General features: G+C 43.6%; 4 protein-coding genes across 11 annotated transcripts; 1 reads left to right on the forward strand and 3 right to left on the reverse strand.

The window, feature by feature from the left end:
* Positions 1-20,047: 20,047 nt before the first annotated feature.
* Positions 20,048-51,050, reverse strand: tfeb (transcription factor EB). Of its 7 annotated transcripts, none has more exons than XM_041952839.1 (12): positions 50,831-51,050; positions 37,447-37,538; positions 32,517-32,621; positions 31,913-32,104; positions 29,676-29,774; positions 29,354-29,542; positions 28,552-28,641; positions 24,565-24,682; positions 24,331-24,381; positions 23,753-23,828; positions 23,489-23,636; positions 20,048-23,399 (listed from the first exon to the last, which is right to left on the reverse strand). In XM_041952839.1, the coding sequence occupies exons 3-12, from the start codon at positions 32,544-32,546 to the stop codon at positions 22,827-22,829; spliced, it is 1,566 nt and encodes a 521-aa protein (XP_041808773.1). In that variant the 5' UTR covers positions 32,547-32,621; positions 37,447-37,538; positions 50,831-51,050; the 3' UTR covers positions 20,048-22,826. The 7 variants fall into 7 exon arrangements, with proteins under 7 accessions (XP_041808773.1, XP_041808760.1, XP_041808765.1 ...); XM_041952826.1 differs by having other exon boundaries at positions 23,489-23,645; XM_041952831.1 differs by having other exon boundaries at positions 24,331-24,387.
* An 818-nt stretch (positions 51,051-51,868) lies between these two features.
* tmem183a (transmembrane protein 183A) lies at positions 51,869-57,510 on the reverse strand. Of its 2 annotated transcripts, none has more exons than XM_041953568.1 (8): positions 57,321-57,510; positions 56,937-57,026; positions 56,643-56,813; positions 56,372-56,531; positions 55,690-55,870; positions 55,268-55,348; positions 54,978-55,130; positions 51,869-54,298 (listed from the first exon to the last, which is right to left on the reverse strand). In XM_041953568.1, the coding sequence occupies exons 1-8, from the start codon at positions 57,382-57,384 to the stop codon at positions 54,113-54,115; spliced, it is 1,086 nt and encodes a 361-aa protein (XP_041809502.1). In that variant the 5' UTR covers positions 57,385-57,510; the 3' UTR covers positions 51,869-54,112. The 2 variants fall into 2 exon arrangements, with proteins under 2 accessions (XP_041809502.1, XP_041809495.1); XM_041953561.1 differs by having other exon boundaries at positions 54,978-55,133.
* A 4,283-nt stretch (positions 57,511-61,793) lies between these two features.
* Positions 61,794-114,840, forward strand: ppfia4 (PTPRF interacting protein alpha 4). The gene is given in 28 exon segments (XM_041945997.1): positions 61,794-62,051; positions 99,646-99,747; positions 99,948-100,112; positions 100,788-100,862; positions 102,964-103,192; positions 103,592-103,731; positions 104,308-104,442; positions 104,630-104,713; positions 105,649-105,780; positions 105,926-105,988; positions 106,472-106,563; positions 106,673-106,802; positions 107,290-107,465; positions 108,244-108,472; positions 108,566-108,601; positions 108,692-108,847; positions 109,010-109,118; positions 109,220-109,301; positions 109,440-109,521; positions 109,751-109,951; positions 110,495-110,557; positions 110,933-110,959; positions 111,190-111,365; positions 111,534-111,631; positions 112,280-112,455; positions 113,141-113,209; positions 113,299-113,485; positions 114,667-114,840. Coding segments are annotated over 28 exon segments (3,516 nt in total). The 3' UTR covers positions 114,711-114,840.
* Positions 114,841-116,413: 1,573 nt separating this feature from the next.
* Positions 116,414-118,749, reverse strand: myog (myogenin). The gene is made up of 3 exons (XM_041948342.1): positions 118,089-118,749; positions 117,283-117,382; positions 116,414-117,199 (listed from the first exon to the last, which is right to left on the reverse strand). The coding sequence occupies exons 1-3, from the start codon at positions 118,620-118,622 to the stop codon at positions 117,081-117,083; spliced, it is 753 nt and encodes a 250-aa protein (XP_041804276.1). The 5' UTR covers positions 118,623-118,749; the 3' UTR covers positions 116,414-117,080.
* Positions 118,750-125,041: the final 6,292 nt, after the last annotated feature.

Genomic DNA, 125,041 nt, shown 5'->3' on the forward strand with positions numbered 1-125,041 from the left:
GCCTATTTTAGTCATTGATGCAATTCTCACAAATCATTGCAATGCTAATTCAGCCCCCCCCCCCCCCCCCCCCCGTGGCTTGAAAAAAGAAAGGAAAACGTCATGTGATTTTGTACACATGTGACATTTTCTTGTCACACATACCGTATGTGCACATTTTGGTTACAGAATGATTTATATGCATATGTGTGCCATCAAAAGAGAGGGGGAAAAAACATAATAAAATTGTCCATTGTGCCGATCACCTTTTCTTGGCTTGGTTAATGAGTGGCAGAGCTGAATGGCAGTGAGGTGATTTTTCCATCAGACTGATGAGAGGAGAATTAAAGCCCACAGCTTGGGGTCTGCAGCACCATTACAGAAGGAAGAAGGTCTGAATTCATTTGGCCTGGCCACGATTCTAATTAACAACTCAATCCCACACAGCCACAGAGAGAGAGAGACAGACAGGCAGACAGACAGAGGGAGGGAGGGAGAGGGAGCTCCTGTATTGTGTGGAAGCATCTCTGTTCTGGAGAAATGTCAAAAAGATTGCTTCATCTTTAATCACACACCGTAGCTACGGTACAATTTGGTAACCTCCAGCCCTCTCAGAAGCCCCTTTTTCTCCTGTTTGTCTCTGATTTTTTTTTAAATTTCCAAACATCCTCCTCCACTGCCTCTTCCCAAACTTATCCTGCACTGTGCTGTCCGCTGCCCAGTGCGCCGTGCGTCCCGTGGTTCTCTAAAGCTGCAGGCTTATGGGGGACATTTCCCTGGATTAAAAGGATGATTTCATTAGCCTCCACGGGTGTCAGGTTTCAATCTAGGGATTAAATCCTGCAGATTAGAGGCCAAGGCTATTCTCCAGCATCTCATTAATATCTAACAGCATGGGAAATGTAATTTGGAAAGCTTGTCTTTCTGATTACTAAGCATATGTATGCTTTGCTCTTTAAGACCATAAATTGGGCTTTGAACAGTGTCTCTGTCCAGGGTTCAGCCCTCATCCCCAGGCAGGGTCACACAGGCAGCCTCCCTCACAGCCAGCCGTACGAAGCATAACTCAGGAAGGTCAAACTAAACTATGTGCTGCAACTTTTACCTTGCTGCAAGCAGTGTTGATCAATTTTCACTAAATTGCCAACTGAATGCTCAGAAACTCTGTAATCACAAAGCCGTGCGAGGTCACAGCACATCTCAGTCTCTCCCGGTCTCGAGGGAGAGCTCGTTCTGAGCTGACTGCAGCGGTGAGGGTGCCCTCTTCCTCTTCTTCTTCCTCTACCCTCGCAGAACATTAGAGAGCTGTCCCGTCAGCGCGTGCTGGCCCGGGCCGGTCCCCACAGAGGCCTCCTCTGAGTGCTGTGTGCCTCCTGTCAGTCAGAATGCCCCTCAGCAGCCTCCCTCTCTGATGAAGTATGGACAATGGAGAACAAGGTGGGCGCAAGGGGAGCCAGCCGACTTAATGAGCCAATTTCTCAGATAATAAGATTGGTGGATATGCTAATATTTCTACCTTAAGGAGATAATTATGATGTAGAAGATAGAATATTTTATCTTAAAGCGACAGTGCACTAGTCCCAAACCTATCTGTGTGTTTTTTTTCTTCTTGTGGAGGGTGTGGGGAGGAGAGGAGGGGTGGTGGTGTTGATGGGGGGGGCTGATGTTCAGTTTTCTGTGTTTGAGCTGTGGGACAGTAGAAAAACAATGCCAACAGAGCCTTGATGCTTTTAGTGTGTCGTGTGTTTTTGGGCTGAGCCTTTGATCATGCTGAGCATTTGACACAAGGAGGCGAGGCAGGGGACTTTCAGCCTTCATAAATATTTATCTCATTACTGCGGGCGAAAAATCACAGAAGAAAGGATAAGGAGATATCAATTGATCTTTATTGTTAATTGACCCAAAAGTATACTCTTAAAAACTGAACAACAAAAACAGTGTTCATCGCCTTGTTCTCTCGCTGTCCCCTCCTCCCCTCCCTCTTGTGTCTTAGCTTCTCATACAAACTTAGTCAACTTTTTCCCCACATCCTCGGGCTCTTCTAATAACTTGCTGCTAGTTTTGTTTTTGCGTTTAACTTTCTTATCGACGCAATCAACCCCATACACACACACACACACACACACACACACACACACACACACACACACACACACACACACCAATTCCCCTAATGGAACATGCTCTGGCACCTTGATGTGTGTAACTAGAGGTTAAATGATAGAATGTGTTACTGAAATGTTGGCCTGCTGATTATGGCTGTAGTTCGTGGCCCATTCCAAATAGCCGGGGGCAAACAGAGGGAGAGGTAGAGGCCTTGTGGGTTAACCGTTTAATAAAGGGGGAAAGGGAGAGAGGGAGAGACTGAGTGCTGCAAGTCTAACTCTCTCTCCCCTTCTCATTCGCTCTCTCTGCCCTGTGTTTTACCATTTTAATTAGGCCATAACAAGCTCAATCATGTAATTAAGAGCTCAGCTGGACCAGAAAACAACTCAGCCATTAGCCCCGACCAGCCCAGATTACCCACAGCAGCTGCTAAACTCAAGTAGATATAGCACGCAGATGCCCGCATATGGAAGTGTCATAGATTGGAGGAATCACTCCTCGTTCTACTTCTTTTGAGAACTTCATCTGTTTGACAGAATTTAAGACTCCACTGGTACTGTAGCAGCCTGCACAAATATTTTGACTAAAAAGTTTTGATATCAGCCAAGGTTTCAGCCAGCCCTAGATTAAACCCACACATACACACACACACTTGACAGCATGCATGTACACACACACGCACACACACATATCTGTTTTTGTACCGAGAAGACTCTCTGCAGTGACAGGTATCCCCCAGGTGTTTTGTTTCACAGAAACACTTTAATTTCTTTGTTCCTAAAAAAGTGCAAAGTGAGAGTGACAGCATGATGGCCTTTTTTACCAAACACACACACATACACGCACACACACACACACACACACACACTCTCACAGACTCACGCATACAAATCTCTTTATCAGACTGATGGATGTGAGCAGCTCCCTCACCTCCTCTCAGTGAGCGCTGCTGCCTTTTGTGCCTCTCTCCTGTGCCAGCGATGCCTAATAGAATTCATGTATATGTAAAGATTCTTGCATCCTATTATGTGCAATAAACTACTCGCTTTATCCGTGGCAGCACCTGGTGAGTGGCACAATCTGCCAAACACACCCTTTCCAAATCAAATTTATTTAGTTAGACCTCCATTCAGACCCACTCATGTAAGCTATCATGTTACACTCTGATCTGAATAACTACAGGCGGGAATCTAATTCATTTCATATTCACAGCACTGCTGCACCCAGCCCTCTTACAGGCCTGTATCAGTAAATTGTCAATTGTAGATGCTCCGCCACGCAACATTACAATGCAAACAAGGTTAGTTTTCAAACACCTGATTTGAATAAGCTCAACAAGGAAACATATCAGGCGGTGCTGCTTCAATGGTCTTTATATTGCTTCCAGGAGAGGTGAGGGAGGGGAGGAACGGAGGGAGCAGACGGAGGAGGCGCAGGGACACTTTTTGCAGGCTGGGTGATGCCGGGCCGATAGCACTGGAGGAATGGCAGTTAATTTGAATATGGCACCTCAAGCCACAATGATCATTATCATCACCAATTCAAGGAAATAAATGAGAAGAGGGGCTCCAAAAATAGCGTTCAGAGTCTTTTGTGCATAGCAGGTAGGCCCAGTGGGGGGGAAGGGAGAGTGTTCGCTAGCTCATTATCCAGGGCTGGGCTGAGGGAACGGAGGGATCGAGAGAAATTGCATTAATGTGACCACGGACACTCTTTTCATAAGCACCCCCCCCCCCCTCTCTTCTTCTGTCCCTTTCTTCCTCACTGTCTCTCACTCTCACTATATGCCCTGTTTAATTTGAGTGCCAGCGGGAGGTAATTTAGCCATGCTGCTGTCACCTGCAATGAGGCCAGAGAGAGGAGTGGGAACGGCGAGAACAGATTGAAACTAGTGATGCTTGAGACCTTTCCCGTCACTCTGCTCACCCCCCCCATTCCATCCCTATCATCTTGTCACCTCTATCTCTCTGTATTTCTTCATAAACGCTAATAGCTCTGTTTCAGTCTCCCTTTCTTCTCTGGACAGCACATATCCTGCATCCCTCTCCTCCCATCGCTCGCGCTGTATCCCTTACATGCTCTCCTTCTGCGAGCCCCGTCGCCCGTGCCTCTCCCTGCACCCTCAGCCACCTCTCCTGTCAGCCCACCACCCGCTCTCTTCTCCAGCCCTCTCTCCGTCCACCCCTCGTCGCTGTCTGAGCAGCACGGGAGATGGTGTTGGTGAGTCATCCTGGCAGTGGTTTGATTCATGCCGCTCCAGGCTCTCATCTCCCCGGAGAAATTACCAGTCATTTTAATCGGACCCACGTCTCTAATTCATTACACAACCCCATCCTGACACACACATGCGCGCGCGTGCACACACACCTCTCAGTCAGATAGCTACCTTCACATAGTCACCTCCGTCTTTGGTGTCAAACGGCACTTAACATCCCTGTCAGTCACACATATTCAGAGGAGAGCTGAAGGAGAGAACGAGAGAGAGGAAATGGGGCGGGGGGGGAGGTATTTAGCCTGCAACTCATTTCTCATCACTTTCCCACACCGTCTATTAGTTCTCCACTTAGTCCTCTCTTCTATACCATCTGTTCTTATCTGTCTGCCTTCCTAAATGGGTTCCCTACTTCTCTTCTCAAATCCCATCATCCCATTCCCTCTCTTCTTTACTTCCAGGGTTCATTATTAAACAGTTGCACTGCTGTTGGCACCGGAAAGATGAGAGGTTCCAAAAATGGCCCAAAAATCAATAGTGTGATGATCTGGGGAGAGATCTTCTCACTAGTGCTACCACATGTAGACCAGCAGTGCACTAGCATAATATACTTTTCATATGATGGACATTGTGACTTTCAAACACAGGTGTAATTAATAACTTTAATAATGGCTGCATTGCATTTAGCACTCCCAGTGTCAGGGCCTTGCTATTGTGCCTGCTGACCCTTACCTTGCTCGTTTGATAGCACACTTAGGTGGACCAGGATTGTCATTAATGCTATCTCTGATCTTCCTGCGCTGGCAAGTCAAAATGTCTGAAGTGGAAAAGCTTCCTTTCTATCTCTTTTCATCCAATGAGTTATACAAGAAGTTGCAGACTTTTAAAGCCTGAAGAACTTTTCTGTTGTAGGAAAAATAAAACTGACTGGCAGAAAGTTCTCAATGAAGTTATCTCTCTCAAAAATGTATCGACATAAATCATTTTTGAAGTTACATTATTGCTAAAGTAGCCGATTTAGTACATTTTAGGGTTGCAACATCTGTTTGTTTTCATTATCGATTAACTGGTTAATCAACAAGCAAAATGGCAAAAAATAGTGAAATAGGCAGAAAATATCCCATAACAATTTCCAAAAGCCCAAAGTCTTTGCATTGTATTTTGACCTGCAAATATGTTGCATTTGTGCCTGATAAAGGACTCCTACACTTAAACACTTGTCAGAAAGTTGGTGATCAATTTGATCGTTGATCGACTTTCGTCACGAAAAAAAATCTTAAAAATTAGAATTGAAATTAAAATCAAGAAAAGAACACAAAAAACTCACAATGTAACCGATAGCAATATTTGTATAACGAAAAGGAAACGTCACAAACACACTTAAAGGAACAAATGTGATGCTCATACATAACAATTGATGGTTTCCCCCTCAGCGGTCATGCATATACTATTGTCTGAGCCAGCAGAGCTGTTTTGGTTATTTTACCCAAAATGTAGAGACCTGTTCGCTGTATGATGCACAACAACTGCCCTCACAAGTCAGTGTAATTGTTGCTTTCTATAAGCTTGCTGTGAAAAAATACATGTCGTTTGATTGACATCTGCATTTGTACTGATTTGCAGTTGCATAAAAAGCCTTTTTTTTTCTTTTTAGTTTTTCATGGCCAATTCAGAATGTCCCGTTGAAGTGATTTAAATTCCCAAATATGTGTAGCTGTTGCTTCTGTAACTGTGTTTCCATTAGCAAACCTCATGACGAGTCTCTGGATTTTGCCCCTTTTTTGGAAGATACCCACTTGGGTTTAGTTGCATTCATGTAGGCCTCCTTGTGTGGTAACATGTCCTTAATATTTGACATTTGTTGTTGTTTTTATTAAAGAATACAAAAGGAATTCCCTTAAAATGTCCTTAAAGTATGATCTGCCGGGGGAGCAGCAAGAAGAACAGAGTCCTAAAAATAATTCCCCTTTTTACCCCCAGTAATTTAAACAAGGAAATGCACTTCAAACAAACAGCAGATAGTGTTGCAGTAGCAGTGTTATTCACAAGGTCACAATACATAAATCACACACTGTAAATCAGAGAAATGGATCCCCTGGAGAAAGATGACATCCTCAGTAAGTCAGAGAGGCCTACAAAGGGCAGAAAGATCTGCATGAAGAGACAATAACAAGATCACACTGCAGCTTCAGTGACAACATAAACCAATTAAAACACACACACGCTCACACACACACACACACAGACATGTAACCTCCGTGGAGCTGAACAGCAGGGTTAAATCCAGGGTGAAAATACTCAGCTCTGCGCTTGATGCTGTTTCTCTAATTACAAGGTCCTGTTGAATAAAAAGTAAACTTTAGTGGCAACTTGCAGGTCATCATCATCACACATGCATCAGTTTGTGTATGTTATGTAATGCTTGTTTACTGGGAGGCCAGAGCTAAGCAGCCGTGACAGCGTAAAGGCCAGGCGGGCATTTGGCTGACAGGAGGTGAGTGAAGGGGAGGGTCAGAGGACAGGGGCCCGCCGTGTCGGAGCCGACTTGGACAACAGGAGAGGCTTCTCCTGCCTTTAATTGGCTCTTTACATGGAGGAGAGGTTCATGATGTGTCAGTCGTCCCTCCCTATCCACTCCTCTTCCCTTTCCTTTCCTCTTCCTCTCTTCTCAGGAGGGAGCTGTGATGGGTCACTGATCAGGATTAATGGCTGTTTTTTTTTTATTCTTTCGGTCATCCATTTATAACATTTCCCTTCCCCGTCATTCTTACTGTGGAAGAAAATTAAAGATGGCGTGTGGTTAATAACAGAAATAATAATTTTAATCATTTCACTTGAACACATTATCCATGTGTTCACATGAAATGATTAAAATGATCAACTTATGAAAGAATAGAAACAAACACTTCTTTTTAAGTTCCATCCAAAAATCCCTCCTCAGTTCCTCCTCCTGCACCGTTAACTCCTCTGCCCCCCCTTCAACCTCCCTTTTTAAAGATTCCTGAAAGCAAGCCAAGGTGTGCAGCTGACAGCAGGCTCTAGTGATTAAGTCTTTTCATTGGCTAATTAGCCCCTACAGCAGTTGCACACAGGCGAGGCAAACAAGGACTGACTCACCAAACGATCAAAGACACAGCCTGTCAGGAGGCTCAAACAGTCTCTGTACCTGTGGGACAGTCACACAGAGACGCACACACACACACACACACGGTCGCACCTGTGGGATGCTCTCTCCCTCTCTGTCTCACACACTCACAGGCACACACACACAAAGGCAGATGCTCATCACGTATCGTACCTGTGGGGGATTCCCCCGTGTCACTTATTCCTGAGTTGAAGTGATGCACACACACACACACATTCACAAACGCACACACACAGGGACACATTTTAACAAGAGCACACACACTCTTCACTGGGATACTGACACAAACACACTTTCTTAAACACTTAATCAGCACTGAAAAGAGGGCAAGAGAAATAAGGAGGAAGGCCTATTTGTTATCCCACAGTGTTTCCCCAAGAGAATATAGTTTTTTTTTTCTAAATATAGAGAACTGCTGTATGTGACATGCGTTAATCCAGATGTGGTTATTAAAGGCGGACATATGATCAGATCTTGATATGAAAAAAGAGAGCTCCTGCATTTATTGAGTTGTCCTGGCAGAAATAACTGAGAGGATTGACCTATAGACCTATGGTTGTTTATACCTTATCTAAGAATGTTTCTAGTTGACATTTGACAATTCTTATTGTCCTTTTCTACAATGAATCACACAACTTTTCATAGTGTGACAAAAACAAAAAGGGATTTTCATGCATGGATGATGCACAAAGTCACGTACAAAACATGCGAGATATAGTGTTAGACACTGCCAAGATAGCTGTTTCCCGTCTTTGTGATAAGCTGAGCTAACTGGCTGTTGGCTTTAATTTCATATTCACTGTACAAGTCAAATAGCGGTGTCGATCATCTCATGTAACTCTTGGCAAGAAAGCAAACGGGCGTATTTCCCCAAATTGTCGATCTGTTTAACGCTGTATGGAGAGAGCCTGGGAGAGTAGAAAACTGAGCCTTTCATCAGGGTCAAATTCAGGCTTGAAACATTTATTTCCTGCCTTTTGCTGTTCGATGTCCAACTTGTTTAGAAGCACATAAATACTTTGCACATAAATTGAAACTTCAGTAATGTTTCAGTCATTTTGGCTCTCCTCAAAAAGGTTCATATACATCCCAGAGTTTTTTATCCTGTTTGTGAACGCTGAACAGTGAAGAAACTGGCTAGCAGCTGATACACAAGCTGTTCCTTTATAAGGTAATCATTATGGTGGGAACACTTGATAAGCAGTTGACATTTCTCAGTAGGCCACCATGGCATTAGTTCCTTAAGTGCATTCTGCTTTTGAAATAATTTTAGGCAGTTAACCCACTTTGTATAAGGCTGCATAAGATGCTGGTCAATTGCCTTCATGTCATTTGTGACAATCTAATGGTTTAAAATCTTGATTTGAAATGCTGTTGATGGACACCACAAAGGAAGGAGCACAGTGAGCCTAGCGGCCTCTGTGCTAACCGGCCCACAGCACTAAAGAACAGCAATGGTTCTAATTCCAATAAAGAGAAAATCCAAGGTCACACTGTGAACTTCCTCCCCATCAGAAGACCACAGAGACTGGCTGGGAGAGTGCATAATATCCTCACAGCTATTTTTACCCTCAAATTAAAATCTATGACATGTTGAAATGACTGCAGTGTGCAAGAGGGGTATTCAAAGCAGACACTAATGACGCTTATTAATGGCGTGAATGAAGTCTTGACAGGTCGTGTGTCATTCTGCAGGCAATGCTCCACTGGCATAATGGCTAATGTAAGTGGGGATAATTATATATATTATACCCTGTCTTATGGTATTTTGGCAGGAGTATGAGGAGCCAGGCAGTTAGAGAGGAGAGTGAAAGCGCTTGCTCTTTTTGAGACAGAGATGTGCATGCGTGTGTTTGTGTGTGTGCGTGTGTGCATTCACCCCTTTCTTCAGCAGCGGTCCAGAGGATGAATAATAGTAAGACAATAGCACCAAACAGTGGTGGAACAAGATGCCTGCATAAAGAGACAGACATCAGATAGGCATCATTCACAACATCTGTGCTCTGTGTTGAAACATTTTGTTCCAGGCAACAATGTGCTGATCAGAGTCACTGAGCTCTCTGTGTCAGAGCTGAAAGACTTCAGCAAACAGAAAACAGACATCAGTCAGACATGGCGTCCTTTGACAGAACAAATGTAGCGCTCATTGGGAAAGTGATTAATTATGCACATGTGGATGATGCATGGTGGTTTGCTTGCTTTGTCGTAGGCAAATGGCCATGAAAACCATGTTGGAGGACCTGAGCTGTGAGGAAGAGCCTCGTTGATCAGCAGAGAGGATTAGGAAAGAAGAGAACAGTAGAAATACAGAAAATAAAAATAAGAATTATTATTGATTTGTTTTTATTCTAATTATGATTATGATCCCTCTTTTTAGAAAAAGAGGAGGAAGAACGTCTCTTCATTTAAATTTTTTTTAAGAACCCTTTAAAGACAATGAATAGTAATTGTGCCTTGATTGTTACAACTATCAAAGTTCCAGATATATACTGATGAGGAGAAGAAATTATTAAAATAAATAAAATCATTTGCAGGTTGGCTTTATTCTAATGAAAAAAACAACAATAATCTCGACTTGTCACTGCAGTTTCTCATGCTTTTCTTGCTCTTGTTTGTATGATGTTTATAAGGCTGATGATGGCGATGATGATGATAAATATTGTTAGACGAGATATCACGCACGTTGTATTCTTCTTGCTTCAGTTCAGTTGGCTTCAATACAACTTTCTCATCCCTAAGGGGACAAATTTACACAGCAGCTTACCATCCAGGTCAACACACACACACACACACACACACACACACACACACACACACACACACACACACACACGAGGGAGAGGAAAGAAAACCGCTGTTGACCACAAAGCTGAAAAACAAAACAATCAATGGAGCTCCAAAAAAACTGTTTGTGAAATTGCTAATAAATACATTAATGAATATGTTGTTTGGGTGCGGCTGCTGTCAGTGCTGGTTGTGGTTGTGGGTTCAGTGCAGTTGATATGTGTGTGGAGAGTCAGGGACAGCTGTGAGGGGCCGGTGGGAGGTGTGGATGTGGTGGTGGGAGGAGGAGGTGGGGAGGATCTTAGTGGATCTCTCCTCCCTGTGATGTTGCGGGAGAGAGCTGGCTAATTGGAGGCCCGGCGGTAAAAGCTGTTCATTAATGCCTCTGCCTCTTGGTCCCCCTGCTCAAACACCTTGCCTCATTTATCTCTGTATTTACCCAATCCCAACACAGGACCTCAGAACACACCGAAGGTTCAACATGGAGCGAGGGGAAAAGGAAGGGAGAAGGCGAGAAAGAGAGGCGGGGAGGGGGAGAGAAAGAGGGAGAGAAAGGGTAACTTATGCTCAGTGGGAATTAACAAAGCACTTAGTAATTAAATCTAAATTGACATTCTGGTAATTAGCCTCTTGATTAGGAGCAATAACACAATTAGCCAACCAGTCTTTGCTAATTGTTAATTAGTATAAGCAAAGTTATTGTGTGTGTGGCAGAGGGAGGCATGTAAAAGAACAAATGTTAATCTGTCTCTCTTTCAACAGCCGCGTCCCCTTTCTTTTTTCTTGCTGCCTCTCTATTGAGCTAGCAGGCAGGTTCATTGCCTTTCTCTTCACTGAAGCTGCATTCACAGGCAGCAGTCAGTAATTAGCTAAAAGTCTTATCGAGGATATCATCAGAGAGCAGGCTGAGCCGCGCTGGCACATCTCCATGTCTCTCTACCTTCGCTGAAACATTCCTCTTCCCCGCCTGTGCTCTGCGAGGTGTCATGCGGGGGTATTTGTTCTGAATAAAGATGTGATGTGGATTAAATACAATCATAAAAGGGGGGAGAAGAAGCCACGGCGCTGGAGATGAATCTTAAGGAGATGTAATTCATCTAAAAGGTTTTAGTTTATGAGGCAGAGGAACAGAACACCTCATTAAAGCCGGGGAGAGGAGAGAGGACACAGGAAAATAGATGAACGGACAATAAAGATGTTCCAGGAAGTGGGATTTACATTGGCCACAGGTGAAACATGGGTTATTTTCAATTAAGATGGACTTAGCAGAACAATAAATTTCATTTACACAGTTCTCTTACACAAACCCGAAGTGAGTGCAGCCAAGTCTTGAAGGATGGACGGGAACTGGAAATCTCTCGCTTTCAGTGAGTTCATCCCTCCATCTCTTCACTCATGTGTTCATCCGTAAACACAGCAGTTGCACTCCAGCAGTAAACATGGCTGTGCCGTTAATCTTCTGTGACTTGGCCAAATGGTCGATACGCCGGTCAAGAGTGTAGAGGGTACACACTGGTATCAGCAGCTCCACAATCATTCACGTACACAAATACACACACGGAAACCAACTCGTGCAATGATAACCCTGCTTGTGCGAGTGTGTGTGTGTGTGTGCGTGCGCGTGTGTGGATAGGAGCATGTACCCAGATCGAGATTAGCTGGTTTCCCAACACAAATATTTGGCAGCGGGATGAGCTGTCTTAGGACGCACCGGAACATGAAATTAACCGGGAAAGGTGGAGGTGCCAGCAGAGCTAGAGCAGCCCTGCTGAGAGGAGAGGTGTGCTTGGCAGAGAGAGGTGGAGGGGAAGCTGCTCGCTGCCACCCAAAACCCTGCTGCAGGCCAAGAGAGAACAAAAGCAGCGCAAAGTGAGAGAGACGCTTGTAAAGTTAGCTCGGCTTGCAGTAAGTGTGTACATTTATACTTAATTTCTTGTAATGAATTTTGGAGTATTGAAAAAAATGCAAAAAGTAAGTGTGTTGGTGGCTTTATAAGTGTGTGTGTGTGTGTGTGTGTGCATGTGTGTGTGTGTGTAGGTGTTACAGGGTCTGTCTTGCCGTGGCTCCTGCTGCGTCCCACCCACTGTGGCTCTAATTGGATCCTTATTACCAGGCCAGCCTCCGTCCCAGGAATGATGGATTCATACCACGCAGAATTCCATTAATCATTCCTTATTCACAGTCCACTCTGAGGAGAGGGCAAATTCATTTCTTGGCGCGCCGAGCGGCCACCATAATGAATATTCATGAAAGGAAATTTGGGGTCAGGCCTAATAAGGGAGGTAATTTGTAATTTGCGCTGTTCCCGCTCGGGTCTTGTTCGGCAGGTTAACCTATAGAACAGGCGGGCGCATGCGAAACAGACACACAGGAGCCCACACTTAAACATACTGTATTTTTACTCCGAACCTGCCAGCAGGAGTCATGTACACATTCGCTCTCAGTTTTTGAACATTAGCCTAATATTAGCAATATTGTGAGGAATTTATGCTGGATGTCACCCCAGAAAGAGCGTGATGAAGAGCGTGCCTCCTGTGGCTTTAAACCATAGCCATGTTTGTTCTTCCAAAACTTCAGATACGCCAGCTGAAGATGCTGATGTCTCGTATTTTAATTCCAAAAAATATGCACCGTGTGACCCCTTAAGGATGGAGGCCACACTAACCAAATAGAGGATTTTCTATCCAGCAAAAAATGTGATTCAGGGAAGACTACTACTGCTACTACTGGAGGCCCACAGCTGGAATAAAACAAAGAATGAAAAATGGCCTTAATTTTTGCAAAATGGCGGAACTTCCCTGTCTGACCAAATAAGCCCCGTAGACTGTTGAACACTTTGTGAGAAATCCCTTTTAAATAAAACAGCTGCTTTAAGAGAAAAATAACAAGCTTCTTCCCTCTGCTTTCACATCACAGCACTTTACCCCCAAAAGCATTTTACTACTCCTGAAATTATGCCCACCTGGCATCACTTAAAGTCACTTAATTAATAATTTATCAATACATTTGAAGTGATTAAAATTCATGACTAGAAAGTGTTTTTAAAATAGTGCCCTTGCACCCTCAGGGTGTCCAATCAGTGCACTGCGTTCGTTAGATCAGGAGGAATAATTAATTGTACCTGAATGTTTAGTGGGGTCAGGCATTGGGGGCAGGATGCCTACAGTTCAGTGTGTGTGTGTGTGTGTGTGTGTGTGTGTGTGTGTGTGTGTGTGTGTGTGTGTGTGTGCTGTGGAGGCAGAGTGTTGGTTGCACAACATCACCTTTGTATGGAGGTGGATGCAGTATGCAGACAGCTGGAGTCACTCTATTCCACATGTATTGGTTCTGTTTATACCGCACGCACGCACGCACGCACGCACGCACACGCGCACACACACACACACACCCCTTTAACAGCATCCCATCATTTTCTCTGCCACCCTGTCATCACCTTCTTGTCGTCACTGGCCTTCCTCTGTGTCTCCATCATCAACCTCTGCTCGAAAGGGTAACAGCCATTAAGTAAGCGTGATGTCAAAGACCTGTCACTCACATTTACACACACACACACACACACACACATACACACACATTTGACATGACTGACAGCTGGGCGGCTCCTTGCTTGGTCAGCTCAGAGGTTAGCACATGCTCAGGAAGACACCTACTGCACACACACACACACGCACGTTGGCTATATAAAAGTAGATTTATGCTGTAGTACATAAATACAATCGTGCTGGTGCCTTATTTGAGTAGCTAATGTGTAATGTAACGTTAGAACTCCACCACATTTCTCTGTAATTCACTATATTTATTTTCAGACTGTTGTTAAATAATTATTTTATCTAACTAAAACAATTAAAGAACATTTGATGGATTTAATCAAATCAATGAATCAGACTTTATCTGCTACATTACTTTAGTTATATTTATCTTGAAGCTGCCGTTACATAAGGAAAAAGATACGTCTCATACAGGTCAGATCAGTTAAAGTGCTTTACAGGTGACTGACTAATAAATCTAATGAGAATAATGTGGCACTAATGCACACTAAAAATAAAAAATATAGAGATGTAAGTTTTAAATATATATATGTATATACCCAGTTTTCTGTATTTAAGCTCAGCATCGCCTGTAAAATACTGCTTACAGGTTAATGCATCGATAATTTAACCCTTCTCCTTCTCTGTAATGGAGTATTTTTAAAGTGTGGTGTTCCTGTACCTCCTCGAGTTAGGGATCAACGCCTTCTGTCCAAATTTACACACAACCGCAGTGATGCAGTGAGACCAGGCGCGGGGGAGCGCCGAATAGTTTTTTGAAGACATTTAAACTTAAGCCCCACTGAGCTGAACACTGAGGGGACGAGAGGAGGGCAGGGGGGCGACGGAGAAGCGCCTCTGCAAAGAAAGACAAGTGCTCCTGAAGGTCTAAATAAGGAACATGGTGTGTCTTGCCGTCGAGGTGAGCAGACGGGTCTGTGTTTCTCCGTCCTCTCATGTATAATACATCTCTCTCTGTTTCACCCCAAGGTTCAGAAGCCCAGGGCCCCAGAGACCAACACAGTCTTTTAAAGATATGTGCTCACTTAATCACTGAAGAAAAGGGCCCCTAGAGCTAGCCTAATATTATAATTAATTAATTCAACCAAAAAGGGGTATTAAATTTCCTCCCTCTTAGGATATCAGCTGAATACATTGACCTTTGTGGAAATCGCCCTCTAATTCGAATCAGGTTTTCGAGCCGCTTACAGTCTAAACTTGTTTCTTTTTCTCCTCTCCCGTCTTTTGCTTCTCTTTGTCCGTGCGAGTTTGTGCAGAAGAAGTCAGAAAGCTTGATAGGGAGGGTGAAGCTTGTGTGTGTGTGTGTGTGTGTGTGTGAGAGAGAGAGAGTGCAAGTTTGTCTCTGTGTTGTGCCTCCATTTTGTGTCTGAATTCATGCGTCGCTGAGTGCATTTCCAAGATCTTGTGTGTGTTACTGAGCTTGTGTGTGTGCATGTGTGTGTGTGTGTGTGTGTGTGTGTGAGTGATCCCTAGTTTTATCTCCCTGCTGTAACACAGAAAAGAACAGAAACTTTTCTTATTACCGGAGAGAGTGGTAGAATAGCAGGCAGCTAAGTCTCTGTCTATCTCTGTCTCTCTCTCAGCGGTGTAGCTGACTCCCCAGTGTACTGCGGGTCTTCAGTAACTCTGACTGAAGTTCAGAAGGGTTAGGTAGTATACTCAGGAGGAAGGGGGGAGACAAGAGGAAGAGGAGGAGGGGGGGTTAAGTAGGATTGGAACAGTGGCAGTTTTAAAACAGAACTTTAAATCTCCACCTACGAGAGAGAGAGAGAGATGGAGGACAATGGCGTCATGTGGCGTGCCGTTATCTTCAGGTCTCCGAATGGTGGGAGACGAGAGGATGAGAATAAAAAGAAGCTTGAAGAAGGGCATAAATGTGATAACAGCTGTAGGCTGTATAATCTATGCTGCTTTTCAGGGAGGTATGGAAAAAAAAAAGTCAAATTTTCGCGACCTTCAGATTTTAAGTTCAGGGAAACGGCTTCTCGCTCACACAACACCAAAACGAAATGGAAGAGGATTTGCAAGATGGATGGATGAACGGATGAGTGGATGGCTGGATTGGCGGATAGAGAAACAAACACAGGGAAAGAACAAACAGATCTCAGGAGCTTAGGTTTCCAATGAATCCTGTGCGTCAGACCGTTAGTTAGTCGGTAATCTTCACGGTTTTTCTGCTGGTCAAGGACGATAATGTTGTCCACCATTTGAGGTCCTGAGGATGGTCAGGATAAATGTGCTGGTCTGGAAAAAAAAAACCCTCCAATGAAGATATGATGCAGGATTCATCACTCTCATAGCCTCTCCATCAGCTGCCAGAGAAAAGGATGGAGTGGTTAACCTTCAAAATGTGACAAATTCTATGTCAGACGCGTTATTTATCTTAATAATGATAAGCTTAATTTAGCACCGCTCCAACCAACCCACGAAACTGAGAGACGTTACAGTGTTTGTGTTCCATCTCCGATCATTCAACAGTTTGCCTATTATGTTCCCGGGCAGCCTGCCGGTGGAATTTAGAGATGACACCATGTCTTAATTTTACAGAGGTTGCACCAGACGCTCCTTCTGTCAGCGGATGACATTCAGCGCAGTTCCAAACAACATATTCATTTTCAGTGCTCAGAAATGTCAGTCAGGCCTTGTTTGTCTTCTGCCGTCGCTGTGGTGCACCGTGTTGTGGACCACTAACTCCCCCTACTGGCCGTCGAGGGGGAAAGACACACTTTTATAGCATCTGGGGAGAAATTACTGTAAGAGCCCAGGATACATGGACTTCATTTTGGTACAAAATTGAATGTCATCAATAAAGAAGCCATGCTGAAATGATGTCCTATTTATTTTTCATGATGTTGAGGGGAAATCGTAATTATAGCTTTCACAAAATGTACTTTTCTTATGCCTGTTTCGAAAGAACCAAAAGTCACAGACGCAACTCTTTTATCATATATTTGTTTTTTTTATACTTTAAACTGGACTTGCTGCAGTACTCTCGTGTGCAGCCACACACACACAAACCACCTCCACACACTTTCCACAACAACGATCTTTCTCAGCGCAGGCAACGTATAGAAAATTTCCATACAAGTCTCTCCCCCTCTCCCTTCTGCTTCTTCCTCTGCTGCAGTCTGAGCAGAAGTTAGAAGGAACAATAAAGACCCAGACCACAGCCCAACCCACCACCACCACCGCCGCCACCTCTCCTGCAACTCCTCTCATCACCCCCACACACATGAAAAGACTGATCCTTCCATGCCACTGTTAATGGCGGGGACATTATTCATCTCTCCAGCCAATTTGAGCTCCTTTTCTTTCAGGAATAGAGGCACGAGGGGTTGAGGGGAGTCAGCGAAGAGTATTAAATATGTAGAGGAAGATGGACAATGGTGCGGCAGAATAAAGAGGGGCAGGAGAGGTGGGAATGAAGAAGGACAGGAGGTGCGTGGCGACGGCGTCGAGGCCGAGTTAGTTAGTGAGAGAATATGAGGGGAAGAGGAAGGAAGGAGTCGCCTTGCCTGTGTGATGGGTGTTTGTGAGCCCTCAGATTTGACCCTTGACATCACTTTTACAATACGTGACAGCCTGTAATCAACCCTTTTTAACACTCAACTGAGATCAGATATAAATCAAATTAGGATGCTTCTAAACTGAAAACCCATGTATGTCAACACATGCTGTGCACAGCCAAGATACAGTAAGAAGAAAGGAAACTCTTAAAAACTAAAGTTTCCAGAGTGCCGCAAAAACTTTTGGACAAACTTAAATCTGCAGTGTCTGTGAATTATGGAGCAAAAATCAATGTTGTGTCATCGTGCCATCTTCATTAGAGGCTTTTTGATCGTGGGCCATCAGGTCCTACAGGAGTCTGTGTGCCTGCACAAGCTATTAAAAGAGTCTCCAATCTCCATCCATGTGGTAAAAGCCAGTATTTTTGGTGTGACTTCCAGTCTGCCTGTCAGGGAGAATGTACGGCGAGGGGCCCGGGCAGAGGAGATCATAAAGCAGGCTGTGATTGACGGTATCTTAATGGAGGAGGACGGATCAATAAGTAATATCAGCAGGTTTTAATTCAAGGCAACACACATAAACCTTTACCAACTTCACAATGTCACTCAGTGTTCATAAAAGTTTTCTCCACATCCCCTCGGACAAAAAGAGATAAATCCATCAAAAAGTCGTCTCAGTTTTATAGTCTCCCCTCCCTCCTCTCTTCTTTCCCTCCTTTCATCCCCCCCTCATCTCCATTTTGATGTCTGTCTATTAGCAGAGGGTGAGGCCTTTCCTGCTCTCACATCCAGGGGCTAAATTAGCTCAATCAGCCCCCTTTCACCTCTCTTCCGTGGGCTTCAAGCTGAGTGACACACTGCTCCCCTGGGAGGGAGGGAGGAGTCACACACACACACACACACACACACCGAGCCCAGCGGCCAGAAGAAGACTATAGAGGGAGGGACGAGGAGGGTGGGCAGGTAGAGGGAGAAGTTGGGGTGAGGAGGAGGAAGGATGAAATGAAGGAGTGCTTGAGGAGAGAATGAAGCTTCATTTCTCGCCGCTTCGACAGAGAACCAGCTCTGAATGGAGCTCCTCGTTCGCAGCTTGTTGAACACTTAAGAAAAACCTGTGTGATTATTTTACTTCTCCCTCTCCCTCACTCCTCTGCAGGGCATGGCAGTGCTCAAGGTGCTGTGCCAAACCCACGTCAAGAGGCCCAACCATCAGATAAAGGGGTGATGAGTGTTGCTCAGTGTGCCTCCCCTCACTACACCCCCGGCACTCCATGCCAGGGCCGAACTCTGCCTTCCCGTGCCAACATCTTTTAAATTGCACCTTCATGTTTGATTTGTCTCAACCCTTTCCCTCTCTCCCTCTTACTAAACAGCCACCCAAGTATCTGTGGAAGTGCAAGGCAGGCACTTCTGCTGCGGTAATAGCAGTGCGTGTATGTGAGTTGGGGGGGGAGATGGGCAAAAAGGTGGTGATCAGAGTGAGCCATAAGATCTACTCCTTGCAGCTCTACAGGGATTTATTAGACCGGGGAGTACATTAGCATCATAAAGACCCGGGAGAATGGGCCTGTGGATGGGCTGCAGACACCACCACTACACTTTAACATGCTCTGCGGCGTCAGGCAGTGTGTGTGTGTGTATGTGTGCAGATGAGGAATAAGATTACCCCGATTTAACTTAAGAAAGGCTGTTAAATGGTTTATGGATCATCCTGAAGCAGCCCTGGACTAATACATCAGGAGATGATGGAGAGAGCTGCGAAAGTGAAAAAAAAAGAGGCCAAAAAGAGGAGGAGGCAGGTGAAACTTAAAGCTGTCAGCTCTGAAAAAAATGTAACACCAGTAAACTTTATTAATATGTTCCTGTCCTGCTATGATGGGGACTTTGAAAAGGTTTTAATTCATCAGGGCAAAGAAAGAAAATATCCTCAACAGTGGCTGTTTTCTGTTCAAAAAACATACTGAGCATCACTGAACTCTGCTTGTGAACAAGCACAAAATGAGGTTGGCTTCCTAAGAAGTGTTTAAAAGAAGTTAATTGCACAGCAGCTCAGTCCTTTCCATGACTGCTGAAAGTCATATGACAGACGAGAGTTGAAGGAGACACTGGGACCTTCCTCTGCAAAATAGGTCTGTGGTGCCCCCTGGTGGACACATGGTATAACAACATTCAGCAAATTTATCTTATCTGTCTTCTGCCTATATACGCCAACTATAACTTTTCTTCAGCGACACTCTAACTATCTATCTCCCAGAATATCCACATTTCACAATTTTTTAAAAGTATTTATTTATTTTTGTTTTTATTTTTAAATGCAGAAGGGGCTTGTACAAGTTTGTTTAGATGCATGTACATTTCTTCTCCGAATTTTGTCTTTCAAGTCTTTTTTCTCCCCTTTTTTTTCTCTTGTCTGACTTGCATTCATACCCAGGAGACTTACACTATCCATAACAAGTTAGAAACCTAAAACTGATTGGTTTAAGATCAGACAGACATGTTTTCAGGCGAATAAGTCTATGAATATGCAAATATTGTTCATTTTAAAGGTTTGACTGTAGGACACAAGACGTCTAGTTCACACTGAGAAGTTCACCCTCAGCCAAGCCAAAACAATATTTATGTTCAAACCCAGTTAATATATTAATTATTAATAAGCGCACACACACACACACACACACACGCACACACACACACGCACACACACACACACACACACACACAGATTTCCCATCTCATATCAATAAAGAAAACACTAAAAGCCAGTGGATGGATTCTGGTAAAACATTTTATATTCTCAGTAAAATCAGAACCACTTTTCCCTGTTTAGTTTGCTCTTCAGAGCGCCCTCTAGTGGAAGAGTAGAGGAGGCCTGAGCAGCTCTTTGGAGTGTTGGCTGGGTGACAGTACAACATCAGTCAGACTGTGGCTGATCAGGAAAAGGCACAACACTGGCAGATAGACAGAGACAAACGCACAGTCAGTGCTACGACTCCATGGCAACGACAACTCCTCGGCTCAGAGTTTATGCGAAGTCAGCCGTCTTCCAGTCTCCATGGAAACCAAAGTCAGGGAAGGTGGAGGCATGGCAAAGACCGCCGGCCTGCTTCAGTCTGACCAGAACCACTGGTAAAGCTTACATTCATAAAATGAGCAATCTGAATTCAATCGAATCAAAGAATCACCTTTCATCTACTATGTCTGGCTCCAAATTTCAAGGTTAAAACAAAGAGAAAAATAAAATCCCAATCATATAAAAATGGCATCAAAAATGTACATAATTACTTCATCTTTCTGAAGTCAGTTGAAATCTGAAAGTTCATAAACTACTCCCCACTCCTTCCCCAATAAAACATTGGTGGCTTAAATGCCTTTATAGTGTGCTTACCGAAAATGGTTTTGTGAAGAAAGGGTAGTTTTGAAATAAAATTGAAACAGAGCTAAAACACAAATACAAATAAAATACATTTAAGTGGCTTAGTGGCATATAACATCTGAAATAAATCTTATTCCATAATTCTTCCATGTACAAATTCAGAACAATAATATAGGTTCCAGTGCTTTGGGAGATAAAATAAACAACAAAACTATATATAGTAAAGAAAACAACCACTTCTTTTAATCAAAAAAAAAAAAATCACCATCAAAGTTTTTTTTCTAACTTTATCGGTACTGATCATAAGCTATATCAAATCAAAGCCAAGCCCCAGGTTGACCACAGCAGAGGTAAAGCTCAGGTCCACCTTAGCCTGCCTCAACCATCACGGTGCCAACTGGAGCCAGTGGGTGAACAGATTCCCTTTGCTGTAGGTGGCAGCTGGAGCAGCAGACATGAGTTCTACCTCTGTGGTCGGCAGCTTCACTCGACTCCACTCGGAGGGACTGAAGCGCAGGAGACTTGTTAACGTGCTGATTTGAAAAGAGCCTCAAGGCTGCACTGCGTGCATCGTATGTATGCAAGACACTGCGTGCACATTATGCTTGTGTGTTGTAGGCGAGCGACTGCACATTTCATGTATGCCTATTTGTGAGCTGACAGAGAGCGTGAATGCATGCAAGTCTGTGCTAATGCTGTGCTTTTACAGTGAAGGTTACACTACTTCTGCTGTCGGCCGAGCCAGCAAAGCAATCTCTTTCTCTCGCCAGCAATAAACCCTGTCGCTACATCTTTCCTCCACCCGGGCCTCTCGTGCGAGCCGTGCCCCACAGAGTCAATCGGTGAGAGAAACACGAAACGTTTATCTCCTGCAGCACCGAACGTACAGCTGGTACAGAAGCAAACTCGAAAGAATTTACAGGCATAATAGAAGTTTGAACTAAGTCTAAACCCTGCTCGTGACCTCTGACCTACAAAAACATGCCTTTGGAGGGCAGCAGCTGCAAAAATCAAAAGGCACATTGATAGCGGTTATGAGCCTGGTGCAGCTCAGGTTAACATCTGCTTCGACTTATAAATGATCCTGCTTGTGTATTCTGCTGCAGTACCTGAGTATTCTGACACCTCACAGATTTGGTTGACACACAGTTTTTTTGAAGACTATCAAAAAGTTTTCTCTGCTCTCAGCAGAGTCGACATGCTCTACAGTGTCTTCTTCGGGTAAAGGTCATGACAGTGTCAAGTGTAAAACACGTAGAAACCGGGGGTCGGCAGTGTGTGTGTGTTTGTGAGAAGGTTACAGGTTACAGCCAGAAGTGGGACATATGCAATGAATTAAAAGGGCTGTCTCCTACGATTAATTGTCCATCCAGTGAGCTATAAAATGTTTCCTATAATGTGGACACTTTAAGAATATACTTCGGCTCAGCAGACTAACACCGATCTTTGTCAAACACCAAACAGCTACTGCTAGACGCCAAAGCAAACTGTGGGATAACAGACTGAGGAACAGAACAATGTGACTGGACTGCATGCAGGACCATAAAGCTATTTCCATTTTCTTCACTATCGTCCTTTCAATCATTTATGGTTGCTAAAAGAGGTTGATGTAAGGAGAAAATAACTTGTCCTCGATCAAGTGAGACAATGTCCTTGTATCCGATAACTTCAATCTAATTAACAGCTGGTTTTGTGCCTCGTTCAATTATGATTCAGAGCCACCTTTACGGAAACATGGCCGAGTGTGCTATATAACTCCTGACCTGGCAGTGCTGGTTTGCCCCTTGTAAATGCTCAGTCTGCTGGGCAAAGTTTCAAGCTGCTCAGTTTATCTTACGTGTGTGTGTGTGTGTGTATACAAATGTCTAATCACTATACAGAATATTTTCAGCTGTGAGAGTGCTGTGTACCGTCTTTTGCTCGAGCCATTTAGGGGAGACAGATAACTGTACCACAAATGAGTGTCATGGGCAGATGTTCAAACTCTGTGGAACATGTGTGTTCTGGGTGAATGATGTCACGTCCGGTGGCTGTTGTATGTGCTGTAAATGTGTTGCGTTTTACCGTCACATTTTGTGCCGTTTTACATTTTTTACTGCGACCTGTCTGAAACCTCTGCATGTGCTTGTGCACGTGTTTGTGTGAGTGAATGTGTGTGTACGTAGGCACGTGTCTACAGTATGTCTCCATCCTCTATGCTGAAGCTGGATCTGCGGCTGGAGTCAACCGAGGCTTCAGGGGACATTGCAGTGAGCAGCGGGTCTCCGCCTATAGGGGACAAGGGCTCGTCCATCATCAGGAAGCCCAGCTCACCTCTCCTCCCCTGGACATCCAATCCGCCCAGGTCGCCTAGCCCCGACATGCCGTCTGAGAAGCCGGGTATCCCATCACACAAGTCCAGCGACTGGGCAAAGTCAAAGGGCTGGGAGCTGCCTACGGATGGGAATTGGATGGGTGGCTGGGGCTGCAGGTGGTGGGGGAGCTGTGGCAGCTGCCTGGGCTGAGGCTGAGCTTGGCCCTGATGATGGAGGTGGGTTTGCGGGAGAAAGTGGTGCTGCTGGGCCTGGGGGTGAGCCTGGCTCTGGGGTAAGTGCTGGGCCTGGTGGTGGGCTTGTGCCTGGCTGTGAGAGAGGTTCTCCTCTGGGCTGGCCTCTTGTTTTATATAAGGAGCCATCAGGTCAGTCGGGTTCAGGCCAGAGGGAGAGTTGCTGGGCAGGCCGTGCAGACGAGCCTGCATCTCCAACTCCTGCAGACAGTGGGTGGAGGGCAACATCAGTCTCAATGCATTTGCTGTGATTGTGTTTCTCTGCGTGTGTGTGTGTGTGGGCGTGTTACCTGGATGCGTAGCAACAGGTGTTTGTTGGCCATCTCCATCCTTTTGAAGTTGTTCTCCACCTCCCTGGTCCTCTGAACATCCTTCTGCATGCGTTTGATGTACTCTACAGAGGCCCGCAATATAGTGCCTTTGTTCCAGCGCACATCACTGTGCGCACAGTAAAAGACAAACAGGCAATTTTTGTAGGTAAGTAACTGGCAGTAACTGATTTCATTCAAATACTTAACCCACACTGAAAATACAGTGTAGCAAAAGCAACTCACAGGTCATTGGTTTTGGGGATCATGGTGCCCAGCTCTTTGATACGATCATTGATGTTGAATCTCCTCCTCCTTTCAACTATCGAAGAGGAACGGAGAGACAAAGGAAAAGACATGATGAGGAGAACAGTGCAGAGATCTCAAAGGCATGAAAGAAGGAACAACAAAGAACTTCTTAGAGGCAGATTGTGGCCTTTGGAACTACAAAAGTCAAGTCTTAACTACAGAGTAAAGGTGACACAGAAAGGGTTTAATTCTGCAGCTGATGAGTTGGCATGATAGCGCATATGAGAAAAGTGTAGATCAGTGGATCTCTTTTTCCACACACGCACACACAAACACACACACACACACAGTCACAGGCAATTACACTTAGGTGCCAGAGCAGCAGAAATGTCCAGGTTAACCATCCACCCACTAGTTGCACTATGTCAGCTAAATCAGTGCAAGGCTGTATAAAACTGTTTATGCATGCGTGTTGGTGAATGTGTGTGTGTGCGCGTGCCTGCGTGTGCCTATGTTTCCAAGGCGTGTGCAGTACTGGAATGAAAAAGTAGCTGCATGCTGAAGGAGAGACTTACTCAGATTGTGGTTGTCTTTCTTCTGTCTCTCCTTGGCCAGCGCACGGGCTTCTGCATCTTTGCAATAACAAAAAGTGATTAACTAACGGCTTAGACTGCACAGTGTCTCAACAGGAACAGTGTTTCAGTGGTGTCGACAAATGCAACAACGTCAATTACAGGACAGGTCTTTTATAGGACTTAGTAACATCTCAGTAGTTGTGACTACAAAGTGCAAAACTTTGACTTTCGCACCTGACAGTTCACGTTTGATGGTCAGGTTGGCAGGACAGGAGTTACTGGTCATAGCAATGGCTGGCCCCTTCATTCCAGGACCCGCATACACGTCCAGGTGACTGCTAGACAAGGGGAGCTGGGGACGGCACGCACACACACAGCCACACATACACACAACAAATACACACATTTAGGAAACCAACAATCTACACAATGTCAGATCTAAACAGGTGCAGCTCACAGATCTCTGTGATACAAATGTAGGAGGAGAAAGGATCCTGTCTGTCTCATGTGAGACCACATTAGAGAGTGAAGACAGTCATATGAAAGCTTTGTTGTTCATGAACAGATTGGTATGAATGAATGAAACAGATGTTCAGTGAGTTTTGCTCTAGTTCTGAAACACCTTGCAAAGAATATGTGCAACACAATGGCATCAATGCCTATTCTGAACTCTGCAATTTAACATGTCACTAAAAATAAAGTAAAATAAAATAAGTGTTATTTGTGACAAGACTAGATCTTGAATTGAATTTAAAAGGTAATTAAAACAGAAAGTAATGTTAAACTCTCTCGTGTTAAATCTAAATTATTTCCCTCTTTTTTCTAGACTGCTGCACTCATTCGCAGCTTCTTTACACCTTTATAAGTACCTTTATGAAGTTAGTGTCCATGTTTAGTGTGCTGTATAGAGAATAGATAGCAGGAGATAATGCAATAATATCACACCTAACAGCAGCCTGCCAAACACACAGCAATGATTGACTATCATCTTATCTATCTTATCTTTCTTTATGGCTTCTCTCCTCTGCCTTCTCCAGCTCCTGAACTCACTCCTGTAGAGTGGTCTACTAACTCTTGCACTTTAGACATTGCACAACAGCTGTGATTTAGTTTTTTTTTTAGTGATATCCTTTTAATTGTACTGTATAGTTTGAGTGCGCCGGACTTCTTACACGTCGTCAGCACTGTTGTCGTGCTCCCTGAAGCGAGTGCAAATGTGAGACTGCTAATGAGGCCTGCCAGATAAAGAACTTAGAGGAAGAGATACCTTATCTACTGGCTACTGTGTCAGCTGTGAGATCAAACACATCCACAGGCATAAATACACACACACACAGACCTAAAGGCTCACATCTGTATGTAAATGATATGCTCTCTTAACAAACGCTAATAATGAGGAGGAAATTGTATTGTTGTGGTTTACAGCTTTGCCATTTGGAAAAAAAATCAAATATTAAAATGCAAAACAAAACAGAAGCCGTTCTTCAAATACTGCTGCGTGTGAGCTGTAAGTTGAGCTGTTTAGATATGGAAAATCACATCTGAAATTGTCTAGTTCACCGCATTCAACAATATAATGCGACTGGTAATTGTGATTTTGAGATGACATTATACCTCAAACGTCATTTAGGAAAAAAACACACATATTAAATGGTGTCTTCTGTAAGTATTGCAATGAAATCCCAAATATATCTCCTCCATGCCCCTGCACTGGCCTCTCATGTCCTGGCCAGGCCCCACTCCAGTGGGAACCCGTCTAACTCCACTGAACAACGGGACTCACTCAAGTGGCCCAGTGTAACCATCCATACACACTCTCTCATACACACACACACTTAAAGAGTTAAACTGCTCGCTTGTGCCTGGTATTCACTGGTGCTTTTACTCAACTTTGAGATTCCAAGAATTCCATGGAGTTTGCTGCTGTAATCCCCATCAGGATTAGCAGGTGAGTTTTACTCACTGGTGTCAGTTGGGAATAAGGCTCCAAGTTTTCTCTTCAGTTCATTTCAACGCAAAACACTTCACACAGTATCGGCTAACGGCTGCTAACATATTGATCTGTGCTTTGAGTTTCTATCTCAGTGCAATTATTGTGCTGGCTTTACACATGCCGATCATCCCCAGGGTTGATCAATTGCCTAATTTAATCATCAGTGTGATGTTACAAATACCCACGCTGACACACGTACATACACATTCATGCAGACACACTCACACTGATTAAACCAATCAGCCACAGCGGATATACTGTGAGATAAAGCTACAGGAGGCTGTTTGGGTTTCTCTCTCTCTCTCACACACACACACACACTCTGAAGCAGTGAGCCGGACAGTCGACCATGCAATCAGCTGAGCCTGCACTTATCCAGATCTGCTCATTTTCACACTTCTATTGCACAGTAAACCCCAACATGATGCTCAACATCAATTCAAACATGCAAGAATTTGTGATTCCAGTGCTGCAGAACCACCCATCAGCCTCACCCACCCCGCCGCCCCTGCTGCAGCTCATGTTATAATCAGTGACCCGTGGCTGGGAGTTAGAGTCTTCACTGCATCCGGCAAAACTGTGCTTCACTCATAGAACCAGCTAAACTACAACAACACTAATTAAAGTCATTTTAAAACAGTCTGACAAACAACAAATGCTTCACTCTCTTACCAGCTGCATTTGATCTCCTTCAATAACTTCCACAATTGCATATGTCTTATTCATCTCCTTCATCCTCCACTTCTCCTCTCACTTGGCCAGCAGTCTTTCTTCTCTATCAGGGACCAGCAGCACATGCAGCTCTCTGTGGCACCCCCACCCCTGTCCTGTGAGACTGACCTGGGCAGCACCGATCCCGTCTTTCTTCTACCTCCGGTCCCCACCAAACAAGAGTGAACTTTCCCCTAACTGGACTTTCAGCCTGTTTTCCCCTTGCACAAATTGCCCTCATCCCCCTCTCCCTCCTCCCTTCTTTTCCTCCCCCTCTCCTTCTCCACCTCCCTCTCTCTCTCTCTCTCTCTCCAAATGTCTTGTAAACAAGTTGAACTCTAACTGCTGGCAGTTTAATTGTTAATTTTCTGAGTTTCTTCCCTTAAACACAAAGCACGGTACAGTCCTTCTCTGACATGCTGGTTTCCAACTACTTCCAGCATGGTTTAAGTATGGAATGTTTAGTGTTTAAGTCAATTATACACTTTTGCATGTGTGTATGTGAGTGTGTGTGTGTTTGAGTATATGGCTGCATAAAGACATAACCTAGAGCCTCCCAAGAGAGGTTTAGTGCAATATGACAGTGGCGGCCTTGCAACATTAATTACACCCATTGTGTTTTAACAGGACTAACAACACGATCACCATCTATAATAACAGCAACATAAAGAACAGCATTAACAATGAAAGAGAGGGCTGACAAAGACAGAGAAGGACTGGACAGATGTAGGAACAGTGATTACAGGAACTACTGAAAAGCCAACGTCTGAGTACTGATGACTCGGCACATCCAACCCTATGACTCATTTAGGCCAGACTGGGCCCAAAATATAACCTGAAGTGGATTAGGGTTTCAGCCAAAACAAGTTTAGTGAATACAGCTTTAGAGAATTCTAGTGTGGTATTTTAAAGGTGATGCGTTCAAGGTGCATAACTGATGTGGACCAACACAGAACATGTGTTGCATTGCAGTTTGTTAACAGCTAATATATTCTTGAGTAATTCTACTAACATAGAGCGAAAACAAAAAAAGTCTATTTTAATGAGTCATTTTGTCTATTATTGATAATAATAAAGTAATTCTAAGGCACAATTATCTGCTTATTTGTCAGTTTATTCAATAATTTGGTAATGATTTAAAATGAGGCAATAGCTGAATCATCTCATGCTACTGGACACTTTTTGGCAAAGATTTTACTTCACTTTATTTCGAAGAATATTGCATGTTGCTTTTGTTCTTCGGAAAAGATAAATCAAGGCAAGAGAGTTTTTTATTCATCCCAAAATCACAAATTTGCCTCAAAGGGTTTTACAATCTGTGCTGAATATAATATCGTCAGTTCAAATAAGGAAAAACTCCCCCCAAAAACCTCTTTAATTTTCCTGAAATAAGTACTAACCTCTCTGGTAGTAACCAAACCTAAAATATTTAGCTAAAAAGGTGTAAGTTGGAAACAAAGTGCAGTAGTCGTATAAAAGAAACATTAACACCTTGTGAGTGGGTGGGCTCCACTTACTGTGTTTGGCATCTGGACAGGGTCAATGTATCCCTGAATGTCATCGTAATTGGACTGCATGCTGATGATGTCATCAATGACCTCATCCATCTGAAAAGAAGCAGGGGAAGAGTGTTATTTGTGTGATTATGACAAGTTTAAACACCTGCACATTTTCACATTTTGCAAATACCACACAGACGACTGTCACTACTCGTATGTTAATTAAAGCTACTGAAACCTGATGTAGGCCTCCAGGTGAACTCGCCTGCAGGTGCATGTCTCACTCAAGACTTTAAAGATGACATGTATGTCATGGAGAATAACTGGAAAGACTATTTTCTGTCAGAGAGACTAAAGGAAGTGAGGTCGATAGTTGGAGAAAGGGGAGGAGCAGAGCTGGTCAAAGTCTGCATAGTTCAAAGGGCCTCACATTCTGCTGTTTCTCTGTCCCTTGTTAAGATGTAATTACTCCCGCAAGGCCATAATGGAGCATTTAAATTCCAATGATAGCCACTCTCAGTTATCGCAAGTTAGTTAACACGTTCATTCACTCACCTACTGTGTGCACGACACATTAGCACCACTGCTCTTACAAATGCTGCTCCAGCCTACCAAGGCCCAATTAAATCATTACGGTGCTTTCATAAAATGTGAAGATAATGTCACTTTGCGGGTAATATTCAATCCTCATAATTTTATATAGGAGTGTAATTAAGTCATATTTTATGGTTATTTGTTCAGACTGGCTATTGTAAATTGTACTTTAGGACGTAACCAGGAATTAATGTTTATGGGTTTATGTTTGCACCACTGTCTCAACCTCTTTCTCGTGGCTGGAGCCGATGTTGAGCATAGCCATGGGGCTGTTGGGGGCGCTGTTTCCAGACATGAGCTGCTCGGTGCGCATGTGTGGGGAGTGTATGGGTGGGGGGGCAGACGCCGAACCCCCTGTAGGTCCCATGTTTGTGGGAGGAGATGGTGGCACCAGCCCTGCTACCGCGTGGACCGTCTATGGGCAGAGAGAGAGGGTGTCAATGACAGCGTGCTGACATATGTAAATGTACTGCTGTGTTTGTGGAGTTGATCTAATGAGAAACAGACAGACATAAACAGACACAGAGCAGAGGCATCCAGAAAAGTACCTGTTTGGTGGCATAGGTGGTGGACAGGTATTCTTTAACCTGTTGCTTCAGAGACTGACGGATGTGGTAGTCTGTAGGATTCTCAAGGTGGGTCTGCACCTGTGTCAGGATCGGACAGTAGAAGGATGTGATTGATTATCATTACATTATCAATTTTGCACATTGCTCCAATTCTTTGCTGAAGCTGTTAATGATTCCCTCTTGACCAATTTTTGGCGTAAATTTTTGGCGTAAATTATATTCAGGATTTATCATCAAATCGTCAAAGTTGACCATAAATGATTTGATCTCCGAGTCAGTTCATCATCTACAGCTTCAATCAATTTTTAACTCCAGTACTCTTAATCAAGAGGAAAGGCTGCCATCTTTGGCTCTCAAATCAAACCTTAATGCTACATTTTGAAAGATGCACTTGCATTAGCTCAAAGGGATGCAGCTGTAAGAGTAAGCCAGCAAAGACAGCACATTTTTAGGTGACCATATCCATATTTTCACTGCAAACATTTCATTTTGCCATGGTAGTCCACTTATAACATACACTCACAGATTTGAGCATTTTTTTTTCCTATTTTGCAACGGCTCAAGGCCCACATGAAACACAAACAAAAACAGCTGAACACTGATGACACTTCCAATTTAAATGATACATAAATATTTAGTGTGTTCTTCTTCTTATTAGCTCAGCATGGTTTAACAGTAATATTTAAAACACACAATACATTATGAGCATCAGAAGAATACCAGATTATCTCTGTCCCATAACACTGTGGCACTGGGCCATAGAGGCGTTAATACGGTAACAATGACTGCAGGAGCAAAGCCACTCTAAATCCTATGGTGTGGCCACACAGAGCAATGGACTGGTCTCATTCCTTCACATCAAAGAGTAAGAGGCCTGCTCCCCATTACTCCTGAGAAAGACTGAACTCCTCAGCCCTCCAAAACCCCCTCTGTTTTATAACCAACAGCAGGATTATATCAAATGAACCAGAAACTTTTCAATAAATACATGTTTTTGCACCTTCACGCCACTTTGTGTTCATGTGTTTTTTCAGCAAATCTTGACACTCTGGATAAATACACATGACAGGCTGTCAGCTCTAAATATGTCTGGGCGTCATGAGCCGGGGAGCAACAATTCAGTCATAACAATTCGATCTGTTAGGCCGAGCTCTGTCAGCACAGATGAAGTCCAAAAAACACAGCGCAGGAGGCGTGACAGGCTCGGTGAGACTGATGGACAGACAGCTCACCTTGTCCACAAGATGACAGGAAAGACAGTGACAACTCCAAACACACATGCATGCGCACAGAGTAAACTGTTGATACAGCCTACTGCCTCACACAGTCACCAGAGCACACAAACTGTGCAGATTTACAGTTAAAAATACCACAAGGCAACACAAACATGCACACAATGGACTATTGCACAAACCCACAAACACACAGCATCAAAGATAAGGACACACACAAGCATCTTAGGAATCAGGCAAAATGTCACTTCAGCATTATCTTCCCTGTCTGACTCAGACTATCTGCATCGCTTCTGTCTGTCCTATCGCACAACATGTCAAACCTCTCTTATCTACCAGTCTTCCTCCGCCCTTCTGTCCCCCTGCCTGCTTGCTGCTCCACCACATTTTTCTCTCTCTGCCTTTTTTTCAAATCTGATCCCTGATTCTCCCCCGTGTGGCAGTGCTGCTGTGCGACATTCTCACCCCTGCCAAGCCCCTCAGTGCGATCTGTTTAGCACTTCGCCTTTGTGGTGTGTCTGCATTTTGACCAGAAGTGAGGCACAGAGATTTTACTGCACTCATTACTGTAGTCTGCAGCAGGATGGAGGGGATTCTGTGTTCAATGAACGATGGATCAAATCAAAAATTCAGTTATTTTTCTTTTCCTGCCAAAATATTTCTAAGTAAGTAATTTCCAACCTTCAGCCTTCTAACCTGAAACAATACAGTCCAATGAAGCGATTAACATATCAACATAACAATCTGTTGTTCTATCATTTTCAAACATTCACTCCAACTTCTCAAACTTGAGGATTTGCTGCCTTTGTCTTTCATGTCATATTGAAATCAAAATCTTTGTCATCACCCTGGACTCTTTGAAATTTTGAAGGGCAATTTCAGACATTTTACTGGCTAATTGAGCAACTGATTTTGTAAGAAACCTTCCCCAAAAAAGGACATTTGTTGATAATTAAAATGATGATTTGCTGCAGCCCGACTGACCTTGAGAACCTCCACGGGGACCTGCATGCTTTGGTAATGCTGTGGGGTGCTAATGGCTGGGGTGGGTGCAGGTGGCCCAGCCATGCGCTGCTGCATGTACTGCAGGGCTGCATTCTGCTGCTGCTGCTGCTGCTGCTGTAGCTGCTGCTGCCTCTCACGCTGCTCCTCTTGCTGCAGCTGGTCTCGCATCAGCTGGACACACAGACACACACACACACACACACACACAGGAATGTTTATTAAAGCAGTATGACCTATAAACTGACTGTAGTGGGTGATGCTCCTTTTGGCTTTCTGCTTTTTCAAATGTGGACACCACAAGCTGGCATCTTATTAACAGAGCCTGACTGGTGACTCACACATTTTAAAATCACCCTGTAACAAGAGCATGTACAGTAAATGCCAAATAGCAATGCCAGATTTATCGGTGGAAATAATGGTTGCTGCAGATAGATGCCCTTCAAATGCTCTGACATTGCCCAGAGTGTCTTCCTGTCCGATGTCGACTCAATCAAACGACACCACACACAGACTGTGATGTCCACAGCTAATCACCGGGTTGTATGTCCTGCGTATTTGATGGTGGACGGTAGTTGTGTTGTACCTGCATCCGCAAGCCGATGCGTGAGGCCATTGCTGGGGGGCGAGGGGGCAGGGGAGGGCGAGCCGACGTCAATGCACCGCAGTCCAGCCCGAGAGGTAGAAGAAGCTGTGGACGAGAAGGGAGTGGAGAAAAACGTGAGAGTTGGGCCAGGGGAAGGAAAGGGGGGACAACGAGGTGAAAAAAGAGGATAGTGGAAATGAACAGAACTGTAGGTAAAGTTAGATCTGCTGTGAAATGTAACCCTCTCTATCAGTGCCTGCAGGGATTCCTAAACAGTGAGAGTGGCTACCAAGAGTGAATGTAGTGTAAACACTTAACCTCTCCTCTTTACCTCTCTGTAGAGAGGCCAGATTCAGTGAGTAATTGTTAATGGGTGCAGTTGTGATAGGAAGAGAGACGTGGGAGGAGAAGGGGAAGTGTGCAATGTTGTGATGCGCTTTTTTTCTATGTTAACTGAGCCATGTCTTTGTGGTCAGGTGCTCTTTGTATTATACGCTGACTTACATTAACTTGAGTGTTAGTTTTGCCTGTGTTTCTTTAACAGTGAAATTGATTCTAAACTGTAGTTTGGGCAGCCCCCCTCCTCATTTTAGGATGGCAATCACAAAATATAACCTCAGTTCATGCTAATTATGACACTGCTCTGTCCATCCAAGCTAAGGCTAAATACATCCCGGACCTATCATTGTCTACACAGAGATGAAACAGATACTCATGTTATTCTGTTTAAGACACCACACGAGCATATTTTCAGCATTAGCAGCTGCCTGTCAGCTCTGGGACAGTGGATTTTTCCGCTGATGCCGCTCCACATACAGTTGCGTCTGAAACCTTGATGCACCGCTGGGCAAGTTGTGCCTGCAACTCACATGCACTCTATGTTCCCTTTGAATCACCCAGTCAACTTTTTATAAGCTGTTCAAAGACGAGCTGTAAGACTTCTAATCCTGTTTACCAAGTGTGTATGCCTTAGAGCACCCACTGCGCATGTCTCTGTCTGTCTGTATGAGGCCTCGGAGATCTGCCTCTGGAATAAATCAGGCTCTTTAAAGGATGTGCAGTGATGCTCATGTGATGTCTGACTTGTACATAAACATATGAAAAAGAGTCCAGAGTGCTTGTCATGTCTAGGCGTCACTACTTATAATTTATGATGGGTTTTTTTGCATCTCAAATGTTTTGTTTTGTTTTTAAAAACCTAATGTGAGAATAAGCAAACTAAGGCTCTGTCCCACCACTGTGTCTATCAATTAGGCTACAAAGCTATTTTTTAATTGTCTGTTTGTCAATGTTAGCTGGACTTTAACACATCACATAACTCTCTTTTGATATCTGAATGGTGCTTTGTAAATTTACCTTTGCTTTACAAACTTCCAAAGCCATGTAAGGAGAGGACAAAAAGGGAAATAATAGTCAAGTGTTTATGAATAAATCAGGATGTAATTTAGTTCTAAGTGAGCACACCTCTTAGTTATTATTGACTGCTTGTGTTATTGCACTGGGCTCTGTCGTGCAGTTAGAGCAAACTGAGGCACATAAGCATATGTCATATCTATTCTCATGGCTGAAAGGGGGCACTGGGATGAAGGAAGTTACCAGTATCGCTTTCATGCCCCCAACCATGTCCTTCCAAAAAAACTGCGAATTGTGAGACACTTCCTCGATAATGGTGGAGAGCTCTTGTGGGAGTCATGTGGTCTTGTTGTTCTTGGGTGATCATGTGAGCAGAAATGAACACCCATAAACCCTTCACAACACATCCTCCTCTTTTCTCTCACGCACACACGCTCACAAACAAGCATACATGCACACACTCAGTGGGGAGTCCCAGGACTGATAGTTCCCCTTCTGCCATGACTTGTCATCATCCCCTGAATAACAAAGCTTGTCTGGACCCACAGAGGTGTGATGAAACCCACCAAGGCCCAGATTTCAACTCTATTCTAATGTGTAATGCTAATGTTCTGTGAGACAACTAGATACAAAGAAGCAGCGACAGGGACATCAGGGTCTACGCAGCCAATCAGAATCCGATTCCTTCAGTCTCTCATCAGAAACACTGTCTGTATATGGTCATAAAGAGAGAAAGACTCAGAGAGAGAGAGAGAAAAGCTCATTGTGCGTGAGGTACAATAAGAAGGGCAGCTCCTATTGAGGACTGAAGCCGCCTGTTGTCCAAAGTGTACATTTCAGCACCCCGAGGGGGCACACACTGCCCGCTTTGTGCCCACTGGATGGCCCACATGAAAAACACACACCCATGCAGAGAAACACATTGAAACGCACACATTCCAACACAAACATGGAGCAGAACTTGGACTCAAGGACGCACTCCACACCAGCAGCTCCAGACTTCCAAAACGGACTAAAATACTCTCATATCCATAAACAGAGAGCATGAATCACAGCAGGGATTTTTCTGTAACACTCACAGCTTTTGCACCTACTGCTAACTTTAGAGACTGTCCCTCTTGTATTAGAGTTGTCTCTTTCAAGGTGCTCAGTCACACTGTCAAAGAAACAAGTGTGCTGATACACATACACACAGTGGTGGAATGCTGCACAGTGTATTTATAGAGCCTGACAAATGGGGTGATTACGTCTCCAAACTCAATTGGGAAGGTAGGAATGCCGGCCAGAGGAGCATGTGTGCTCAGAGAGTCTATGGATAGACCCGTATGCTGTTCAGACTGTGAATCCATTTGAGGCAAATTTGTAATCTGAAAAACACACTAATTTTATAAATAAGACTAAAACGGTCTTGACTTCCTGTGCAGATCCATTATATTATATAAGCAACCAAATTTCAGCACTTATCCATAGCAGCTACTCCATAACAAAACATCAGCACTGACATCATGCACCCATATGTGGCACAGTTTGGCTCTCTGACACAGGTTTGAATCCCCTGTGAATGAGCAAAGAAGTTCCAACTTCATCAGGTTTGGTTGAGAGTTTCCACAAGTAAAGATTACAGTGGCCTGGCTCTGCAAGAGGAAGCTGCTTATGACACCAGATGTAGCAGCTGCAGTGTTTACATAACACTACCAAACTTTCCAACATGTGTGAAGTATGTCTCATATAGCCTCCAACAGTGACTAAAGCATGCTACATAATATATATATCCTGAACACATGTACACACACGCTGGCAGGATATCACTTCCTGATATCATATGGTGACACACTGCTACCAGGCAGCATGATCTCCCACATGGGCCTTCCCATTGCCTGGCATCCACTGGGGTAAGCAGGCATCTGTGACGCAGTATGAGCACACTGCGGCCATTGTGTGTCCAACGCTGTGATGTCACAGCCCCTTCACTTCAAACACTGACAGCCAGTGGGAGGATACAGAGCGGAGGAAGCCTGTGTCACAGGTCAACTCTGAATTGTGCCACAGATTGGTCACAAACATACATGCCAACTATAATCGCACAATACAGAGAGGTGTGCAAAACATTGCATGCATTAAACACGCTGTGCATTTTGTGATGACAGCTGTAGACGCATGTGCAAAGTGCAACACATACACATTCATAGATGCAAACACACAAGTACACACACACACACTTGGGGGCAGTGTGGGGCCATGGCACCTGTGCTCAGACACATGGTGTTAATTTGTGGATTGTTTATTTTTAGAATACACTGTGCAACGCCAAGAAAGTGTGCATACACACATACACCTAGGTGCTCTCTCACAACAAAGAGCATGTGCAGCCACACGTATGCAGCTGCAGCTGCTTCACGGAATTCAGAGACAATTTACAGACTAAAAGTAAAAGGAAATCGCTCAAGGTCACAGAAATGCTTGTACATCTTTTGACAAAGTGAGTTTAACCTGGCCAGGCCCTGCTCTGAGACACAAACACTTTAAGAGCACTGTTCAAGAAATGTACATCCTCACTCACAGGGTAAAAACATTCATGTTTAAGTCATGCTTGGTAAAGAAATTTCATTTTGCATCCTGTGTATACGCATTGTTAATTATCTGTGACATTTTGATACAAAGTTTCACGCTATTAAACACTTAGTTCGACTTCCTGTTAATATCATGAAGGTTCCAAATGTGACACTGCACTGTGCACTTCACCAGCCTTCCCATCATTGCACAAACACATGCACACTCACACCAACACACACACCCGCTTTCCGCATTAAGCTATCTGTCTGCCTGCTCTAATGACTAAAATAACCCCCCTGCTCTCTGTTCTCCTTTTCAGGAACACCCTGTTCCCCTGCGCTATGGTGAGTGTTTTTTTTTTGTTGTTGTTTATGTATGTGCATGTGTGGTTTTGTGTGTCTGTAGGCAGGTGGGGGTAAGAGGGGGACGTGCACATAAACGGGGCGCTTATAGTGTGCACATGTATTATTGCTCTACAGCATCTGTCAGCTTTTGAATAGGCTCTTTCACAACGTGTAAACAGACCAACAGTTTTAATATTCCAATATTCCTAAAACGCTGCCACCACACACTCAACGAGTACGGTTGGTAGGATTATGTGACAGGGCTGGCATGGCAAGTATGGGGTCCTTACCCCTTCCTCTTTGGTCTCACACACACACACACGCACAAACAGCTGTACCCCTTAGAGACAGAACGCACCGAACTATTCTGCACAGACATGCAGACAGACAGACGGGCAGTCAGATCACTTTCAAACAGTCAGGACTGGTATTCTGTTGGGTCAACTGCTGCTTTAGATATAAAAACCCTCCTGTTACCAGCTCACATCTGTACTTCTGACAACAGATGCTGTTACATCATACAAGGGTTATGTATGCAGAGTGGATGAGGTCTTATTTCTATTTAAGTGTTAATGCAGGGTAGCTCCACAATCGATGAATGAGTGGATTTCTACATTATAATATATATAGAAGCACATTAATGCGTAGAGACAGATGCATTTAGACACATGTTCAGTTACCTTTTTGAGAGGAAAGGGAGTTCACAAGTAGAAGTATGCTCTGCTGATGCTGCTGACTACATGTCTGGATGCTGGAGAAAGTGGATGACAATCTGCAGAGTGGAGGTCATGGGGCACAGAGATGAAGAAAGGCGATGGAGGTGTGAAAGGAAATAGAAAGACAGACAAAAACAAAGAAAAAAAGATGATTGTTATCAAATGTAAAACAGCAAAGATGGACAGATGGAATGAACAGCAGTAGCATAAAATATGTGACTGTGACTGATGTGTGGAGACGCAACAGAGGAGGCAGTGGAGTGTTCAAGAGGGGGAAGCAGCAGGTGTGCAACACGCTGAAGAACGTAGAGAAGAGAATTTCCACGGCGGAAGCAAGGGAGGCAACAGACCATGGTTAAACCTTTGACACATTGTTTAGTTTAGTGTTTAGTTTTCATGCACTAAATTGTTGCAGCTCTTTTGCAGTTGGTTATTTGCCATCACAGTGCTATGTTTGCTCATTTCTAGCCGTTCTAACACATTTTTCGAGTAGAGATTTAAGCATGTTCTTGCAGAGGGTTTCTATACTACAAAGATTAACTGAGTGATGCACTCAAGTACAATATTTAAAACATTGCATGCTCACAGATTTTAACATGGTTGAGGTTAAGGAGGATGCATAACAGCCACTGTAAAATGAGCAGTGTCCTTGGGTTTTAGTAAAGCCAAGGTGAAGAGAAAATTCTGTGTAATTGACAGGTATACTGTGTCTCTATTTGACATAAATTACCATCAAACACGTTTCTGCTCAGTATAAAACTTTCTGAAGGTCATCTGAATGAATCATCAGAACTCATCAGCACTGTGTGTGAATCACAATGCCCGTCACCTTCTAAACACAGTCTATATATAGCTGACCAAGAGAGACCCTTGTCCAGAGTGACTCTGTCAACTCAGGTCACTCTGCCTCACAGATCACAAGGAGCAGAGTGATGTGAAACGAGCGCAGAAAGGACAACAACAGCCTGTCAGCACAAACACACCTGCAGCCACATCTAATCGAAGAAAAACACAATGAGATACAGGAAAGACAATAGTCCAGCATCATCAATTATGACCAGAATGTGTCACTTCCTCTTTCCTTCCATCGGTTTTCACAACTCCAAGTTTTGTCAGCGGTGAAGCAACTTCCTCTGCAGGAAATCCAGGGAAAGAACAAAAGCCGCTAGCACAGTTTCTAGGACTGGGGAGCGTAAATCTTTGCTTGTACCTGAGACATACAGTCAACCTGCTGCGGTACAGGTGTAGTGCTAGCAGCTTATGAACTAAGACAGCAGCAGTTAAGTCACAAAAAATCTCTAAACACAACTCAATTTACCATTTTCATTTCTTAAATTGATGCATTTTGGCAAACAAGCAAACATCAGAGAACTACTTCATGTAGTAACCATTGTCTCCCCACACAATCAGTACCATCACTCCAACATTCTGCCTCCACTTAGCAGCACGTAACAAACAATCATTGCATTGCTTAACAGTGTAGTAATGAGTCCAGATACTTTCTAGTTTTTAAGGTCAAGACGCAGTATGTAACAATCAGTCTACTGTCGACAGCAGCTTAACCAATGCTGCTTCTGTTGCTGCATCTATTAGAGGAACTACTAAAAACACTTCAAACAAAAAACTGTTGATATATCTTTAGTTTCATTTCTGATTTAACAGCATATCAGCATGAACTGAGCTCCAATTGACAGTGTCGTATCTGACAGCCAGGCAGTGAGAAACACTGATATGATGCATGTAGCGCAGTGTGTATGGACGGAAGGTTCTTACCAGCAACTCTCCAACTATCCCAAAGACAACATAGTGTATCCAAGAGAAATCTGCTCCTCCACGTGTTACCAGCACACACTCACTGACAGAGACAGCTTGCTGGCTGGGCCCGACCAACTACTGCATTCATATGCCGGTTCACTGGTTGAAATGCCACTCCTCCCTCCACTGGCTGAGCTACAGTAAGCTGTGTGACAATCACTATTAGTCACCTTCCTCCCTCTCTCTAACCACCAGCTCAGCTTCCTATTCCTCCTCGTCCTGCTCCTCCTCCCACTCTCCTCCTCTTCCCCTAAATTAGCCTGAATGCCGTAGTCTGGGGCAACAACAACGAGAGCCCTGTGTCCAGTAAACTCACTCCCCCCTTTTATTTCTCTTTCGCTCAAATGTGGAACTCCTCCTTCAGTCCAGCCTCCTTCCTAAAGCAGTGTGCAGTATTTACATACAGCAACACCTACACGTGTGCCTGCTTAAACACCCATAAACCCTGGAAGCAATTCTATATTTTTTCTGCCCAGTCATTGTGTATGGGTTTTTCCGAGCTATAGGGCAGTGAATCAGCGTATTCACTTCTTTAAATGCACTCCCACACACTGCCACCTGGCCACACATGCTTAGATGGCAATAACAAGCCTATACACAATCCTGAAGACAGGAAATAACACCATATTTATTGTCACTGACAACATGTATGAATTCAGTATTAGTTATCACACATTAATCTGAATTAAAAAACAAACCGGATACATTTTGAAAAATGTGCATCGGTGAAGTGAATCATGGCAGATAGCTAATGACTGATGCAACAGATCTTAATACGCTGCCGAGCCGTCTCTGAAACACCACTCCAACACTGTGCAAGAAACACTATTTTTTCAAGATGCCTTTAGTACATCAGAGATGCTACAGGACAGTGCCCCAAACATTTTTGTAACTTGGACTATTAAAAACAATACTGAACATCATCACATTTCTGGAAGCACATCACTAGATGAAATGCTATGAATCAAAGACGAATCAGTGGCCAAACAAATCTCAATAATCTAAGCTTGTCTGTGTACACTACAGAACAAGAGCATATCCCGGTGAGCCTTTTAGCGATTGCTGATGAAAAGTACTTCCAAAAACTGTGCTTTGCATCTAAAGTGGAGCTGCAGGACTGTATGTTTACTTCTCAGTGATTGGCTGTTCTGTACAAGCCCTGTGAAAGGCTAGTGGGTTCAGATTAAAATAAAACTCCCAAGAGAAACAAGAAACAGTAGTCCTGAATCACTCCTCCCTCTCCTCTCCTCCATGTCTGTGCACTCATTTCTATGTATGCACACGCAGAAAACACATACAAACCCAGATAAGTGTCTCAACATTCTCGACATTTATTCTAGACAAAGACACACAAGCACAACAGACACCCAGATAACAAACTGAAGAAACAACAGAAGGCAGGATGATGACTACTTTCCTGACAGGCCCGTTAAAGGAGACTCCTAGTGGTGGAATCATGCATGTGGAAATGTGCATAGACAAGTCCCACAATATACGGAGGATGTTTTTATTTTTACATTAAAAGTTACAGACAATCAAACTTCAAAACAAAAATAAAAGTTTTTTCATGGAGCAATCTGAAAAGCTTGCTCAGCTCAGCACATTAAAGTATAATACAAAGTGACCAGCTTTAAAATCAATCAGCTAATCAATCCACATCTGCCTCAGGTTATCACACATGCAGTATGTCCACACAAACATACTGTAAAGGCCACATGCATTATGTCCTTTATGTGATGTGTGTTTTGGCATGTTGGTGTATTACCATGACGGTGTATTGCCATGTTAATAAAACACCGTCTCAGGCCTTTCTTCCATCCCTGTTTGTAACCCGACTATTAGGACCCTTCCATCTGTACTCTCCTATACGCCCCCATCCTGTATTCCTGAATGCAGCACCACAAACACTGGTATCAAAGTGCCACTCAGCTAGTTGTGCCTATCACAACAGAGGAGAACACAGGCCAGCATGGTTCAGCAGTACTCGGCTGACAAGCATCCCTTGTTTGTACACAAAGCAGTTAACAGTGGGCCAGCTCCACTTCTCATAGTGCCCGCAGTGTATTTACTGCGCTATTTTGGTCCGGGGGCAGGACCCCTTCAGGCCCTCAGCTTATTGGCTGGGAAAGCTGCGTTCCTGTCAAGTCTGGCCAATCACAGGGCGTACGCGTAGGAAGGGAAATCATTGACCAAGACAGCCTTGTACTCTTTTGACAATGGCCTATGGAGGAGGCAGGACCCAAATGCACACATGCACACACGCACACAACAAACACACCATCTAAGCCACCTCTTCTACTCGTCAACCGGGCAAGTTTACTCTCTCGGTCACCATGGTTGCAAAGAGGTTGCAGACAAATACAACATACAAGACCATCAGCTCTACTCAAAGTGTTGGGCGACTGTGTTGATATGCCAGAGTGACGTCTGACCCAGCTATGCTAACCTGGGGCTATCTTTCTGTTAAGTAGGACAAACAGTGCTGTCAATAGACCAGACAAATTGTATGCAGGGTCACAGATGAAGAGTTTACAATTCAAACATGTAAACATGAATTTACACATAATATTTGCAACCTATAAACAACTTGTCTGTATGATATACACTACCATTCAAACGTTTGGACACACCTTCTCACTCAATGGTTTTTCTTTATTTTTATTACTTTCTACATTATAGATTCAGACTGAAGACTTCTCAACTACGAAAACAACACATATGGAATTATGTAGTTAAAAAAAGGGTGAAACAAACCAGAATGTTTTATATTTTAGATTCTTCGAAGCAGCCACCTTTTGCTTTGCACACTCATGCATTCTCTCAACCAGAGTCATGAGGCAGTTGCCTGAAATGGTTTTATTTAACAGGTGTGCCATGTTAAGAGTTAATTTGTGGGATTTTTTGCCTTCTTAATGTGGTTGAGACCATCAGTTGTGCTGTGCAGAAGCAGGGCTGGTACACAGTTAACAGCCCTATTTGACTACTGTTATAATCCATATTATGGCAAGAACCCCTCAGCTATGTAAAGAGAAACAACAGTCAATCATTACTCTAAGACATGAAGGTCAGTCGATTCGGAAGATTTCAGGAACTTTGAATGTATCCTCAAGTGCTGGCTCTCATGAGGACCGCCCCAGGAAAGGAAGACCAAGAGTTACCTCTGCTGCAGTGGACAAGTTAATCAGAGTTACCAGCCTCAGAAACCGTAAATTAACAGCACCTCATATCAGAGCCCACATAAATGTTCAAGTAGCAGGCACATCTCAACATCAACTGTTCAGAGGAGACTGCGTGAATCAGGCCTTCATGGTCGAATAGTTGCAAAGAAACCACTACTAAGGAAGAACAACAAGAAAAAGAGACTTGTTTGGGCCAAGAAACACAAGGAATGGACATTAGACCAGTGGAAATCTGTACTTTGAGATTTTTGGTTCCACCTGCCATGTCTTTGTGAGATGCAGAAAAGGTGAGCGGGTTGTTTGAGCATGTCTGGTTCCCACTATGAAGCATGGAGGAGGAGGTGTGCTGGTGACACTGTTGGTGATTTATTCAAAATTCAAGGCACACTTAACCAGCATAGCTACCACAGCATCCTGCAGCGACATGCCATCACATCCGGTTTGTGCGTAGTTGGACTGTCATTTCTGACGCAGAGTGATGGAGGGCTGCGTCAGATGACTTGGCCTCCACAATCGCCTCACCTTAACCCAACTGAGAAGGTTCGGGATGAGTTGGACCGCAGAGTGAAGGCAAAACAGCCAACAAGTGCTCAGCACCTCTGGGAGCTCCTTCAAGACTGTTGGAAATCATTTCAGGTGACTAACTCATGAAGCTGACTGAGAGAACACCAAGAGTCTGCAAAGCTGTCTTCAAAGCAAAAGGTGGCTGCTTCAAAGAATCTAAAATATAAAATATATTCTGGTTTATTTTTTATTACATAATTCCATATGTGTTGCTTCATAGTTTAGATGTCTTCAGAATGAATTTACAATGTAGAAAGTAATAAAAATAAAGAAAAAACATTTAGTGAGAAGGTGTGTCCAAACTTTTGACTGGTAGTGTATACTGTATCTGTATCACATATACTGTATCTGAAGCTCAATGCATGTTAAAAATGCTTGGCCCCACAATGGTGAGTTTGTAAACATGTATCCACCAGCAGAGGTGAAAACATGGAGTCATTTTCATATCCACTTGCCAAGACCTGTTTTCTACTGAGATAATTTATGATTCTGAAAAAAAAAAAAAACCCGAACACTTCCTCATATTATTTGTGTTACATCATATGTCCTGAGGTGACCTCACGTTGTGTTCAGAGTATTAAACCTGCTTTTAAGATACGTATTACCTGCCACCTCCCTGATTACATTAACCACATAAAAGGAATTTTCCTACCTCATTTTGCAAGCAGAAAAAAGCACTAGCATCTAGACTTATTATATAAAGACATATTATATGAGCTGCAATGGCTGGATATTCCAATCACAATGCACTAAGCCACGAGATGTTTATTTTTAGATCACCATTTCTCTACAACCCAGATTCCCAAAAAGTTTGGACGCCACGTGAAACATGAACGAAACAGGATATGAAAATTTGCTATTCCTTTATGACAACTGAAAACAGTACAAAGACAATATATTTAATGTTTGTTATAAACAAGTTGGGACAGGAGCAACAAAAGACTGGGAAAGTTGTTGAATGCTCCAAAAATCATGATTGGGTATGAAAGGAGCATCCTGGAAAGGCTCAGTTGTTCACAAGCGAGGATGGAGCGAGGTTCACCACTTTGTGAACACATGATTGTATAAAGGATGTTACTACATGAGCTCAGGAACTCTTTGTGAAACTGTTTGCTTGCAAATGATTGCATTCTGGGGTTTTTTTGAGATTTTACGCAGCGTCCCAAATTATTTGGAGTCTGGTTTGTATTTGGAGCATATAAATAAACAGTCATTAATACTGAGTAAGTGTTCATGTGTGAGAGAGAGAGCAGTGCAATAACCAGCCAACCAGCATTTCTTTTTGCATGGGCGAGAGTCACCAAGTGCAGTGAGATGGAATGGACGGCATTTGGGAGATGAGTTGTGAGATAAAGTACACACACACACACACACACACACACACACACACACACACACACACAATTTTACTACAGCCGCCACAAAGCCAAAACCTGATCTTTACAAAACTTTCCACTCCCACTCACTCATTCTTTGCCCCGCCTTCCTACTTTCATTCTCAATGGGTGGAGAAGTTGACAACTAATTACCATTACTATGAAGAATGTGTCTGCCTTTGAGCATTTCAGACTTTTGAGAGGAAGAGAAACAATGACAAAAAGAGAGCGAGCGAAGAAGATGTAAGAAAGGGAGGACAGAAAGAGTTCAAGGAGGGGTCAAGAGGATGACAGTAAGTTTACAAGAAAACTTCCTGCGTGTGTGCGTGTCTGTGTCAGATCAGCATCCATTTCTTGTCCTCTGTCCGAATATGGAGTGCAGACAGAAGAATTCTGTCTTAACACACAGACACACACCTTATACAGTATATCACTGAATTTCCACTAGAGATAATTCTGCCATGACTACGGTTAACACTAACAGAGGAGAAAGAGATTATCCAATAAAAAATGTCAATAAACAGGGGCAGAGTACAGAGTGCTACTACTAAAATTGCTGTGGTTTTCAGCGTTACCAATCCCGGCAGATAAGAGCCCTTCCACTGTGAGAAGGGCGCCTGCTACTGATTGAAGAGGGAGCATCCATTCTGTTCTTCAGATGAGATATCACACAAATAATCTGCACTAAAACAAAAATAACCCTCCCGATATAATGATTGATCAAGTCCTATTTATTACTGTCACATCTGTAAAAAATAAATAAATAAAATAAAATAAAACAAAGAATAAAAAAATACTCATTTGAGAAAGCTACCAAAGTAGCTGAGCCCCTGATTTTAAAAAGCATGCGTAACAACAGCATGCTGATGCTGATTTTGAAAGTGCAAAAGGTTACATTTCTCTCTCTTCTTCCCCTTTTAACTCAATAACAGTTGGCAAACATGTGTTTGACAAACAGGTGTTTTCCAGCTACAAGTAAATATATCTTTCTGTTGAAATGATACATTAAAAACTGGGATTTTATGACAGATCCTACGAGAAAGACTAGGCCAGTTCCTGGGCTACGGCAGTGAGACCCTGACAGGTATCCTGTGTTAGACTGGTTCAGCAGAAACGGTGCAATAGAAACAGCTGTTTAGTGCAAAACAAAACAGGCAAACACAGAGCAAGAGACAGAGAGCTGGATTCTTAAAAATGTGAATAATGCTTCGGCCACATTGTTAAAGGTCAACACGGCTTCAACCTAAAAAATGACGGAAAGGGGGCAGCTTAGCATAGTGAAAGCACCGAAAGATGCACTTTCTGCATTAGTCTGTACAAATAAAAGATAGAGGCAGGTGTAGAGGCTGGATTCATTCAGAGTGTCAACAGTTGAGACTTGATGTTAAAGGGGGGAGTCTGTTCCACAATCTATGGGCCACAGCAAAGATCCTCATTTACCTTCAGCAAACTAAGCCACTTTGGTGATGAAGGACTGCAGAGACATCAAACAGTAAAACGTTCTACTTGACTCTGAGATGAAAGTATTCAGAGTATTCAGCCCTGCGTTAGCCTGCAGGAGCCACGAGCAAAGACAACAGAAAACCCATCCATCTTAACTGAAAGAGGTTGACATGACGAGAGGTGAAAACCAGTCAGGAGGCTCCGGCGTTAACACCAACCACACGCTGAAGGCATCAGTAAGGTCTGCCCGATCACAAGAAGAAGTTAGATCAAAGATGAGTGTATTAACACAGCCATGCCATGAGTCATCAGTGGGTCATTTAAGCATCCTCATGAAGGCTGATTCCGCTGAAGCTTGAAACCAGGCCCAAACTGATCAAAACTGTTGTTGAGAGCAACATTATGGGAGCAGGTGGCAGGATTCATATGAAGAGTTTCCAGATTTTGTATAGAGGCTAAATACAAGCAGAAAAAACTAAAGCTTCAAGACTATATTGAGCCTTGAAATCCAAATTTTCTTGAACCAAATCACTGATTATTTCAAGATAATTTAATGTATACACATACAGACACTATTTCTTGACAGAAGTGAAACTGCAGGCCAAACAAGTGAGATTGCTTCATGTTGTTCATACATTTTGCCTGTTTCGAGAAAAGTAAGCGTGTGACACAGTTACACTCAAATTGACAACTTGTTAAATGAACACGTTTTGCAATATTGTCATTATTGTAGTGCGGAAACAGTAATTAAAAGCTGAGGATTCAGATCCAGATCAACAACTTTACAGTATATGGAGATAAAAATATAACTCTGCAATCTGTTGTGGGCCTCTGAGAGAGAAGTGGCAGAGAGCCACAACTGTGGACCCCTGCAGTTCATACTAACAAGCACACTGTCCAAACATACACAACAGGGCAGCTGCGACGTGTGTGCTCACAGATTCAGCTGAGACGCCATTCTTACAGAGAAAAGAGACACTGCGCAAGACCGTCACTACTGTCTGTCAGTCAAAAGAGGATATGAAACAGTGGAATGGAGATAAGATGAGGAAGTGGAGTCATACATCAAGCACATGCCCTAAAATGTCCCACCCACACTCACCTCTGATAGATCATGGGTCATGCTGTCACACAGCACATGCCAAGCTGTCATTCCTGTGGTTGAAAAAGTCCGACCCTCAGAGACAAACTCGTACGGTAATTAGTCTTGTTTTATTTTTAAGGGACATCCAGTCCACCATGAGGACAATTCCTCTTCCACCCTTTCCTGGTCTAGCCACGAAGAAAACAGTCCAGATCATGGGAGATCTGTCCATATGGCAAGCGGGCGAAGCTGTGTTTACACACACCTGATGCTCTTTCACACTAGAGTACATCCATTGAGCCAGGCCAGTGTGCCTGTGTGTGTGTGTGTGTGTGTGTGTGTGTTTGTCCACCACTGTCTCTGTTTACCTGAAGAAAATTAAGCCCATCCCCAACACTTAGAAGCGGACATGAGTCCAATGAGGCTGAAAATATGACCCACACACACACACACACACACACACACACACTTTTCCATACACACAGCGCACAGGATCCAGTGCTTCTGCTCATTTGTGCTCTTCTGGACAAGCTGATCAGACATACTCCTATAAACACAAGTCAGGGCAGACAAGTGCTCCAACACCAGCCAGTAGTTTGGTAATCAGGATTTTATTCAGAACACTTAGTCAAAGCGGTCACCTCTCCTGTGAGGTTTTAGTGCCTGAAACTCGATGCTGGTCGCCTTTGCGGGCCATCTGAGCAGGTTGCCTGTGTGCTATTGGGGGGAGTGTGATCAGTCTGTCAGGCGTCACTGCTGCTCTGAATACTGGCTGCTCACCTCTGACCTTGCTGACAGTGACCTCACAGCTCAGTATGTTAACTAACCTCTGACCCTTCATGCTGCATGCACTCCATAACCCCAATGTCTCCTCTGCATTTATCTGTTTGTCTGTCATGTTTGGGCAGTGAGAGAGAGCGTGAGTGCAGGTACTGGTCTCAGCAGCCACAGGCATCTCTTAGAGAACTGGTTATTACATCCAACTTCGGTCTTTTTGGTAAACATGCTCTGATACTGTGCAACATGCAGTCCTGATTCCAGAAATGTTGGGATGCTGTGTATGACATAAATAAAACAGAATGTGACAATTTGCAAATCCTTTATGACACATACTCAATTGAAAACAGCGCAAAGAAAACATATTTTATGTTTTACCTCATCAGCTTCATTGATTTTTCTAAATATCTGCTTTTTCTGAATTTGATGCAGCAACATGTTTCAAACAAGTTGGGACAGGAGCAACAAACGACTGGGAAAGATGTGGAACGCTCCAAAAACACCTGTCTGGAACATTCAGGTTACATAAACAGGTTACACAGCATCCCAACTTTTTTTAGAGTTGGACTTGCACACATATACAGCAGTCTTCTATTTCAATTTCAGTTCAGAGGCATTCTCAGGAGCATTATATGAACACGCCATGAGGCACATGATACAATTACATGACAATAATTCAGTTAAATTGGTTTATTGACATGTGGTAGCACTGCATTAGTGTGACAGCTGAGGCTGGACTGTGTGCCAGCGTTGCTGCACAGTAGATCTATCGCTTTGATCTGGTCACACAACGGAAATGTTTTAATTCATTCATGGAGTAAGAAATGAGAAGTTTTTGGATAAAGAGACAGAAGGATAGAGAGAGAGAGAAGCCAAACAGAGGCAGTGGGAGGGAGGTCTTGTGTCTTTCCGGGAGAATGGTAATTCAAGTTTAACTGTGTGATGACATAACTGTTGTTTAACTAGCTCACATGCTACAATTCAGCATCAGTGTTACATGGAAAAATAGTCGCGTAGTACGACCTGAACCCACATCAGCACCTCCTTTGCTGAGTGTTTGTGATCACATACGTAACTAACGTAAAGGTCTTATTTCCACGTGGAGCTGAGCCTGCACCCATGCATGTGAATGCCCATCTGTGTGTCTCAGTGATAGTGAACAAAACAAAGTTCTCACGTCGTTTAGCATCACATTCATGTCTGTCTTTAATATCAACACTCACAAAAAAAAATTCACGTGTCACCATGAAACCCGCATGGTCATTGTGGTCCACTGACCTGAGTGATTTTGCGCAACTTCCTTGCAAAACTCATTTTACTGGAAGCAACTGAAGCAGAACTAAAAGGGACACCATCCTTATAAACATATCTCTACCCACCCACAGCCATTATAAAGATTATTGATTGCAGACTGTTTAAATATACCTCTATATATATAGTTTCGCTGTGATTTCCTACAGCTGCAGTTCCTTTGACAACCTCTGTCATAAATATGGTAATTATAGACATAGTTTATTGGGATAGCTGAGCTCTAGATCTTCTATTTCTGGTACCTCACTTTGTAAGCTGTCATCATAGTGTTTTGTGACACAACATGGTCCCCACCACTGTATTAGTGCTGACGGCAATGTCTGAAGGGAAATTTCTTTCTCTTCTTTCGCTTCTGAGAACGAAAGTAGACAATTCATGAATGTAAGCAGAAGCTTGAAAACAGGCCTCTGTGGATACGAGCTATCAGACCTATTGAGACTTTCTGCTCTGACCTTTGAATGTTATTGTGTTCTCTGGCGTATGGTATGGATGATTACAGGGGCCTGGTGGAGGGGTCAGGGACCAGGCTCTAATGTCAAATACTTGGTGTGATGTACGGTGGCGCACATACTCTAAGGAGACATGCATGTTGGCCTTCAGACAGACTAGCTGCGGAAGGGAAATAGTCAGACCTTAACTGTGGTAGGAGAAGACAGTGTGGTCAGTCCACAAAGCACTGCTGTCCCTCTCAGAAAGCAGTAAGCCTTCAGTTCTACATTGAAACAGTGACCATATTCTACAGTAAAGCAAGACAAAAATATTCCCACTGAAAGAATCACAGCTTAATCCCACGTCTATGCCAAATGTCATTATTGGAAACACTGCGTTACTGCATAGCATCAGGCGTAACGTATTGTACCCTCCACTCAACACGCACTCACACTAATAATAAACACAATCGCAATCAAAGCCCACACTGCAGATGGGACAAAGGGGGCATAAATAGTTACTGCGGCCTTCATCATTCTTGTGTTTCACCGTACAGGACTTTCAAGCAACGCACTGGAATACGCAGCAGAGCATTACAGTCTGCACAGTTCACAGTCACAGCTTATACATAGCAGCATACCCCGGGGCTGAGGTGTTGTTACTGATACTGGCCCTGGTTACTGTTTATAAATGGCAAGAGGGGCAGCTCTCGGCAGAGACTCGCCGATGACAGTAAAGAGGGGAAAGTGGTGCATTATGGTCTAGCCCAGTGGGTCCGAAAGCGGTGCCAGGGTCCCTGCCATTTCAGTGCAAATATATTATTTATTTATTTCACTATTGTGTAATCTTATTCGTTTATTGTTCCCTATTTTTGCTTAAATCCATGTAGTCTGAAATATTTTAGAAAGTAAACCTGAAAATGACATCTAAGGTCGTTTTGGTTGGCTGTTTTGTTCGTTATAGTTTAGCAGTGCTCATGAATGTCTCCATCTTTTCAGTGACACTATTTAAATTCACAGTAACTGATCATGAGCGGTGCACCGTGATTTGTGATGCGTGCAGCCTGTATGTAAAACTTACGGGTGAAGTATGGGTGTACACATGCAGCTACAGGTGTCGTCTACGGTGCAGTTACAATAGTTACTCAACTATTTTAACACTAGTGTAGCAACACTTCACTGGCAAGTACAGTCCGCCTTTAATTTCCAAAGGGCAAATAATGAGCTGTCTGCTTTCATCTTAAACTCAACGCATCAAAAGACTTCGGGCGAGAAGTACGCACTTTGAAATGTTGGCTCGCGGGGTTTTCCAGAGGTGGTGGTGTTGGGGCAGAAGCTACACTTCAGCGTTGCTGGTGAAAGATCACTTACCCGATCTGAAGGTCAGACAGAACGAGGTAGTCAGGTTCAGGAAAAAGTGCGTGCCCACTTCTCTCTCGCGCGCTCTGATACTACCAAACCTGCCCGGGCACAGCCAGAAGAAAAACTCGCCTTTAAAGGGGAAAAAAACACCTCTCACGAGTTTTACGTTTCTGTGTATTTCCACAGACCGCGACAGCGTGCGCAACCTGGTACCTCGGAAGCTAACTTGTTTTCGTTTTGACCGTCGAGATGTTGTCACAACTCGGAGCGTCTGCGGTCACCTGTGCCACCACCAATGGCACCGCGCCGAGGGGCTTGTGGGAAATGTAGTTTTCTCGCATCCTCGACAGCCTGCGGTATTTCGAGGCGATGACATGATGCCTCTTGACTGCAAAGGAGGTTTTAAGAGGTCCTAAGTTTAGCCAGAGCGCTTCCAAGACCAACACGACTATCAGCTTTTACCGTCTGCTATTGAGACGCTTCAGGGTCTTCTCTTGTGTTGCGGCTTCAAGTTTACACATTTATGACCGTTTTACGACCATTCAGTTCGGTCTCAGGTGTGCTTCATTGCAGTGTATCATTGTCAGGATGCAGCGGTCGGTCACATTACTCATGAAACCCTCTGCAACATAATGTGAGACAACACACTTCCCTGCAGCAAGTTTATTTTTTCAATTATAGTTCATCTAAAATATTAGTAGACTGTTAAGAAGAGGTGGCCTGGTATTTTTTAAGTTTTAATTGTTATGTTGGCTAATGGTTAGATTGCATAGGCGTTCATATTGTGTGACACGTCTGTAACCATTAACCATTTACTGGTATGCAAGTAGACTAACAGCATGAAAAGCATTCATACATATAGAGATGTGAAGGAGGGCCCTGCATTATCCGGCGACTGCGGCAAGACATGTAGAAAACGTCAATTATGTGGTGCATGGACAAACAATCAACATGGGTAATACCCAGTATGACCACAAGAGGGAATCAAAGTAAAAAATAATATATTGTATATACACATGTCAGGACAGACGACTGGAGGCATTTTGAATGGGCAGTTTCAGTTTTTATTTCAGTGCAGTAAGTCTATCTGATTAAACTAGACCACCAACTAAAACAATCAAATGCTGCTTACCAGAACATCCAGCTGGCTTCTACATGGTACTGTCAGCAACTATTTCTAGAAGTGTAAACTGTATTTGGTTAATCCAACATTTTTTTTATTATTTACAATATTTGTTTAAGTGCAAATCAATTCAGGTTGAATGATTTTGACTGTGTCTAATGGATGGATAAATCAGTGTCAATGGTAGCTACCATCAAATAATCAAGCATGTGATTGGTATGATTCTACTCACATTCGAGGCTCGTAAGACAGACAGACCACTTTAACACCTTGAGTCATTCAAGTGGAGACTGAGATTCCACAGGAGGCAGTAGGGGATACAGCTCACACAGTGCTCAGCAAGGAGACAATCAAGATGTTTTTAGCCAAGACACACCGGAAAGAAAAGAAACACTGTCCAAATCAGCAGATGAGTGGATGATGTCTGAGGTAAATCATCTCTTTGGCCCCTTCAATATAGAGCAGTGTCAATAATATTCACAAAATACGATGTGAGGCTGCCATGGTTAAAACATGGTTTTAAAAGAAAAATGAATTCTGTTGATGCAACATTGTCGAAATTCAAACCTACACAAAATCAAGATCAAAATCATTTTAGAGTAAATCTTCAAGTGAACATAAAAACAAAGGGAAGACAGTACAAATGTTCCACCCTGTTAATCCATGAATTTTAAAAACTCATGTCACTCAAAATGTAAATATAAAATGTGTCACACGAAAAGGTTCAACATGAAACAGTGACAATGTTTACATGCATGCTAATTTTCCATTATTATTCCAAATATGACAATATTCTGATTTTAATATAGGTCTTGTAAGTATATTTTGTTTGGATATTCCAAAATAGGTCTTATTCAGAATGGAGCATTTTCAGATTAAGACATGTGGAATATCCGATATTATTTGTGTTTTAGGAGCATTCTTTGGACATGCATATAGCACAATGAGAATATGTAGCCCAGTTGGGGTTTTCACGCAGTTTGCAACACGTGGCCTCTTGCCTGTTTACGGTCAGCTCTGTGCTTTGCCTAGCCAACAGTTTGCAAATCTGGTGTAGAGATGCTTGCACTAAACAAAAGCCCACCTTCCTGGTCAGAAGGAGAAACACACCTACTCTTAAACATGATGAAAGACTCAGATAGATTTTTTTGATATGGGCAAACATCACAACACCAACCTTTTCAAGTAGGTGGTTGAATGAACGAATGGAGGTGTTCGTTAATCAGGGTATGCATCGCTGCATGTAAATAGGAATATTAGTGGAATATTCATTTTCATTAGCTATTTAAACAGCTTGGTAGGAATATTCTTTTTTGAAATAAGGGCAAAAAACTAAATATTGTGCACGTAAACATAGTCACTGTTGTCTACTTAAAATAACATTTTTTATGTCACTGGTAGCTCCAAATGTACACACTCTGCCATGTATGTAGGCCTGAGCTGATACATCTGCATTTATCATCTATCAAGTATAACTGTGATCATATCACAGCATTTTCTATATTGTGAAACATGATGCACTATTGTCTGAGATCACTATGCAAAACCATCTGAAATTGAGATTACTCTCAGAGCAATTTCTCCAATTCTTGAGTATGTCATCTGAAACTCAGCTTCAGTTATACTTTCGATTACTATGCTGTCTGCAGTGAGAAACTACTAAATCAATCTGTAGTTTTTCATATATAAACAGTTACTGATTTCAGATGATCATCTAGTTATGCTGACTGAAGACTAAGGAACTGCTGAACATGAGGAGTGTGTAAAGAGCAGAGGGCCTGCCAATGACACGATGTGGCCATGGCAGGTTTGTGTACATCGATAACAAGCCCAGGCTCATAAGAATTATATTCATACTGGACAATTCTGCAGTACATGATTTACATCCAGTGCCAATGCAGAAAGAACTATGATGTTCAGGGTATGGCCGGTGGGGTGGTGGATGGGCATGCCACATGTTTGAGTTTGACACAGGAAAGTGGGGTTTCCAGTCAATGTTTTCTTCAATGTCTAACAATCACATTAAAATGTGCAAAAACTTTGTCACTGAACATAATCCAGGGTTCTACAGAATCATGCAATATCACATTTCTGTTTGGTGAGTGGGATGAGGTAACAGCAGGGTTCCTGATGTGACATTCTGCTGTAATAACAAGGGGGCCGGACTTCTATGTGTAAGGTGAGGAGGGGTACTGTGGATGCCACCAGTCCATGAGCTTCACACTCTGTACAGGATCCAATACCACCTGGGTCCCGCCCTGATCCGCCCTCTTCTTCCCTCGCTGGAGTGGTGAGTCCTGGAACAGCAGACGAACACGGTGGTGGCGCATGTCCGTGCTAACGTTGATTGTGAACTATGAGAAAGACAGAAACAGACCAGACCAACAGACCAGATTAGAGAGTAGACTTAGCACCAGTTAATTTTTGGCATTAGTTGAAGGTCAAAATGGTTTTAATCTTAGATACAGAATGTTAATGTTAATGTTAATGTTAAATAGATTAAATAAATATTAGTAAAAATAGATTAGTTAGCATAACAAACATGTTGCCAGTATGTGGGAAGATTCTCAGTGTTTTTTGACGTGATTCACATTAGCCTGCCCTTCTCTGTCTTCGTATATAAGCTATTTTGTGAGAATCACTGCTCTTTGTATATAAATGATTTGTACCTTATCATACTAACTTTTTTCTACTAATGTGGGAAGCTCTACCTAATGTTTGTATCACTAAACTTGTTGTTCCCAGGGACTGACAGCAGAGTTTGAGATTGTATCATTAAATAAAACTACATTGGTTTGTAGTGTACGCCATAGCTATTTCTCATTTAGTCACTACACAGTTACTTTTACTCAGTATTTTAACATTTAAAAATGGTCATGGACGACATCATTCCCTTCAAATATTAAAAACCTATTACTACCAGGACAGGTCAGCTATAGAGTCACCGTTAAATATGGGAATAGTTAAAACAACAGTCTGTGCTCTCTTCCATATGACATGGCCATGATCAACCAAAACCCAGGAGTTACTAACCAGGGTCAGTGTCATGCCCATGACCACAGGCGTGAAGATGAAGTTGAGGGTGGTGACCTGAAGCATGTAGCAGTCAGAATCTGGGTTCATGTGGACATCTTCGTATTGTCTGGGCATGCGCAAGGACTTGGCACAACCATTCTTACTGTGTCCCTGCTGGGATGTAGATAATCACAGAAATAGACAAAGATAAACATGATAGCAACAACAACCACAGGCTACCATGGACTATGTGTAAAAGGTTGTCATACTAGGAAAGAAGTGTAGTTGATTTTAAACAACCTCTTTACCTGCTTTAGAAACTTGAAGTTGAACTCCCACAATGCCTCTGGTCGAGTCCCTGACACCTTCCTGACCCAGAACAGCAAACACTGCAACAGAAAATATTAAGCACACGAAATTGAAATTTCCACACAATGAAAAGGGCCTCTTTGAAGAAGAGAGTTCAATTTAGTCTGACTCTCTTTGTGCTACTTGGCTCCAGTAAGCTTAACACTGGAGGTTGTTGATAGCCTGGATGTCACAAAGCTAGTTAACAACAGGCTCAGTTAGCCCTGAGCTTTCCTATCTAGCCAACAGTGCATTTGAATGAAAAAGGCTTTTAGTTACATGCCAAGCACAAGCAATACTAACATACATAATACACACAATACACAATAAAAACAAAACTTTAGCTCAATATCCGTAGGTGATGGCACATCAGATAATTTACCTTAGAGTTGAGCAAGGTTGTGGGTGTGGATTCTGGCAGGGCAGGAATTTTCGAGACACGCAAGTCGAACGGCTCATACAAATGGAAGAGGGAGCGAATCACACGGGCCCGTAAACAGCACGTCCTGTCAATAGAGTCAGGCTGGAGACGAAACGGCAGGTCAACATCATTCCTGTAGTGTCTGTGAAAGAGAGACGGAGGAAGTGAAAGAATACGTGTTAATTATACAAAATAGCAGTTTACTCCTTTATTTTGCCAATATATTGGGTCATACTCAAGACATTTTAAACCATGCACTTTTCATTTTTACACAATCTAATTTAGTATTTTCTGCATCACTTAAAAGACTGAGTAAGGTGAAGGGATGGATGGCACAGAGAACCTGGGATTTTATTCCAAGCTGCAGTGCCTTTGGCCTTGGCACTTTCACTACCTCTGGTTCTTGAATAAATCAGCAAATCAGTCTCAGACAGAAAACATCGATCAAATCCCATCAAGTCTTCAATTTAAAGTTTTTAAATTGGGCCTTGACGAGCAGAGACCCCTTTCAGATTTTTTTCTGGTCAACTTCACAATAACTGCATTCTTGTACAAAAGTATTGGTTGGAAAAAACAGAACTCTTTACTTTTCTGTAACATTATTATCACCACCAAATGCAGGTGATCAATAAAACCACCTCACCTTCTGTAGAGCCTGGTCCAAAAAGCTGCAGTGCAAGTGACTGTCCAGGCATTCCTACAGATGAGAGCAAATCTGCACACATCCTCTGGACGGATGTAGGAGGCGAGCACTAACCAGATATCCACTGGATAATCCTTCCCATCACTGCTCTCACTGCTTTCTGTGAAGACAGTATTTAAAGACCACAGTGAACACCCTGATACAGTGGTTGGTGGTTGTACCCTCCATGTTCAACTCATTATTATGTGTGCGTACTTTAAACTAACTTTACCCTTTCTCCTCTTGTTTTTCTTCTTGCGGACCGCTTTAGTTTCATTTTCGCCATCTTCTTCAGGGTCTAGGTCATCACTGCTGTCTAAAGCGTCTGCTTTGACACTGGCCGCTGACGAGAGGACCTCTTCTACGGCTCCATTAGATGCTTCCAGGCCGCAGAGTAATTTTACTAAAACACAGCGTTAAACTGAGCACTTGGATCACTTTTCAAGACAACGCCAAGTGACAATGCAATCTAACCGATTTAACATCACAAAAATGTCTGACTGTAAGTTTCATCACCACAAGTTACCTTCTTTTTCAACTGCATTTGCAACAGCCTTTTTCACCCTCCCAGACTTCACAACGGCTGGGTCGGCATCAGCATAATCAGCAACGGTCACTACGAAAAAAAATGTAAGATACACATCCGTAATGTCAACGTACATGACTTCACCGTTACCTTCATCTGCCTTTTGATACTTGCTAATACCAAAACAACACACACTAAAGGTGCCCGTAACAAGTCCTCACTTTAACATACTGTTGTATGATATTTGAGTCAAATAATTCATATATTCGAAGTTGTGAACTGAAATGTGAAACTCAAGTAATTTCTATTTCGGCCGAGTAAGGAGTGCTAGCAGTGGGCGAGCTAGCTCGCTGTTTCATGTAAATGTAACCTATATTAGCCTACCTGATTCCGAACAAACGTCCCCGGCCCTAAATTTCAGCCGTTTTCGGTTCCCTTTCTTGGGCATGTCGACACCAATGATCTGTGGACGCTTAACGGGCCTGTGAGTCCTGCCATGTCTCTATGGCAAGTTGAGGTAGAGAGAAAGAAAGAAAAATAAGAGAGAAATTGAAAAATGTTCCGCCAGGATCTTCAGCCATCATGGAATGACGTGACCCTGGAAGTAACGCGAGACTATCGTTGGCAGTTTTTTTTATACTTTACTGCCATCTGCCGGTGATTGCGAACATTTCAATGCTTTCTCGTGCTGTGAGAGATTCTGCCTCACTATTTATCAGCCAAGTATGACATATTAAATATTAACTGAGTATTGTGTATTTTTTTTTATTTTCCTTTACAGTAACACACACTGACAACTTTCCAGAAGAAAAAATATGTTTTTTGTGAGACTTCAGTTGCTGATAAGACTTAATTGCACATTAAGCAACTAGTTGATTAGCACTTTATAAATTGTTGTTTTGTACAACTAATTAATTTATGGCTATGACTTCACCAGCATTATCATTACTCAAATAAAAAAAACTGACTGCAAGGGGAGGTATGAAAGAGCTCAGATATAGTGATACAGAGAGATGGGACACAGAGGGTCACCTCTGTTGTGCATCATATCATATGACATCATGTCAGGAGCTGTCTGTACATGAGGAGTCAAACATCTTTTATAGTCAATGATTCATTTTATTGATATTCATGTTTGCCAAATGTCTGTTGCATTAACTGACAGTGAGGGTTCAATGATGCTGACCCACGTAGTAAATAACTGCTGCCCAACTGGCTTCACTGAAGAGCCATGATCCAAGAGCCATGTTTCATCTGCCCAGCCACCTGTCACTCAACAGCATCATCAGATGCTGCTGGACCCCTCACTTACAGCAGAGTAGACTGAGATAATAACCATCAGTCAGAGAAAGAAGATGTTGTCAGATTTGACTTTGACATTGACAATATTATCAAACCCAAGAGTCATAAAGCTAAAAAGATCCAGAGTGCTGTGTTCAGTGACCTATGTAAGTATTTTCTAAAAGTGCTGCAGGCCTCCACAGCATCCCAGAGTGGCTGTTGACAACATTGTTGTCAAGACCTTGAAAATTCCACTGCAAAGGGACATGTCCCCTGGGGCAAATCCCTGTGAAACTGAAGCAAAATTAGTTTTCAGAGAAATCTCTGCTGCAGTTCAAAGAAGACCAAAAAAGCAGAGGTGGTGCTTCCACCTCTGGCCATGAGAAATGACTCCCGGGCAGTTAGGTAACATGCACAGTGATTGTCTCATCTTCTCCAACTTTACACAGATGCTTCAGAGGAGACATCAGGTTCTTCTTATTTGTGGCTGGAGCTTTCATCAGACCTTTTATTGTGTTATTCAATTTCTTGTAAAACAGAATATTGGCTCTTATCTACCAGTCAAATGTATATATATGAAAAAAAAAATAAAATGATCTAAACAGTTTATGTTACCATTAGACCATAAAGCTCAAAATACTTGCCATGTTGTACTCTCAGTTCTAAACATTTGTCAACTAAAGCTGATTTTCACGTAACTGTCCAACAGTTCTTTACTTACAACATCTGAAATCTATGGCAGTCAGCTTGAAGTGCACCAAATTAACTGTCCCTAAATAACATGATAGGAATCAGAAATAAGCTTTAATTGATGCCTTCATACGAAAAACATTTAGGAGGGAAAAAAGAGCATTTTTCTTCAGAAAAGTTCAGACCACATGATCGTCTGCTGGCCTAATAGCAACAGTGAAGCTGAAGGTTTGATTCCCAGCCCGTTCTCTGAGAACTATATTTTCCTCCTACAACATGCCGGCTGACAGAAGACTCAGAAGGTCTCAAAAAGTCAAATGTCGCTGCGTATCAGAATTTGAATTAAAGTGCTTCGAGCTGGTTTTGATGTTGCTGTAAGATTGTTGTAAATACAGAGTGACGCACTACACGTTTTATTTTCCTTAATTCAAAGCAAAAGTACTTATTATAGTCAATGATGGAAAGTAAATAAGTACATTTACTAAAGTACTGTATAAGGACAGTTTTGAGGTACGTGCATGTTACATGAGTATTTCCATTTCCTACTGCTTTCTGTGTCTACTTCACTACAATTGCAGACTCCTTGCAGATTTAGATTGGTGATAAAAAAGTTATTAACCATTAAATGGTGATTATTATTATCAAGATAGCACTTTATTGATCCCTTGGTGAAATTCACAAGCCCTACAGTGCAATTATTAGTTATTAATTAATATAATTGATATAATGTAATCATCAATGCATATTTTGTATATTTTTGATGCTAATACTGTTTTTAATTAAGTAGCATTTGACTTGTAACAGAGTATTTATGCGGTGGAGTGTTGCTTCTTTTTATTACCAAAAAATATTTGAATACTTCTTCCAGCTCTGACTGAAGTACTACAGGAAACAAACGACGGTCAGACTCAGCCACTAGGTGGCGATAAATGCCCTGTATGTGACCATAGAGGTGAACTATTAGTGAGTGAAGGCTTTTAAACTCGAAGTTGTGATCTTTCTGCACTGAGTGTGTCACTGTATACCTTAATATATATCTGGATTTACTTGTAATATAATGACAAATGTAGATTGACTGAAAAAGAGTTTGAAATGAAATCATCTATACTGCTACACACTGAGAAAATGAATAAATTATGTGATGTTTCATATTTATAAGGGTTTAAACCCATTTCATAATTAGACAATGATAACTGACTTGTGGGAATACACTGCAGAATATAAACACTTTATCCATCTATCTCTGGTTTTATTTAATTTGCCTAGAATAATTTCATTATTCTTTCCATGACAATTTATATCAGTTTTATTATACATTTTAATTGAATTAAATTCCTCTTTTATCACATCCTCACAACCTTTATCTTAATGACATCCACTCTTACTGCAGCCAAACCCCTGCAGACCTTCATCAGTACAGTATCATTTAAATACAAATATGATCATAGAGTGCTCACTGATGATTTTTCTAACACAGTTCATTGTTAATTTTCAAAACACTAACGCTGACCTCAAAGGATATTTGGACATATGTTGGCACTACAAAATCAGACCTATCTTTTAATGTGTTTGAAATTAATTGAAGGAAGCACGAGGCTGTCCTTTACAACACAAGAATTGTTCTTTTTGCTGTAAGAATGAACTTCAATTTACTGAACTACCCCAACAACCATCAAATTAATAATGTAGAGATGGAAAATAATGGTCAGTACTGTAGCGCATTATTTGATGTTTAGAGCAAACGCATGCAATAACACCAAACATTTTAGGGAGTCACTAAGTCAGAATAAATCTTAGACCTGTAGTGCGTGAGGAGGTGCATGTTTTCCCAGCCTTTCCTCTCCCTCTCTAATGTTCCTGGTATTTCTAATCTGAAGGTTCCCGTCAGATCCTGCAGGGTGCGCTGCGCATCACACATCCTGCCTGGGTGCTTCGGTTAAGCTGATGCTGCCATCACGTCTCAGGAGCTGTCAGATCATGGACGTGCTTAGTGGTGCTGATGTGAAAAGTTAATTACATTTTACCAATCGAGGGTCAAGCGTGCGCTAACTGTGGAAACACGATGCCAGCGTTGGGTTGAGAGATTATGCAATGACACTCGCGACCGTCCGGCTAATTCCAGTCCTCATGTGCACATGTGCATGTGGTGCAAAACGCTTATAGGCTGAACGCGGGGAGTTGGTCCCTTATTTCCAGAGCTGTAGGCTGGTAGTGACAACTGCAGATTCCCGTGTGTGTGTGTGTGTGTGTGTGTGACTGAGCGGCTGTGTGTGTGGGAGGAGGAGTGAGCGTCGGTTCGGTGGCGGTGTGGAGAGATGGAAGCGGGGAAGGCGGATGCAGATAAGACTCGCTCTCACTGTCCCCAAGACTGAGGACGCAGATAAAACGTTTCCTCTCGGATATTTTCCTCCCTTTTTTTTTTTTTTTTTGATAATTTTCCTGCTGATGTACTATGATCTCCGTCGTGCTCGCGGGCACCACCCCTCCAAACGCACCCGTCTGTCTCTGAGCTGTCAATCATATCACGCCGGGATTTCTACATGTGAGTGCATGGCGCGCCGGGCAGGGCGGATCTGCTCACGGGGTGAAAAGACGCCGGTTGATATGGATGAAAGGTCAACCATCATCTCAGCATTTCAGTCACTCTGATTAGGTAAGGCGATGTGAACCTTAAGGATGCACGTTTGAATGCATCAGAAACTGAATGCAATGGGAATAAAGCGCGTATCTGCGGTTGCATAGGCTGCCCGTTGCTGCGGGGCGTTAATAGGCCCTCTTATCAGTTATTGTAAGTCTGTTTATCGGGCTTGTAACCCACACATTCCCCTTCTGGATCCCGACAGCGACACTGTCCTATAGCGCTGCCCAGACCACAGAGCAGGAACGATGATGTGCGAGGTGATGCCGACCATCAGCGAGGGAGACTCGGCCGGTCCCCCCAGAGGCACCGGCGGCGTCCCGAACGGCTCGGACCAGGAGGCCAACTTCGAGCAGCTGATGGTCAACATGCTGGACGAGAGGGACAAGCTGCTGGAGTCCCTCAGGGAGACTCAGGAGACCCTCATTCAGTCTCAGACCAAGCTGCAGGGGGCGCTGCACGAGAGGGACGCGCTCCAGCGGCAGATCAACGCCGCGCTGCCTCAGGTGAGGAGCAGGCGGCCCCTGTAGGGAGGGAGGAGAGGGGAGGGGGTCGGACTGTGGTGGGGGGTGAGATGGATAAGGTTTTGTCCAAAGGAGCAGCGACCGTTATGTGCAGAATTTGTTGTTTGGTACGATATGGTGTATTGGACAACTGTCCACAATGTAGACCTTAGTGAGGAGATAACATCTCCTGAAAACCTTTGAAGCGCAGGCTGGGTTACCAACCGGGCTGAGTGGGCACCTGCCAGGCCCCAGGACTTTCTAGGCCTGGACCTGAAAGCTCCAGGCTAGCTTTGTGTCATCTGGTTTGTGGGAATGTAATGAACAGTTTGACTGGGAGTGTGCACCAAGCATCGGCCAATGAGGGCACCAAGGTGGACCAGCTTGTCTTTAAAGGATCATTGTGTGATAATCTGATTTATTTCAGTTATGTGCTTATATGCCATGACAAAATTCCCCGTTTCTTCCTGGATAATGACACCAGCGGTTCAACCAACAAATCCAAAGAGCTAGACCAGAAAAATTGACTATGAGTGTTGAGCTTCCAAGGAGGAGGCCAGAGCAGCATTTTATCTTATCTTCAGTAAGCTTGGATTTCCTAGGTGCACACCTCTGCCGGGGAACCCCTCTAAACACTCCTGTGTGTCCCAGGATATCACCATCAGAATAACTGTGAAGATGATGGGGGTGTACGTGCACATAGTGCTTCAAAAGCTCATGAGTGGCAACGTGCCAGAAAGGAGGATCTGAATGTCTAGTAGTAGGTAGAAAGGTTGAAATGTGGATCGGAGATGGATGGAGGGTTTTTACTCGCTGGAAGAATGTTGACTGCCGAGGTTCAGGCCAGATGTTGAGAGCCCTGCCGGTCAGAGAGGAGGGCAGGGCCCACCTATCATTATGTGGATTGAAGCAGCCTCACCTCTGTGTGCAGGGACCTTCCTCTCAGTGGTGATGTGAGCAGGAGGAGCTGCTGGCATACTGGAATATCTTTGACGTTTTTCGCCTGTGTGTGCGTTTAAGTGTGTGTATTTGAGAGAAAGTGAGCTGAATAAGGGCTGCTGCAGTCACAGAGCATGACGGCAATGAAGCCTCTGCACATAAAGCTGTGTTACCCTCTGACCCTCTGGTCTAAAAGCGTGGCATGATGTCACAGCACGGTGTGTGTGTGTGTGTGTGTGTGTTTGTCTGAGTGTGTGTGTGAGAGCGAGGGAGAGAACCATGCCCACGATGACAGCCTAACTGCAGCCTCTTGTGAAAGAAACATGGCCGCTTGCTAGTGTACATGGCCCTGGGCTGCTTGCTTCCACACATGCACATGTGTCTCAGTGTGTGTGCACTCATGTGTGTGTGTGTCAGAGGGAGAGAGTGGGAAGAGGCTGTCATGCTTGTTGTCTAATCCTGCTTGGTTCAGCGTAATGTTTTATTCTAGCAATAATACAAGTATTAGTTATACAGTCATAGACCTCGGGGACATTATGCAGATACTATGACTGGCGTGCACATGCATAAGCTGTCTCCTGCTCTCTTCCTAGCTCTTCAAGTGCTACACACACTTGTGCACGCGCTCTTGCCAAGCACAGCAGCGGTCAGTTCCACACCAGCCACAGAGCGGAGAGGTGATGCAACGGACAGCACAGTAGTGAAGCAATACAGAGAAACTAGAAAATCCTCAGTTGCAATTGATTTCCACTCAGTATTTCTTTGCTGAAGGATGAGGCTAGTCTGGCCCTGATGCGTCAGTGGAAATTGCATCTTATAATAATGAGGGGGAAGTGTGGAAAAAATAACATACTGTATCTGATATCTCAAGTTTGGGTGTGATGAATACATTAGAGCAGTGTTGGTCATGTGGCTGACCCCACCATCCTATACGTGTCAGTGGTAATTAGGCGGACTCGCGGCTCTGCTCAACATGACCATAGTGCACCGTCTTTGTGCCCCCGACGACAGTACAATATCACAGCGCCCGCGTTTGCTCTTGCTCCTTTCTTGTGTAGCCCTCCAGTCAGCAGTGTCTATATGTGTGTTGGAGGCTATGTGTATTTTTTTATTATGTGTGTGTTCAGTTCTCTCTGTGTGGACTGATGTATGAGTGTTGGCACAGCAGGACGGCCTTTTTTGCCCAAATCTAACCACTCTTCTCTTTCCATTTGCCTGACAAACATTTGTCATCTTCACCTACTAGGTGTGTGCATGTGTGTGTGTGTATTTCTGTATTTTGTTATGTCTTCTGTAGGTTTCCTGACTCCATGGGACTGGTCTGACCCAGAACTGTCAGGTCTATGTCTCTCTTCCACATATACACACTCCAACACCCCCACACACACGCACACACTTACAAACAAACTGTGCGAGTGATTCAAAATTCAACGCTCTTCATTGTCGTCATTGTTAAAAATACATAAACCCACATCACCTTGACACCAGTGTTCAAATTTATGTTTGCCTCAGTAGCATCATAAAAATGGGACTACTTTGCCATTTTACCACACACACACATGCACACACGCACACCCAGAGTAGGATGGATATGTTCATTAGCCACAGAGAATAGAGATTCAGATTAACATGTCAGCCCATTACAGTGCAAAATGCCTTTAATACAGCCCTCAGAGATGGGTTTGCCCATAGACAAATTAGGTTTTAAGCACACACAGAGACCCACGCACACACGCCTGCATGCACACATACGCGCACACATGCAGGCTTATACGCACGTGCACGCACACACACTCATACGCACACAGAGAATGCCTGTTCCTCTCCTGTGTGAGAAAAATTGTTCCGACACCGTCAAATATTATGCGTTGTGAAGCGAGTGTGTGTGCATATGTGTGTGTAACGCAGAGAGCGAAAGCAGACAGTGGGCGAACACAGTGTGTCAAACAAAGCAGGTCACTGTTGCTCTTCCATCAATATATTTCTGTGTTACGTATTTCCATATTACCACTACATTCTATTATTAAGTGTTATACAATGGCACGGAAAAGTACCATTATTAATGGGTCACTCCACTGATACAGCATGAACATGTTGTGGGACTCGTGAGGAATTTTCAAGACACAGAAATAGTTCAACATTTTGGGAAATAAGCTTTCAGTGTGTGCTTTCTTGCCAAGAGTTGCACGAGAAGATCGATACCACTCTCACTCACGAGGCAATTAGTTTAGCTTAGCATGAAGACTGGAGGCACATGGGAAACAGCTAGCCTGGCTCTGTGTGCTGTGTTTAAGCTGTACACAAACAGAAATGTAAAAACAACCATTTGTTTTAATTTTTACTGTTGGTAAAGAATGATTGCTTGGAGCAGAGAACTTCCTGTAAAACCACATATTGGCATCTTTGCATGTATTGCATGTTGGGGCACAGATTAAACAAACGAGATACAGCTTCTTGATGACTGAATTTAAGAAGAATTTAAGAACTGCTGGTGTATTTTTATTTTTGAAGTGTCCAGTCAGTCCAGTCTTCATGCTAAGCTAGGCTAACCTCATCCCGACACTAAGCCTGTTTCCCAGAACGTTGAATTATTCCTTAAGGCAAGGGTAGAGCACCTTTTTCCTATCAAGGTCCATTTCAGTTTTTATAACAGGGCCACACTAAATTATTGAACACATATATCAAACCTCTGTGTTGACTGGAACTGCTTCTCTTTGTTGAGGCGTCTGATGCCAGATGGTAGTGATGACGATGATGACGATGCTACTCACAGCTGGTTTTCCAGGTTTGGGTCAGTCAGTCTTGACCAGTCTCAGTGTAGCAAATATGTTCACTTCCTTTTGTTTACTTTTCATGTCCCGAAACAAGATGTCATAGCAGCTTTTGTTCTAAAGTGTTTCCTCTTTCCAGTTCCAACACACCTTTTCAATTTTACTCCAGTGCTCGCAGCTCCGCAGCAGCAACAAGGCAGTCGATCACAATTCTCCTTCTGAATGAGGTTTCAGCTGGTCGCTATTAGCTCTCTCACCACAAATCTTGCCTGTAGAGCAATGTCTCTAACAGGATGTGGACCTGTGAAAGCTGCTTGTTGGCCAGCAAACTCCACAGAAGAGCGTTTACTTTATCCAGGCACATTTGTCCCTGCAGCTCATCCAGTTTAGCATGTTTGTTGGTGAAATGATGCTCATTTAGCCTTTTTCATCAGTGTGAGCGCGTCCCCACAAACTACCCTGGACACACTGGCTTGTATTTTACTTCAACGGATAAATAAATCTTCGTCCATTTCTATTGGAAAGTGCAACACTCTGCATCTACTTCTGTTTTCCTGAGATGTGATGTGTGTCGGTGACGATACATAACCATTATATAAGTGTTGTGTTCAGGGACCATCTAGAAAGGCATGCTGGTCAACTTTTCTATGCTAATTTCTTTTATCACAGAAGGGAGTATTAGCTGTCCAGAGATTTTTTGCTATTTCTGAGTAGCTTCTTTTGTATTTTTGAATTGCCTGCTGGCCTTATCGAACAGTCTCCTGTACAGCCCGGAGCCCGGATGCTCCTCACCGCTGCCTTAAGGGGAACACCTCCAATTTTACTGATTAAGATGACTTTACTGTACTTAGCCTGCGGAATCATTTGTGCAATCTCTTATGTGGCTCTGAAGAGAGCTTTCCAAAGTCTGAGAAAATAAGTGATAAGTCATAAGTGATGACATCAGGGCTGTCTCAGCTTGGCCTTGAGACTTCATATTATTGTTATATTAACAGAAAGCCTGAGTTACAAAATGTGGCTGCAAAGACTTGCATGTTTACCATGCAGGAAGGATGTCACTGTTTAGTTGCATAGTGGAAATTGTACAATCCAGCAGGATATCTTGGCATCTGCTACTTTGACATAAAGCGTAAATAATGTTAGTTTTTATGAATGAGTTTCTGCTGTAGCTTAATGGACTGCCAACAGGATAATGCAAAGCAGAGAAGTCCATCAGCAGCTTCCACTGCTCCAGTCAGAGACCTCCACTCAAAACACCAAATATATAATATGTTATTTAAAATTCTCTATGAGATAAACACTACACCAGTAACCTCTAATTCTCTGCTTTTCAAAGAGGCGCGTGTGTGCCCTCATGATGGGATTTGAGTTTCATGGTGTGTTTGATGGTGTGTGTTGTGGTGTTTGGACACCTGTTCCAGTCAGACACAACACTGGTTATTTTTGCCGGCATACAAATACACGGAGAGAAAGACACACACACACACACACACACACACACACACACACACACACACACACACACACACACACACACACACACACACACACACACCTCGCTGCCCTTCCAAAACAACAACTGCCCCTTGTTCTAATTTCTAACTCCTCTGTCCACACAGGAACACACACATACACACAAGCGTTTTGTATGCTGTGTAGGTGTGTGTTGTGGATTTCTCATTGCTTTACCCTTGTACAGACACATAAACACAAACTCACACGTGCATGCCTTGTTCACCGTCATTCTCTGAGCATCTGTGAAGAAGCAGGTCTTAAAATATGCCTTATGTTTATGTGTGTGACCGCTCTCTCTGACCCTCTTCCTGTTTCAGTGTTTCCAGGTTGATATATGTTCTCCAAAATCTAAATTTGACACTAGTGTCTTTCCTTCCATCTTTCCTGTTTGTTGTTCCTCATTCCTCCCTAGACCGTCCCTCATGTCCTACCTCTGACCTCTGTCTCTCTGCCTATTTCGCTTTCTTTCTGTCACACTCTCTCTGTTTATCTAACTCATCAATAACCCAGTAGTCCATTATCTGGTCCCTTAGACAGATCTCGTCCCCTCCTACTCCTGCAGCTGACCTTAGCCAACGGCACAACACAGTCTATATGGAGAGGGAAGGTGACACAAATTGCTTGCTGTTTAAAGCTCTGCAAAGCACCCCGTGTCTGCATGAAACAACACAACATCCAGGCACAGGTTATTTCCTCATTTGTTCTGAAAGGAGATTTGGCTGTGTTAGACTTAATAAGATGTATTGAGGTGATATTAGAAAGGAATAAGAACCATGAGTTAGCCTGCATTTTAAGTCAAACAACGCCAGTGTGTACAAGAATCAAACCAACTTCCATAAAATCAGGAACAGAATTTCCCTGAAGCTGTATTTTCCTAGCTGGGGCCAGACACCACACTTAGTATCAAAACTCTGCCATAACAAATCGAATGCTTGCTACTCCTCTTTACTTATTCATCGATGTGACTGTATTTTATTTAGTCACAGCTCTCTTGTATGGATGCTGATGTTTAGGCAACATTGTAGTGCAACGTAGCAGCAGCCGAAAGTCTTGTTTTTGCTGACATACAGTGGTTTAACTTCTCACCTTGCTGCAGTGATGCACTCCGGGGTGTGCCAGTATGCTGTGACACCCTCATTATGATTCCTGCTATAAGCAATACAGGTTGTTTGAAGATATGCATCCAGGGTTTAAATGTTTCAATGTAGGCATAAAAAAAGGGCAAAGAAACGGATCACAATCAACCACAGCATTGCAATGAATAATTATACAAGCTTAAGACCCTCATTCCTATTACATGGTAATAGCTGGGTCAACCAGTAGAGAGCAGGGGATTTCACACTACTTGAACCAGGGCCAGCAGAGGTGAGCCTTGCAGGCTTGGTGCTCAGCCATCTTAGTAACTGTACTAGAGGTGTGTTTTGCTTACAGGTACAGTGTGAGAGGGAGTGCACGTCAAAGCTAATAGGCCCTACACTGCAGAGGAAGGAAGAAGAGCTCCAAGGTCCCCCTGCACTGTCTGCACTGTGCTTGGAGGTGGCCTGAGCTTATCATGACACACACACATTCAGCAAGGCACAAACACTCTTACTCACATCTGCACCCAGCCAGAAACAAACAGTGACACACACACACACACACACACACACACACACACACCGCCTGTGTTTTCTTAAATGTCAGCATGCGCTGTCTACATGTCGTCCTGAGTCTGAGTCTGTGTGTGTTTGTGCGTGCGCGAGCGAGCGAGCGTGCCCACGGCTCGTGTTGCTTATGCATGGATGGCTGAGGCAGCTTTGTGCACCATGATAGGAGAATATTGAGGAGGGGTGGGCGAAGTCAGTTAAAAATTACCACATCTCATTGGTCTGCTGCTGAAGTCCAAATCTTGTGCTGCGTGTTACGTAAGAGCCAAATACTGGAATTTGGGTTGATGTGGAGGAAAGTGGAGCATGAAGTGAGCAGCTGAATGTCACCAAGAAACCCTGTAAGAAAAGAGAGGGAGGGAGTCAGAGAGAGACACTGAAAGACACTGCTAGGAAACATTCAGATGGGGAAAGAAACACAAGCAGTCCTTCGTCAAGGACAGGTTGTAAACACGGCGAAAGTTTATTCAGATTATCTAAACCACTATATTCGTAGCTGAAACTGCCAGTTAGCGCATCTGAAATGTGTGTCTCTCATTTGACAGGAAAACTGCGTAGGCGTACAACTACGGCAAGTACCTTCAGCCAAAATCGAAGCCAAACTAACCTTATCTGACAGCTCCTATTTCTTGCCTCATCACACTTTTTCACTAATTTTGCTGCATTTCCAGATTTCAGCAATTTTCTTGGCTCATACAGAGTTTTATTACTGATTGAAATGACGGTCTAAACTAAAAATGAGACCCTAATAGTAATAAATGATCCTTTATTCTCATGTCTTTGCCCAACCTTCCTTTTTAATGGACGAGTCAGAGAGCTACTGCCCAGACCCGTGGGCAGATTCATAATTTTGCAAGAGAGAAAGAGTCAAACTCAAATAACCCCAGAAGAAGAGAGTCTAATTAACAACATATCTACCTCCCAGCAGCTGACCGACATCACACCTCTCTCTCTCTCTCTCTCTCTCTCTTATCCTCTCCTCTCCTCCTGCTGCATCATGACAGCTTTGCATCATCTGTCAGTCTCTGTGCCTCCACTCCTAGGCAGTTCCTGAGTACGTCGTCCAGTCCTGATTCAAGCATGCCCAAAAAAATCCAACCGGGTCAGACTGGCCCCTGGCAAGAGATTGTGCACAGCTTTCGGGCCCCTGAGCACTAATGGATTATTAGTGTGCAAAGCTAGCTCCCCCACGCTGCCATGCAACACCACGGCTTCAGCGCTCCATCTCTCAGTAGCATCCTTCCCTCGCTCTCTCCATCCCTCTGCCAGTACCATCTGGCTCTCAGCACCAGGCACATTTAGCTCAGCCGGGCGCCAATTTGTCCCCCTGGCTGCCTGGGAGAGAGAAGGAGAGTGAGGGAAGGAAGACGAGGAGTGGGAAAGAGAGACAGATATAGAGAGTGAGACTTAGCAAAGAGAGACCGCAAGAGAATAAGTCAGGGAGAAAAGCCGAATCAAGTGTACCTGATGGTCCCCAGCAGCGGGGGACGTGCTCAGGTGATGGGGAGAACCAACAGTCAGTGTGTATGTGTGTGTGAGTTCCCTCTGCCTGGTAATAAGAGCAGAGCGATTGGAGTTGCAGGACCACCAGAGGGGAAGGCAAGAGTAATGATGGAGAGAGGCAGGGAAGGACAGAATGAGAAGGAGGAGGAGGAGGAGGAGCAGGGGGATGTGAGCTGAAGTTTTCCAGCCAGTAGGTAAGCCCACAGCAGCCCTGCCGTGTCTAACAACCACACTATTGGAACTCTGTCAGTTCGCTCTCCCTCCTGTAACTCCCTCAGAATAGAAGATCAGGCACCGGTGGGTAGGAGGGGGCATGGATGTTGGACTGGGGTTGGTTTGTAGACGTTGGGGGGCCAGAGTGAAGATGAACTTGGAGGGTGTACGTTGTAAAATTGTAATCTTGTGCAAAGACACAGAAGAAAAGGCAAGAAATACATGCACACAGCCCCTCTCCCAAAACACACACACACACACACTTGCACACGCACAGTAACAGGGGCGACATCTTCTAGACCCCAGTTTTTCCCAGCAAGAGACTTAAGCAGCAGCAGCAGAGGCGGCGGCATCAGAAGCTAAGTCCCCGGCTGGACCCTTAAAGGGATTTAAAGAACTTCAAAATGCTTCATCTGCTCCATGAAATACAGCTTGTCAGTGTCTCACAACACAGCACACACCCCCCGCTGCTGACTGTCAATAACACCCTCATGCGCACCCACACACACACGCGCGCGTGCGTGCACCCACAGACGGGCGCACACAGAGATTTGAGAGAATGTGGCGGTGCAAGTGAAACGCAGGATTTGGGAGAAGGACACAGATATTGCTGTATACGCTGGAGCTAATGGCTCAGACGAAGCCCGTGTTTCTCTATGTGCATCCGCTTGTTATGTGAACAGGCTCCGGAGCTCATCATGCCTTTTTATGTGTTTATATGTATTTGTTTGATCATTTGCGTTGAGCTGGTTTCAGGATATGAATCATAAAAGTGCATCTGTGAGTGACATTTACCAATGATAAAAAAAAGTTAATATTACGGATATTTTTCTACGTTTATGAACTGGCATGACTAAGCAGCAAAGCTGTGAGCGATATGGAAACTATTTCAGAGTAGTGTGACCAACAATATGTTTTTAATTCAACCGAATCTCTGACGAGTAATATTGTGAAACAAAATAAAGCCTTTTAAAGGAGAAGTCTGTTTTCCTTGTAAATTGGTTCATTATTCTGAGTTTTTGCCATCATTTCCATTTGTTATGAAATCATTTTGCTCACCAGCGAAATGTTAGACACAGGGACCAGTGACACTGTGACACAGCTTTATAACTCAATTCATGAACAACATGAGAATCATAGTTTCAGTAAGTCTATTTTAACCTGCATTGTTGGCCAGTTGGCAGATTATCAAAGCTGACGACGTGTTGCTCATTTTCAAACAAAGCAGATTTGGAGCAACATTAGTTTAATTTTGAGTTAATGCAATTGTTAGATGTGTTTTTGTCCGTCTAACAAATGCAAGTACAATATTCACTCTCCTTTTAGCTCTGTTTTGCTCTCCACTGGCTCCTGAGGGAAATATCTCGCTCATTAGCTGCTAGCTGCTCCATTATGCTGGCCGGCTAGTCGCAAACTTTGCCTCCTGAAAACAGCTGTGTGCTGCTTCTGCAAACAGAGAGGGGTGAGACTGAGCTAAGACAGTCAAGTTGCAGGCTGTAAAACCAAAACAGCTAGCTAAAAAAAGCTAAAATGTTGACTGCAGAGTCTCATGATAAACTTGTATGGGTCTGTCACAATAAGAGACACCTTTCATATGACACATTTGAGGCTTTTTTAATAAAAAAAAATATTGTTGAGTGCAGCTTTAACCCTCTTATCTAAAGCACTTATTTGGAAGTAGCTCCGCACTGCAGTGGAGTTTGGCTGATAATCCATGTTCCCTTTTATTTTCTATTCCAAACAAAAAAGTGGTCTAGATGTGTTAACCTGGGCCTTCGTTCTTTTCTTCTTCTGTGGAATCACATTTGCTTTAAATGCATACCGAGTGCATGTAACTGACTGACAGACACTTTCAAAAAGGAACTATAAAACAATCTAATATGATCATTCCCTCGTATAGAACTCAATTAGTTACTTCAGGTAAGACGCTAGAGGTGGTGACGTCTTGCGTAAGAAAATGGTTCAAGTGATGAATTGCCCAGCTGAGCTGATACATCACATGCACAGCCACACATGCAGAAACACACACTCAGCCATGGATGCCTCACACAGAGAAAGATGTATGCGCTGATGTGAGTGTTATCGAACCCATCATGGCCAACCAGACGCCAAAATACTCTGTGTTGTGAGGATAGGCTTTGATAAATACATGATGACACACACCAACTTTGCACTACTGAACAGACACTATCTGAGGCTGATTGAAACAGCATGAGTTCAATAAGTACGCAGCACTGGAGGAGCTAATAAGATATTTTTGGTGTGCGCACATCCACCGAAAGCTCTCAGATCGTCTTGTCTCGTTATTAAATCAAACCCGTTTATTCAGCACCACCTACAAACATGCCTCAGTTCTCAGCTGCAGTCTGTTATTCATTTACTTCCAGCTCCATTCACAGACACGTGGGTTGGTGCAGACACTCAAACGTGTGTGCACAGTTTTATGCACACACACACACACAGACAAGCTCTCTCCCTGTTTCTTTGGATTTTTATCATCTTTTGTTTAATTAGTTTTTGTGTCTCCTTGTTTTCCATAAAGCCGAAAGAACCTGTTGTTTAAAATCACCCGGCGAATACACTCGAGCTTTCTCAGTGACGATCCAATATCCATATTAAGATTACCCGCACACTGATCTGTTCTCTCTCTTCAAAGTCTCGCTCCCCTCCCGTCTTTCTCTTCCTCAGTTTCACTGACTATCTCCCGCGCTCCCTCGCTCTCCATCTTATCAGTGCTGATGGCTTTAAGCGTGTGTGCTGAGAGGTCTATTAGTTAGCTATCGTTCTGTCAGATAATGCTTCATATCTCTCCGCCAGTTCACTGTACTTACAGCTTTGCTCCGGCTGCATGAGGTGGGAGCACAGCTGCTGGGATGTATCAGATTGGGGCAGAAACTTCCACATTCTTTAAAAACGTATATATTTTTGGATTCAGCCTGATTGATTTCAGTCTCTTGGCGTTAGCTTGATGAAGCAAAGCTGGATGACTCCCAAAATGTTTTTATATCGAGCAGCTTTATTAACACACCATATCAAGTGGAAACGTATGTGTGTGCATATGTCCTTTTGCAATTACGTGTGTGCATTGAATTGACCCAAATTAGCTCATTAAACAAGGAGGTCTGGTGAGTCTTCACATCTCCATAGCAGCTGGAGAATATTTTTATATCTCAATGTGGTGTGTGTGTGTGTGTCTCTGTGTGTGTGTATGCATTTTAGTATTGCGCTGGTACCAAGGAAACATTTGTTTTGTGGTTGCATTGTAAAGTCCATGTAGTGCATCTAATTAAAGCGCTAATAGCCTGCACTGCTCCCACATATTGTAATTGTATGAATAACTGATACACACACACTCACTGTCATCTCCGTGGCCAGCCCTGTCTGTCGATGATGAAGGTCAGTAAGCATTGTGGTGCCCCATTAGAATAATGGGGGCAATGACGTGGCCTGCCTCAGTGCAAGAGGAATCATTCACACTTAGCTGCTTTCCTAACTCTCTCTCCCTGTCTCTCTCTCTCTCTCTCTCTCTCTCTCTCTCTCTCTCTCTGCTGCCGTATTCCCTGCACCGTCTCTTCTTGCCTTCGATTCCACAGTCCAATAGCCTTTTCATTTACTCCTGCTAACTCTCACCCACTCCATCTCTTTAGCACAAACACACACTCACTTAAAACACACAAACACAGACTCTGTGTCAGTGACTTCAGATGCCTCTTGGATGTTTTTGAACACCTTGACCTTTGCACTCATTGTAAGTCCCCCATCAGTAGAAAATGTAAACAAAGATCATAAGTGTACTGAGAAATGCTTGTGACTGTTTAATTGGAAATGGCCTGCAGTATATGCAATTGGAAATGGCCTACATCTGGATAACTATAATTAGGAACCTGTCGTCAGCAGCATTCTGTTTGACTTAAGATTGATGGTAGCTCTGTCTGTTTACTATTAGCATACAGCACACTGGGCCTGCCAGGGCTTCAGTCTCTAGGTGCCTTATAACTCTATGGTGTGCGCCACAGTGGCAGTATTTGAAAGACAAGCAGTGCACAGAAGCATGTCCGCCCTGGCATGTAGAAAAAGTTTAATTTTTTCACAAATATGCTTCATCATTCAGTACAGTATAGCAGTAGCAGTATATTTAGTGTTGATATGGTAATATAAATTAATCTGTTTCATGAGTGCTCTTTATTCTGTTGGTTTGGCATGGCTGGATGCTGTTAATACTACATTAGCCATCATTGCTGTAGCAAATTAAAAATGTTTCATTGCCGTAATTGGGGAAAAAAAATCCCAGGATAGTTACTGGGTTCATCCAAAATTGACCCAAAATCTAAAAGTGAACAGATTTACAACTGATGAACGTCAAATCAGGTTACTACAAAGAGTAATGTTTAGCTTTCCACATCATTTTAAGCCCCATGATTGGCTGTCTCTCCACCAAAACAGTGGACTACTGCTATTTTTTGTGCACTGACTTGTAGCTTTGACATTTCACTGATAAAAAGACTATTATTATTAAGTGTCATGTGCATCCAAGCCTTAAAGTGCCTGTCGACGAGCCTTCGACTTTCTTAAATACCACATAGGTTATTTCTAGAATTATCTCGCCAACATTGTCCAGTCCTGTTATACTTTTTCCTTTCCGAATGTTCCGAATTGAAGCTATTTACAATGAGTTCGCTCGCGTATCACTATAGAATTAGTTGAGCCAGTCTCACACAATGCCAAACAGCCCTGTCTGCGTAACCTTGGCTGAATAATGAATTTATGCACTTGCCATTTACCCCAGCGTGTGACAGCTGCAAGCTAACACCTTTTAAAATTTCATAGGGGAAACATAAAAATTAGATTAAAATTTTAATTGCAACCACTGTGCGCAGAAGTGTGGTAACGAGTGGAGGAGTGGGCGTGCACTCGTCCCCCCTGCTCAAGTTTAGTGAAGGCTGCTAAAAGCCCCCACGGAAAGCCGTTTTAATTTTGACACCATTAAGCTTGTGTCCTCTTGCAAATGAAAGAGGGAAGACAATGGTGAATGAGAGACGGACTGAGACAGAGAGGAAGTGCCTGTAGTTGAGTTACATAAAGGTCATCCCCCACCCCCACCCCCACCCCTTCACTTCCGCTGCCATCCTCCTATGTTCCTCTCCACCCTGTGCCTCTCCAGTTTCACTCACATCCTTTTGTCACTGTGATCTGTTCATTTTTGCCTTCTCCTATCTGATCCTCCACTTCCTCTCCCCGTGTCTCGTTCTGTCAGCCCTCTCTCAACCAGGGCTGGCATGTCAGCATCTTGTGTCAGCAATGTCTTCTCTTCTCGCTGCTATCTTGCGTGAGCCGGGGGGGCGGGGGGTTACCCTGGAGGGAGCACACACACATACACACTCACACACACACACACACACACACACACACACACACACACACACACACACACACACACACATACACATACGTGGGCCCCCACAGATCTGTATTTTAATTGGTCCAGATTGGCAGTGGACTTTCTGCCAGAGCGGTGGGTGCATCGTAGCATGTGCCACACACACACACACACACACACACACACACACACTCACTCCCAGCACTCTTTTTATAGTGAAAGTCTTCTATTTAATATTTATTTCCTGTTCTCTCTCTTAAACACATCTTGTCGTCTGCTGTCTGTTGTTCTGTAACTCTATACTGTTTCCATGGCTGCCAAATTACAGTAATAGACCTCCCTGCTCATAAACAACTCAATATACTGAAGAGTGAGGGCAAATGAGAATAAGACAAATGAGAAAGCGGTATGTACAGTAACAGTGATACAGTATTTAATGGAGACCTTTTACATTGCTTTTATGATTGTTGCTATATCGATATCATCATGTTTTAATGTTTAATATGATCATATATTCAATGGAGGCCCTGCACTGTTTTGATCCATCACTTAGGTTAAATATTCCTGCTGTTATAACAAGCCATCCATCCTTACAGCCAGTTACAGATTAACAGTTAATGCAGCACAACTGCACTTGCTCTTGATTGGCAAACCTCCATAAACAGCTGCTTAAATCTTTCCAGTCCGGCTGATTTAGAGCATTTGAACTGACGCGCCCTGGGGAAAGCCTCCACAGCTCTGCAAGCCAGAGTTGATTCTTTATTTTCATTCATGAAAATCAGCTTTTAATAAAGCATTAAAAGCTGACGTCTTTGCTTCCAGCGATAAATAATGGCCATTTATTATTGATGCAAAGATCATCTAAATTTGTCATCAGGTTATTTTCATTCCTATCATCTGTGAAATCACTTGTCCTTCCCTCCCCGTCCCCAGTGACATCTCATACCTGCGGTGCGTCATTGTTATCACACTCACACACACAAACATAAAGACTACACACAACATCCGGTGGGAGCAGAGCCAGTTGGAGCTTGTTTAATGCTGACCCAATGGAATGTATGTATGTCCCTCCAGTGTTCCCCTCTCACCCTAAGGGCACGGTGCAAACGAGTCCCGCAATCACCCACACACATCTACACACAACATACACTGTGAATTCATCGATATCCTGCAGTCCTTCTGTCTGTCCTCTCACCTACTCAACATCTCTGCTTGGCAGTCTGTCGGCCGGTTGGACTCCATGCATGCTTTGTGTGTGTGTGTGCGTGTTCACATGCAGACTCAGGGTTTTCTCTCTCCTCCCCACCTCTCAAAGCCCTGCAAATTCAGTCTCCATGGAAACCGGGGGGAGGGAAGAGAGAGGATGATGTTGACTTCCTGACACCTTCTGTCCCGTGGGACACCAACTGTCAGCAACTCCATATGTTTGTGTGTCTGTGTGCGTGTGTGTGCATCCGTATGCATATTTTCTCACGTGTGATTAACATGATTAGAGGTGTGCCACATCATATCGTTCGCTGTAATATCAGTGTAATTTTTAGAGTGATTAAAGGATTCATGTGACGATAATGGCAGTATGCCGACTTGTTGACGTACTGACATCATTGAAGAATGGCTGAAAGCCACAGTGACAGTAGTTGGTTCCAAAAAGGGGAGCGACTTCAGTATTGTGGAAGTGGTTTGGTTACAAAAGATCGGATGTATAACAAACCACAGTAATATGTCAGAAGTGCAAGAAGAATGTAACAACCAAAGGGGGCAATACAACACACTTAATTGACCACCTCAAGCAGAAGCACCGGGTTGAGTACGAGGAGAGCCGAGAATCTCACGAGGAGAGCTCAACAGCTGCTGTGAGTTCTAAACCAAAATGTTTTTCAGTATTTTGTTGTCATATCGAATAGATACGAGAATATCATTATTGCAGAAATACCCTGAAATAGCGTGATATTATTTTATGGCCTATGTCACCCAAGTCTAAATATGATGTATAAACGTTACCTGCGTGAGCTTTAAAGTCTGATGGTGCAAGTAGCTGCATGTGAAAGATAATTTTTTTAGATACAAGTTATCTCAATTTGGCACTTTGAATGGTATTTGTTTGTGTGTGTAATGTGTGTGTGTGTGTGTGTGTATTCATTGGCTTCAACCTTCATGGCTGCTTCTTATCAGCTGCCAAAGCCGAGCAGCTCAGTATGTTAGTGGGTCTGGCTGAAGGACTATGTGGAGGAATCCCCTGTTCACTGGAACAGGATGATGAAAGCAGTGATGGACCAGGAGAGAACAAACCGGAGGAAGCTAATGTGGATACTGTGCTGGATGTTTCACACTCTGTTTACTGTCCCGTCACCTATGGCTGGGCAGTCAGAATGTGCAGAGCAAGCCTGTAAAGCACCCAAAGGTAGAACAAGTTATATCTAACCCTGAGTACAGCTGTCAGGCAGCGTGTGGTTGCATCCTTTGTGTTGGTTTGTTCTAAACACAGGAGGTGGAGTTGACTAGGCTTAAATCAACTATTTTGCTTCTCAGATGTGAATGTTTGTTGGTTTCCTTTGTTTTCTGTGATTGTAAACTGAATATCTTTGAGTTTCGGACCGCTGATTGGACAAAGCATTTTAAATTTAAAGTTGGAAATTATGATGGGCATTTTTCTTTATTTTCTGACATTTTATGGACTAACTAATTTAATAATAACTAAAAATTAGCTTTAGATGCTGACCTAGAGTCGACGTTGCTCCACCTTACACTTATCCATGACGTTGATGAAGCACGAGTGCTCGGTGTAACAGATAGAGATAGAGAAACGACTGAACTGACTGAACCGTTGGAGAAATTGCTGCTGGGTGCGAGGCCACAGATGAGGAGAGCTAGTAAAGAAAAAAGATGCCATGTCAAAGGTGTGGGCTTCAGCAAAGATGATAGAAAATCAAGAATCATCATCAATGAAGAAGAAGCTACTGCTAAAAATAGCTGCGGCTTCAAGTGGAAACGAGACCACTTTGACCCATCGCCTGAAACACAATCATGTCATACAATATGACGAGTGCACGGCCAAGAAAAGAACTGCAATGAAAGCATTTGAAAGAGAGCATGTTTATTTATATGGGGAGCATTTTTGTCCTATATTGATACTAGATAGTGTTGATAGATATGAAATAAGGAGAGAGCAGGAAGTTTAACAGAACGAGCAGGAACCAGGATGCCCATAATCTCAGCCCACAGTATTCCTTCTTTGATTTTCTACTTCAGCAAACTCTGAGATTATAGCAACTCAGCATGCACATACACAATAGGCTGACCATGAGGACACAGAATGTTATCACAGGTGCATCTTAAAAGAAATTGTTTTACACATGATGACATTTGAACATTTAGAGCGGCTATTTCCATCATCAATACCGTTTCTCAATGAATTGCTTCTTCTATAAAATGTCACAAAATTGAGAAAATGGCCGTCCCAGTTCCCCAGAGTCCAAGAGGATGTTTCAAATTTCTTGTTTTGTCTTATCAACATTTCAAAACCCAAAGAAATTCAATTTACTATCAGAAAAGAGAGAGAAGACAAGCAGATATTCACTTTTGAGAAGCTGGAACAGTGGTTTTATGGCACTTATAAGCTTAAAAAAGGACTTTATAATTCTCACAATTATTGCAGATTGATCATTTGTGGATCAAATAATAGATTATTTGACTAATAGTTTCAGTTTTGCAGGTAGTCATGGTAGACATGGAGTTCAGATTTCACGGACCATTTTCTTATATTCCTGCAGTCCAAGTGAACGCAGGGGAAAGAGGGAGGAATAGTTCACAAAGCAAACAGAAAGCCAACACAGGAAGTGAGGATGGTTTGGGGGAGAAATAAAGGAAACATAAAATGGGAGAAATGTAATGAAGGAATGAATGACAGGAGGTATGAGAAGAAGAAAAAATGTGCTGGAGGAAATGAACACCAAAGGGAAAAGGAAGGAAATATAGAAGTTTGAAGATGTTAGTGTTTGAGCTGCTGGATTCATTAAACAGCCGTGGGCTCTGCATCCCTACCTACCACACCCCAGCGTTGCCATGGATATTAGGCCTTGGCAGCACAGCTGTGTGTGTGTGTGTGTGTGTGTGTGTGTGTGTGTGTGTTGGTTAGAGGTGTGCCAGGATGACATCATACAGTAGCTTGCTGAGAAGGTCTACTGCAGGCACGTTGCATCTACAATATTTATAGACCTCCAGAACAGATGAGCTCACTCAGTCACTCAGTGTGACTGACTTCGCTTCACAGACACACACACACACACAAAGAGCAAAGAAGTGGCAGAGAAGTTACTCACGCAATCTGCGCCACACCCACTCGCATAAATATTTCTTCCTCTCTCCTCCATTTTTTCACCCGCATGGCCTTGACGAGTGCACTGCACAAGCTGACCATACAGACATCACCGTACGCACGGCAATGATTCAACTACAGGCAGGACGACACTGACGCACTTCAGGATTATTGTTAGTGTGAAAATATGAAGAAACACACGCACACACAAACACACTGTGACATGAAAAGCGCCTGTATTCTCCATGAAAATGAGCTGCCACTGTGTGAGTCATAAGGAGAGGGAATGGTACTTTGTGAGGGATTAAACTGGTGGAAAAATAAGGGACTGCTACAGTAACCGCGCACACACACACACTCACTCACATAAACACAATATAGGCACAAACACACACACACACACACTAAATGACCCCATCCCCCTCAAACATCCTCAAATTACACACACAGGATTTAAATCCTCATATCCCAAAATAAACAAAATCATTTCTTGGTAGAGCAAATACTGTACATCAGTGTAACAGCAAAGTATGATTGAGAGTGACCACTGTGTGTGTGTGTGTGTGTGTGTGTGTGTGCGTGCGTGTGTGTGTGTGTGAGAGAGAGAGTGAGTGACTGAGTGAATGAGCGTGTGAGTTTGAGATACAAGGCTGGAGAGCACCAGAAAGAAGAATCACATTTCATAAATAAATCATCCATGGCCTTGTGATGAATGTGCACGCACGCACGCACGCACGCACACACACACACAAGGCTGCAATGCTTCATACCATGGCCATCATAGTACGGAACAGATTATAGGCGAATCATTTTTAAAGAGCTGTGTGCTGCTCCTGGACCCTGTGTGTGTGTGTGCGCTCATGCTCCTAAGCCAGTGACAAAGCCTTGCTGTACAGAATGTGTCCTGTTGTCCGGAGCTTCATAGAGCCACCACAAAGATCCACCAATTGAAATGAAGTTTGAGCAAAAGATGTTTCCATATCAAACAAGACTGATAATCGTAGAAACTCATCTGTGTGTGTGTATGTGTGTGTGTTTGTGTAAGTAACTCGCAGAATGTGCTTTATGCATCACCCACCTATAAACATGTGAACGTAGCTCAGATCTCATGTTTAACACTTGGCATATTGGTTTAATATCTGGATCAGACCCTCTACGCAGAAAGTGACTCTACATGGGGCCAATGCATCATTTCTGTGTGTGTGTGTGTGTGTGTGTGTGTGTGTGTGTGTGTGTGTGTGTGTGTGTGTGGTGTCTGAGCTATGAAAAGAAAAGCTGTGTATTTTAAGAGCCTGCGTGAGAGACACTCTTTCGTGACACATCATTCGTGCTCCTCTCTCTCACTCTCCCTCTTTTCTCTCGCTGCCACCACCACCACCACACCCTGGCACTCCCAAAGGCTGCGATCGTGGATGAGCAGTGTTTTTTCTAAGTCTCACTGGCTGAGGAACTGAGGAACCCACAGCGGAATCGATGAGCGATGAAGTGTAGGAGGCGGATAGAGGGACATGAATTTATGGATGGAGGAATGAAAAAGGAATAATGCAGGTCATTTAGCATTAAACAGCCCAATCAGTTGTAACGTAGCAGCCGCTGCTCACCAGTCACACCCAGATGAGCATGTGAGGAGTCAGCATTTACGTTTTTGCAGAAAAGAGCAGCACTTACAGGAAACATTTTGTGAAATGTGTGCTTTGCAGTGTGAATATATAATACAGCTGCTACAATGTGAAAGAAAGCAGCATCTTTTCAATTAACTAGAGCTTTTTATTGAGGTTAGCTTTATTCATTTATTTTTTATTTATTGTTGTGTTAAAAGCATCTACACATGCTCCATTTTGACATCTTTTTTGTTTGAGTGTCAAACAAAACAAAGCAGTCTGATCTTATTCTTGTGCAGTGCACTTTAAGAATGAAATGGACAGATTCTCATTTCGGCCGCAGTGTATACTTGCCTGTTCTCCAGCAAAGCACCCAAAGTCACACCTCTCATTCTGGATTTGGTTTGGATAGTGTGGACATGATTTGGCTTCAAAAGCCAGACATACAGTAGAATATCACAATACATAAGTTGTACAAACAACACATCCCTGCAGAAGGTATGACGAGGCAAATCTTGTTTGCACACTATGGAAAACGCTTGTTTAAAAAGTGAAAGAGAGACACAGCACCTCACATTGCTTTGCAAATGCCATATACATTTCACCATATAAGATTTTGTATATTTTGTTGTATCTTTCTGTTGTTTACATTACAAACATCTTACTTAGCCTGGTTTGAGTATTATAACATGTACAGATTGCACATATTATACTAGTCAAATTTGAATCGTCTTCTTGTAAATATCTATTATCTATCTATTTTAATTATTTACACAGAGACAACTGTACATGATTTATATATATATATATATATACACACACACACACACACATATATATATTTCATTCTAGTACTTTGTCCCAATGCAAAACATCTGTGTATCCCTGACACAAGATCAATCTCAAGGGTATTGCAGTCCCATGGGATGTGTAGACTACAAACATGGAGGACAAGGGGGTGTAATGTGTGTGATGGTGGACACTTAAATCCTTTAACCTTGTAGAACGTGCTGAAGAAGAAACCTTGTTGAATTAATTTGCTGTTGATCTTGAGCAAAACGTTTACTCATAATTGGCCTAACATGAGAAAACTTTATTCTTGCAGTTACACTCTCAGTATCAGTACTGATGGTGGTGTTGTATTCAGCTCCACCCTCCATGTTTCCCTTCATGTGTTTTCCAGTGTAAGAAGGACAGAGGCGGTGTGAGAAGGACAGGGCAGCAGTGTGACGCCTCACTTTCAGGCACCACGAGAGGTGCCTGTCGTGCCTGTGTCATTACAGTTACAGTTATTGTAGACTTACTGTAGACACACACACACAGACACACACACACACACACACACACACTCTCTCTCAGTGGTGTAGAGTTACACCCTGCCACTGCAGTTTGCACTCTGTGAAGGGCAAGAGCAGCGTTCCTGACCTCCACAAACACGCACAAACACACAACACCTAGGCTGCTCATTACTCACAGCCGTGTTTAGCTACATGATGGATTGGGAAGAGAAGAGATTATTGAAAATTATGCTGGATGTACCCTTGGAGCAGTTTATTTACTCCAAATATGAAGATGAATATTAATACAGCTGTGTTTGATGCATCTCCTGCTTTCCTCTAGAACCACGATACGCTTTCATCTGCAAAACAGAGCAGCTGGGACGGACTGAACATGTGTGTTTGTGTGGTCTCTGGAGTACATGTGTGTGTCAGTTTGTGTATTTTTCAGTGAACGAGTCGACGTGTTTGTGTATAATAGGGGTGTATATATTAATATGATCAGACTGACTGAAACTGTGTATGTGTGTATCGTAGATTGGTTAAGCATTGTTTTTATGTAGGCTTGAACTTTCTTATTCTGTGTAGACAGAATATGATTAACATGTTTTTTCTGAAGATGTGAGAATGAAATATCTTTACATGGACAGAAAGAGAAGGACATTTTCCTATTTTGGGAACAAGGTTGCAGAGTTCAGCAGCAAACGTGTATACAAACCATGTCTGTTGTTTGCAGTGATTGTGTGCGATGTTGTAGCAATAGGCTTCCCTCCGGGCTGACCAGGAGCTTGAGGAGGACACGGTGAAGGAGAGATGGAGGGATGTAGGCCGTGCGCTCCGACTGAGTGATGAGGACAGCAGGAGAGAGACTAAGCGCTGACACAGGTGCTTTAGACAAAGACAGAAGGGAGGAGGTGCCAGAGAAGGCCGAAATCAAAACAAGTGAGGAGAGCAGGAGGAGGAAGAGGAGGAGCAAGAGAGTGAGGTGATAGGGAAGGTGGTGACCTAGAGGGATGGATAAATCTTCCCAGAGTGATGATTGTGTTTGATATCTGGATAGCAGAGGGAAACAGCAGTGTGCGTGCGTGTGTGTGTGTGCATGTGTGTACAAAGCTACAGTTTTACATTTTTAGAGTTGAGTGACTCCTCATGAAGAGGAGCTTTGAGTTGATAGAAATGCGAATGTTGTCATCTGGGCCGTTTCGGTTTGAACAGTGAGCTCACAGCTTTGTGGGCAGCAGCGACAAGCCTCGGGGCTTCTTTTGCCCTGGGTTCGCCTGTCCGTCTACATAGATGCTCCTCCTCATCTGATTGGTGGCTGGACACAGTCCGACAAGAGGATTAGTAAATTAGATCTGAAATGCTGGTCGGTCACACAGACAATATAATTAGCGGACGCAGCTAATGCCCAACTCGAGGCTTCAAAACAGGAGCCACAAACCAATGATTGATGTCACATTGGCTCTGTCCACTGTTTATTACACAGTCTATGGCAGGGCTGGATAACCTTTTTCCTGTAAAGGGCCATTACAATCTTAAAACAGGGCCATACTAAATTATTGAACAAACATATCACACTAAGCTCTAATATGATGACTGGAACAGCTTCTCTTTGTCGAGGCACATGATGTCAGATGGTAATGATGATGAAGATGATGATGATGGGTCAGTCAGTCTGCTCTCAGTAGTTGGTCGTGGCTTTACAGCTCATGATTTCGTGTTATTGGTAGTCAGGCACCACAGCTGGTTCCACATTAAACAACTTGGAAAATATTTTCAGTTCCTTTTGTTTGCTTTTCATGTCATAAAAACATCTCTCCAAATGCCTGAAGGAGTTTTCACACTCACCGGTATATTCAGATGTCACAGCAGGCTTCTGTTCTTGCAGGAAAACGCACAGCATTTCCTCTTTCCAGGTGCACTTCCCACAGCCTTTTGCTTTTACTTTGTCCAGTGCTGGCAGCTCCGCAGCAGCAACAAGGCACGCCTTCATAAATTCTCCTTCTAAATGAGGTTTCAGCTTGTTAGCTATCAGCTCGCTCACCACAAAACCTGCCTGCAGAACACTGTCTCTGTCAGAATGTGGTCTTGTGAGCGCTGCATGCTGGGCAGAGCGTTAACTTTATTCTTTATCCATTTGTCCTCGTAGCTCATCCAGTTTAGCATGTTTGCAGCTGTAATGACTCTTGATTTTGGCCTTTTTCATCAGTGTTAGTGCGTCCCCACAAACTAACTAAGACACACTGGCTTGTCTTTTACTTCAACCAAAAAGTAATATGTCCAGTCGCCATGATGCATGTCCTAACTGCTGTGTCTGTGTTGCGTTCAGGGACCACTCAGATGGGCATGTTAGTTACCTTTTTTTGAAATTGGTTCCCCTTCAGGATGAACTGTAGTTACGCTGGCTTTCCCCTGACTATTTCTCCAGCACCATCAACTTCTCAAAATGTTTTGTTTGTCTAATACTTGATGACCAAATTCATGTACCTGCAAAACTAAGAACACTCTCATCAGCCTCAACTGTACTTTCTGTGTAGACATGCTAACAAGCTAATCATGGTAATCATCACACTTGGATGACATCAGCATGTTAGCATTGTCCCTGCGAGCTTGTTAGCATATAGATATTAGCTCAAAGCAGCGCATCAAAGAGCTGCTAGCAATCTCTGTAACGTCTTATCCTTGTCAGCAAAAGTACCAAACATTTTCAGACTCCAGCTTCTCAAGTTACATTTAGTGCTTTTTTGTCTTGATAGTATAGACATGATAGTAAATTAGTTTTTTTTCTACAGCTAAATTGATCATACCTAAAAAGTAATTACGCTTATTTGCTGATTTACAGGTGGCAGTGTGTAACTTTAATATTCCAATGACAAGATGCTACAGCAGAAATCAGTGCTAAGGCAAAGATTGTGTTCCTGTGAAAATAATTAATTTTTGGTGGCCGACACTATATTTTATCTTAAGTCTTGTGATCTGTGTGTGATCTTTATTTTATTTTAGAGGGTAAAGATGCAAATACAGCCGTATCTCAGTCTCAGGACTCTAATTCAACATTTCTGACGCTTTTGTTAGATATATGGAAGAAACAATAATCATTTTCATTATAATGTTCGTTTGTGCTTCGGATTCAGTGGTCACATGTTACTCTCCTGCGGCCTTTGTATTTATGAATTTATTTGCGGTTGTGTATCGTATGTGAGAGTGGAGGTGGTGGGATCGGGGGGTGCCCTCTGCTCCATGTTATGTTATGATGTAAAATGGCTGCTTTCCGTCGAGCGAAGGTTCTGCTGAGATTAGCAACGCTTGAGAAAAAGAAGAGAGGAAGAGTGAAGGAGGAAAAAAGGGTGAGAGAGCAAGCATGGAGGAGCTGGAGTGGATAGAGTGTGAAAGAAGTAATCAAGTGTAGTTAGACAGCAGCAAGAGGAGACAGACTGAGGTGGCAGGAAGGAGAGAAAACTGTGAGAGGCTGCCAGAGAAAAAAAATAGTCCCACTTCTGTGAATTCTGCCGCAGAAAACGCTGTTTCAAATGTGTCAAGTTTTTGGTGTTTTTGTCAGGACCACTGATGTGCATGTGCTCCTTGTGGTATGGTTTTTGTGTGTGTGTTCATTACTTGTTTGAGTGCTTTTTTTCTCGGTTTCTATCTCTAACAATAAATCTCAGGTTCTGCCAAGTCTGGCTCCCACTGGTGTCAAGGAGGAGAAGTTATTACCATACCTGAAATCTTAGCAGCTCCTACTGGTCCTGTTGTTTTCCTGTTTCTTCTTCGTCTTAATCGTTCAAATCAAGATTCAAGATTCAAGATTCTTTATTGTCACTGAGCATGACATGTCAATGAAATTTGCATTGCAACCCCCATGTTAGAAACAAGATAATAAGAAAGATCAGAAAGAATAAAATTAAGATAACTACAATAAAATAAACCAACATGCAAGAAAAACATTCGTAAATGCAATTAAAAATATACCAGAATGAAAATATTCTAAGGCAATAATCATTGACCTAAATGTCTGCATGTACAGGCAGTCAAACTCATTCCAGACCTTCCTCTCTCTTTGGAAACCACTAGATGCTCTGAAGCTGGTGAACGGCCTCCTCACATGCATATTTCGCCTGTTTCTGTGCAAACGTGTAAATGTGATGTCTTGGTTTGCTACTGTTTTTTTGTGTGAGTACCTGGTGCTGCCAGTAGGGGTCTCTGTCTCACCACAAACCCAGATGGTAGCAGTGACAGGTGTGTTTGGCTACTGAGTGGATGTAACGGAGGTTAGTCCAGCAGTGAGCTGCTGTCCATTAATGGTGGAAGTAACCACAATCACTAAAGCATGTTTTAAAGCATGGTGACTCTGTTTCATCTCTCTCTTGCTCTCTCTCTTGCTCTCTCTCTCTCTCCCTCTCCTGTGAACCCTGTTTCCTTGACAACCAGGTGCAAGCAAGTAGACCTGCAGACAAGAACCATTTTCTTTTCTTTTTCTACATTCATGCACTGCCAGCCCCAATGGTTATGATGTTGAATGAGAATTTTAATGCGTTTTACTGACTGAACAGAGAGCTCAGAACCAGTGAGTGGGAGAGCCCAGTGAGCGATAAAGCACAGGTGGATATGAGAGATGAGAATTAATGAACGAATAAAGAGGGAAGAAATGCAGAATGAAATTAATGAAGAGTCAAATCAGTTGTAACTAATTAGACACTGCTCATAACTTGATCACAGGGACACTCTACTGAAACACCCTTTTTTTAACCGATGTGTATCTTTGCAGAATTGGAATCAGAGTCAACTTTTCAGTTCTGAGCAGAGCTCAGTATACTTAAACAGAGAGCAGAGAGCATGTTTACAGGACAATGCAGATACAGACACACAGCTAAAGAAAGATATCAGACAAGCAAATAGCAAATAAGATGAAACATATACAGTAACTATTATATAAAGGTAAGAGCTGAACAATGAACTGTCTGCAGGTCAGAGTGTTACTGTACTGTATGTACAGGGTCAGGTACTGTATGAATAATGCTTCCTCATTTTCGAGGCGGGTTAATGTGCATATAATGATAGTATGCGTGCTGCGTGTACAGTCTTAACAGTGTGCTCCACTTTGTACATAATGTAACACAAACCAATATCGAGCAAAATTCCCCCCTTTTTTGGAGAATTTGAGAACATTTGGACAGAGCATATGAGAATATAAAATGTGGATAAGAAAATACATATTATGATCTTATCTTTATTTATTATTATATTCTCCCCAATGAGGATCTGCACAATGGTGTTTCCACATTTTGTCAGTTGCTGATATTGTAAACACACAGTAGCACAAAACAACAGTGTAGAAGAACAGACTAATACACAATGTTAGCACTGAATCACTTTAAAAAGAGCTGGTCAGAATCAAAAGCATCAGCGGTGGAGATATCCTGACTTTTAGTTCCTGATATCAGTCAAGATTCAGAAAGCCTGAGTGATACAAGCTCCTGCCTGGTAAACACTGCTGAACATCTTTGAAACACCACAGAAAAAAATATGTGATCAAGTGACATCATGAGGGTAATTTTCTCAGACTTGACGAAGCTCCTCTACAACAAAAGGAAGCATTATGCAAATGTTTTGTAACACGTAGAACTCAACATGACAATATATAAACATGCCCCATCACCAGCATCATGAATATATTATAATATACATTTACATAGCATTGTGATTTAAGCAAGTGTGTCATGACACCAAAAAAGAGGTTAAGAATCACTAGTCAGACATCATATTGTAGACAAAACTAATAATATCATGATGATATTTTTTCTGCCGTATGAAGGCACTGGAAAGTGTTTCAGACTCCAGTCAAGTGCATGCAGTGTGAAATCCTACTGAGAGAGGAGGGACGAAACCGGCTGCCATTTATAAATAGAAGGAATCAGCACGCACAATGTCATGCAGGAGGAAAATGGGTCTCTTGAATTTGTGTTGAGTAAGCAGTGACTGGAGTTTTTATTAGGAGGAAATAGAGCGTTTAATTTCATGCTAATTCTTGGCATTAGTTCCAAATGTGATTTACGTAAAAACTCCCTCCGAGTGCTTGAACTTTCATGTGCCTGTGCATGCGTGCGTGCATGTGTGTGTGTGTGTGCGTGTGTGTGCGCGTGTGTGTGTGTGAGCAACAGAGAACAGGTGGCCTGAGCCCCCAGCAGTCCTCGTCTCAACCCTGCCTCTTCCTTCCTCCATCAGCTGATCGCTACGAGCCTCTCTGTCTCCTCCTCCCTCCGTCCTCATCACTTCTCTACCGTTCTGTCTTTCTCTCTGATCAAAATCACCCATGTTTACCTCACCGACCCCTGATCTCCCCCCTTTTTTTCTGCCTGTCCCTGTTTATCCATCTCCCTACCCTCTCTTTTCTCCCCCCCCCCCCCCCCCCCCCCCCTCTTTACCCCCTCATCCCTGCTGTCTCTCGTCCCGGCTGCAGTTAGAGCAGGCTGACTAGCAGAGTGCCGTTGTCCCCGGCGGAGGGCAGAGGGAGCAGCACAGGAATCTGATCTAGCCCTGCCGCACTCAGTGTCGACCACGACTCAGAGGAACTAGCCCTCTTTTCCACCTTCATCGTCCTCTCCTCCTATCACTCCTCATCCTCTCTGCCTGTTTCTGTCTCTCTTTTTATGGGGGGTCTGTTTGTGGGATCTGACATGTTTAGCCTTCACCATGAACCCAACAGTGAAGATCCACCTTCAGAATGGGACCCACTTTAACACCTACATGTACCAGGTAGGGACTCAGCAGCCGAACAGTTTGTGGATATTACCGGTGAAGGATTGTCTCCGTCTCAAATCGCTCTCTCTGTGGTCTCCACATGTCCTTGCCTGAGTATTGATTTCAGTGTTGATGGCTCTTTTCTAGGACTGAGATATGGCCTCCTCTCCTCCTCTTTCTCCCCTCCTCCTCCCTCCTTTTCACCACTGTGCCTCAATCAAACTGCAAAGACTGATTAATGCTTCGCAGTGATGCAAATTGCATATCGGTTTGGAAATGTGGTCACACCTCCTCCACTAAAGCTTTCCACTGGCCGATGTGGCTCGCTGCATGTTTTCCAATTGTCTAAGAAAATAAAGAAGATAAATATCTGTCATGCACTGATGGTCAGTTCTCTCTCTCTCCATATATTTTTTTTTTGTGACTGCTGTGCGTGCTTGGTTTACCGCATGTTTATTACAGCATGCGTGCGAGAGGCAGACTCCACTGATGCACAACAAAAACTCTTTGTGTTTGTCCTTTCAGCCGAGCGGTAGACATACTCCCCTCTCTTCCTTCCTCTGTGTCTTTGTCCCTCCTTCTGGTGCATGTTTTGTTTTGCTTTAATGAAGAAAACTGGGATACATGAATGGATGCTATTCTGGGCTCAGGCCTTCTATGGGTGCAGAGGAGGAGAGAAAGTTGGGAAACTTGCAGGGATTTGACACCTTTTTGTTTGCTGAACCATGAGAAAAGGATATTTTGGAAAAAACAGAGAGAGATACATATTTGATGAGTCAGCTGTAAAAATGCTTTTGCTGCGTCAATCAACTTTATGGCCAATAATCGGGGTATTAAATGACTTTTGATATGCATGTTTTCACAGCGCTGGGTTATTGGCTTTTTGCCAGGTTTCATTTAAATCTCTTCAAAAGTGGTTTGAACTCTTCTAGATTCACTTATGCTTTAGATTTCACATAGAAATCCCTTTTCTTCCAAGGTGAGAGGGATTTACTCTGTTATATTTGCACAGAGCGTAATTGCTGTTGTGTTTTCAGCGCTCCAGAAGTGAGTCCAGAGCTTGTACAGCCTCCGTCAGTCTTGGTATTATCCCCAATGTGCTTCACTTGGGCAGATTTGCTCATGACTCACAATGATAATGCAGAAGCCTAATTTGACCACATCTGTCTCAGCCATGAAGAAGAATGAAAAAAAAATGAACATGCAACACAATTTACTTTCCATGTTCTGCACTCTGAAGGGAAGCTTTTCGGGAAAGTTTTCAGTTGTTCCTCCGGAGCGCCAGTCAGGGTGGAGATCTGTCGAGTGCTGCAGTCAGCTGCTTCACTCCCCACGCCTGGAGAGCTGTCACGCCGTCACTCAGAGTGGGATGCCTCCAGCTCAGTGCGTGTTTGTGTTTTAGTGTAGTTGTGCGTCTGCGTTCTTCTGATGAAACGTTCATGCAAAGTTTGCTTGCTGTGCCAACACTTCGCTTTCCTAATGAGCCGTTGCCATGGTGACAGCCACAGTGTGCTGGGCGGCGTCATGGCAACTGATTACTCACTGCCTTCTTAGGGCCAACACCCAGGTAAGGTGTTGTGGCGGTGCCACAGTTGTGTGTGTGTGTTGGCTAAGATTTGTCAGAGGAAGGTCGAGTCCGCCTCTCTGCAGTGGTGAAGAGTTACAGAGCTGTGATATCTGAGTCTCCCTGGGGACTCACTCATCCTCCAGTCCCCGACTCCGCATTCATCTTCAGTGTGGCACTCCTAAGTGAATTACCACTATTTACATGGGCGTTAATTTAGTGTCTTTTGCGAGTGAAAGGAGCTCAGTGATTACATACCATCTGCAATGAGGTATCGCCTTCTTCTCTGCCTCTCCACAGCCAGTGATCATTTCTGAAGCTTTAGTGTTTCCTCTCTTGCATCTGCATTGTATGACATGTGCCATGATCCGATGGAATCGCTCTGAACCATAGAACTTCTTACGTCTTTTTCTGTAAACGACAGAAGGGAACACAGGAAAACAAAAGAGATCCAGTCATTTTAGGGACTGCCCTTTAAATGCACCAAAATCTAACTTTGTTCACAGTGTGTTCCAGTTTTCAGAGATGCCAAATACAGTCTGAGTGCTGGTGATGTGCACTTGACCTGGAAGCATCCTCAGATTAGCATAAATGATATCGCCTACCACCACCCTACCCCGTGAGTCATGCGATGTGTGAATGAGTTAAGAGTCATGTTTGCAGTTTCCATCTCTTTCCTTTCTTGCTTAGTCACATATTTTCCTCTTTTCCACTCCTCTCACCAAGTGACGCTCACAGTGCCCTCCCTCGCTGTTCTCATCGATTTATATTTGTTTTGGCTCCAGTTTCCTGTCTTGTTAATCTACCCACACAAAGCAGAAGGTGCCATAAAGTTAGAGGCTGTTTGTTGTTCAGTGCATTAATCCTTTAAAGGTATGCTGCTGTATCTGTAATCTTCAGTACATTCCTGGAGTTGTTTGTCAATGGAGTGTGGTATTATACAATACTGTAACGCCCTTTTTGCCTTGTCTAAATCTCCTTTTGTTAGTGCTTTTCTGTTTTTCCCCAGATGACCTTCAGCAGCCTGCAGAGAACAGATGTGAACTTGTTCCATTGCGCTGAGAGTTATACTGTGAGTGTTGGCAGAGAGAGCAGTTTTGAAAGCTATGCTGTGGTAAGAGGAAGAGACTTTTCTAAAGGAGAAAAGGAGGAAAACAGCACAGATGCACTGCAGTACACTTAACACCTGGTAAACAACATGTAGTCAGGAAAAACAGAAAAACAGGTCGCAAAAAAACAAGCTCCACAACTGTTTTGTTCGTACAGGAGCATTAAAGTGTCATTATGTGGCTTTTTAAACCCAAGCACCTCTTAGATTCATCCTTCACATCTTTATCTATTCACTAAATCTCTCACTCAGTTTAGCTATTCTGAGTTGTTTCACTCTGAGCTTCTCTTTGGAGTGACATTGTGCGGTTTCTTCATCTGTAGAGCCTCTGTGCTGCAGAATGAACACTGGGCTGGACACTGCAGGTCATGTGGTCAAGAGTTCAAGTTTACAAGTGCATTTGTCCGTGTAATTGAGTAGCTTTTAGGTTTCATTCTAAAATCTACAGTTGTTGGGCAGCAGCAGCAGCGCTGTTGTGGCATTTATTCTTTGTCTTTTCTGATGTAGCTCTGTGTCTGAGAGGACTGTCTTATAAAAGAGGCTGTGATCACAGTTTTTTAGCAACACTTTGAACTGGAGAGGGATTCTGTGACTGATGTATTCATGTGATTATTGTCAGGATGTTACACTAGAAGAAATAAGACAAGCACATTTAAAGTCATTCACTCAGATGAGACGTTTAAGTCCTTTGTAAGCAATTCCTCAAGTTCAGCATTTACACATTGGTAACAAAAGTTGATCAGTTCTGGGATCTGGTCTGATTTAACTGGTGAATACTGTTGCAGTGAGCTGATGAATGAAGGACCAGCGTCCTCAAAATACTTACAGTCACTCAGTTTCTTCAGCCACAGCTTTACTGCTGAATAACAAACAGGAAGTAACTGACATACTGAAAAATGAGCATTTGTGATGACTGCTAATGCACCTGCCACCCACACGCACGCACGCACACACACACACACACACACACACACACACACACACACACAAACAAATTCATGCACACTGATTAGCATCAGAAAGTGTTTTGAGTGTTTCGTTGAACTAAAAATGTGGGGTTATGCTCAATATAGAAAGTGTTTGTATTCTTTTCCCATCATTGTAGCTGTGTTTGTATTCTAAGTGCAGAATACATGCAGCACTGGATGTACAGTAGGTGCGTCTTGAAATTCCCACAAGGAAATGAAAAATGAACAACATCAAAGCAGGTGTACTACTGTTTGCTAAAAATCCCACAATGCAGTGGTTCGCCTTTGCTTACGATGATGCTGTAGATATCCACACACACACAGTTTGCTGCTGATTATAGCACAGACCATACCGTTCATATACTTCATCATGTAGGTGACAGTGAGTGAGGGGACGTTTTCAGGCGTAGTTCAAGTGTGTGTTGTAGGTTACCTCTCCACAGTGCTAACCTCACACACACACACACACACACACACACACACACACACACACACACACACACACACACACACACACACACACACGTACAGATGGATAAGCACACTCTCAATAAACCTTATATTTTTTTGGATTGCATGTGTGTGAGAGAGACTTTTTTTTATCCGACTGCACTCCAATCTCTCTCCCTCTCTCTGTACATACACACACGGACACACACACGCACACGCACACACACACAGCATTTTCATCCTTTAATCCCAAACTGCTTAAGGAAGCGAAGGGGAGAAATCCCTTTACAATGTCTGGGCTCAGCAGTGTTTGGTAACCACTTGCTATCTCACATTGTGGATGGAGGCAGAGGAACAGCGTGCCTCCAGACGCCCAGAACCTTCTCTCTGCTCTGTATGATATGCTCTCTGACAGATGTCGAGGTCGTGTTGTCAAAGAGCTGCGTCTGTATCTGACTGTTGTGTGAAGTTGAATAAACATCCTGGGATTTTTCGCATGGTTTTGGGGGTTTAGGATTGTACAGCGCACACAGTGATAGTGTGTGTGTGTGTGTGTGTGTGTGTGTGTGTGTGTGTGTGTGTGTGTGTGTGTGTGTGTGGGAAAGCAGCAGAAGCTTCCAGAGGGAAGGCGTTAGACAGACCTTCATGAGAAATTAAAAAGAAAAGTTTTTTTGTCTAGACAGTGATGTGTTATATTTTATATATAACACTTCTCTGTTCTGTTATATAATACTCCTTACAGAGGTTATGTATTCATACCTTTATCTATTCTTAGTTATTTGTCAGTCATGTTCAGTCTTTTTTTTCTCTTATTGAAGCAGTTTGTGGGAAGATGCAGAGAGCTTCTAAAAGGCAGAGGGATGAAGGGATGAGGAGATGAGGAAGAGAGAGCAAGAGGTGGCTTGTTGAGCCTTTTTGCCACGATTGAAAGAGACAGTGAGCTCTAACATCTGTTGGTGGATTTGGGCTGAGCTCCTGTCTATTGGTGCGCCCCTGTGGAATAAGGGAAAGTAAAATGAACACGCTGACCCATTTTCCCCCTTTCCTCCCACTGCTCCTTCCCCCTCTCTCTCTGTCTCTTCCCTCATTCCACTGACGTGTTTTTTGCATGTAGCATGATGTGCAGGGTTAATAGAAACCCAGATCATTTTTGCAGGAGTTTGCGTGTGTACCAGTTTACGAGTGTGTGTTTGTTTGTTTAAGATCTGAATTGTGTGTGATTTAGTTATTATCAACTCAGTTCAGCTAGTGTGTGTCCCACTTGATGTAATGCAGCTTTTAAATCCCATCTACTATCGTGGTGGAATGTAACAAAGTACATTTACGCAATTACTGTACTTCAGTAAAATTTTGAGGTAACTTCTCTGAAGTATTTCCATTTTATGCAACTTTATGCTTCAACTCTGCTACAGAGGCAAATTATGTACTTTTTACTCCACAACATGCTTTACAGCTTTAGTTATTTTGCAGATTTAGAGTATAAACACAAAATATAAATCAACTAATAAATTATGATATATTATTTTGGGTTAAGCCACCAAGCAATATACAGTATAAAATAATAAAAATCAGCTCCACCTTTACCAGCCTCAACATTTAAGTGATGAAAACATTAATGAATCAATAACTATAATCCAATAACAGAATGCACATTATTCTGAAATGGCCCCTTCTGCATAATGATTTTTTTTTCTTTTTGTACTTTAATTGCAAAAGAAAAAAAAATGTCAATACTACTTTTACTAAAGTGAAAATTGGAATACTTGTACAAGAACATTTCTACAATGTGGTGTTGCTACTTTAACTGAATTGAAATATCTGAATACTTCTTACACCACTGTCTATGGTGAAGTAAAACACTACAGTTTACAGGACAAACATTAAAAGCACAAAGCAAATGATGTGTGATGATAGTCAATTTACAATTTACTTACTCTGATTGGAGGCAGACTTGATTTCAGGCTGCTTGAGAAATGCAAGGCAGAGCTTTTGACAAGACAGGCCTCTATAGGGGCCAGCCCAAGGGGTCAGGGGGGCCAAAAGCCAGAGAGTCTTAGATTATAGTTATTCTATAATCTATATGAAAGTCAAACAGGTCAGTCATAAGTAGGGATGTCCACTTGATGCTTTAATATTCAGTTTCTGCCTATATTGAGGTTTTTTTCTGCAAAGTACAACTGTACAGTGCATACTTGTATACTAGTCTGCTTGAGTCTGTGCAGTCTGTGTGTCCTGCTTTACAGATGACAAGAAGGCAAGAAGGCAATATTCATAACATACCCACATCAGGATCGACACACCCAGCTTGATGTTGTAGATCAGTGAAAATGGGTGACTCTGTCAAGACCACTGGCTGTTTGGCTGTATTATCACCAGTGAACCACGGTGGAACCTAAGGACACAATGTGTCTTACACAAGGCTCACACATACAGTATCTGACCCTAAAATCTACAGTTACAGACAGTCTTCGTACCAAGGTTGTACAATCACACCTGTTCTGGGCCTGTCTTACAGGTGCCAGGTGTATTGACAGGTGCATCACCTGTCAAATCGCCTGTCGCATTATGCTCCACCATCTTCGCCATAGCAACAAAGTAGAAAAGTTCCTGAACGTTCAGCTTTAAGAAAATCTTTTCTTAGTCAGCTGGTGTTTGGGTCATTGAGACTGAGAGTACCAGTGTGTGTGTGTGTGTGTGTGCGTGTGTGAGAGAGAGAGAGAGAGAGAGAGAGAGAGAAGCAGAGAGAGCATTAGCCTCTGGGTATTGTTTTGGACTAAAGCCAACCTTCAGAAAATGCCAACAAAGCACCAAACGACATTAAAACAACATGAACACATGCGCACGCACACACTGGCACACACACATACACATGCACAAATACAGCTGTACACACTCTAGCCACTCCAGTGTGTTCAAACCAGAGAAAATATTAGAAATCACCTTCCAACAGAAACTGTGTGAGCCCCTGGCCCAGTCTGTGTGTGTGCAGACTGTAACAGCAGCTTCTCATCTTGTGTAAATCTAATCTAATTGATGACAGACATAATAACAGAAAATCATATGGGCAAGCGGATTAAGTATGAGGCCGGGAGACTGGGAAATGCCCTCTGACATAAGAATTGACTGCTAAATAGCAGCAAGACAAACTGTGAAATAGTGGTCGTTCAAGAAGGACAAAAGCAGGGAGTGACGTGTCCGCTGATCTGAAGAGGTCAGCTTGCACTGCTGTAATTTATCTGAGCAGGACAGAATGTGGAGACCTTATAATCCCAGAGCAGAGCAGGCGAAGCTTATCATTTTCAGGATTTGTAACACTCTTTATAAATGCTTTAAAAGTTGTCTTGCAGTACTGGGTGGTTAGGGTATAACCTGCTGCATCAGGTTGATAGGAATCACATTTCAAGTACAGTATGTTGTCATTCACAGAAAAACCTACTATTGCATTTTAAAATACTCTATTATGAGTTTGTAGCCAGCTATTTTAAGATCACTTGCTTTTCGCAAGAACTGTGCCATAATGTCTTCACAGATCTTTGATGTTCTCTCTGTGATTTTAAAGGAATAGTTCACCCCAATATGAAAAACTGCGTCCAGGTAAAATGCCATTAAAGTTTATATACTGTAAAAACCAAACACACAGCAGAATAGTGCTGCAGTTCCATCACATCGCTCTCTCAAACTATTAAAGTTAATGGAGCCGTCTCTCTACAGCTCCTAAAGAGCATAAAATGTCCATCACATTTGCAGTATGTGGTTGCTGGTGGAGCTGTGTAAAGGTGGTGCCGCTGCCTTGAAAAGTGTGAGAGACGACTATGATGAAACTACATGAAGTAACACATTGCACACACAAGAGGTTATTTCTGAAAAGTCATTTCCATGTAATTTAAAAGACTTAGATGAGAAGATTGATACCTCTCTCATGTCTGTACGCTACATATGAAGCTACAGCCGGCATCCCGATAGCTTAGCCTAGCATAGAAGTCGAAAACAAAAGGGAAACAGTGAGCTCGACTCTGCCCAAAGGTAACAAAATCCTCCTTGCAGCACCTCTAAAGCTCACTAATTAAACAATCAAGATATAATGTGCTAATTAGTGAGCTTTAGAGGTGCTAGTGGGGAGATTTTGTTACCTTTGGACAGAGCTAGGCTAATTTGTTTCCAGTTTGTATGCTAAGCTAAGCTCATCAGCTGCTGCTTTAGCTTTATGACATGGGGATATATAGATAATGACTTGTGATGTTGTGGTGTGGAGTGAAACTAAACCCTTAAATGTTAGGAAGGATGTTCCTCTTCATCCTACTCAGTACAATCACTTCATGTGACCATGTCGCTGCATCAAAATTACAATATGACATTAACAAAGAGGTCAGCAGTATCTCAGAGTTGCATCTATACTCTATGTTGTGTTACTGTTTTTGAGAAAATGACTGATTGCTCTAAACACACCATTTCTGACAGACTGAGTGGATCCCAACTGACCGGGAACCATTGTGGTCCAACTTCAAGTCGCCCAACGGTTGAGTTTTTCAAATGTGGCTTTAAAGGACGTCTGGAGTGCTGCAAGCGCTTAAAAGCTTCAGAGAAGTGCACAGCTATCTCTCGACACTGAGGAGTGTAAAGAATAAACATCAGTAAATCTCAATAGTGAAATGCACTTTTCTCACACAGCTAAGAATTCCTTTTCAATAATCAATAATCTATTTGTATTATTGTATCATCACCGGGAACTGGGTTTTATGGATGTATTAGACTGTCAGAGTGAGATGACAGAGTTTTCACTTAATTCTATTTGATTTTGGACAATATAATGACATTTTACAGGAGTTCCTAATATTTTCTGATTCCTTCAAAATGTTTAGACATTCTTTTCAACCCATTTTCAGTATTGCAGACATGTGGGAAACTCCATTAGTTAGTAATGGGAAAAATAGCCGCAGACAGTTGATGTACACTGATGTTTTCTTCTACAGTCACATCAGTCTATTGGATTTGGCATATTCTTGTCCCATTCCAGCTAGACTATTGTCATTTAATCACAGTTAATACATTGTGGATGTGTCTTGGCAGCAGTAAGAGTCCAAATCCTGCCCTTTTTTATTTTACTTTTTGATTTGGACTGTTCTGTCTGATTAGACACAGTGCCATTAGGCACAAATCCACTTTTTTGTCCACTTCCTACTGTAATTTGAAGTATCACATAAATGCAGGCACTGTGGTGGGCAGAGTGACACAGCTGAGGTTGTGTTTATGCAGATCAGATAACACAGTGCCATTTCGGTCATCCACCCGCTCAGACCACCCCTTATCGCAGGTGCACAGAAAGCATTTCTCAGACAAGTTTTCTTTGAGGAGAGGCCAGTCTGAACTGGCCATTATTTAAGGCCGCCCTGACACCGCCTGCTGATAAAGTGGTCCTTCTACAGGTAGCAATGTGCTCACCCTGTGCTCCTCTGTGCCAGAAGTGTGCTTGCACCTCCAGAATTGCAAAAACTGGTCAACGACGCCCATTTGTGTGCTCAGTCTTACTGAAGCGGAGCTCATTATGTTGATCAGTGATACAGTATTAACCCCTGTATGGGCCTGTGTGTGTGTGTGTGTGTTGTGTTTTGTAGGAGTTTGCCACCCTGACGAAGGAGCTGAACATATGCCGGGAGCAGCTGCTGGAGAAAGAAGAGGAAATATCTGAGCTGAAGGCTGAAAGGAACAACACCAGGGTACGTGTGTGTGTGTGTGTGTGTGTGTGTGTGTGTGTGTGTGTGTGTTTGTGTGGGTGGGTGTGTAAATGCAAGTGTGTGGTGATGCTGATGAAAACAAACAATGCTTCTAAGCTTTGAATTAGTATTCTCTTTGGTCATGCATGCATTCATCTGTGTGTGTGCATGTGTGTCTGTGTCTGTGTGTGTGTGTGCTGTAGCTGTTGCTGGAGCACCTGGAGTGTCTGGTGTCTCGTCACGAACGCAGTCTGAGGATGACAGTGGTGAAGAGACAGCCACCCCCACCATCTGGAGTCTCCAGTGAGGTGGAGGTCCTCAAAGCCCTGAAGTCGCTGTTTGAACACCACAAGGCTCTGGATGAAAAGGTGGACACACAACACACACACACACACACACACACACACACACACACACACACACACACACAAATATACGACTGTGGTCTGTTCTGACAAAGATATGCAGCAGAAACAGTTGCATCACAACATGATATTACATTGTTTGTCGCTCCTCCTGTCGGTCCTTCATCACTAATTAATTCTGATCAAATCAGTTTTGCTGACTGTTTTCTCGTCGTTAAGCTGTTAATGAACTGCACGCTTCGGAGTTTCAGAGTAAAATTTCCCCATTTAAGGGAGGACATTGTTGCTGAAAGGCTTTTAATGTGAAACAGATGGGAGACGTTTGCCTTAACAGTAACAACAGTAACAACAGCAAATTAAGATGAAAGAAAATGGAAGCAGATGGAAAAACAGGGAGAAATTCCTAATAAAGTATGATAATATATTTATATAACAGAGGAAACAGTAAACTGCTTCTTTGTGCAGTTGAGAAAAATAAACCTCCACAGCCACTATGGGAGAATTTCTAGTACAAAATACTTTACACGGGCAAAGTCAATTAAAAACCTGAATTGTGAGACCAAACAAATCTTTTCTGTTTTCAGGTTAACATGCTCTGTGTTTCTAAATTCAATTCATTGTGTCCTCATGTCTCTGGGCTCTGTCTTGATGTGTGTGTGTTCTTGGTGTGCTCGTCAGGTACGTGAGAGGCTTCGTGTGGCTCTGGAGCGGGTGGCCACCCTGGAGGGACAGCTAGCATCCACCACACAAGAGGTGAGGCGTGTGTGAGTGTGTGTGAGCGTGTACGTATGTGGGTGCGTGCGTGTGCGTTACTATGTGTGGTTATTGGTAAGTGAAACATCTGTTCGGTCCCTGGCAGACATCTGTTGAAGCCTCCAGTCTGGTCTGATATATGCTTCAAGTGTCACGCCGGGTGAGAGGCTCTGTCTTCTCAGTTCTCTGTTCATACACACACACACACACACACACACACACACACACACACACAAGCCCAACCTCTGTACTCATTCATTTAACAATGTCATTAAAGAAATAATTGTAAAGATAAAATTATGCTAAATATTCATAGCAGGCTCAGTAAAAGCAGGATCCCAGTGGGTTATATAAGATTTAAAGTCAAAGCTTGCTAAGTTGCACTGATCACACAGTTTTATAACAGAAGCAGACCTTCCCTCCTCTATTCGGAGCATCGTTCCTATTTGTAGTTATGTAAAATATGGTGGAGCATGTTGTCTGAGGCATGCTGGCAGCCTGAGAGCCAGGCTCCCCTTTGGGAGGCCGAGTTTTGTTCTTGGATTCACTGAGGGAAAAGAAAAGATAGTAAATGTGTGAGTTTGCTCATTGTTCTTTTTCTTTTTTTTCTTCTTTTTAATCTACATTTCAGTTGAACATGGTGAGACAAAGGAAGGACGGTGACTCAGTGGAGCGAACAGATGGATCCAAACCTACATGGAAGGTCTTCCTGGCTGTGTGATTGTTTTTCTGCTCTGTGCTTCATCTTATGTCTGCCTATAGTATTAGTCTGTCTGGCTGTCGGCCGCCGTCTTTGTATCTTATTCCTGTCGTTCTTCCACACGTTCTCACTCTCATGCACACATACCCAGGGTAGGTTAACGGAGCTAAATGTAGCAGGACTCCTCCTTTGCCGTTCCGATGATTTTGATAACATTAAAACCCTTGCTCTCTGGTCGTGCCCTGTCCTCCACGGTTTGAGGCCGGCCCCGAAATGAGCACACATTATGTAACTGCGTCTGGGTCCATCCACAGGGAGGAACAAACCTCCCCGCGATTAAACGGCAGAGCCTATTTGTATCTGGATGGAAATCGGCGGCCTCTATACGGGCCTGAGCAGCCGAGGAGGAACAGTGTAAGGTCTTACTTTACTTTGGCTCCTATTTCTTTGCCTTCAGGATAAACAAAGCCGAAATAATTAACAATTATCAATATACCGGAATAATTAAACTTGAAAAATAAGTAACTTACCATTAAGAACTTAACTTAGCATTAAGCCACGGAAAGTGAGGGAGAACAGATGAGGAGAGAATTACTAGAGTACGAGCATTAGGAGGAAGAGTGTAGTTTATGTGTCTCAGAGTGTGAACACACACTCTGCCAGGACATTTATCCACAGCAGCCGCTGCCCTGCTGTCACTCACTGCCCCCGGATGCTGCAACCAGCCCGCTTTAGGGGATATTTTTAATTCAAAACACCATAAAATTATCCTAACCACATGTACTTTTTCAGCAGGAACCCTAACCAAGACTTCCTTAGAGCCATGTCATACCTGATTGCTGCACATTGTCAGTCAGATGCGGCTGCTCAACGCTATTTCCAAAGTCCCTGGGAGTAAATCTAATGAGTTTATATGGCTAAACTGGAATTATGCACAACCGCACAAATCACCAGGTGTGTTTTATTACACGGCTTCAGACCATTTCCCCCAGTGTTTCATGGTATGTTTATGTTTCTGTAAGGTATTCATGAGCAGGCAAAATTGGAACATGAGGGAGCGGAGGGGGTCCCACTAACTTTGGCTGCCCACTGTGTTGCCTGTCTGAATATGTGTCCCCGAAGGTTTGTTTAATTACGGCCCTGGAATTAACTGTACTTTGAGCTGAGAAGAGGAGAGAAACAACATCAAAACAACAACATGGCAGCCTAACCTCACACAACCCACCCCCCTATGCAAAAGACTCAACACTTCTTTATCTAGGTCATCCAACTTTATTAGTTCTACAACAACTTTCAATACCCTCCACCCACATCATGCACATGTGTCTACATGCCTCAGTCAATACATTTTAAGCAACAATGTGCATATAGGTCTATTAATTCTGTGTGTCCACCTTACAGAGACTGCCCAACGGCTCCATAGACACCCATGACGACGGCGGCCGTGTGTCTGAGCTTCAGGAGCTGCTGGATCGGACCAATAAGGAGCTGGCCCAGAGCCGCGAGCACTCTGCCACCCTCAACGCCCGTTTGGCCGAGCTCGAGGCCGAGCTTGCAAATGCACGCAGAGAACTGAGCCGCAGCGAGGAGCTGTCAATCAAACAACAGAGGGAGCAGAGAGAGGTGAGGGCAAAGGAACTGTGCTTTTGATCTAGGACCAAGAACTGAGAGCAGCGGGCTACAAAAAAGTGGAGCTTTTTAAGTGAAAAGCTAATATAATTTAACATTCTGCGGTTTTGTGGAAAAGGACACAGATCTATATTAATATATTACTTTATCATTATTTCAAAAAATACACCTTTGCTTCCCATGCCACTGAGAGTTCTCACTCCTACAGAGAAACTATGCATGATAGCAGACCGTCAACTACCACACCTCTACATATCTACCTCAATAATACAAGATACTGTGAAGTCATGGAAAGGGGCAGAGATAAAACACACTGGTCATAGCTTTTAGCCTCATCATGCACATTGTTGCAGGCTTTTCTCTCATGATTTTCCTGTTGTTGTTGTTTTGTCTCTGCACCCACAGCGAGAGGATATGGAGGAGAGGATAACAACATTAGAGAAACGCTACCTGGCTGCCCAGCGGGAGACCACACACATCCACGACCTCAACGACAAACTGGAGAATGAACTGGCCACCAAGGACTCACTGCACCGACAGGTAACATGCAGGCAACAGCACGAGCCATACGAGGTTGAAAAGACCACGGCATGCATCATGAAGTTAACGTGAAACGGATGCCTCACTTAATGCCTCTGTTACGTTAAACTAAGCTCATTCCACACATACCTGATTGGGATTTAAGCACAGTGTCTGAAAAACAACAACATTCTTCTATACTCAGACTGCCTTGCATATGTTACTGTCTTAATGTGTTGTTAAGTGACACCAAAAGTAGCATTTGTCTTGATGCAAGGTGAAATATGTCTAATGTCTCTCTTCCAACATCTTAATTTTTCATGCCCTATAAAGCTGAGATAGTATGTATGTAAGGTATTGAAGAATATATAGCCAGGGAGTGAGTGAACATGCTAGTCAAAGGTTCATGTGTAGTTCAGGGTGAATCTGGGTTCAGCTCCACATGGGGAATACCAGGAACATCCTCCACCCGTGGCTGTGTGGCGTGTCCTTGCTGCTCGCTGGCTCCGCTACACTGATTACACCTCTCTTGTGATCACACTAATGTCCCTCTCCCTTCTTTGTGTGTGTGTGTGTGTGTGTGTGTGTGTGTGTCAGAGCGAGGAGAAGGTGCGCCAGCTGCAGGAGATGCTGGAGATGGCAGAGCAGAGGCTGGCTCAGACCATGAGGAAGGCTGAGACGCTGCCAGAGGTGGAAGCTGAACTGGCACAGAGAGTGGCAGCGCTTTCCAAAGTAACACACACACATTCACAAACAGTAGCACACCAACACACAACTGTGGAAAACAGTTGAGACTGATGCAATAAAATGAGAATCAGTGATTTTAATACTATACGCAGAGGCAGATATACATGTAAGCCCAGCACAGAGCTTATAGACAGAGTCTGGTTTACTTATATGTAAGTGTCTCCCCCTGCAGGCCGAGGAGCGCCATGGTAACGTGGAAGAACGGCTCAGACAGCTGGAGTCACAACTGGAGGAGAAGAACCAAGAGCTAGGAAGGGTGTGTGTGCGTGTGTGTGTGTGTGTGTGTGTGTGTGTGCAGCTATCTTTGTGAGAACCAATTTGAATTTTAGTAGTCAGGACATTTTTGGAAAGTAAAGACATTTTGGCTAGTCCTCACTTCTGGACAGACCTTCAAAGGGCTGTCTGAGGTTCAGGCTGGTTTTAAGGTGTAGGCTGGTTATGGTTAGGATAAGGGTTGGGGGTAGGCATTTAGTTGTGATGCTTAAGTTTATGGTAAGGGACTAGGGAATGCATTATGTCAACGAGTGTCTCACAAGGATAGAAGTGTGTGTTTGTGTGTTTGTGTGAAGGGGGGGCTGATGCTTCACATTAGTTGGACGCCTTGACTCTCTGCTCCCTCATGCATACACGTACATTCACAAACACACAGGACAGACACACATATGGAGCGCTCTCCATTTTCCCGGTGCATTGTTGCATGAATTTGAACCAAATCCACATATCTTGCTGCAACATGCCACCCCCCCCCCCTCTCTCTCCCCATAAGACTGATTGGCTGCTATCTTTAGACTCTGAATAATTCACGCAAGGCTAATTTCTCTCTCTCTGTGTGCGATCTCATGACTATATTTAGTTAAAGCTGCACTCTGAGGATGCAGATTTGTGTTTGTGCGTGTCTGTGTTAATTTACTTTAATGAAATTAATGTAGAATACACATTAAACACAACACTTCTCATTTAAGGGAGGGCATTTAACCCTTTTTCATCATCACGTAAATGACTATAATTAAACGATTCTGGCTGCGAGATCCATTGTTGGCCAAGACGACCTATATCTGGCAGCTGGTGATCTTGGGCTAAATACACACTTCATCTTTTAATCCATGCAGAGATGCTTGATTAGCTGCATAAATACCCCCAAATGGAGCCTGTGTCAAAGAGAAAATATGATGTCATTCTCGTCCTCATCAGGCTCGTCAGAGAGAGAAAATGAATGAGGAGCACAACAAGCGTTTGTCTGACACCGTGGATCGTCTGCTCACTGAGTCCAATGAAAGACTGCAGCTCCATTTGAAAGAACGCATGGCTGCCCTGGAGGACAAGGCAAGGCCTGTGCACACACACGTTCATCGCGGCAGCGGCTCATATCGCTGCTGTTATTGCCTCACAGATCAAATGAATATACAGTAGCACATGTTCTACTTGGACCAGATTTGTTTTGACATGGTTGCGTGATTTTCTCGTCTAGAACTCCCTCATTCAGGACCTCGAGAATTGCCAGAAACAACTTGAAGAATTCCACCACACCAGGGTCAGTAAGACTAAATGAATCTCTCTAATCACTGACAACTACAAGCGTCGCCTCGCTTCCAACTCCTAATCCCCATGTCAGTAGTGGAATGTAAACAAGTATATTTACTCAAGTGCTGTCCATAAATACACTTTTTTAGTACGTCACTTAAAAAACACACAGAGCAACTGAAATGAGCTTACTTACTACGCACGATAACATTAGAATAATGTTTTCTTATTCTGATGTTATAATGTTGCTGATGAGAGAATGTATTCCAGTCTCATGCCTATGCACTAAACATGAAACAACAGCCAGACTTCATGTCCAGCTACTTTATCTTAGCATAAGGATGGAAACATGAGGAAACAGGTAGCGTAATAACACTTTTTTGACTCATTTTAATTTGTAATGGAGTAGTGTTATACTATACTGCAGGTGTTGCTACTTTTGTTTCCGTAAACAATGTGAATAAACTGCCCATGATGCCCCTCTCACCCTCAGGAACGCCTGATTGGAGAGATTGAGAAGTTGAGAAATGAGATCGACCATTTGAAGCGGCGCAGCGGGGCATTTGGAGATGGAACTCACCCTCGGTACACACGGACAGACACCTCAGCCACACACACTCCCTCATACGCACACCTTTTAACATAGCAGTGTGTTCATTATTGATGGCAAGCTACTCTGTGCATATAATCTCAGGTCTCACCTGGGTAGCTCCAGCGACCTTCGCTTCTCTGTGGTGGAGGGCCAAGACGGCCACTACAGCACAACCGTGATCAGGCGGGCGCAGAAGGGCAGACTGTCGGCGCTAAGAGACGACCCAAACAAGGTGCTAATAATCTCTTTATCAGGCCGAAACAGCCCCACAGTTCTTCAAATACTCTAAGGAGGATGGCCAACTCGCAGATCACAAGCTCATGAGTCCACTGTTCTTCTAACCACATACAGCTCCTACTGGTCCTTTATCTAAGTTCATGTCTGCTTTGCTAATGAGTGTTAGTGCTTGGCTGATGTATGATGATCTTCATGCCTAACTTACCATTCTGTACTAACCTCTCCGTCTCTCTGTCTCTCGTTCACCTGCTGCCATGGACATGCTGTCTGATGTAAGTTCCCTGTTCATCCATTTCTTCTCATGACTGGTCACATACGTCCACAAGCGTCATATTGTATTTTTACATGTCTGCATTTGATCAGAATGAATGTAGCACATTCTTCAAGAACATTTATTTATGATCATAAACTGGTCGATATTTAACGTGCAGAAAGCTCACGTGTGTGCATGTTGTGTCCAGGTGTGCGCGGTGTTTGAACAGGACTACCCGTCTCTGCGTGGGAGCGTCAGCCACCTCCTCGGCAGCGACATCGAGGCCGAGTCAGACCTGGATGATGACGTTAGCTCGGCCCTGCTCTCCCCCAGCGGCCAATCAGACGCTCAGACTCTCGCTCTCATGCTGCAGGAGCAGCTTGACGCCATCAACGAAGAGATAAGGTGCCAAATCACGGGCACATTAGATTATAGCACATGACAGTTTCATGACCCCCGTGGGGAAGTGGGTCAGTGCAGCAGCATGGAACAGGATACAGATAAGAGGAGAACAAAGTATTAAAGATAATACAACAAATAATTACAAGAAAAGGGACATGGAGATACTACAGCAAATAAAGGTGCTGCTGCTTTATCTTGTTAAAGTAATGTGTGAAGGCCTGTGGCCAGACATGATGCTCCAGAGCTGATAGTGGCATTAGATATAGAGATGATAACATGTAGATAAGACTCCTCACTCTTGGGTTCTGTTTCCAGCTGGAAGAGGTGGCGATTTATTGCAGTTTACAGTAAACAAGGTCCTCTTGTGACACCTCAGAATATGCTTCTGGTGAGGAAATGCAAAGTAGATGCTGATTATGCTGCAGAGGAGCCAGTTTCTCTCGAAGGAATAAAAATAATGTCCGTACTATAAATAGTATTTTTGTAATCCAATATTTGCCAGGATCTTTGGCTTATTATGTTTTTTATTCAATTGTTAATGAAGAATAAATAAATAAATGGTGATTATTTCACAGATCCATTGAATAAATAAGAATTATTTGTAGAGCTAAATTGTTTTATTTGGAGCTTTTTTTAACTGTGCATAAATCATTTTTATTATGGACTGAATTTCATTCATTACCACAGAAATACAAGGAGTGTATTGTTATTTAAAATGGGAGGTGTTGCGTATTTAAAGGTAGCAATGTTTGCGTGTGTGTGCATTTTTGTGTTTGTGCAGGATGATCCAGGTGGAGAGAGAGTCAGCAGACCTCCGCTCAGACGAGATCGAGTCTCGCGTGAACAGCGGCAGCATGGACGGACTCAACGTGACGCTCCGGCCCAGGGCCCTGCCCACCTCGGCCACCGCCCAGTCCCTGGCATCATCCTCCTCCCCGCCCACCAGCGGCCACTCCACACCTAAACACCACTCACGCAACACCAGCCACCATCTAGGCATCATGACTCTGGTCAGAGAGCACGAACGCTCTATCTGTCATACTCACACAGACAGTTCGTTGTGAAAAACTGTATTTGTAACTGTGTGTGTTTTCGCTCGACAGCCAAGCGACTTGAGGAAACACCGCAGGAAAGTGGCGGTAAGTTTGCAAACACAACTAAAATGTCACGCCTGTTTTTGTCCGGCTTTTTGTCGTGACTGAGCTGAGCCGCTTTTGTGGCTCTTCTAGTCTCCGGTGGAAGTGGACAAAGCTACTATCAAGTGTGAGACATCGCCTCCCTCGTCCCCCCGCAGTTTACGGCTGGAAACCAATTTCGCCCAGTTCACAGGCAGTCTAGAGGATGGACGGGGGTAAAGACACACACACACACACAAATCAGCATCAGTAGAGACTTTTGAGAGGTCCTTAATATGGTGAAGATTGTAGTGGCTTTTTGCATTAAGCAGACAAAGAACAATTGCTGACCTTGCTTATTGACATCATATATCATATTATAGATTTTACTGTAACACAATTTGCTCTGTTCGAACTGTTTGCAGCAAGCAGAAGAAAGGCATCAAGTCATCTATCGGCCGATTGTTTGGGAAGAAGGAGAAGGGAGGTCGAATGGAGCAGACTGTAGGCAGGGATGGACAGCCTCTACCCGCCCTATCAGGTACGCTGCCGACCAGATACCAGGCACCCACACTGCTGCAGACTGTGTGAGATTGTGGTGATTTACAGAGGTGTAAATTGACACTGTTCTGCATATTTCAGACTTTGAGATGGGCATCGGTGACACTATGACTCTGGGAAAACTGGGCACACAGGCCGAGAGGGACCGCAGGATGAAGAAAAAGTAAAAGCATCCTTTCATTTTCTTACGTTGTGTGTGCATTTTCTCATTCTTGCTATCTTGATATATTCACAAAGCCTTTTCTGTTGCATATCTCACCTCCTTCTGTCTTTCTTTGTCCACATTTTGTTCTCTCGTTAGACACGAGCTTCTGGAAGACGCCAGGAAAAGAGGCCTGGCATTTGCCCAGTGGGACGGCCCTACTGTTGTCTCCTGGCTAGAGGTACTCCCCTAATTTACTTTTATGTCTGACACCATAGACATTCACAAAACCTCCCTCTGTCTTGCTGTCTTTATGTCAGGCTGCTACTAGATCTAATACAAAATGTCATACAGTGATATCAAATACTAGACAGCCCATTACAGCCTGCTCTGCACCCCCTTCACCCTTCTATCTGACCTTTTATGGCAACAATGGTGGTGATGTTGAATATCTTGATGACTCTCACCAGCTGTGGGTGGGTATGCCGGCGTGGTATGTGGCAGCCTGCCGCGCCAACGTGAAGAGCGGAGCCATCATGTCCGCTCTGTCAGACACAGAGATCCAGCGGGAGATTGGCATCAGCAACCCTCTGCACAGACTCAAACTCCGCTTGGCCATCCAGGAGATGGTCTCCCTCACCAGCCCGTCTGCACCACTTACCTCCAGAACGGTAAAATAACACAGCAAACACACCTCCGTGATCACACATACGCAGCTGTCGTCGTGCATATACAAATAAATGATTGAGCACATGAGCGGACACAAAACTTGAACCCATGCTTGTGAATATGAGCACGTTACCCTACACGAAACACCACACGAAATCCTCCTCCACTATTGGGCTTAACCTTCACTCTGCACCCTGGGGTGACGGCTCTTCACTCTTTTTTGTTTTCTTTGTAGAGGCTGGGTTTGTGCCTTTCGCCTGAGGTTGACTTGTCCTTTTCTGCTGCCATAAATTGCATGAGGTTCTGTGGGAAAACGCCACACAAATAGAGCCAGATATAGCGACAAGCTACCTGCCTGAAATACACTCCCTCCCTTGGCATCACTCATCACAGTGTTTGTCTGTGTGTGTGTGTGTGTGTGTGTTCATGTTTGTCTGCATCTGCGTGTGTGCGCGGCGGGGTCGGTACGTGTGAAAATACACGAGTGAGTTTGTGTTTGTGTGTGTGTGTGTGTGTGTGTGTGTGTGTTTTCGTCCTCTGAGCAGTCCTCCGGAAATGTGTGGGTGACTCATGAAGAGATGGAGAACCTGGCTTCCTCCACCAAAGCGGTCAGTACCATCTGGGTCCTCCCCTCCACTTTCCCCCCACCAACCACTCTCTCACACTCACACCGTCCCCACCGCGACACACATATGTCCTCTCCCGGAAGACCCCTTGAAATACCCTTTACATCACACACACGCAACGCATATCTGTGCTCGTGCTGGTATTTGTATGTGGGTGTTGGATCTGACCGTTATAACCTGTGGTCATGTGGTCTGTGTCTACAGTTAACTGATATGATTGAAGGTTAACTGCAGAGTAAGAGCTTTGTGTGTGTGTGTGTGTGTGTGTGTGTGTGTGTATTTCTGAATGTACAATATGTGTGTCCTTTGGCTGTCTCTCTAATCTTGTATGTTGTCTCTACCATGCTGCCAACTCAGGACAATGAGGAAGGCAGCTGGGCACAGGTGAGGTCGCTGATCTGCTAACATCTGTCCGCACACACACTCTGAAACTGTGCCCACACTCTTACTAACACACACACACACACACATGCAAGACACATGTGTATTTCAATAAGAGAGGGCAGTCATTGGGAAGTAGAAGTCTCACATTCATGTGCACATGTACAGTAAATAATCCTGAAACAGAGAGCAGTGGCACAGAGCAGTAACCTCGTGTCCTCCTCTCCCTGTAGACTCTAGCGTATGGCGACATGAATCATGAGTGGATAGGGAACGAGTGGCTGCCCAGCCTCGGCCTGCCTCAGTACCGCTCCTACTTCATGGAGTGTCTGGTGGACGCACGCATGCTGGACCACCTGACCAAGAAGGACCTGAGGAGCCACCTCAAGATGGTGGACAGCTTCCATAGGTCCGTAGCAGGGTCGATTAGCTTAGCTGCTGTTTGAGCAGCTAACTGGATACATTAGCAATGGAGATGAGCAGGCTAATGATGCATATGCGCTTGTGCTTTCCTGTGTGTGTGTGAGCTTGTTTGTTCCGTCATGTTTGTGTGTGTGTGCGCGTGTGTGTGTACCAGGGCTAGTCTGCAGTACGGGATTATGTGCTTGAAGAGACTCAATTATGACAGGAAAGACCTGGAGCGCCGGAGAGAGGACAGCCAGCACGACATGAAAGGTACACTTAACACACACTCTGATACACACATAGTGACAAAGAAAGCGAGCGCACACACGTTCAAACACAAGTTCACGAGCGTGCACACGTCCGCAGTCTCGTCAGGCCAGAGTACCACCTAGTGGTTTCGTCTCTTAATGTCAGTTTGGCCTGAGCATTGAAACAGCTGCACCCTAGACTGTCAAAAAGCCAACTGAAGCAGGCCTGCAATCTTATGATCCAAAGCTCCACATACCAAGAATAAACACACACACACACACACACACACACACACACACACTTAGATCCAACCAGCCCTCTCGCCCTTTTGACCTTGAGTTCTGCACATGAACTTGACTCAGCTGTCATGTCAAATCACAATCCTGCCCTGTTTACACACACACACACACACACACACACACAGACACACACACACACACCGCCTGTTCAAACTTGGAAAGCTGGCTGACAGCTGTGCTTTAAATGAACAAAGGGAGTGTGCCAGTGAGTTGACACTATGTGGACATGCACATTATCTCTTTATCTCTTTCTGTTTCTAGCTCTTACTGAAAATCAAGTTGCTCTTATTTGCTGGTAATCATACTGTATGTGGTGACACTCGGTATAACATTGTGCTCCAGTGCCATAAATCCCTCTGTTTTACTTTAGATGTGTTGGTGTGGACCAATGAGCAGGTGATCCACTGGGTCTTGTCCATTGGTTTGAGGGAGTATAGCAGCAACCTGTTGGAGAGCGGCGTCCACGGCGCGCTCATCGCTCTGGACGAGACGTTCGACTACAGCAGCCTAGCGCTCATCCTGCAGATCCCTATGCAGAACACACAGGTGGTTATAGAGGAAAACACAGCTGTTTACACTCAGCATGCAGACATGAACTGATTTGAATGTGAGAAAGATATGAGGTGTTGTGTGATCTGATTTTTAAGTTCAGTTTGGCTGTTTTAATGAATTCTGACATATCTGTGTTGAATATTGACTAAAATTGGCACCAATAAGATTTGTTTTTGTATCATAAGCTTCTCCGGTACTTTGTGCTGGTAGCAGGCCTTTTGGCCGCTCTGCACCCAGTCAATCTTCCAACAGTCGCTGTTGTTGAGGTTTTTATGAGAGCGGTTGATTTATTTTTTGGTGACGCAGTGGTTTGTGTGCAGTCAGCGTTTCCTCCTCCTGCTGGCGACATGGTGCCAACGTTTACTCCTGCTTCAGATTCTGTATCAGTTGTTCAGCTGATCAGACGGGCTCTGTTGTTCTCACTCAGAATTCACTTGAGAGAATTTCCTGGCCACTGGCCTCAGTACAGATTACTCGCCCACAGTTTCATACTCACAGGTGAACAAAAAACATGAAGGTTTCTCCGACTTATCAGAGGAATTATTTTTAATCTTACAGGTACGTCCAGAGCTCACACTGATATTTTGCCATCAGCTCCTGTTGCTTTCTGACTTGCGCTGGTTGGACCACAGCTTCACTGTGTCTTCTGCTGACAGAGGTCGTGTGTGCTGTTTTTCAGGCACGGCAGGTTCTGGAGAGGGAGTTCAACAACCTGTTAGCCTTGGGGACCGACCGTCGACTAGAAGAGGTGACCTCTCGAGCTGCTGCTTTGATCAAACACAGTGTTGTTGAAAAGGGGCCTATTGTCTGACCTCGATTTTCTGCCTGTGCCTGTAGAGTGGAGATGACAAGTCTTTTCGACGCTCTCCGTCGTGGCGTAAGAGGTTTCGAGCACGTGAGGGAGGGGCTGGGCTGGGCATGATGGCGGGCTCCATGGAAACGCTGCCTGCTGGCTTCCGCATGCCCTCCATGTCCATGCCACCCTCTGTGAATTTGATGCCCAAGAAACAGCTCCAGCCTGAAGGTGTGTTACAGCACCAGCCAAACTCCTCCACCTCAGCCTGTGCATTTTTCTGTGTGTATCTATGGGCTTCTTTCTGCTTGTACTGACTGACTAACGGCATGCTGTGTCCTCTCTGTCCCGCTGTGCCCAAACCCATCTGTGCCACGTCCTCTCAAGCTCCTCCTCCGGCGCCCCCGAGACTCGACCCCTCGGCCGTGCGGACCTATTCATGCTAATTCCTCTCTTCTTACTAACAGGAGCGCTAATGCTAACAGGTAAGCTAACAAAACATTACCTGAAACTGCTGAACTCACAGGTCAGTGCACTTTTAACCAGCATTGCACAGCTGTGGGGCATGTGGAAGGAGCGTGGCACGCACTCTGCAGTACCAGGTTAATGTGTTCAAATGTTCAGCTGGTAAACTGTGAAAAACTTGAAGTGACGAACCCACAGAGAATTATCACCCAACTTTGCATTTCTTCTCTGCTTTTTGAAGAGTTTCAGCCTTTCATGGATGTTCTAGTTTTCAGAATCTGAATAGATATCATTTCCATATTTTTTAGGTGGTTGTGACCAAAATAGAGACAAAATGAGAGTGAATATTTTAGTTCATCCAGATACAAAGGCGATTCCAAACAAGTGCTAATGTTGCTTTTTGTCTGCTCCGAGCCTTTGCCAACACTTTTCTTAGAACAATTTCATGAGGTGATAATGGGCCAATGTACGTTTTGACCAGAAAACTCGATTGATGCACCTTTAAACGATAACTATTGCATATTTATAATATTCTGAAGAAATCCGATGAAAAGACCAAAACCAACAATAAAATTAATAGAACTAACAAGCCTGTGTATCCAGAGCCTGATATAGCTTATTCCTCTGTGCCATAGAGTGCAATTGTTTTCAAAATTAAATCAATAATTAATTAATTAATTAACCAATGGACTTTGATCTGGTGCTGATGGACTAACTCATTAATAGCTTTGGCATATGGTACGATTTTTAGTTACAGGTGATTATACGCTAATGAAAACATACTTATGAATATAATTTTCCATTTCTGCTGGTAGATCCCCCTGAATCCTCCACACTGGACCTTTAAGCATCCACTTGTATTGTAAATGTCAAAGTAAAAGGCGGACAGAAACTCCGTTTTCTTTTACTTTCTTTCTCATTTTCCTCCTCTTTTTTCTCTCTTCCAGTGCATTCTCATTACCTATACGGACACATGCTTGCGGCCTTTTGAGAGTGATATGCCAAATCTGGAGAGGGAGTCCTGGGTGCCACTGGGGGGGGTGGGCCTTCACCCCACTGCTGCCCAGCCTCATCTCCCACCTTTCACCTCTCACCTCTCCTTCGGACACGTGCAATACAGAGGCCAACTCTGACCTTTGAACTCTGAGAGTGCTCATTGGCTGCGCTCGCTGCTGTAAAGGAGACGCGTACCTGTCTCTCCCAGTTTACCCCAGTGCTCCCAGTAGCCTTGTTCTTGTGGTGTTGTGCTTCTGCTCCCCTGGTCTCAGCTGTGGGTTCTTGTCCTGGTTCTAATCTCTCAACATGTGGCCAAGTCCAAACCAATCTTCCCGTGTCATCACGTCCTAGGCATCACAAAAGTTGGTCAGTGTAAAACAGGTTTGAAGGCATGGTGACAAGCTGTTGATTTGGATTTGGGAATGATGAATACTTGTATAAATGGCAGATCCCACTGCACATTGCCCCTCTACCGGTTATGCAAGGTATTACTCATTTATCGTCTCTGTACATAAAATGGATGACTTATGTTTTTTATAGAAATATTATATATATATATATATATATTGGAAATATATATGGAAATAATATAATATTATTGCTGTATGAAAACCCAATGCCCTGTATTCGATAGTGACTGTTCTCTCTCTCTCTTTCTCTTTCTTTCTCTTTCTCTCTGTGTCGGACCTTTGTGTGTCTTTTGCTGTATGCTGTAAGTGTGCGAATCGTTAGTGGGAGGGTCTCACTAAGGAGGGGGTGTGTTTCTACAAGGACTCTTCACAGGTTCATGGGTCCAATTTCAGACTTCTCTATTTGCCTCTTCTCCTGTTCTTTCCTTTTCCCTCTGCCTCCTCCTCTTCTTTTGACACTATGTAGCTGTTACCTCTCCTCTCTTCGCCTCTCTCGCCTTCAGTATGACACTATGTAGCCTAGAATAGAGAGAATCCTTTAATATGAAGAGTGTGTGTGTATATATGTGTGTGTGTGCGCGCGCGAGTGAGCGAATGAGTCTCTGTGCTCGAGACTTGTTGAGAGGTTGCGTGTAAAAGGCCGACCCCAGCCATGTGACCATGACGTTTCTCTGTGGATGGGTAGTGTGAACACCGTAGCTCCTCTCTGTTGATTCCTTACTTTCTCTCAAATCAAACTGTAAACTGCTGCTCAACATCAGCCAATGATGCACACGTGAAACTGCTTAAAGTGACAGACTCGTCTGATCCTGCGCTGTCACCTCCCATTTAGTTGCCGTGGAGACGTGCCAGTGAGCAGTCAGTACTCTTGGCTGACCAACTCCTCATCCAATGAGAACACAGCATATGAACCAGTGAAGTGCTGGATGGGTGTACAATCTTTTGATTTTTTTAATTTTACAGTTCCTCCAAGGTGTCTAAAAGGTGTAATGTGCTATGTGGCAGCTATGAGTACTGTGTCTTTATTCCAGGTGTGAAACAATGCTGACAAATCAAGATTTTATTATTTGGCTATTTAAAAAAGTGAACTGTATTTATGACACTATATAGACATAAGTAAAGCTGTTTTTTAAAGATTTGGATGGTGTGTTCCTTTTGAGCTTATTGCAGTCGAAGTACCTCACCAGTGGTTGAAGGACAGTCACAAAACAATGTATTGAAAATGGTCTTTATTGCAAGAATTGGACAGAAAATATCACTTTTCGAAACATCTACAAATACACAACAATCTTAGTTACAAAAGTCAAAAATAAGTTAGCAAAAAATAAAAAATAAAATGGCAAAACCACTCTGTAGAAAAAGGGAACGTATTTACATCACTAGCATTCATAACCAGTTTAAATTAAGCAGATCTTGGTCAAAACTGCCATGGTACATATTGGCCCCACAAATAAACTCATGTTCTTTAAGCATAAAAACACACACAAAAAGAATGAAAGAAGGTCAGGGAAAGGTTTCGAAAAGAGGAACACTTAAATTAAGTAAGGAGAAAACCAGGCTTCATCATTTCTCTGTGGCTCTATCAGACTCAGACTAACAGAGATCCACTCTACAACTAGGTGTTGGGTTCATGCAGCAAAGTCCTCGAATCTCTAGTTAGACTAAGCTCCTGTGACTCTGACAGACAGGTCTGGACCGCAGGATACAGCAGGGAATAAAGGGAATAAGGCCTCATTGGGAACAGGAGGAGTTCAGTTTGGCTAGACCCATTGATCAGCGGAGTTATAATTCAAATACATCTTTTAATTTTTAATTTTAGCATAAGACACTCAGATCAGGAAGGCTGAAAAATAAGTTAAATTGGAAATTAGGAGCGGTTGTCAGCCTATGCCAATTGTCATTTTCCTTTTTGTCTGTGGCTCTATGTGCACCTACGGGTCCGCTGTGTGGAGGCTCTATTTGGGAATGTCCATAGGAAAGGCCACGGCTCCGTCCGCTGCAGAGATGCTGTCCACGATGGAGGTCAGGGCTCGCATGTTCCCCTGCTCTGGAGAGTCGGCAGCACTCAGGAGATCTGCAAAGATCAGGTTCAGCATGTGAGCGAGGGTGCGATGACCTGTTTGTGCTGTCTGATGACTGTGTGTGAACTGTACTCACCCTCGCTGCTGTAGCTCTGTGTGCACTGCTCGGGAGTGCTGCTCCACTCCGGGCTGCTGCAGCAGGTGCTGCCCGAACTGGGCTCGCTTGACGACGACACCTGTTACCATGGAGATGCACACACAGACGCTGCTGTCAGTCATTCTGTGTTATGACATGGCACACCCCACCCCACACAGAAAGATAACACACACACACGCACACACACCACCAACTCCACCACCACTGTATCTTGTGACCCCTCAGAGACAAATGTACATGATGAACACTATCTCAACAAGAGACATGAGACTTGTCCATCAGAAAATGTAGCTGAATATTCAAGAAATGTCCTAACAAACCATCTGACAGAGAGTCATCAGGCTGTGGCTGCTGAATAAGTTTTTGCTGTTGTCGTCTCTTTGAACCTTCAAATAGGCTAAAGCTTCCCGTATTCTCACACATTACACCTAAAAACTGGATTATAATCTTAAAAACCTCTTTGAGCAACTGGAAGACAGTAGAGATACACCACCATCTCCGACTGAAACCTCAAAACTTGGCCACAGTGATCAATTCTGAAGCAGGATCGAGGGCGTATCAGTTCATCAAAGCTTCTTATTGTCAAGAACATTGTTAATTTGACCATTTTTCCACAGATCTAGAGTGTCTCTACTTCACATTTCCTCCTTGTCATAACATCCTCCGCCTCTTTCATGCTAGTGCATTTTCACTTTTCCCTGCCTCTTCTTTAGGTTTGTCTTTTGGCTCTCAGTGTCAAATATGTGACCTCCTGTTTCTAATCATCCCTCCTTTGTCCTACTCACTCTGGGTTGGGCCGCGCTGGGTCGGTAGTGCAGTCCCTGCTGTGCTGTCTCAGTGTCCTGCTGGTTGAGGGAAGACACCAGGGCCTGCAGCCTTTCAATATACTGGATGGCACTCCGCAAGATCTCCACCTTGGGCAGCCTCTGGTTTGGGTTCATCAGGGTGCTCCTCTTCAGAGCATCAAAGGCCTCGTTCACCTTCTTCAGACGTCTCTTCTCCCTCATAGTGGCCGCTCTCCGGCGGTCCATGGTAACCGTCTTCCTTTTGCACAGCTTGCAGGCCCAAGGCAGGCACTGGCCCGGGCAGTGGGGCTCGGAGTGAGGCGACAGGCTGGATGGAGAGGCTTTGTCCTCTGTTCCTGTCACCCCGGCTCCAACACCTGCTGACAGACTCCCACACAAGCCCATCATGGAGCTCCTATCCTGGTAGGCACCTTGGTCGTACGCCCCAGGCAGGCGAGAGGGGAAGTAGCTGTCCCCTCCCTCATAGAAGCGCTGGTCAGGGAAGAAGTAAGGGTTGGTCTCGAAAAGCTCCATACTGGACAACGCTGTGGTCTGAAAGGGGGACAAAGATTCCTGCTTCCCCTGGAAATGCTCTCTTGTATGCGGTCTTCGGCCCTGCGTCTGGAGCGTGTGTGTCGGAGTGTAGGTGTGTGTGGCTGTCTTGCCGGGGTTTGTGATGAGTGGAAGACGTGTGGAGAACAACTGGTGTGGAGCAACTGTAGGCTGGCATTTAAACCCCTCTGCCTGCTGCAGGATCACAGGGTTAAATTTAGCACGAGCCCCCAGAAACCTGACACGACGTTTAGCTGTTGCTGCACATCTACACTTCACGTCTTTGTTGGGCCCTGCTCTCTAGGGCCCATTTGTGTGTGTGTGTGTGTGTGTGTGCGCGCGCGCCCTTGTGTGGGTCTGCGCGCTCGTGCGTGCCTTAAGAGGCCAGGATATGATCAAGTTGCTGTGGAAATGGGGGAGATAACCTGGGATCAAAGATGTCGGTCTTAATGAGCTAATCCCAGACTCGCGTCTCCCTCCATGACACCATACATGAAGTCCCCTGCCATGGGGGTGGAGGAGGGGGACGGGCAGTAGGGACAGCTGTCACTTCTACCAGGAGCCAATGATATGCAATGACAAGTACTTGTTTCACTCTTAGTTCTGGACCAGGCCAGAGATTGTTGTTTACTTAAAGATAGGTCACAGATAAACTATTAAAGAGTTGTACTTGGTTGTGACTGAAGGCTCAGAATGATCAGATGGTCGGCGCTAAAGATATGAAAGCTTAGGTGCCGTAAAAGTTTGTGCCATTGTTGGGTCTTGGTTTTATATAACCACATTCGTATCTACTGACTTTCCTCCTAAGATGATTGAACAGTTAGACGCATGTGACCTTCTGAGCTAAACTAGACCCCGAGGCGGACAGGCCTGAGCAGGAATGGACAGAGCGCAGTACAGTAAGTGGAGAAGCAGCTTGACACTGGCTCCCGTTACTCTCAGAAATGAAGGGACAACAATCAGTAGAGCACGCTGAGGTATGGCCTTCGTCGTCCTGACCTCTTCCAGTCAGTCGCAGTGTTAGCCTGGCCAGCGGGTGTTAATCCTTCCAGGACATGTTTCACCTCGTAGCTCACCAGCTAATTCGGACTGGCTTCCGCCAGCATGGACAAACAGCCAAAACACACACTTCTGTCAGCAGAGAAGTGGCCTTGAATGACAAGCATAGTGTGAGACATGTTACATCCCTGTGTATCCTATATCATTACCATAGGTTCACCAGAGTGATATACATACTGGCAGGAAGTGTTAGCTGGAAACAGGGCGATTGCTCTGGTTTGCGGCCTCTCTACATACAGTCATATATACAGGGGCACTGCTGTCTGGTGCAGACCCCTGCCAATTACACATGAAGCCAAGCCTGGTGCATTCGTTACGTGACGTCTTTACTCTCATTTCTCTAACAAACAATTGTGTGTTCATGTTCACTCTTAAGATTATTTTTTTATCATAATAAGACAAAATTCTTAACATGCTGGGGATCTTTGACGGTCTTAACTTTTACAGTCACAGCACATTGTTTTAAAGAGCATATCATTGTGTGAGTTCCAGGCTCATGGTGCGTTCTGACTCGAGATGAGCCTGCACACCTGAATGAAACAGAGCTGTAATCAGCCTAATTAATGACACTCGTGTTTTTCATGAGTGTTTTTCATTTCTCTTTTTCAAGAGAAATGCCTTTTAGAGAGATCCCACCTCTTAATTGGACTCTTAATTAGTGTTTTATTAAAAGCAGGGCCAACAAACAAGGCAAATATACACCATGCTGTCTCAATTCACTATCTTCTAGGCCTGCTTACATTTCCTATTTTTTACCTTTTTTTGTCTGCAGTCTTTTGTCTCAAGTACATTTAGACTCGAATTATAGGCTGCTTAAAATCTTTTGCGTGTCAGCCGTGAGTGAAATTATCCCACTCACTGTAGGATGAAATGGCGTGTTGATGCAGAGAGAGGGGTCCGCTCTGGGACTGGGTGCCAGGCAGTGGTCTAGCAGGACTGCGCAGTGGATTGTGATCTAGTCCTGGGCTTTGGGCTCGGGTTTGGGGTCGAGGCAGAGCGCAGAGTCGAGGCTTGGCGCAGGGCTGCAGTTGGGCTGTCAGGTTAGTCTGTGATGGATAGTCACTGATGGTGGAGCGAGTACAAAGACGCCTGTGTTGCTCTCAGGGGTACAGCAGGGAGGGGGTCTGCAGTGTGTCAGAGTCACTCATAACCTTCTGTCATCTTAACCCATTGTCAGCAGAACCAGAGAACATGTGTGTGTGTGTGTCTGTGTGTGACACACACACACACACACTTGTATCTTGTTTGAAGAACAAGTCCCCTCTCAGCATTTTGAAGTGAGCACTTGAGATGCAGTAAACCAGCGGAGATCGAGTGTTTATTCACTGTTTGTAGATGCTTCACATGCTGAAACCTCCATCCTAACTTCACTCAGGCCAGAGAAGACGTTCAAACTGGACAAACATTCATTAAAGTGACAGTTGGGACTGTAACTAGATTTGATCTATCATTATTATTTTGAGACTGCTACTTTATATGTAGGGATAGTGATGTAATGATGGAATAAGATGTAATAGAAACCAAATAAACAGAAAAAACCCTCCAATTTGCTGTAAGGGGTAACAGAGATAACTGAGTTTTAAAATGACAGAAGCCAAAGTACTTATACTCGAAATACAAGCAAGTGTGTGTGTCTGTGTGTTTATGTATATGTGCTTGCATGTTGGTGTGTGCAGCAGGGATTGCCCTGTCACTGGCAACTCTGTTCCACTTCTCCTCAGTGACAAGCAGCAGCACATTGTGAGACAGCTGAGCAGGGGGGAGGCAGGGGGGGGATCAGTCCTCCTCACCCCAGGTTAGCCTCAAGATCATCGCTGACCTGGAGAACTGTCATCTGAGCACAGTCAGGAAATCTCAGATATGTAAGAGGAGAGTAACATAACAACAGAGAGGGAGTGTTGATCAAAGGTGGATCAACAAGGACCTCTGTTCACTGAGATACAATCTAATATACAACAACCACAAAAACAGACTGCAGTCAGTGGATACATGTGTGGTGGTGATGCTCTATTTGCAGGTGTGAATGTTTCCAGGGCAGAACTAATCATTTCTGTCCATTTATAAGCAAAATAGGAGACAAAGTGCTGAGACAGTTATTTTGAGTTAAGTTTCTAAGCAGTTGTTGTTTTACAGAGAAACGTCTTGAAGCTAAAACCTTTGGAGATTTATTTAAACCAAAGCAAATACTGATTTATCATCTGAAACCTTATTCATCGCAGTTGTTAAAATTGTATGCCTGCCTGTGGACAAATTTGCGTTGAGCAGCGTTCTGCAGCCGTGCACTATTAAAAGGAGGTTAGCTGCCAGTTGTTTGGAATTAATTGGACGTGCACTAATGGAACACTGTCTCCATTTTCACTCACATTAGAACCAAAATACATAGTCCTCCACAGGTTCCTTCACAGTTCACTGCAAAACATGAATATCAGTTCCTTTCTAGAAAACTATTAGGAAACTTGGAGACTTTGCCTTTTATAACCATAAAGACCCATTTTTACAGAAACTTAATTTGTTCATAAATAATTGCAGATGCAGTTAAGTGACATTATTAAAGTTTCTGTCAAGTGGGTATGTTTAAGTTGGGTTACTCTCCACTACATCCTTATCCTACATCCTACATATATAAGATGATCGTAGTTGCGGTAGGAGCAATGTGGAGATCGGATACAGGTTTTGGAGAATGTACAGTTATGTGTCTAATTTATTAATTTACACTTGAGTGTTTCTGTATTACTCCTGATATGCATTGTTCTGTTTGAAGTCTGGACTCACGCAATAATGTTATGGACTGGTTCAGTGCCTTTTTGGAGAGGACATGGTCACCATAGTGACAGCAACAGATGCCCGAGCGTCGCCATGATAACTGCAAGTCCATTACTCAGCCCTCTGATATCTGTTTTTCATGCTGCACAATGCAGAGCTCTCATCTTTCACATTCTGATTTTATACCGACAACAAAACATTAACAGTGAACGATGGCAAAGCAGTATATTCCTCCCAGGTGATCAACACGACGCAATCAAAGCAAATCAATCGACTCTGAAGCAGATGAAAGAGAGCAGTCAGAGCTGATTACTATGGCCCACTGTTTCTGTTGAGTAATGAACCTTACATAAGCTGCAGTGCTGTACCGTTTGACTGATGTCTAAAGGTGATGTGACACTACTACAGCCCGGCTAATCGTCGGGAGAATACTCCCATTCATTCCTGTTCAGAATGAAGTGCCCCCACCTGTGTTTTCACAGGGCTCCGGAGGCCTGGAGAAAGCTTTCTAAGTCAGGGGCGAAACAGTAGTTCTGTAGCCCAGCCATGCTGCTCCTCACTGGGGCTTTTATCGCAGAGTAATCCCCTACAACAAACAGAATGGCCGGCATGTGCATACGCAGCTGTCGCAGTCTTAGTGCAAGTGGTGTCATGTTAAATCACAGGAATGGGCTGAGCCCCTGAGCCATCCGCTGCCCTTCCCTTCACTGGCATCCCACTCACTGCCAGGCTCCAGCACACATGGACAAACAACCATACATACTCATACCTACATACATAACCCACTTCCCACTAACATACTTTGCAGCACATGGCAGCCCTAAAGTTATTCACTGTAAATAAGCCATGCTCCGCTACTACAAAACAGATGACATATATTCCCATAAAGCCACAGGTTGCATGATCAAAATAGGTGGCACAGGCCAGAAGACAAACAACATTCATCTTTTTGAGACCGCCACTTAGGTCAATCAGTAAAGTATCTGACAAGGTAAAGCCAGGCCCTCATAAAATCTATCCTGTTTAATTTGAAGGCAATTTACACCTTGACGTTGCCAAAGTGTAAACCACAATCAGCATAGCTCCTCTAGGAGACACGGCTGAATCCTGTCGAGGCCAGGGATGTGTATATGAGTGTTGTGAGATCTGAGTGGATGGCTATGCGGAAACTGTGCCCTGATGCCAGTCAGCCCAGCTTTTCACAGCATCTTCCCTATCAGGCCTCCTGCTGTGGATACAAGGAAAGACATGCTCGATTACGTTTTTCCTTTAATCTCAAAATAATGTGTCACATCTCCGTCCCCCACCTCCGCTCTTATTTTGAAAATCTGTCCGTCTTTATGCCTTTTTCCATATTCCTATCTTTGTTTTTTCTCTGGCTCCACTGACCTTCTCCCATGTCACCAGTGGGACAAATTTAGCGGCCTGGTTTCTGGAGCGACCAAATAGTCGGACACAACAGAGGGAAAGTGTGTGTGTGTGTGTGTGTGTTTGTGCATGGAGGTGAGAAAGAAAGGTCCTGGCCACAGAGATACAGTTACAGATATCCAGACGCACGGCCAAGAGAGAGTAAAGAAGGGTAAACAGGCTGAGGCTCACCAGCCTGGAGGTATGCAGACGAAGGACACAGGAAGAGTTATTATATGTATCTATAAAGGTGCTTTGAAAGTGTGAGAACACAAAAAAAGCAATAAAATGATAAGTATGGGCAAAAATATGAGAGCAATGTTCAACAGAGAGCTTCCATCCTAACTATTTTCCCTCTAGGAAGTATTGCATACGCCATAGGGGATAAACGGAGAATGTGTTAAGTTATTCTGGGATGTTCGGATAGAGGTGCTGTCGCCATGGAAACATGCAGATCCCCTACCACTCCCTAGACTGTGCCATTCTAGAGCTACCAAGCTGTGGGTGCCATGCAAACGGGGGTGTTACGCCATTCTTCATCCCCACGTTCTGTGACATGCCAGACGCCGCAGACAAAGCAGGGTGCCATTCTTGAATTAGACGCATAGCGAGCGAAAGCATTTTAGTATGGCTGTTATAAGCATTTAATACTGAAGTGCAAATGACAGGGAGGACAGCAAGCGCCGGCTACCTCCAGACCCTGATGTTTGCCAGTGGTGGAATGTGACTAAGTGCGTTATTTAAATACTGTGTATGAGCACAAATTGTACTTCACCTGATTATTTCGTTTTTACTTTACATTTATACCCCATGACAATTTAGAGGGAAATGTGATTTACTCCACTACAATTATTTGACAGTTATACTTGAATAAGATTTTACATCAAAACACATTTAGAGTTTAAAAATATGATGCATCACTGCAGATTAAAATGCCCTACAGACAATTGAATTAGAGCTGAAGGATTAAATGATTTATTGATTAATAGACAGATGGAAAACTAATGCAACTATTTTTATAACCAACTATTTGTTTCAGTAATTTTTCTTGCCCGTCAGGTCCAGCTTCGAAAAAGTAAGGAATTATGCCAGTAAACTCAATAATTTAAAGGTTTGGGCAGAACAAGCAGTTTGATGATGGGCTCTGGGTAATTGTGATGGACGTTTCTTAC

Source organism: Chelmon rostratus, chromosome 2 (genome assembly GCF_017976325.1).
Source record: "Chelmon rostratus isolate fCheRos1 chromosome 2, fCheRos1.pri, whole genome shotgun sequence".
In the NCBI taxonomy this organism is placed as follows: Eukaryota; Metazoa; Chordata; class Actinopteri; order Chaetodontiformes; family Chaetodontidae; genus Chelmon; species Chelmon rostratus.

Coding starts and splice junctions, on each gene's coding strand:
- tfeb (XM_041952804.1), bottom strand. CDS start 32,546: ATGGCCTCACGCATCGGCTTGCGGATGCAG. Junction 29,775..31,912: donor TCCCCGTGGAGGTTCTCAAG/GTCAGTCGGGCT, acceptor ATCCTGACACAG/GTGCAGACCCACCTTGAGAA. Junction 23,400..23,488: donor ACCTGTTGCTACGCATCCAG/GTAACACGCCCA, acceptor CACTGTCTGCAG/GAGTTGGAGATGCAGGCTCG.
- tmem183a (XM_041953561.1), bottom strand. CDS start 57,384: ATGCCCAAGAAAGGGAACCGAAAACGGCTGAAATTTAGGGCCGGGGAC. Junction 56,814..56,936: donor AAATGCAGTTGAAAAAGAAG/GTAACTTGTGGT, acceptor GCTGTGTTTTAG/TAAAATTACTCTGCGGCCTG. Junction 56,532..56,642: donor GAAAAACAAGAGGAGAAAGG/GTAAAGTTAGTT, acceptor CTGTCTTCACAG/AAAGCAGTGAGAGCAGTGAT.
- myog (XM_041948342.1), bottom strand. CDS start 118,622: ATGGAGCTTTTCGAGACCAACCCTTACTTCTTCCCTGACCAGCGCTTC. Junction 117,383..118,088: donor CCAGCGCGGCCCAACCCAGA/GTGAGTAGGACA, acceptor CCATGGTAACAG/GTGTCGTCGTCAAGCGAGCC. Junction 117,200..117,282: donor ACAGAGCTACAGCAGCGAGG/GTGAGTACAGTT, acceptor TGATCTTTGCAG/ATCTCCTGAGTGCTGCCGAC.